Below are 141,497 nucleotides of genomic sequence, written 5' to 3'. Positions count from 1 at the left end.
AAGATTACGTCAAATTAGGCACCATTAAAACAATGAAAAGAGGAATGGGTAGAGCATAGAAACTACAGAATAAGCTAGTTTAAGAGCCAGATCCAGAAAAGAACTTTGGTACCATTCCTGGCACATAGACTAGAGATGAATAGTACAAAAGCCTGTTAAGTTTTTGAGGAAATTGCATCAGTAAAGAAACCATAAATCTGACCTGCAAAAGCCATTCATTGTTTGTGTCCTCAGGCAGTCTCCAGGAGAGCATAGTCTCCAACATCCTCTTCAATCTTGAACCTGGTGAATGATGGACAAGGTTCACCAGAGGGTGAACCCAGGGGTCTTCAGGCATAACGAAAGGCATCCAGAAGGGTTCCTCAGGGAACTTCTTCCATGTCAGGGCAAAAATTTCTGTCTGGAAAGAAAACTATTAAGGATTACTCCTTGCTATATGTTTCCCATTCTTTCGTTTTTCAAATGGAAGTTTTTATTCTATTCCTGATCCACCATTGCATATTGGGTCGAGAGTGGGGATCAAGTAACTATTTTTTGGTTTATATGTCATTGGGCTATATGTTGCCACATCTGGACAAGACAGAGAAGGCTGTACTTTCCCCAGAGATAGTAGACCTTGAGCTGGCTATGGAAATGAATAGGCCCACAGATGGTCTCTGTTAGAGAGGGAGGTTGAGATGTATGGGAAGAAGAGTACACTTAGATATCTGGGTGGTCTGAGGGATTGACTGAATCTCTTTGTTTACCTTTACGTGAACTAATGCAGTCTTCCTGGGTGTTGTGATCTGTTTACTCAGGAACCTATCACCTGCATAATGACAACTTTCAAATTTGTATGTCCCACCAGGATTCTCTTTTATATTCTAGACCTATATTATCCAAATACTGAACACCTCTGCATAGATTTATCACAGGAGAAACCTTAATCGCCACATGTCCAAGACTGAAACGATTTCATATCTCCTTAAACATGTACCTCCTCTGTGATAGATTGCAATAAATGGTCACAACCTCATCCCATCCCTCTACGCACGCTCCTTTGCATTGTGACTTTTTGTTCTTCTCATCAAGAAGTGGACTCTAGATCTCCACTTCCTTGTGTCTGGGCTTGCCTTGTGACTTGCTTTGATCAATAAAATACAGCAGAAGTAATGACGTGGGAATTATGAGCCTAGACCTCAAGATGCCTTTCAGGCTTTGCTCTCACTCTCTTGGAAAGCTTCTGTCATTATGTGAAGAAACCTGGGCTAGTCTCTTTGGGGATGAGAAGCTACGTGGAGAAAGGTGCCCAGCTGACATCCAGCACCAACCACGAACATGACTGGCAACATAATGTGCAAGGCCCAGTAGGGCCCCTTGTTTCATAATTATTAAGAATTTTAAGACAGCAATAGCAGAACAGTGAACCAAGCACAAGTTGTATGCCCATGAAGCTAGCCTTGACCGCTAGAGAAGCAATTGTGGAGCATCAAGCCCTTGCCAAGCTGCCACAGCTGACTGTCACCACGTGAGTGAGCCCAGGCAAAACCAGCAGAAGAACTTCTCAACCAAGTTCATCCCAAATTGTCGACCCACGTAACTGTCAGCTAATAACAATTGTTGTTTTAAGCCATGAACTTTGATGATAGTTTGTTTGGGCAGCAATAAATAATTAAGTCATCCTTATAATGTCTTATCCTGGATAATTACAGCCTGAATCAATTAAACTCGCCAACACTTTCAACCTCATCCTATGAGGCTTGAAGAGTTCCCTATGTGTTCTCTCCTTACCCAGAAGTAAGTGTTGTGGAGTCAGACTACTGTGGTTTAAATTCTAAGTCCTCCCATTCTAATTGTGTGCCCTTGGACACATTATTTTACCCTTTTTTGCCTCTATTTCCTTATCTGCAAAACAGAGCTAACCTTGTGTTTTTTAATGAGGGTCTTTGAAAGTTGAATGAGTAACATGAACAGCACTTAACACAGTGACTGTGCTCAATAAATGTTAGTTATTATGATCACCTTGGATTTAACACACTACCCGTGAGATTCAGGATGAAACTTGCAGGAGGACTGCAGAAGACTTCTGGGGTTGTACAGGAATTCAGAGAGGTAAAAAGAACAACAACAACAAGAAATAACAGACATGGTCTGAGAGAAACTATAAAGTAGTATGAGGTTAGAAATGTGATTTCTGGCATCGGACTTTCTTCCCTCACATCTCAGCTCTGCCATTTGTTCTGTTTCTTTGGCAAGTTACTTAACCTCTTTAAGTCTTAATTTCATCAACTATAAAGTGGGACCAAGGAAAGGAAATCTCTTATAACATTGTGAGGCTTGAGTAAGGACTAAATGATTACATCCTATAGGCCTGGCTTATAGAAGTCCTGTGAGCCTGGCATATAGAATACGCCCACCACATGATATTTGAAATGTGAGTGTTGGTCAGAAAGGCAAGCCAAGATCACTTTGAGAGGAGAATTACCAAATATAAAGTGACACTGGGGCTTCCCTGGTGGCGCAGTGGTTGAGAATCTGCCTGCCAATGCAGGGGACACGGGTTCGAGCCCTGGTCTGGGAAGATCCCACATACGGCAGAGCAACTGGGCCCGTGAGCCACAATTACTGAGCCTGCGCGTCTGGAGCCTGTGCTCCGCAACAAGAGAGGCCGCAATAGTGAGAGGCCCGCATACCACGATGAAGAGTGGCCCCCGCTTGCCACAACTAGAGAAAGCCCTCACACAGAAACGAAGACCCAACACAGCCATAAATAAATAAATTAATTACAAAAAAAAGTGACACTGTATACAAGACTGTAAGCAGGATATGAGGTAAGAGATTAGGAGCCAAAGAGAGGGTGAACAGATTAAGTCTGGAGATCAAGGCAGAAGTGAAACCATTCAAGACTTTGGTTGCCACATCAGAAAGTCTGGAAGACATATTGCATGTTTCCTAAACCTTTCTGCAAACTATAATGGCAAAGCAGAAAATGCTCTAGGAGTAGATTTTGGATTAGAGGGAACAGTTCAAACAAATCTTAGCTTATTCTCCACCAATTAGCCTTTGAAGGTTCTCTCCATTTTTAGGTTGGTTCTTGTCTTTTCCTTAACAGTCAAGAACCCATTTATTCAGCAATTATTTATAGAGTACCTTGGAATACAATGGATGAGTGGCAGACCAATTTCCTGTCCTCACAGAGCCTTGGACTAACAGGAGATTCAGACAATTAAACTAGTAATCTCAGCACTGTGTGAGAATTTAGGGATCAGGGAAAGCTTCCTGGAGGAAGTTACATTTAATGTGGAACTTGAAAAACAGATAAGTAGACATCAACTAACCTGGTGTGTGTGGGAGACATGGTGAGTGTGGCTGCAGGGAGAGAAGAATATTCCAAGTAAAAGAACAGCATATGCAAATTTGTGGAAGGAAGAGAACCAGGAATTTGGGGGGAATTCAAAGTAGTTCAGTTGTGCTGAAAAATTGAGTTAGGAGCTAGAAATTGCTGGAGAGGAAGCTCTTCTAAGGAATCTGGACTAAGGGCAATGGGAAGCCATTCAAGTGTTTAAGCAGAGGAGTGATATTTAGAAAGAATACCCTGATTATAATATGGAAAACAGAAGGAGCAGGACAGAAAGCCTGCTACCTGAGCTTGTAAAAACGTTTTATTGGAACACAGCCATATCCATTCATTTACATATTGTCTACTGCTGCTTCCAGGCCTTAAGTGCAGAGCTGAGTAACTGACCATCTGGCCCAGAAAGCCTGAAATATTTATGATTTGGTTCTTTAAGAAAATGTTTGCTAATCCCAGGGAGACTACTGTAGTAACCTGGGTAAAACAATATTGCTGTCTTCCCAGCTTTGGGGAAGACTGGAATCCTAGGAAGGCAGTCATTGTCAATAACTGAAGAAATCATAACCTAGATATCAGTTGTGATAATCTGCTGTTTTTCAACTAAATAAGTGTTCTTCCTATGTTTTCTTCTAAGAGTTTTAGAGTAGCCAGTCTTACATTTAGGTCTTTAATCCATTTTGAGTTTATTTTTGTGTATGGTGTTAGAAAATGTTCTAATTTCATTCTTTTACATGTAGTTGTCTGGTTTTCCCAGCACCACTTATTAAAGAGACTGTCTTTTCTCCGTTGTATATTCTCTCCTCCTTTGTCATAGGTTAATTGATCATAGGTGCATGGGTTTATTTCTGGGCTTTCTATCCTGTTCCATTGATCTATATTTCTCTTTTTGTGCCAGTACCATACTGTTTTGATTACTGTTGCTTTGAAGTATAGTCTGAAATCAGGGAGCCTGATTCTTCCAGCTCCATTTTTCTTTCTCAGGATTGCTTTGGCTATTCGGGGTCTTTTGTGTTTCCATACAAATTTTAAATTTTTTTGTTCTAGTTCTATGAAAAATGCCATTCATAATTTGACAAGGATTGCACTGAATCTGTAGATTGCCTTGGGTAGTATACTCATTTTGACAATATTCATTCTTCCAATCCAAGAACATGGTATATCTTTCCATCTGTTTGTGTCATCTTTGATTTCTCTCATCAGCATTTTATAGTTTTCAGAGCACAGGTCTTTTGTCTCTTCAGGTAGGTTTTTTCCTAGGTATTTTATTCTTTTGCTGCAGTGATAAATGAGATTGTTTCCTTAATTTCTCTTTCAGATCTTTCGCTGTTAGTGTATAGAAATGCAAGAGATTTCTGTGTATTAATTTTGTGTCCTGTACTTTACCAAATTCATTGATTAGCTCTAGTAGTTTTCTATGTTTTTTGTTTTTTTTTTTTTTTTTTTGCGGTATGCGGGCCTTTCACTGTTGTGGCCTCTCCAGTTGCAGAGCACAGTCATCCAGACGCGCAGGCTCAGCGGCCATGGCTCACGGGCCCAGCCGCTCCGCGGCATATGGGATCTTCCCAGACCGGGGCACGAACCCGCGTCCCCTGCGTCGGCAGGCGGAATCCCAACCACTGCGCCACCAGGGAAGCCCGTTTTCTATGTTTTTTAAATTTTCTTTAGAATGCTGATTGTCATCTTTTTTCCCCAACATCTTATTTTTTTTTAATTTTGGTATTTTATTTTTATTTTATTAATTAATTTATTTTTTTATACAGCATGTTCTTATTATTTTATTTTATTTTATTTCATTAATTTATTTATTTTTTTATACAGCATGTTCTTATTAGTCATCTATTTTATACACATAAGTATATACATGTCAATCCCAATCTCCCAATTCATCACACCACCACCACCACCCCCAGCCACTTTCCCACCTTGGTGTCCATATGCTTGTTCTCTACATCTGTGTCTCAACTTCTGCCCTGCAAACCGGTTCATCTGTACCATTTTTCTAGGTTCCACATATATGCCTTAATATACGATATTTGTTTTCCACTTTCTGACTTACTTCACTCTGTATGACAGTCTAGCCACGTCTCAACAAATGACCCAATTTCGTCCCTATTTATGGCTGAGTAATATTCTGTTGTATATATGTACCACAACTTCTTTATCCATTTGTCTGTCGATGGGCATTTAGGTTGCTTCCATGACCTGGCTATTGTAAATAGTGCTGCAATGAACATTGCAGTGCATGTGTCTTTTTGAATTATGGTTTTCTCTGGGTATATGCCCAGTAGTGGGGTTGCTGGGTCATATGGTAATTCTATTTTTAGCTTTTTAAGGAATCTCCATACTGTTCTCCATAATGGCTGTATCAATTTACATTCCCACCAACAGTGTAAGAGGGTTCCCTTTTCTCCACAGCCTCTCCAGCATTTGTTGTTTGTAGATTTTCTGATGAGGCCCATTCTAACTGGTGTGAGGTGATACCTCATAGTAGTTTTAGTTTGCACTTCTCTAATAATTAGTGATGTTGAGCAACTTTTCATGTGCCTCTTGGCCTTCTGTATGTCTTCTTTGGAGAAATGTCTATTTAGGTCTTCTGCCCATTTTTGGATTGGGTTGTTCATTTTTTTCATATTGAGCTGCATGAGCTGTTTATATATTTTGGAGATTAATCCTTTTCCTGTTGATTCGTTTGCAAATATTTTCTCCCATTGTGAAGGCTGTCTTTTTGTCTTGTTTATGGTTTCCTTTGCTGTGCAAAAGCTTTGAAGTTTCATATGGTCCCATTTATTTTTGTTTTTATTTCCATTACTCTAGGAGGTGGATCAAAAAAGATCTTGCTGTGATTTATGTCAAAGAGTGTTCTTCCTATGTTTTCCTCTAAGAGTTTTATTGTGTCTGGTCTTACATTTAGGTCTCTAATCCATTTTGAGTTTATTTTTGTGTAAGGTGTTAGGGAGTGTTCTAATTTCATTCTTTTACATGGAGCTGTCCAGATTTCCCAGCACCACTTATTGAAGAGACTGTATATTCTCAATTGTATATCCTTGCCTCCTTTGTCATAGATTAGTTGACCATAGATGCGTGGGCTTATCTCTGGGCTTTCTATCTTGTTCTATTGATCTATGTTTCTGTTTTTGTGCCAGTACGATATTGTCTTGATTCCTGTAGCTTTGTAGTATAGTCTGAAGTCAAGGAGTCTGATTCCTCCAGCTCTGTTTTTTCCCATAAGACTGCTTTGGATATTTGGAGGCTTTTGTGTCTCCACACAAATTGTAAGATTTTTTGTTCTAGCTCCGTAAAAAATGCCATTGGTAATTTGATAGAGATTGCATTGAATCTGTAGATTGCTTTGGGTAGTAGAGTCATTTTCACAATATTGATTCTTCCAATCCAAGAACATGGTATATCTCTCCATATGTTGGTATCATCTTTAATTTCTTTCATCAGTGTCTTGTAGTTTTCTGCATACAGGTCTTTCATCTCCCTAGATAGGTTTATTCCTAGGTATTTTATTCTTTTTGTTGCAGTAGTAAATGGGAGTGTTTCTTTAATTTCTCTTTCAGATTTTTCATCATTTGTGTATAGGAATGCAAGAGATTTCTGTGCATTAATTTTGTATCCTGCAACTTTACTAAATTCATTGATCCACTCTAGTAGTTTTCTGGTGGCATTTTAGGATTCTCTATGTATAGTATCATGTCATCTATAAACAGTGACAGTTTTACTTCTTCTTTTCCAATTTGGATTCCTTTTTATTTCTTTTTCTTCTCTGATTGCCATGGCTAGGACTTCCAAAACCATGTTGAATAATAGTGGTGAGAGTGGACATCCTTGTCTTGTTCCTGATCTTAGAGGAAATGCTTTCAGTTTTTCACCATTGAGAATGATGTTTGCTGTGGATTTGTTGTATATGGTCTTTATTATGTTAAGGTAGGTTCCCTCTGTGCCCACTTTCTGGAGAGTTTTTATCATAAATGGGTATTGAATTTTGTCAAAAGCTTTTTCTGCATCTATTGAGATATTTTCTGCATACGGTTTTTCTTCCTCAACCTCTTAATATGGTGTATCACATCGACTGATTTGCGTGTATTGAAGAATCATTGCATCCCTGGGATAAATCCCACTTGATCATGGTGTATGATCCTTTTAATGTCTTGTTGGATTCTGTTTGCTAGTATTTTGTTGAGGATTTTTGCATCTATATTCATCAGTGATATTGGTCTGTAATTTTCTTTTTTTTGTAGTATCTTTGTCTGGTTTTGGTATCAGGGTGATCGTGGCCTCATAGAATGAGTTTGGGAGTGTTCCTTCCTCTGCAATTTTTTGGAAGAGTTTGAGAAGGATGGGTGTTAGCTCTTCTGTAAATGTTTGATAGAATTCACCTGTGAAGCCATCTGGTCCTAGACTTTTGTTTGTTGGAAGACTTTTAATCTCAGTTTCAATTTCATTACTTGTGATTGGTCTGTTCATATTTTTTATTTCTTCCTGGTTCATTCTTGCAAGGTGATACCTCTCTAAGAATTTGTCCATTTCTTCCAGGTTGTCCATTTTATTGGCATAGAGTTGCTTGTCGTAGTCCCTTAGGATGCTTTGTATTTCTGCGGTGTCTGTTGTAACTTCTCCTTTCTCATTTCTAATTTTATTGATTTGAGTCCTCTCCCGCTTTTTCTTGATGAGTCTGGCTAATGGTTTATCAATTTTGTTTATCTTTTCAAAGAAACAGATTTTAGTGTTATTGATCTTTGCTATTGTTTTCTTTGTTTCTGTTTTATTTATTTCTGCTCTGATCGTTATGATTTCTTTCCTTCTACTAACGTTGGGTTTTGTTTGTTCTTCTTTCTCTAGTTCCTTTAGGTGTAAGGTGAGATTGTTTATTTGAGATTTTTCTTGTTTCTTGAGGTAGGCTTGTATAGCTATAAACTTCCCTCTTAGAACTGCTTTTGCTGCATCCCATAGGTTTTGGACTGTCGTGTTTTCATTGTCATTTGTCTCTGGGTATGTTTTGGTTTCCTCTTTGACTTCCTCAGTGATCTCTTGGTTATTTAGTAACATATTGTTTAGCCTCCATGTGTTTGTGTTTTTTACATTTTTTCCCCTGTAATTCATTTCCAATCTCATAGCCTTGTGGTCAGAAAAGATGCTTGATACGATTTCAATTTTCTTAAATTTGCTGAGGCTTGATTTGTGACCCAAGATGTGATCTATCCTGGAGAATGTTCCATGCGCACTTGAGAAGAAAGTGTAATCTGCTGTTTTGGGGTAAAATGTCCTATAAATATCAATTAAAACTATCTGGTTATTGTGTTATTTAAAGCTTCTGTTTCCTTATTTATTTTCATTTTGTATTATCTGTCCATTGCTGTAAGTGAGGGGTAAAAGTCTCCCACTATTATTGTGTTACTGTCGATTTCCTCTTTTAGAGCTGTTAGCAGTTGCCTTATGTATTGAGGTGCTCCTATGTTGGGTGCATATATATATATAATTGTTATATCTTCTTCTTGAATTGATCCCTTGATCATTATGTAGTGTCCTTCCTCTTCTCTTGTAACATTCTTTATTTTAAAGTCTATTTTATCTGATATGAATATTGCTACTCCAGCTTTCCTTTGATTTCCATTTGCATGGAATATCTTTTTCCATCCCCTCACTTTCAGTCTGTATGTGTCCCTAGGTCTGAAGTGGGTCTCTTGTAGGTAGCATATATATGGGTCTTGTTTTTGTATCCATTCAGCAAGCCTGTGTCTTTTGGTTGGAGCATTTAATCTGTTCATGTTTAAGGTAATTATCGATATGTATGTTCCTATGACCATTTTCTTAAGTGTTTTGGGTTTGTTTTGTAGGTCCTTCTCTTGTGTTTCCCACTTAGAGAAGTTCCTGTAGCATTTGTTGTAGAGTTGGTTTGGTGGTGCTGAAATCTCTTAGCTTTTGCTTGTCTGTAAAGCTTTTGATTTCTCCATCATATCTGAGTGAGATCCTTGCTGGCTAGAGTAATCTTGGTTGTAGGTTCTTCCCTTTCATCACTTTAAGTATATCATGCCATACCCTTCTGGCTTGTAGAGTTTCTGCTGAGAAATCAGCTGTTAACCTTATGGGAGTTCCCTTGTATGTTATTTGTCATTTTTCCCTTGCTGCTTTCAATAATTTTTCTTTGTTTTTAATTTTTGCCAGTTTGATTACTATGTGTCTTGGTGTGTTTCTCCTTGGGTTTATCCTGTATGAGACTCTCTTCGCTTCCTGGACTTGGGTGGCTATTTCCTTTCTCATGTTAGGGAAGTTTTCAACTATAATCTCTTCAAATATTTTCTCGGGTCCTTTCTCTCTCTCTTCTCCTTCTGGGACCTGTATAATTTTGTTACGTTTAATTTTGTCCCAGAGGTCTCTTAGGCTGTCTTCATTTCTTTTCATTCTTTTTTCTTTATTCTGTTCTGCAGCAGTGAATTCCACCATTCTGTCTTCCAGGTCACTTATCCGTTCTTCTGCCTCAGTTATTCTGCTATTGAGTCCTTCTAGTATAGTTTTCATTTCAGTTATTGTATTGTTCATCTCTGTTTGTTTGTTCTTTAATTCTTCTAGGTCTTTGTTAAACATTTCTTGCATCTTCTCGATCTTTGTCTCTGTTCTTTTTCCAAGGTCCTGGATCATCTTCACTATCATTATTCTGAATTCTTTTTCTGGAATGTTGCCTATCTCCACTTCATTTAGTTGTTTTTCTGGGGTTTTATCTTGGTCCTTCACCTGGTACATTAGCTCTAGTAGTTTTCTGTTAGCATCTTTAGGATTTTCTATGTATAGTATCATGTTAAGATCGGTTCAAGCCCCTATTACACAACTCTTAAACAGAGTACAGTATCTCCTGAAGTGTTCTGCCAATTTTCTAGATATATACAGTTTTAGCATTATCTTGGGCCCTGCTTCTACTGATGGGTTCATTTTGTGTACTGTATCATTTTTCTAGGTGTGGTGTCTCCATTCTTCTCCTTTTTGATCCAGCAATGGAACTTGGCCCCATGATTTCTTTACTTACCCCACCAACACACAATGTGTGTACTGTGGCGAGGTGTGATTGTGTAGGGGTAATGGAAGACTAACTGGAGATTTGGAAGACATGAGAGGAGTTGAAGGAATGCAAATAACTTAGAATACTGCACATGAAGAAAAAACATTTTAGGCATATTATGGAGTTACTCTGCCTTCTGTCTCTTTTCTTTCTCTTCTGTCTTCTCTTTTCTCCCCAACTTTTTCCATCCCCCCAAGTGAATTTCTAATGTATAACAGTCTTTGATTATCCTCTCTCTTGCTGACCCAAGTTCTCAAGCACTCCGTGTCTACTCATAGCAACTCATCAAAGCATTTCCCTCTGAGAAGAATTCTGGTGCCAGCTGTTGAGAGAATTCGTTTAACTTCACTACAGTAGCAAGGTTCCTTGGAACCAGGGTAGGGTTCTGAGGATAGGTTTCGATCAGATGAAGTGTAATCTTACTCATCCAGGAAAGGAAGGAGTACAAATTTGGGGGAGGAGAGTAATGAAGTAGGGAAACCAAGATCACTTCCAAAGAGTAGTGTAAATATCAGACCCAAGGGACGAGTGAGAGGTTGTAAGTAAAAGAGGAGGCCAGGGATCTAGAATAAGGGAAATCAGCCCAAAGAACTGTATTGTAGATACAGACTGTACAGCTTGACTCCTTGTGAAGGGAGACTGTGTTTTAACTATTTTTATGTATGCAACACTTAATATAGTGTTGGACACAAGAAATGTTTGATAAACTGAACCCTCAACCTCATGCCATTCCTGAAATCTGGTTCTCTTTGTCCTCCTGGGACTTTGCTGTTCTTATACAGGTCAATTTACTATGTCTGAAAAAATCAAGCAGTATTGATTTTATTTCTAAACGACCCAGATAAAAGCACACCACTAAGTGTATTTAACATGTTCTTCCTTCAAAAAGACCTAAACTAGGTCTCAAGATATCTGTCTCACAACAAAAATGGCAATAAACAACTGTTAATACAAGCACCATCATTTATTGAATGCCTACTAGATCTAAAGTGCAGTCAGGTGTTTACCTATGTTCTTTCATTTACACCTCATAATGACTGTATTATATTCATTTTACAGATGAGGAGACTCTGGCTCAAAGAGGTTCTCTTTCCTTAGGTCGTGATAAGTGGCATGGTGACTGGCTTCAAAACTCTTGATCTCAATAATACTAGCCTTTGCTGCTTCATAACTCGTTGCCCTGCCTCCAATCTAAACCTTTGTTTGCTTTATTTCCTTGCTTAAAGTCATCCATTGTTTCCTCATTTGCTCCTGAGCAGAGTCTGCAATATTTAGTGTGGCATAATTTATTTTTCACAATCCCTGAAGTGATCTTTAGGGGCTTCATCTCCTATTGCTGTTTCTATATATGCATATTGAGTTTCAAACATTTTTGGTTCCTGGGGACATGCCACGCTCCTCCATGCCTCCAAGGTTTTGCTCGTTCTCCTTCTTTCTGGAGTGCTCTTCCTCCCCAATTTGCCTGGGCTTTAAAACCAGGAACCCAGGGGACTTACCTGGTGGTGCAGTGGTTAAGAATCCGCCTGCCAGTGCAGGGGACACAGGTTCGATCGCTGGTCCGGGAAGATCCCACATGCCGCAGAGCAACTAAGCCCGTACGCCACAACTACTGAGCCTGCGCTCTAGAGCCCATGAGCCACAGCTACTGAAGCCCGCGTGCCACAACTACTGAAGCCCATGAGCCTAGAGCCCATGCTCCAAAACAAGAGAAGCCACCACAATGAGAAGCCCTCACAACGCAACAAAGACCCAACACAGCCAAAACTAAATTTAAAAAAATAAAATAAATTTATTTTTAAAAAAAGAATGTGAATTGTAAAAATATATATATTAAAACAAACAAACAAACAAAAAATACCCAGGAGCCCAGTTGCCAATCAGTTTTTCCTGGAAGTTCTCATAGTCTCTCTTATTAGTAAATGGAGATGATATTTCCTACATTTTGGAAATAGGTTATCTGGGATGAATTGTGGCTTTGCCACTCACCGGCTGCATCATCTTGGGAAAGTTGCTTGATTTCTCTAAGCCTCAGGTTTTTTTCTTCATAAAATAGGATAATGAACGTTATTTTAAAAAGGGCCTGACACAAAGTAAGTACTCAATTTGTGTGCGCTCTTATTATACGGCTCTTATGCGAATTAAATAAGATTAACATACATAATGATCTAGCACAATAATTGTTAGCACACTGTGCTTCCTTAGTGACTTCCTGGTCACCCTTCAAAATTCAGCTCAAATTCACCTTTATAATGCTTTTCTGGAAGCATTCTGTACATTCCACACACGGTTAGCCATTTTGTTAATTGTGCTCACATACCTCTATTTTTACTTTTTGTATCCTGTGTAACTATTTGTTTAACTTCTCATCTCCTCTGCTGGCCTGGACTCCTTGCGGGCGGAGACCATTTTATAATCCACCCAAACATAGCATAAATAGGTATCTTATACACATTGGTTGATTGATTGAATGACTACATTTACTAATAAACAAAAATGAGTGTCAAGGAACTTCTAGTTGGTAGTAATAGTACCAGTAGTACTACTACCGCTGTGTGATGTTTATCGAGTATCACGTGCGCATCACTGTCCTAAGATCTTGGAACTCATTAGCTCATTTAATTTTCACAATAGCTCTGTCAGGTAATTATTGTCCCCATTTAAACTTTTCAAAAACTATGAAATCTTATTACCATTTTACAGATAAAGTAACTGAGGATCAGAGAAGTTAACATACTCAAAATTGTACAGCCAGTAAGAGGCATAGAAAAAAATGTCATGTTTTAGTAGAAAACTTGGCATTGCCTCCAAGATACCTTCCAGGTCATCTCACTCTTGCCTTTCATTGTCTTTGAACTACTGCACATCCTTCTGGATTATCTGATTGTAGCCGTTTATCATCTTTGCATCATTTTACAACTCTGTATAAATGTCTTTTCTCAGATTCTCTTTCGAACAGGTTATAACATCTCCCTGTTTCCCTCACTGAACGAGTTAAATAACATCTTTAACTTTTTTTTCTTTTCTATCTGTATCAGAGTCACGATTTTTGCTTTCTCTGAAAATTATCTTTTAACAGAGATACAACTGGAATGCAACTCTCTGTTGGACTGACTTCAAGGCCCGTTTCTGTACCTCACAGGCCTCCAACTTCTCTGTGCCCTTTACTGGGGAGCCCGTTTTCAAACTGCAGAGTTCTGAGTTCTACCTCAAAAGAGTCCGATTCAGTAGCGTTTTTGTTTTGGTTTTGCTGTACACGGGCCTCTCACTGTTGTGGCCTCTCCCGTTGGGGAGCACAGGCTCCGGATGCGCAGGCTCAGCAGCCATGGCTCACAGGCCCAGCCACTCCGCGGCATGTGGGATCTTCCCGGACCGGGGCACGAACCCGTGTCCCCTGCATCGGCAGGCGGACTCTCAACCACTGCGCCACCAGGGAAGCCCTTGTTTTTGTTTTTAACAAGACTCCTGTTATTCTGCTGCTGGTGGTCTGAAAAGCACTGCTTTGAAAAACTGTATGATACTGCTTCTTTAGTAGGAGAAATAAAATACTTGTACAAAGCAAGTAGCAAACTAGTTTCAAAGAAGGAGAGAAGAGGAAGAGAGAAATTTTGTCTGGAAGAAACAGTAAGTTTTATGAAGAAAGTGGCATTTGATCTGGGCCTTAAAACTAGGAAAGCTTTTGACAGAAAGATATGAAGGCAAGACATCCTGCGTTTTGGAAGCAGCATGAGCAAACGCAAGGAGGCAGGAAAATGCACAGCATTTTGGGGGAGAATGACTAGTGGTTGAATTTGGCTAAATTGAGTAAAGAATATGAGAGGGAGGGTATGAACAATAAGACTGGAAAGGTAGGTCTGAGCTAGAATGGAGGATCTTGGTGCCATGCATTTACTTGATAGGCAATAAAGAGTAATAGAAAGCTTTGATTGGAGGTAAAAGGGTAAGAAGAAAATCAACAGCAAGTTAGAAGAATCCTGAAGAAGCATGAGGTTGGATGTAGAGACAGAGGCAATCAATGAATGGCGAGGAAAGGAAAGATGTGAGATCACGAGGATTTGAAGTCTCTTCTGTAATTAATGAATGCTTATTGATGGTCTGTCATGTGTGAAACCTGTGGTGCTAGGCACTGGGAAGGAAATTATTATCCTGGAACTTTCTGTGTAAAGGCTCAAAGAGGGAAGACACCAGAGAGACATCAGAGGTTAAAGAAGGCACGTGGGTCTAAACTGGGTGAGTGAAAGAGGAAGGGTAGAGGACATAAATATATGAAAGATCTTTAGGGAGTAGAATTGACAGAATTTGGTGTCTACTTGGATACAGAGAGCTAAGTAAGAGGGAGGAGTCTAGGAAAATTGAGGTTTCTGGGTTGGGTGATTAGGTGCACAATGACTCCTTAAACTGAGAAAAGTGAGACAGAAGAGTATGGGGAGGAGTGGGGGAATAATGAGTTACATTTTATTGCATTTGAAGAACCTGAGAACACGTAGTAGGATATTGGGAATGTCGGTCTGGAGCTCAAGAAAGAGAGCTTTAGATAGCTATTGTGTAAGTGGAGTTGATATCAGATGTACCTTGGTGGATTGTGAAAATAGGAAGAACAGAGTGGAGACAAAGCTGAAACAGGTCCAAAATTGGATGAGGCTGTTACCTGGAGTGGGTGGAAGTGAACTGAGTAAAGGTTAATTGCAAAAGTTAGAGCTCAGAATTAAAGCAGAAAGGCCCATATGTTATCAGGTTACTCAAGAAGTTGTCAAAACTTGGAGATGAAAATGTCAAGGGGCTAGGAGAGTGTAAGAGTGTACTGAGAAATGAAAGCGAGGGAGGTGAATCAAGTTGAAGAAAGTTTTTCACAGGACTTATTTTAGGATTCGTGCTGTATTTGTTTGGAAGAACTACTTTAGGTAAGCAGTGAAACTCCAAGGAGTTTGAGAGACAGAAGATGCCCATTCAATTGTCATGTAGGGAAAAAGAGAGGAACAGAGTTGATGGCAGACCATTCAACTTCTCAGGAATCTCCTTAATTGTCTGTAAAGTTGGGGTAAATCTTGAAATTCTTGGAGATAATTTTCTATGAAAACTAGAGAGAGGGCTGAACTCTGGGTCCAGGGTGATGAAGCACAACAGGGGTGTCAGTGAGTTGACTCTTTGTATTTTTATGTTGATTTCCAATTTCAAAGAATGATTTTTACTGTTGTAATGGTCGTTACAAACCAAAGAAGGGCAGATCTACCAAAAAACACATCTAAATATTGAGACACATGGTTTTGAACTTTAGCTCTATTTGTTTGTTTGTCCCCTCTCCCTTCCAAATCAGTATAATAAATGCTGAATCTAGACAGTTGGTGTTTTTAGCTGTTAGTGATAGTTACTTTTTTCTAAGAATTTCTTGTCTGGCTTGCAATCAAAATTTATGCAATTTTAGGGCTTCCCTGGTGGCGCAGTGGTTGAGAGTCCACCTGCCGATGCAGGGGACACGGGTTCGTGCCCCGGTCCGGGAAGATCCCACATGCTGCGGAACGGCTGTGCCCGTGAGCCATGGCCGCTGAGCCTGCGCGTCCGGAGCCTGTTGCTCCGCAACGGGAGAGGCCACAACAGTGAGAGGCCCGCGTACCGCAAAAACAACAACAACAACAACAACAAAATTATGCAATTTTAAAACTTTCCCGTGATGCCCTTACAATGTGCATTCTTTGTTGAAAGATTTAATAATTTGGATTAAGACAAAGTGAATTGAAATTGAGCTCCTTTCACTTGTGATATATTAGAGGGCCTACTTTCCCTTTCTGTACTAGTAGAATATTGTGTGCATAAAATTGTGTTAAAAGCCAAATCCTGATAGTTTGTAAAATGTCATCTGGTACAGCGCTTCCTGTACAAACCAAAGGGCAGTTTCTCTGTAGGAGCTCTAAAAGGAAAGGCAAAGTATTTCTTTAAATCACTTGGTTCCCTTTTATTAACTTTAGATAATTGCTCAGGATAAAAAATGGGGGAAAACATGTCGTTCTTTTGCCCTTTTCCACTCTAGAATGTAGACTGTGAGTTTAGACTCTCCCCTAGCCATAGAACTTCCAAGTCTTTTTTAAAAATATTTATTTATTTTATTTGTTATTATTATTTTTTTTTGGCTGCGTCGGGTCTTCTCTGTGGCACACAGGCTCTATCAACGCGGCGTGCAGGCGCTTCGCTGCCGTGCGAGGCCTTCTCTCTAGTTGTGGCGCGCGACCTCCAGGGCGCGTGGGCTCTGTAGTTTGCGGCACGCGGGGTCTCTTGTTGAGGCGTGTGAGCTCAGTAGTTGTGGCTCGTGGGCTTAGTTGCCCCGAGGCATGTGGGATCTTAGTTCCCCAACCAGGGATCGAACCTGTGTCCCTTGCTTTGGAAGGTGGATTCTTTACCACTGGACCACCTGGGAAGTCCCAGAACTTCCAACTCTTAACTGAGTTCCTTTGCTAGCTAAGAAAAGTGGGGAAAATGGGTATGGGGAGAACACATAGAGAGCACCCACCTTGCAAGGTGCAGTGTAAGGTGCAAAGGTGGAGAAGACAGAAACTTTGTCTTCAACCAACTTAAAATCCATGTGTGTTCAGCGATCAAACTCCCAGAACACAATTGTGAGACTCTTAGTTGTGCTTTGGACTCTGATGTACCATAATGTTGCCTCTTCTATTGGTGGTGGGCTTTGATAATTAGGTACTTGTCCAGAAGTCAGCTGGACTTTGGGTGAGTATGTGATTTCATTTATTTCTAAGTTCAGAAAATATTCATTGTTTTCTTACTGACGGCAGCAATTGAGGTAGATTAGAAGATGTAGGAACAAGACTGGAACAAAGGAGACTAGTTTGCAGGCAGTTGCTCTAATGCACATCCTAAAGCTTCTGTGGAGTGAGAAAGGAGTCAAAGGTGACTTCCAATTACTGGTGGATCATGTTAGCCATGCAGAGAGATAGACAACCACTGCAGATAATATTCTCTCTGCCAATTGGTTATCACCAAACATCCAAATTCTGAAGACCTCACCTTCTATCTCTACATGTTTAGAGAAATAGTGAATTTCATATCTACATCAAAAGAAATCATTTCTATGCTAAAAATATTGACATTTCATTTTGACTTGGTATATATATTATTTTTGTGAAATGCTTGATTTGTATTTGACTGGAGGAAGAATTCATAGATTAAATTAAATTTCCTTATCCTGATGGTCTTCTGATTATTGATATTATAGTTCCTAATATGCCACATATAAATAGAATTAATAGTTAAAATTTTCTTTACCCCAAAATTCATTCCTACCTACTTTTTGCCTATTAAATATTATGTTAGCATTTTGGGATACTCCACATTTTATTACAGAATATATTTGACAAAGTTTGAAGACACTTAATTGTAACAGTCTTTCAATAATTATTTTTGACCTTGTATTTTCTGCCAAGGATAATTTAAAAATCTGTGACTAGGGACTTCACTGGTGGCACAGTGGTTAAGAATCCAGCTGCCAATGCAGGGGACACGGGTTCAAGCCCTGGTCCGGGAAGATCCCACATGCCATGGAGCAACTAAGCCCGTGCACCACAACTACTGAGCCTGAGCTCTAGAGCCGCGAGCCACAACTGCTGAGTCTGCGTGCTGCAACTACTGAAGCCTGCATGCCTAGAGTCTGTGCTCTGCAACAAGAGAAGCCACAGTGAGAAGCCTGTGCACCACAACGAAGAGTAGCCCCCACTCGCCGCAACTAGAGAAAGCCCATGCACAGCAACGAAGACCCGATGCAGCCAAGAATAATAAATTATTAATTAATTTAAAAATAAATAAAATGAAATAAAAATCTGTGACTAGAACTACACGTCTCCTGTTGGAAAAAAAATTTACAAAGGATGATTTCTTTTTTACTAAAACTAGATTGACTTCTTAGTATATTGCAAAGTATAACAAGTATTTCGAAAAGAGATGGAAATGGATAATTTTTTTAAATTGTTACTTGCTAGAGGGCAAAAATGTTTTGTTTGTACTAAAATGCAAAGAACGTAGGCCTCATGATTAAGTGGGAGATCTGAATGTAGCATGTGCATTTTCTATATAAACAATAATTATAACTCTCATTCTTTTTTTACTGTTTTTTTTGAATTTTATTTTTTAATACAGCAGATCCTTATTAGTTATCCATTTTATACATATTAGTGTATATATGTCAATCCCAATCTCCCAATTCATCACACAACACCCTCCCTGCCACTTTCCCCCCTTGGTGTCCATACGTTTCTTCTGTACATCTGTGTCTCAATTTCTGCCCTGCAAACCAGTTCATCTGTACAATTTTTCTAGGTTCCACATATATGCGTTAATATACAATATTTGTTTTTCTCTTTCTGACTTACTTCACTCTGTGTCACAGTCTCTATATCCATCCACAACTCTACAAATGACCCAATTTCGTTCCATTTTATGGCTGAGTAATATTCCATTGTATATATGTACCACAACTTCTTTATCCATTTGCCTGTTGATGGTCATTTAGGTTGCTTCCATGACCTGGCTATTGTAAACAGTGCTGCAGTGAACATTGGGGTGCATGTGTCTTTTTGAATTATGGTTTTCTCAGGGTATATGCCCAGTAGTGGGATTGCTGGGTCATATGGTAATTCTATTTTTAGTTGGTTTTTTTTTGTGTGGTACGCGGGCCTCTCACTGTTGTGGCCTCTCCTGTTGCGGAACACAGGCTCCGGACGCGCAGGCTCAGCGGCCAGGGCTCACAGACCCAGCCGCTCTGCGGCATGTGGGATCTTCCCAGACTGGGGCACGAACCCACGTCCCCTGCATCAGCAGACAGACTCCCAACCACTGTGCCACCAGGGAAGCCCCTATATTTAGTTTTTTTAAGGAACCTCCATACTGTTCTCCGTAGTGGCTGTATCAATTTACATTCCCACCAATAGTGCAAGAGGGTTCCCTTTTCTCCACACCCTCTCCAGCATTTGTTGTTTGTAGATTTTCTGATGATGCCCATTCTAACTGGTGTGAGGTGATATCTCATTGCAGTTTTGATTTGCATTTCTCTAATAATTAGTGATGTTGAGCAGTTTTCATGTGTCTCTTGGCCATCTGTATGTCTTCTTTGGACAAATGTCTATTTAGGTCTTCTGCCCATTTTTGGATTGGGTTGTTTGCTTTTTTCATATTGAGCTGCATGAGCTGTTTACATACTTTGGAGATTAATCCTCTTTCTGTTGATTCATTTGCAAATATTTTCTACCATTCTGAGGGTTGTCTTTTCATCGTTTGTACTTTCCTTTGCTTTGCAAAAGCTTTTAAGTTTCATTAGGTCCCATTTGTTCATTTTTGTTTTTATTTCCATTACTCAGGGGGTAGATCAAAAAGATCTTGCTGTGATTTATGTCAAAGAGTGTTCTTCCCATGTTTTCCTATAAGAGTTTTATAGTGTCTGGTCTTACATTTAGGTCTCAAATCCATTTTGAGTTTATTTTTGTGTATGGTGTTAGGAAGTGTTCTAATTTCATTCTTTTACATGGAGCTGTCCAGTTTTTCCAGCACCACTTATTGAAGAGACTGTATTTTCTCCACTGTATATCCTTGCGTTCTTTGTCATAGATTAGTTGACCATAGGTGTGTGGGTTTATCTCTGGGCTTTCTATCCTTTTCCATTGATCTATGTTTCTGTTTTGTGCCAGTACCAAATTGTCTTGTTTCCTGTAGCTTTGTAGTATAGTCTGAAGTCAGGAGTCTGATTCCTCCAGCTCTATTTTTTTCCCTTAAAACTGCTTTGGATATTCGGGTTCTTTTGTGTCTCCATACAAATTTTAAGATTTTTTGTTCTAGTTCTGTAGAAAATGCCATTGGTAATTTGATAGGTATTGCATTGAATCTGTAGATCGCTTTGGGTAGTAGAGTCATTTTCACAATGTTGATTCTTCCAATCCAAGAATATGGTATAACTGTAAATCTGTTTGTATCATCTTCAATTTCTTTCATCAGTGTCTTATAATTTTCTGCATACAGGTCTTTTGTCTCCCTAGGTAGGTTTATTCCTAGGTATTTTATTCTTTTTGTTGCAATGGTAAATGGGAGTGTTTCCTTAATTTCTCTTTCAGATTTTTCATCATTTGTGTATAAGAATGAAAGAGATTTCTGTGCATTAATTTTGTATTCTGCAACTTTACCAAATTCATTGATTCACTCTAGTAGTTTTCTGGTGGCATCTTCAGGATTCTCTATGTATAGTATCATGTCATCTATAAACAGTGACAGTTTTACTTCTTCTTTTCCAATTTGGATTCCTTTTATTTCCTTTTTTTCTGATTGCCATGGCTAGGACTTCCAAAACTATGTTGAATAATAGTGGTGAGAGTGGACATCCTTGTCTTGTTCCTGATCTTAGAGGAAATGCTTTCAGTTTTTCACCATTGAGAATGATGTTTGCTGTGGGTTTGTTGTATATGGCCTTCATTATGTTGAGGTAGGTTTCCTCTATGCCCACTTTCTGGAGAATTTTTATCATAAATGGGTGTTGAATTCTGTCAAAAGCTTTTTCTGCATCTATTGAGATGATCATATGGTTTTTCTTCTTCAATTTGTTAACACGGTGTGTCACATTGATTGATTTGAGTATATTGAAGAATCCTTGCATCCCAGGGGTAAATCCCACTTGTTCATGGTGTATGAACCTTTTAATGTGTTGTTGGATTCAGTTTGCTAGTATTATGTTGAGGATTTTTGCATTTATATTCATCAGTGATATTGGTCTGTAATTTTCTTTTTTTGTAGTATCTTTGTCTGGTTTTGGTATCAGGGTGATGGTGGTCTCATAGCATGAGTTTGGGAGTGTTCCTTCCTCTGCAATTTTTTGGAGGAGTTTGAGAAGGATGGGTGATAGCTCTTCTCTAAATGTTTGATAGAATTCACCTGTGAAGCCATCTGGTCCTGGACTTTTGTTTGTTGGAAGATTTTTAATCAATCACAGTTTCAATTTCATTACTTGTGATTGGTCTGTTCATATTTTCTATTTCTTCCTGGTTCAGTCTTGGAAGGTTATACCTTTCTAAGAATTTGTCCATTTCTTCCAGGTTGTCCATTTTATTGGTATAGAGTTGCTTGTCGTAGTCTCTTAGGATGCTTTGTATTTCTGCAGTGTCGTAACTTCTTTTTCATTTCTAATTTTATTGATTTGAGTCCTCTCCCTCTTTTTCTTGATGAGTCTGGCTAATGGTTTATCAATTTTGTTTATCTTCTCAAAGAACCAGCTTTTAGTTTTATTGATCTTTGCTATTGTCTTCTTGGTTTCTATTTCATTTAGTTATGCTCTGATCTTTATGATTTCTTTCCTTCTACTAACTTTGGGTTTTGTTTGTTCTTCTTTCTCTAGTTCCTTTAGGTGTAAGGTTAGGTTGTTTTTTTGAGATGTTTGTTGTTTCTTGAGGTAGGCTTGTATTGCTATAAACTTCCCTCTTAGAACTGCTTTTGCTGCATCCCATAGGTTTTCGATCATCGAGTTTCCATTGTCATTTGTCTCTAGGTATTTTTTGATTTTCTCTTTGATTTCTTCAGTGATCTCTTGGTTATTTAGTAACGTATTGTTTAGCCTCCATGTGTTTGTGTTTTTTACGTTTTTTTCCCTGTATTTGATTTCTAATCTCATAGCATTGTGGTCAGAAAAGATGCTTGATATGATTTCAATTTTCTTAAATTTACTGAGGCTTGATTTGTGACCCAAGATGTGATCTATCCTGGAGAATGTTTTGTGTGCACTTGAGAAGAAAGTGTAATCTGCTGTTTTTGGATGGAATGTTCTATAAATATCAATAAATCTATCTGGTCTATTTTGTCATTTAAAGCTTCTGTTTCCTTATTAATTTTATGCTTGGATGATCTGTCCATTGCTGTAAGTGAGCTGTTTTAAAGTCCCCCACTATTATTGTGTTACTGTCAATTTCCTATTTTATAGCTGTTAGCAGTTGCCTTATGTATTGAGGTGCTCCTATGTTGAGTGCATATATATTTATAATTGTTATACCTTCTTGTTGGATTGATCCCTTGATATTATGTAGTGTCCTTACTTGTGTCTTGTAACATTCTTTATTTTAAAGCCTATTTTATCTGATATGAGTATTGCTACTCCAGCTTTCTTTTGATTTCCATTTGCATGGAATATCTTTTTCCATCCCCTCACTTTCAGTCTGTATGTGTCCCTAGGTCTAAAGTGGATCTTTTTTAAACAGCATATATATGGGTCTTGTTTTTGTATCCATTCAGTGAGCCTGTGTCTTTTGGTTGGAGCATTTAATCCATTCCCGTTTAAGGTAATTATCGATATGTATGTTCTTATTACCATTTTCTTAATTGTTTTCGGTTTGTTTTTGTAGGTCCTTTTCTTCTCTTGTGTTTCCCACTTAGAGAAGTTCCTTTAGCATTTGTTGTAGAGCTGTTTTGGTGGTGCTGAATTCTCTTAGCTTTTGCCTGTCTGTAAAGCTTTTGATTTCTCCATCGAATCTGAATGAGATCCTTGTCCTCACGGTGAGACACAGCCACCCTCCGCTTCTGCAGTAGACCCTCCAACACTAGCAGGTAGGTCTGGTTCAGTCTTCTATGGGGTCACTGCTCCTTCGCCTGGGTCCGGATGTGCACATCACTTTATGTGTGCCCTCCAAGAGTGGAGTTTCTGTTTCCCCCTGTCCTGTTGAAGTCCTGCAATCAAATCCTGCTAGCTTTCAAAGTCTGATTATCTAAGAATTCCTCCTCCCATTGCCAGACCCCCAGGTTGGGAAGCCTGACGTGGGGCTCAGAACCTTCACTCCAGTGGGTGGACTTCTGTTGTATAAGTGTTCTCCAGTTTGTGAGTCACCCACCCAGCAGTTATGGGATTTGATTTTATTGTGATTGCGCCCCTCCTACCATCTCATTTTGGCTTCTCCTTTGTCTTTGGATGTGGGTATCTTTTTTGGTGAGTTCCAGTGTCCTCCTGTTGATGATTGTTCAGCAGTTAGTTGTGATTCCAGTGCTCTTGCAAGAGGGAGTGAGAGCACGTCCTTCTACTCCACCATCTTGAACCAATCCCCCATAACTCTCATTCTTGATGCTTCTAACTTCTCATACAGAGTGCCTAAAACAGGAACTTCAGTTAGTGATAAACAGGATTTAAATCTTGGGTTGATTACAGTAATACTATCACATGAATGATAGTCATGATGACATTAGGAGATCAATTTGATTGGGACATATAAGGGAGATAATATGTTTGTATATTAAAACAATACTATCATGGAAATTGCTAAGAAATTTTTTCTTTTTAGTTACTTTTAAGATAGTTCATATGATCAGTGCATATGAACACATGACTAGTGAAGTAGTTGAATTATATCACTACAAAAATTTGATTCTTTTGGAACTGAATATATTTGGCAGAGGATGGGGCTAGGGTAGGAGATGTTTATACTAAGGAATATTTCTAAATTTTAAAATTGTATTTAACTCTAGTTATGAATAATTTAACTATCAACTTTATTTTTTTTAATTTGTTAATAGGATGAAGATAGGGAACATACTTGTTCTGATTTTTATCATAATGATATATGGGTTCTTCATATTTCAAAACAGCAAGCGTATATTTTTATATGTTGATAAACAGTAACACTCTAATGTTATCCAGTTAAGATCTATCTGCCCTGTTAACAAAATGTGCTATAGAACTTAAAGAAAGACATAGCTTCATAAATTTCCCATTTTTTCTCAAAATGATAGTGGGTAGATTCCAATCTAAAGAGAATGTAGTGGGAAGTGAATGCTCCAAAGTCAGAGAATAGTGAGAAAGTAAAATAACAATCTGTGTATGAGATGTGGTTGATTAGTTTTAATTTGCTTATCTTTATGAATGAGGGCCATTTATAATGTGTAAGGGTCATTTTTATATTTCTTTTTCTGTCACTTTTCTGTTAAGGTCTTCTTTTCTTTTTTCTTTTTGAGTGGCAGAATTTTTTCTTCTTGATTTCTAGAAGCTTCTTATACATTAAGGAGGTTAGCCCTTTATCTGCGATTTGAGTACCAGATTTTTTTTCCCTAGTTCGTAATTTGTGTTTCAACTTTGCTTATGTTATTGTTATTAGTTTTTGCCTTACAGTAGTTTTTGATTTTTAATTAGTTACATTTATTAATATTTTATGGCTTCTAGATTTTGAGTCACAGTTAGAAAGGCCTTCCCATTCCAAGGTAAGAAAAGAATTCACCTATATTTTCTTAGAGTACATTTGTGTGTGTTCACAGTATATATTTAAATATTTGACCCATTTGGAATTTATCCTAGTATGCAATATGAGATATAGATTTAAATTAATTTTTTCCAGATGTTATCCATTTATTAAAACGTCTATTTTATACCAGTGGTTTGAGATGCCCCTAATTTGGGTCTATTTCTGGACTTTTTATTCAATTCCATTAGTCTCTCTATTCCTATGGCTTATCCAAAAGTATTTCATTATTGAGGTTCTGTAGTATTTTTTAATACATAGGAAGCTATTCTTCCTTTTCGAAAGAGTTTTTCTGTGATTCTTGCTTGTTTATTTTTCCATATGAACTTTAGAATCAGCTTGTCCTATTCCAGAAAATAGTATTTTCATTGACATTGCAATAAATTTAAAAATTAAAATTTAGGGAGAATTGACATACATTGACTTTTCCTATTTAACAACATGGTCTATCTTTTCATTGTTCCAAGTCTACTTTGGGTCCTGTAGGAGTGTTTTAAAGGTTTTCTCATATAAGTTTTTCATATTTATATTGTTATTCGTATTGTTAAATTTATTCCTAGGCACTTTATATTTTTTGCTGCAGTTGTAAGTGGAAGCTTTTCTTTCTTTTATTTTGTAAGGGGGTATTGTGTGTGTGTGTGTGTGTGTGTATACAAATATATATGTGTATTTATATATGTATATATACACACATGTACACAGTTATATGTATACATATATATCTATATATATCAGATTTCCACAAATTAATTTTATATCCTGCTCCCATACTTAATTTTCTATTGTTTATATATTTTTCAGTTGATTTTCTTGGGTTTTCCAAGTATGTAATAATCTACAAATATTAACAACTTTATAATCTTTTTTTCCCAATGGTTATTGTCTTTACTTTTTCTCTTTCACTAGTACCCTTGACTGATACTTCCAGTACCACTGTATTAGCAGTGGGAGAGTGGCCATCCCTCTTGTCTTCGTCTTTTTTTGTTTTTCTTCCTCTTGATCTGAGCAGGAATCCTCCAGTGTTTCCCCGTTAACCTTGAAACTGGCTTTGAATCTTAGAATTAATTTCTAGTCAGACATTACTACTTTACTGTATTGGGAAAACTGAAAATTTGGTCCAACAGTAAGGTCTATAAATGTCCAACAGTAAGAGATTGGTTAAATACATTATGGTGCACCCATTGAATGGAATAGTCTGAGCAATTACACAATAATATGTACTGTTTTAATTCATTTTGTTATTTAAAAAATCCTAAAGTATATGCAAGTATGCATGGAAAAGTATCTGGAAGGATATTCAACAAACTGATCTAAAAGTTATAAACATATACGTAAACTAGCAATTGTTAACATCTATTTAATTTGTAAAAAATTTTTTTAATTTATGAAAATATTTTGGCACAATTAAAAAAATAATTTAGAAATTTAAGAAAAATTATGTTCTTCCCCTTCCTCTGTTTTGGGTCCCTTTCTGTTACTTAATTTTTTAAAATCACTTATTCTTTGCAGAGTAGCACTAAAATGATAGTGTACAAAGGGGTTTACAAGATATAAGCCACAAGAAAGAAGAGGACTGGAGAAAAGTACACAGCAGATGGGAGATCTCAGTAAATTTTGGAAGCCAGAAGTTGGATGGAGTAGAGATGCAGTTATACCTCGGTGTCTTTGGGGATTGCTTCCAGGACCTCCTTTGGATATCACAATCCATGGATATTCAAGTTCCTTACATAAAATGGTGAAGTACAGTCTGCCCTCCTTATGACTGGGTTCCACATCCACAGGAATGGAAGGCCGACTGTAATTGACTTGGCAAATTGGGAGAGGGGCTAACCTAAGTGCTTGGAGGAGACAGCATTTGGAGGTGCACTGTATGGTGGAAGGCAGGTTGAGGAATAAACCTGAAGAAGGGGGATTGACCAAAGTTGTTTACAAAGCTCTTGGACCACTGGTTCTCCTCCCCACCTCATACAGCCAGCCTGCACTCAGGCACTCCACCCTGACTGTACCACTACCAACACAATCTCTCTGTGAAGTATGAAATTTCTTTTCTGGAGAAAGGAGTTTATTTTTTGATGGAGAGTTCCCATAACAAAAGAGCTAATCAGAGAATGGGAAAGAAAAATATGTCTGAAATAGAAACTTTAGAAGGTTGGAAGATAAAGTTAAGTAATTCTCCTGGTCCAGAATTTCTCAGCCTTGGCATGACTGACATTTGGGGCTGGAAATTCTTTGTCGTGGGAGGCTGTCCTGTGCATTGTTACACGCTTAGCAGCCTCCCTGGCCTTTACTCACTAGATGCCAGTGCATGCCCCTTTTTCCTGTGGTGACCACCAAAAATATCACTAGACATTGCCAAATGGCTGGAGTGGGGAGAATCAACTCTCCCTCCCCGCCATTTTTTTTAATTATTATTTATTTATTGGCTGCGTTGGGTCTTTGCTGCTGCGGGCAGGCTTTCTCTAGTTTCAGTGAGTGGGGGCTACTCTTCGTTGCCGTGCGCGGGCTTCTCATTGTGGTGGCTTCTCTTGCTGTGGAGCACAGGCTCTAGGCACACAGGCTTCAGTAGTTGTGGCATGCGGGCTCTAGAGCACAGACTCAGTAGTTGCGGTGCACGGGCTTAGTTGCTCCGCAGCATGTAGGATCTTCCTGGACCAGGGCTCGAACCCGTGTCCCCTGCATTGGCAGGCGGATTCTTAACCACTGCGCCACCAGGGAAGTTCCCCTCCCCCCCCCAATTTAGAATCTCTGTCTTAGACAGTAGAAAAGAAAGATGCAGAGATGATCAATCAGATAAAAGGACAATAAATCTAGAGAATAATATTGAAGTCCCAACATCCTAGTAACAAGAGCTCACAAAGAGAGAACAAGAAAATGGGAGGGAGGAAATTAGCAAAGAAATAATAAAAGAAAATAATTGCAGATAAGATCAAAAGAACCCCTGAGTATCCAGCACAATCAATGAAAAAAGAACCATTCTAAGGTACATCACTGTGAACTTTTAGACTACTAGAGATAATGGGACGATTCTAGAGGGAAAAATAGGTCAGATACAGAGGAATGGGAACTAGAAAGGTATTAGACATTGCAGTGGCAACACTGAAAGTAAAAGACAGTGGAACAATGCTTTTAAAATGCTAAGGGAAAATGATCTTCAGTTTATCCAAATTATCAATCAAGGATGAGAATAGAATAAAGACATTTTCAGACAGTCAAGCCCTCTAAAAATTTATCTTCTATGCACCCCTTCTGAGTAAGCTGCTGGGGTCTGTACTTTAGCAAAGTAAAAGAATAAATGAAAAATCACGTGTCTGGGCATTAGAAGATATATTTTTTTTAATAAATTTATTTATTTTATTATTTATTTAGGCTGTATTGGGTCTTTTGTTGCTGTGCACGGGGTTTCCCTAGTTGCGGTGAGCAGGGGCTACTCTTCGTTGCAGTGCACGGGCTTCTCATTGCGATGGCTTCCCTTGTTGCGGAGCACGGGCTCCAGGCACATGGGCTTCGGTAGCTGTGGCACACAGGCTGTAGAGCACAGGCTCAGCAGTTGTGGCGCACGGGCTTAGCTGCTCTGCAGCACGTGGGATCTTCCCAGACCAGGGCTTGAACCCATGTCCCCTGCATTGGCAGGCGGACTCCCAACCACTGCGCCACCAGGGAAGCCCTAGAAGATATTATTGATGTGCATTTGATAGTTACATTGAAGCATCTGGATAAAATTCAGGTTAGGTACATTTTTTTTAAAGTGAAAAAATAAAGCAATTTTTAACTCCAGAAAGAACAGGAGATTTTCAAGAAAAGCGTTATTATGGTAACTTACTTGATTCAGCAACACCCTATATTTGTATTGTCAAGATGGTACAACCCTAACTGCTGACTTGAACGAGAGTTGGGATGTGGCTATGTCAGAAGGAAGGGTGAGGGCAAAGTGGGTGGTGGTGTGTATAAAAGAGCTAAATACTCAAATACCATGACAAGAAGTCAATAAGTAATGTCTAAACCTGAAAATCAAGAAACATTGGTATAAGTTTATCATTTAGGAAATGAAGAACACCTAGCAGGGTTGTGGGGAACTGGGGTGAAGCTAGGTGGGGGAGAAGTTGGTCAGGGGACTGATGGGACTCCTGGATATTTTTTGTTAAAAGCCTTTAAGAACCACTTGAATTTTCACTTAACTGTATTACTTTCATTAAAAATAAAAATACAGACAAAAGTAAGACATATATATTATGGGAAGAAAATAAGAGAACCAGGGATCGAACCAGTGTCCCCTGCATTGGCAGGTGGATTCCTAACCACCTTGCCACCAGGGAAGCCCTGGGAAGAGGTAGTCTTGATGCAGATTCCTGAGATAATGTGTGTAATCTGTACTTGCAGGGCTGATCCCACTGATGTGCACCTACAACCATCCTGTCCGTGGATAGTTACGAAATACCTGTGTGAGTGCATAGACAGGTATGGGGCAAACCAAAGTTGTCAAGGACTATGCACACTGTGAAGCGACTGTGATGGGACAGGTTGTTGTCAAAGGTTATTTGTACCCTGGTATGTTCTGAGAATCTTGGGGAGAAAAAGGGGAACATGCACTTGGGGGCCTGCAAGATCTTCCTCCCTGCTTGACTACAGGGCAGTTTTCTGTCACTGTAGCTTGGAATAGGTTTTGTCTTTTCTAAGTCAGTCTGAAGTCCATTTGCCAAGACACTTCAGAGATGTGTGTGAATTATTATCCCCATTATAGAAATGAAGAAACTGAACCTCAGTGAGGTTCTTTCTAAAAAAAGTATTTGTGATTTCTTTTTTTTGCAAATTATAACAGCCTAAATATATTTCTTCATTATTTTGTTTTATTCAGAACAATTCTATCTTTTTGATCCAGGACACCCGGAAGTTTTTGAGGCCGTATTTAACAGGTCAGAAGAGCTACTATTTAACGGCAAACTTTATGCACTGGGCAACTTGGAATTCTCAGCCAGCACCCAAAAATTTCCAAATCCTACTTCCCCACCCTGACAGCAGAGGGGCTCCGCGTGTAGGTGGTGTTTTTCAGGGATTCCGGAGGAGGCTGCTCCAAAAGAACTTGCCTCTTCCACACACGCCCCCTACCCAGTTTGGAACGCATCTGCAGCCCCAAACCAAAAACTGCGAGGGACTTTGGCTAAAAGAGACGTAGCAGGAAAAATCAGCAATTGCCCTTTCACCTCCTTTCTGATAATCAAACCATGCGCTTCATTAACCAGAATTTGGGCATCTAAGGAAAAATGTAAATTCATAATCTGAAAAGAATTTTGGTTACGTGGCTAGCCCAGGTACTGACCGCAGCGGAAGCGGACTCAGACCATTGTCCCACTTGCTAGTCTTGTTACTTGCTTTGGAAAGCCGAGGAACCTTACGCTCTGTCCCTGGCGAGGTGTGCTCTTCCAGGATCCCACCGCAGCCCGCCTCGGGTGTTCCCGGTTTTGAGCCCTTTCCGGGACCCAAGTTCCAGCACCCGAAGGTCTGCCCTACTGCCGGCCTCGGGGCCCCGGGCCCCGCCCACTTTGGCCTGGGGTCGGAGCCTCCTGGAGCCGGAGCGGGAGCCTGAGCCCGAGCGCCGCGGCCCCTTTAAGGAGCCGCTCTGCGGTAACCCGAGCCCGCAGTCCAGGCGGGCGCGGCGGCCGCGGCGGTAGCAGTATCCTCCGCGGCTGTTCCTCCTTGCGGCTCGGAGCCCGCGGCTCCCCTGGCTCCCCTGGCTCCCCTGGCTCCCAAAGAGCATCTCGCGGGGCGGCTCTGGCCGGCGCCAGCCCTCGGGCCGGGCCGGATGACCAGGCGACTGTAACCACTCGCCGCCCTCTCCCGGCCCGGCGCACCACTGCCCGCGCGCGAGTCGCCCCGGGACCCGGCACAGGTGACGCCGTTTGGAGAGGGCTCGGGAGGAGGGCGGGCTCGCTTTGCCCCGTGGCTCTTCTGCGCCGCCGAGCGCAGCCCGCTGGCAGGGGCGCCGCGGCTTCCCGCCCCCGGCCTAGCGCGGCCGAGGGCTCCGGCGCCTGGAGGCTGGGTGGGCGTCCCCGGCGCGGGAGGCGGCCCGGGGCTCCGCGGAGGGCTCCAGCAGGTGTGTGCTGCCGGCTCAGCATCCTCCTAGCCCGGCGGGCTCCGGCGCAGCTCTGGGCGCAGATGGTGTCCCCGAGGCCCGCGGCCCCAGCGCTGCCCAGACGCCCAGCGTTCCACTCGCGTTTCCCGGGCTGTGTGATTCGGGCTGATGGGGCTGCCTGGGGGTGCCTCCCGGGTCTCAGCTCAAAGGGATGGGTGCTTTGGGCATCCAGGGAAAGCTTTCTTGTTAGAGGCCGGTACAGGATCAGGTGCATCAAGTGGGTAAGTCTCCCCCTCTTACACCTCCCCACTACTAAATAAAACAAGAAGCTTTTATTTACGCTTGCAGTTCTCAAGTGGGTCCCATTTTTAGCTACCGAGTGCTGAAGAGTCTAGCGGGAGAGGGACTGGGCGCAGAGTCAGAGGGAGAAATTGGTTTCTGCTTCCATCTCTACCACTGTATACCCGAGCAAGTTTATTGAACTAAGTACCTCGGTTTACCCAGCCATGAAATGGGATCCATAATGCTAGCATTTTCCTGTCGCCCTCCGTGAAAGCGCTTTGAGTTGTCTAAGTTCATTAAAGGTTCACTGTTGCTGGCCAGTATTTTCTTAGTTGTACACATCTGAGTGTGAATGTGGTGCACATTTTTATATGAAATTATAAAATTATTCTTAAAGAGTGATATTTGATAATGTTTAAATGAATCTGATTCCAATTTGGGGACAAGTTGGAAGAGTCTGTGTGGATGTTAGGAGTTGATGTGTAGTAGGAAAAAAAACTGTCACTTTAGTAAAATCTTTAGCCATTCATAAACGGAGTTGAGAAAAATGGATCTTAGATTGTGTATTTTAAGTGAGATACTGCTGTGTGAGCACAGGGTATAGTTTGGAATGCAGTTTCATCTTTGTGTAGCCAGTTAAGGTAATATGGTAGAATTAATGCCAGTCCCCTTTTAAGTGTGCTATATGTGAAGTAGAGAATTTTTCCCTTGTTTATCTTGTCCTTAAATTGTATGGGTGAAACTAAGTTAGAAAAGTGGACTCCTGCAACACTAGAAAATTTGAAAGATTGGCTTGAGGAACCATGGATTTTAGTTTATTTGCCATCCTCCTTCCTCTGCCATTAGGTGATCCTGAGGATAATGTATTTTCAGGATGCCTTTTTTTCCCTACCCCTGCAGCTCCCTTTTGTCACATTACCTCCCTCCAGAGTTTGAATCCTTACTGTGTGATCTTGCGTGAGTTTTACCTATCTAGGGTGGATGCCTCACACCCAGCTGCTCAGTCAGTCATGCTTTTTTACACTATTAGCTTTCTGTTCCTGTTCCTTTCACTCTAATCCTTCTTTACCTTGTTGGAAAGAAGAATGGCTTTTTGCGACTCAAGCTGTATACTTCGAGGTGCCTAGGAATGGCAGTGGTCAAGGGGCTGAAACTTTATAGTAAATTCCAAAGAAGGAAGCCTTCTACATAGACCCTAGGGTATGGATGCAAGAGTTGGCCTACCTTTTCCTTCATTTTTCTGAACTCTCCATCGGAGAGAGATTCATTTGATTAGCAAGGTAAAGAGAGGCCTCTGGAGCAGGGAGCCATCAGAAATTTAACTCAGTGCTAGATTGGTTAAGAACTTTCCCAGCTAGGAGTGGGGAAGGAGGAAGAAGCGACTTGGGTGGGGCTGGAGGGCCTGTCCTCCCAATAACCAGGTGACCAGAGAGGTGCTAAAGGAGCCCTGGATTCCTGACTAGGAAATGGGGAAAGGGCGGGGTCGCAGAGAGGGAGTGGTGGGGCTGTGAGGAGAATTCTAGAATGTGCCCTAGATGTGACTTGCCCTTTTTCCCTTTCCCTTTGAGAGTGTTTCTCGCCCTTCAGAGCCTAGCACAGCTGTCCTGCAGTTCTCAGACCTGTTCACTCTCTCCCTTGGTGCTCTAACCGATGCCCCACTTTTATGTTCCTCCCTCAAAGCTGGCCTTCCGTGTAAGAGAGGAAACTGAGCAGTTTGCTTCATAAGAGACCTTCAGACCTCATTGTCTCCCCACTCCCTTCTTGTCGAACTAATGTCCCACATCCTGCAGATTAAGGACTCATTTAGCTTTGTTATCTCTTGGAAGATTAAAAAGTGGGATACTCAGTTTGACTGAGAAAAGTAAACTGAACGGTCTACAGGAAGATACAGAAAACGAGTTTTTCTGTAGAGGAAGATAATGCATGAATTGTCTGGGTGAGAATTGTGGGCGATTGGACGCGGGAGGGCAGGACTGGGGGTGGAGCTGTGCTGGGCAGCTTTCGCCCTTGTCCTTGAGAGAGGAAAGGATGCCCCCATGCTCCTACAATCACCTCGTTGTGCCTTCTCTCCTTCCATTTGCCTTGTAAGAGGAAGAAGAGAGAGCAACATGGCGGTGGAGTAGCCATCTGTTCTCAAGGATGGCAGACATGCTTTACGGATGAGCTCCTTTCCCCTGGCGTTGGTATCAGGCACTGGATGTATTACATCAGGGAACGCATTACATCAGGAAAGTGAAGTTAATTTTGTAAGAAAATCTAAGGTGTTTCAAGAGTGACTTTGGTGATGTTTTTTCTCATTGGAGATGAAAGGTAGCAAAGAAATGGAGTCCTGCTGCTCTGGGTTTGTTATTCATAGTGAGACAGTTGGAGGTGCTTGTGAGCAGATCCTGAAAAGAGGGCTAAGGATAGCAAAGGGTGTGTGTGTGTGTGTGTGTGTGTGTGTGTGTGTGTGTGTGTGTGTGTGTGTGTGTGTGTGTGTGTGTGTGTGTGTGTGTGTGTGTGTGTGTGTGTGTGTGTGTGTGTGTGTGTGTGTGTGTTTGCTCAGAACATTGGTCTGTTCAAGGAGAGGGCAGTCCTGTGGCTACATGAGAAGGGGCTTGTGAGTCACTCTAAAAGGCCAAGGTTTGTGCAAACAGCCGATGAAGAAGACAGCTGGAGCCGGCATGGGGAAAGGAGTCTCTGAGCAGCAGGCCCAGTAGCAAGGGGGAGGTCTGACTAGATGGAGAAAGACTTGTTTCAGGCATTTCTGGATGACAGCACAGTACAATTTTCACATTGACTCAGGGCACAAGTAAGTGTATGTGTATCTGAAACAGGTTTCATGAAACAATATGTACCCTTACTGTGCATTGTTTCTATTTTCATTTCTATTTCTACTCTATTTCTGTTTCTGTTCTGTGTTCTGAGAAACTCATCAACTATTAATGGGTCACAGTCCACTCTTTGGAAACCATTTGTCTGCTGGATGGTAAAACAGGTTGCAGTGGAGCAGCCTGGGTCTTGGGGTTGGAGACGCTGGAGGAAGTGGGGGGCACTTAGAGTGGTTGGGAGATCCCTGGACCCCTGTCGGTGGGGACAGGGGGAAGTGTGGGAGCTCATCTGGTGTCTGGAGGGTGAAGGACTCACGTTAGTGAAAGGCAGCTGGATGGGCAGGTGCAAAAATAGAACTTCCTACCAGTTCTGTCCACTTCAAAGCAAAACAGTTGGTTTTGAGGGAAAAGGAGGCGTGGAAGGAGTAAGCTTGGATTTGAAAGTAGTATCTTTAGAGCAGTAGATTTTTCTCTGTAGGTTAAATAAGAAGACAAATGGATCCAGAACTAATTGGCTGGTAGATTTAGGCCACTTTGATCAGCTGGGTAGGGAGCAAAGGGCGTCACAGTGCAGAGTGGGTGGGTAGGCAGCACACGTCTCCCCTTCCAGCTTTGAGAAGTTCTTGCAGAAGAAGCGGATGGATGTGTTGTTTCAAAACCCCATTTGCTGATCAAACTCCTTAGGAAGTTGGCTGCTTGCCTCACAGTGAATTGGAAAAGTATTCTCATTACATTTTATAAAAGGGTTTATCAAGACTTCTTTAGACATCTATTTCAAGATCTACAGTCAAACTGGAATCATCATTCATAGTCTTTGGGATTGCCAAAAAAGCTTCTTGGAGAAATAGGTGAGACAGCATCCAGGATCCTTGAGCTAATTCCACTAGCTGTGCCCTGGATGTTTATCAAGGTCAGAGTCTATCTGTAGGCCTTTGATTTCCTTTTTATAATAATTAACATCTGACTCCAATACCTAACACCCTCACCAGTGGACAAATACAACAAAGCCGGGAGGAAAACGTACACAGGTATCAGAGATCACCCGGGTTGCTTGGTTACTGCTTGCTTTTATCATCCACATTCTGACCTAGTTGGATCCTTCCTTTGACCCATCCCTGCCTTGTCTGATTTTCTTAGTTGATATATTTCCAGTGTCTGACTTCGCTGCTCCTCCGCTGTCTGCTGTCTATCTGATGCTTTCAATCCTGGTTTCTCTGACATCATCTCTGAGCTCCAGACGTATAGTCTCCACCTGACTGTTCCCATGGAACCCAGGCTTGGAGCCCACGTTGGATCCCGGCCTGGGCTGTGTTGGTGTCCACTGTGATATGGCCGCTTTAGAAATAACTGATACATTGGTAGATTTATACATCGGTTTTGATTTAACTTTAAAATTTTGGGGACATGGAGAAACTATCTTGGTCAAGTTAATTTAATTAGCTTTCTTCAAATAGGCTTTAAAAAAACCTTTAAAAAGTACATTTTGAAGGCACAGAAAACTTCTCTTTGTTTGGCACGTGTTTATTTAGTGGAAGAGGAGGAAGGAGGAATTTTCATTTGATAAAAAAATTTAGAACAAATGAAAAACCGCCCTTTACAAAGTGTTTCATTTTAGGGATATAATTCCCCAAACTAGTCTTTCTCAATTAACATGTTTTGCTCTAATACATGTAAAAATATTGAGCCAATTATGAATTTAAATGCTTTATAATTTGTTATATGCTGTTTTAAGGGCTTATAAATTCTATAGCTATGTTCCGACGGAGAAAGATTCTTTGCCTTTTCATATTTTAACAACGTGTATGAGTGTTACTGAACACATCAATTTCTTACATGCTTTGTGCAGAAATCCAGGACAAGATAAAGTCGATAGGGAGGAAGGCCAAGTTGCGGGAAGGGGAGGCCTGGCTGCTTGGAGCAAAGGCAGCATGTTTGGAGTATCCCAGTTGAGTCTCTCGGAACAAACCCTTAAGACATTAGGCATTTTGAGGATTTGAGAATGCATTATAGCCTCAAGTCTCTAAATGTTTCCTTCAGTGTTTTTTATTTTTAAATTACAAAAGTGACACTTGCATATTATAAGAAACATTACAGACAGTCAGTGTTCAAGAGAATGAAAGTTCACTTCTTCCCCTTCCCCCAGCTCCCACCTCTCGTGGCTTCACCCCCAATCTCAACCAGTTAGCAGTTTGGGGGGTATAGCTCTTCAGACCTTCTTTCTGTACAAATGCCAGAGCATGCCAAGCTATGTATTTATGACAAATTTATCGTTTCGCAGCCTACTTTTTTCCTACGTGGTAGTATGTGATGGACATTTCTTCTGTATCCTCTTATTCATTTCAGTGTCTGTGTAACTTGGGATAGTGTGCCTGTACCAATATATTTAAGCATTTCCCCTAGCACTGCACCTTAAAGTTGCTTCTGATAACTAATGCTATAGTTAATACTCTTGTACGTGCATCCTTTCACACTCATGTGAACTTGTTTTGAGGATAAAAGATAAAATCATTAGTATACTGTGTATTTCATAGTTCAGGTAACATAGTGCTATCAAAAAGTACATATTCTGCCATTTAATTCCCCCCAATATTTTTTTAGCAGTAAAAGCACAGCACTGGACACTGTAGGGATTTTAAAGTGGGGCCATGCACAGCCCTTGCTTACCAGAGCTCTCGCTCTAGAGTAGGGGGATTAGGCATACACACTGACTATAATATCTTTACTTTTATTTATACCCCACCTTGTTCCAAAAAAGATTAGGGAAGGCTTGCAAAGATGCATACATATGACAAGATAAAATAAACTTAGGATGAAAAAGAAAAATAAGTCAAAGGAAAATACGATGGAGGTATAAGGGCGCGTGTACTTTGAAGTACTGTTCTCTTCTTCCTGGAAGTTCTGGCTATCAGCTTCCCAGCAGCCAAGGAAAAGAGGCAAACAATCCAGAACAAGCTTCAAGGTGTCCAGAAGAGAAACCACATTGGAGAAGCCCATCTAGTCCTGATTCTAGGAGGTGAAACAAATGTCTCCTTTGGATTTGCATCCAGAAAATGCTGCCTTTGCAGTGGCCGGCCTTCTCAACCACATTCCTGGTATTGTAGTACAGTCAAACCTAGTGACCTTGCTTTATGATGCATTTCATATCATGTTCCTCAGTTCTGGCCAGGGGTGTCATGCCTTGGCACTGAGCAGTGAAGGGTCATTAGGATGAGGTGTAAGTTCATGGGTTTAATCCAGAAATAGCTTTAAGAGGATGCATGACCAATGAAAACAGCAATCTGATATTGTTCCTGGATAATTTTTTTCTACAAGGTAGTAGAGAATATATAATTTTAGTGGAATTTCTGTGAGTAGAACCCATTTGCCCAAGAATACTAGGCTTGCAACTTAAAAAGCAAGAAGTGAAGTTGTTTTTGATGGCATTAATGTATTCGAACCATAGCAAAGATTGAACGAAAGGTTTTCCTTTGGGCTTCCCTGGTGGCGCAGTGGTTGAGAGTCCGCCTGCCATTGCAGGGGACACGGTTTCGTGCCCCGGTCCGGGAAGATCCCACATGCTGCAGAGCGGCTGGGCCCGTGAGCCATGGCCGCTGAGCCTGAGCGTCCAGAGCCTGTGCTCTGCAACGGGAGAGGCCACAACAGTGAGAGGCCCGCGTACTGCAAAAAAAAAAAAAAAGTTTTCCTTTAAAATGAAAAAGAGCAAAACTCTGCACTTGATCCATGTAGGAAGGATGGTAATCTTCACATTGGTCAGCTCCACAAGTTAGAAAGGTCAGAGCCATCATTCCAAGAAGCCTTGAGAGCCTCACCAGGCTTAAAATTGTTAATAGGTTATAGAATGAGTAGTTCTGGGATTAGGGGGTCTACAAGCTGGGGCCGCTTGACCCTGTTTTGTAAAGCTGGGGAAAGTTCAACTTTCCTGAGCCACCTGGATCTGAGCTTCTATAACCCCATTCACTTAAGTCTGGCCTCAGAAACATTGCCCCAGAACAGTTCTTTATTACCAAGTCTATGGGCCAAGCTTAGGTATTTGACAGGACTTAACCCTGTACTTAAACATGACGTTTGTAATAAATGTTAAACTTGAGGTCACCTGAAGCCACATCAGATGTGTTTTGTGCATCATCACGTCTCTGGCCTGTGAAATGGTTCAAAGAAACACGTCACTGCATTTAGATTTTTTGGCTACCTGATAGTGTCAAACCAGATACAGGGTCAGATAAGTACCATGTTTATTGGAAAATAGTGCAGTTGGAATCAGTGTGAGGCAACAGCAGTCTTATGGGAGGAGGTCAGAAGAGAAACCACTCTCAAAGTACCCTGGGTAGGGTTTTAAGTTGCTCTTAGGTAACAGGATAAAAGTCCACTTAGACAATTTAGTAACTCCTTGGCTGTCTTCTCATTTAAGCCACCAAATTTCCCATTTGGATCATAGGTGTAGACAAGCTTCAGGGCCCCTAGGCCAAAGGTTAATAGGAGGCGGAAATGATCATATTGCTTAAGATACAGAATAGCCTATCCCTGTGTGACTTGGTGCCATTGGAGAGTCAGGTGTAACGTTTCCCCGTTAGGAAATGTGTTAGGAACGGGTGGTAATAATAAACGATATCCTTTATGGAGTGGTGTTTGGATCTATTGCCGAACGACAAACCACCCCAGCAACCTAGTGGCTTAAGACAATTTCTCATGATTCTGTGGGTGGCTGGGCAGTTACTCTGCTGGTGATAGGCTCACTCGCTCATGTGTCTGCATTCAGCTGGGGGGTCAGCGGGGCTGGAAGGTCCAGGATGGCTTGCCACCATGGCTGGCAGTTGGTATTGAGTGTTGCCTGTCAGCTGGGCAGCTTCAGTTCTCCATGCGGCCTCTCATCCTACAGTAGGCTAGACAGGCTTCTTTACACGGCAGTTTCAGGGCAATGCTCTAAGAGGGTGAAAGGCAGATGCTGCAAGGTCTTTTGCTGTGGATGGTAGGATGGCAGTGTCACATCGCAAAGGAATGTACGGTCATTAAATGATCTACCACAAGTGGCTGGATGTGCCAGGCACTGTGCTAGGTGTATTTAACTTGTCTCATTTAAGCCACATAACCGTCTTGCCCCATTGGCGTTCTTATCTCCATTTTGTAGAACTTGCAGGTCAAGAGGTCATATTCCTCTTGAGCAAAAGACCACTTGATGAATACTGGGACTAGGACTGGATTCTAGCTTGCTGTCTCTAGCCAAATGGAATTTGGCTTAAGAACTCAGCAGGTGGGAGAAATTTGCTCAGTTGTTCTTCAGCCCCTCTAACCCATTTAATGCCGTCTCCTGTTTCCTATGGGGAGCGAGCAAAAGAGAGAAATAGGGGGCAGGTGGGCACAGCCCTGCCTCAGTCACTTCCTTGCAACCTGAGGACTTTCTCAGGGGTAATCAGATCGACAATTTGGAGGTGAAGACCTCCCTGTCTCCTTAGGTCCCGACTTCCTAGGTTGCTTGGCAGGTGTCCCAGTGATTCCTTAAAAAAAAAAAAAAAAAAAGAACAAAACATAGTTGCCCTATTATAAATTGTGTTATTTTAAGTTTATAATAAAAAAAAACACATAGTTGCAAAAATCTTGCTCTGTCCAGCTTTTCCTTGATTTCATAGTGTTGGCAGAAAGCCAAGGGATGTCCCCAGCCGAATGGCTCCTTCTGTGATCCCTCCAGGAAAGGAAGAGCAGAAATATGGAAATAAGTACATCAGAAGCTGGTAGAGGTTGAATGCAGAACCTCTTGCCTCTTCCGGAGTCCCCCAGGTGATGTGGTGTCGCCCGGTCCCTACTTCAGCTTCAGAGCCCCTCACTCACACGGACCCCGTCTGAGGCTCAGGGAGTGTGTTGTATTTGAAATGTTGAGTTCCTTAAAGATGGGCTCTGAAATTACATAAACTTGCAGCACCTTACTTTTTATTTGTGTCAGATACTATATTAGTGTGACCTTCTAATTACCATTGTCTTCTGGCTTAAGGCATTCTGGTTTATTCCAAATCTAGTGGCTGTGGTTGGAGCTCATAGGTTTAAAAAACAAAGACTTCTTTATGAAAGTTTTGAGTGGAGTAAGATGCTAAGAAGCAACATTTACCAAGTAAATAAAATGTGCCGTCTGTGCTTTGAGCCTTAAGACCCTAGAAAATGCAGGGTTTTTTCCTCTGTTTTTTGCCTGCCTTGGGTCTTTGTTGCTGCGTGCGGGCTTTCTCTAGTTGCAGAGAGTGGGGGCTACTGTTCGTCGTGGTGCGCGGGCTTCTCATTGTGGTGGCTTCTCTTGTTGCGGAGCACGGGCTCCAGGGCTCAGTAGTTGTGGTGCACGGGCTTCAGTAATTGTGGCACGCGGGCTCTAGAGAGCAGGCTCAGTAGTTGTGGCACACAGGCTTAGTTGCTCGGTGACATGTGGGACCTTTCCGGACCAGGGATTGAACCCGTGTCCCCTGCATTGGCAGGCGGATTCTTAACCACTGCTCCACCAGGGAAGTCTGAAAATGAACTCTTGAATTTCCTAAGGGGAGAATTCTTCAGTGGGTTGGGAGTTGGGAAAGAAGGGAGTTTTTCATTACAGCCACACTTCTTGTTAGGCATTATAAAAACAAATTCCAAGCCAGGAGTCAGTGTAAAATGAAATAAAAAATTTAAAATAAGAACAACAAAAAAGTTGCCATGACAGATTAACTATATTAGATTTCATTTGATTTATTTTTAAGTTAATAGCTAGAACATGTAAAACGTATCAGTAAATGTAAGCTAGGAGAATAAGAATAAAAGTTTTGTTAAGATTCTAATTAAAAATACCTATAATAGGAGGGAGAATTGATAAAGTGTGGTAGGCAATTAAGGCAAAACATTATTTCTTGAAAGAGCAGGAATTCTCAGGGAGGGTTTAAGGAGATGGGATAACCCCTCACCCTTGTTTTGTCAGAACCTCTTGGTGGGGACTCTGGGCTATGTGAAAAATATATGTCAAGAAACCTTATCCCCCCACCCCCTGCCCAGAAAACAAACTATAGAAAGGAGACTTACAGAATCTTCTTGACTGGTAGGAATAAGCAGAACATATACTGAGAAAATATTGTGTGATGCAGGAGGGGTTGGGGGAAGCTTTGGGATATGAACACATGAATTAGAGAGATCAGAGATTCCTAGAAGGCATTTAGCATAGGATGTAAAGGGACAGGATTATGAGAGATAAAAGGGAAATCTTCTATAAGGAGATAGGTAGCAATATGAGCTAACTGTCAAAACAGTTCTCTGAGTTGCGGTACAAGATGGGACCGCCCCAGAGCCCCTGAGTGAGGGCGTTTCTTGCTGGGGGTGGATGACTCTTACAGCCCGTTTGGGGAACAGAGTTCGCTCCTTCCTGTCCTAACCCACTCTGATTGTAATTACTACGTAGAATTGTGGGGAAAATAAAGGCCAGTTAGAAATGACTATTTAACCTTAAATGTTTAATTCTTTGTTTTCATCAAACAATCGATAATCCAAAAAAATTGTTTCAGGGGAGTATCCATCGCCAAGGTCTGTAACAGGCGGAATCAAACAGTTTAACTTGAATTCTGTTATATGCTCTTGGAAGAGAAAGGGTTGAAAGTATGGGAAAAATATAAAGGACACCCTTATTCAGAGTTTAGGATCTTAACTGACAGGGAAGAACCATGGAGAAATCTTTTCTATAGTAATGAGCAATTCTTTGTTGAATCTTAAGTAACATCATATCACCGAGAGAGGGAGTGTAACTTAATCATATTAATGTAGGGTTCCTTAGCCTTTCCAGGTTTAGACTTCATTTCTTTCCATTTGCTTCAGTTTAAAAAGCAGCACCATGAATACTGGAGGATTTATAGAAGTTAGGTTGACATTTATGGGGCTGGCTTCCTTTAGACTTCCACTCTAATGCTAATGGTTCTCGAACTTGATGCTCAGAAAAGAAAAAGAGGTGGAATTCTCCTAGCTTTTTTTCATATAGCTCTCAACGCAGAATTAACAACAACAATGAAAAATAAAAACGGTGAGTGTAGTTAGCTGAAAACTGTGTACACATTTGATTAGATGCTTAAATTTTTACATGAATGAAAAGTCAAAAGTGGGTGGTATGATGAGTTATTCTTTACTAAGGGGTTTTAACGTCTCTGGTTAATTATTGACATTTCATGAGCATTGAGAAAGATGATTGCAATGATTGCAATGATTTCATACCACCCGTATGAAAATGCAAGTAAAACCAGAATGGGTGGGGAGCAGGTATTTTTCTGGTAGGGTTTTTGTTTGTTTGGTCTGGTAAATATCTCATTTTCTGTAGTCACGTGTTCATTTACAAATGATTTACAGTTTGCTAGTAGAGACTTTTAAAAAACTTTTACGTGTTAGGGCTACTGACATGGTAGATAAGTTCAATAAATAAGTACATCTGTAATTGATGAGAGTATGAAAATACAGTGCAAATTACAGTTAAATATACACATGAAGTCTTTGAACATATATCACACGTTGTAAGGAGTTTGGCATAGACAAACCAAATATCATACCGCTGTGGTCTGAATGTTTGTGACCCACCCCCACCAAAATTCATGTGTTGAAATCCTAACCCTCGAAGTGGTGGTACTGGTAGGTGGAGCCTTTGTGGGTGATTAGATCATGAGGGTGGAGTCCCCATGAATGGGATTAGTGCTCTTGTAAAAGAGATGCCACAGAGCTTCCTTGCCCTTTCGGCCATGTGAAGTCTGTGACCTGGAAGAGGGCCCTCACCCAACCATGCTGGTACGCTGATCTCGAACTTCCAGCCTCCAGAACGATGGGCAATAAATTTATGATGTTTATAAGCCAGTCGGTCTGTGGTATTGTGTTACAACAGCACAAACGGAGTAAGGCACACACTCAATGTTATTTCATTTATAACATTGGTGCTCTTAGCTTTGGGATATTTGGAGGTGAGAATCCTTTTGCAGTGAATATGTGTTCATACTATACTACTAGGGTTGTCAATTTAGAAAATTTTTCTTTCTAGTGTTCTGATTATACTGGTAAAATGAGGGACCTGTGACTGATCAGGTACTAGCAGAATGGAAAACACGTGTAAGAATACGAATGTCTGTTGTCATCATTATTATATTTCATAGACATTTATTGAGCACATGCTGTGTGGCGGGCACTGTGTTAGGTATGGGGACACCATGGTGGGGGGGAAATGTTTGTGTTTCCCACCCTCATGGGGCTCACATTCCTCTGGGGGAAGGAGATGTTCATTTAAATTGCAGCTGTAAAGGAGAGGGACATGATGCCATGTGAGCAGACCGGGGTGGGGGGGGATTGCTCCCAGAAGGCTTCCCTGAGGAAGTGATGATTGACCTGAGAGCTGAGGGGCCTGAGCGTTACAGTGGGGGATGGAGGGGCGGGGTGGGAGTCAGGGGATAGCTTATGCAGAGGCCTTGTAGAGGGAGGGAACATGGCATCTTTAAGGGTCAGAAAGGCCACACTAGCTGGGGTGCAGCAAGCGAGGGCAAGTGCCACTTGAGGCTGGGGAGAGCAGGGCCCTCATCAGAGGACTGGGCAACCAGTGAAGGTTTAAGTTGGGGGTAGGTGAGGAGGTGGCATGACCAGAGACAGCTTTTAGAGCCAATTCCCTTGGAGTCCTCCAGTCTGTTCTCTACACTAAGGAGACCAGTTTGGAGACAATTCAGAAAAGTGGTGGTAGCAGCTTGAGGAAAATGGATGTTTCTGAAAGCTGCTTAAGAAGGGGAAGGATATGGTGGCTTAGCAGGAGGGTGCAGAAAGCAGGTTATCGGGGATGGCTCCTAGGTTTCTGGCTCTTACATGGGGGGTGTACAGTGGTGCCATTCACAGAAATGAAGAACCTGCAAGAGGACCAAGTTTAGAGATTAGGCCATGAGCTTGGTTTAAAATGTGTTTGAAATGCTGTGTGGTGCTGACAGCTAGGCAGTTGGCCATACATGTCAGGAGCTCAGAGAGGAGACCTGGGATGGAGATTAAAACTTGAGATTTTTCTGCATGTAAGTGGTAACCGAAGCCACAGGTATAGGTGAAATCATACAGGAAACAAGCAGAAGAGAGTCTGGGACTGAGGCGTAGGGAATTCTGTTCCCCAGTGTCTGGGCAGAAGAAGAAGTGTGATGTCGTGGAAACACAGGGAAGAAAGTGTTTCAAGGAGAAAGTGGTCAGTGGCATCTAATGTTGCTGAGATGTCAGGCGACACGAAGGCCACACATAGAAGTCATTGCTGACCTTAGCAATAGCTATTTCAGGGGAGAGACGAGGGTGGGGACAGGAATGAGGTGGGCTGAAGAGTGAGAGACCTGAGAAATGATGACAATATGGAAAAACCATTCTAGAACTTTGTCCTTAAAGGCGGGGGGGGGGAGGGAGAGAGGGCAAGAGGCTATACTGGAAAAGAGATATAAAATTGAAGAAGAGGTGGTGGGTCTGTTGATTTTTTTTTTTTTTTTTTTTTTTTTTTTGCGGTACGCGGGCCTCTCACTGTTGTGGCCTCTCCCATTGCGGAGCACAGGCTCCTGACGTGCAGGCTCAGCGACCATGGCTCATGGACCCAGCCGCTCCACATCATGTGGGATCTTCCCGGACCGGGGCACGAACCCGTGTCCCCTGCATCGGCAGGCGGACTCTCAACCACTGCGCCACCAGGGAAGCCTGATTCTTGTTTTTACTGGGAACTTGAGCCAGTTTAAAAGCCAATAGAAAGGTCTAGTTGAGGAGAGGATAAAGGATAATGGGGAAGAAAAGTTTCCCAAGAAGGCCAGAGAGGATGGTTCCAAAGTGCACAGGTTAGGTTGTCTTGAGATGGGAGGACAGGTGGGTAGTTTGAATGGTTGATAGTATGATATTGAGACTTTTCACATGTTGGCTTCTATTTTTTGTGAAGTAGGATGGGGGTTATCTGTTGAGAGTGGGGCTGGATGATTGGAGGTTTGAAAAGAGTAGGGGCAGCTTGGAAATTTAATTGTGGAGCATGAAAGGATTGGTTGGCGAGGGCAATGTGTTAGGAGTGCAGGGCAGAGTTGAGAGCTGTTTGATCCCACTGTAATTTCACACTCACCAGTATATGACTGGTATAAACTTTGGTATATGACTTTTTCCAACAGTGCTCCGACTGTGCTTGCCTTGTCACTGAGTAAATTGTTGGGCCTGTCCTCGGTTGGAGTTTCACCGGCTCTTGGCAGTGGAAAGGGGATGTGGGGTGTTAGAAAGACTGTTATTGAAATGATGTGCTCTAGGATCTAAGCTGATTAAAGAGGGAAGTAAAAAGAGAAAAGGGCTACTGAATTGAGGAAAAGCTGAGAGGCCAATGTAACCTGAGAATGTTGTAATACTGAGCACACTTGAAGGAAAGGTCAACAAGGAGAATTCTAGAAATGTTATTTTGGAGGCAGAAAAATGATGGGTAAGGGACAGTAAAGGTTCATGAATGGTTGAGGTGGCATGGAAGGGGTACCATTCCAGATGAAGATTAAGGGACTGAGTTGGTAAGGAAACCTGGGCCTTCTACATATATAGGAAGTCATTCAGGATAATGGCAGGGCTTGAGGACCATAAGTGAACCAGGACCAAAGTCTTTGAAAGGGAGGAGATGTTCAGGAGGTTGGAATATGATATCAGTGAGAAGAGGGAGAAGGTGGTATAACTGAATAGCAGGACCAAAGCACCCTGCATGTTTATAGGAGGTGAGGGAAGGGAGGAGTAAGCCCTGAAGGGAACCATGAGAGCAAAGAGCCTGTAGGGCCACTCCTGACACTGAAGGATGAGGACCTAGGCAGCCACTAGCTGAGAGGTTGCAGAAGAAGAGGGGTGTCTTCAGAGCAGGCCGAGGAGAGGCCAAGCATAGAGCACTGTTTTCTGGGTGGGGAGCCCAGTCCCAGGGGACCAGTGGAAGCATTTGGGAGGTAGAGGGGGTGATGGGCTGGGTCAGGTGGCTGGGAAGGAACGTTGGAGCATGACAGGGATAGTCCAGTGATGGAGGCTAGATCTCTGCAGTGGGGCTGCCTACATTTTGAGTGTTAACTAATGTAAAGGGGATGAGTTAGAGGCATAGGGCCTAGTGGCCAGAGAATGGTCTTGTGTCCCTGGGCTGGAGTGATGACAGGCCCAGAAGTTGCATGTCTTGCATGCTGCTGGAGGTGGTCGATGGTGGAAGGAGAAACAGTACTCCCGAGTGTGCACCCCATGCCAAGTACTGTTCTAAGCGCCCAGCGTTCTGTGGTTTATTCCCCATGTCAGATTAGTACTGTCGTTATCTCCATTTCCCAGATGAAGAAACCAAGGTGCAGGTAAGGCAAGGCAAGTTACTTGCCCCAGGTCACACAGTGAACAAGTGGTGGAACTGAGGTTCAAGCTCAAGACTGTAACAGAGCCTGTGTACTTCCCAACATGTCATACGTACTTAATATTTTCTTACACGCCTAACTTTGATTTTGTAAAACATAAGTGATAGACTGTTGAAAAGCTAGTGTAGTATTTAATACAAAATTATCTTTTTAGATGCCACAATTAAGTTCAGTCCTAGAATCCCAGAATCTTACTTTGCAAGTGCTCTAAAGGTTAGACTAGCGCCCAACCCCTTTGCAGACCAACCCTCCCTGTGGTCATTTTACCACTTCCATGACAGATGCTTGGGCACTTCTAAATTGTTAGAAAGGTCTTCCTTAAATTAAGCTGGGCTCTTCCCTTTCTGTAATTTTTGCCCATGTGAGCCATTTAGAGTGGTGCAGAGTAAGTTCCCTCTTTCACTTTTCCACATGACAGTTCTTCAGATGTCCGAAGAATGCCCTTCAGTCCTCTCTAAGTAATCTTGTTCCCAAGCTGACATTACTCAGCCCTTCAACTCTTCATGATATGATATGGTTTCTAAAAATCACCATCTTAGTTACCCTGCTCTAAAGGTACTTTGACATGTGATTAATTCAGAGTAAAAGGGGACTGATACGTGTCTTGATCTATACTCTCTGTAAGTGGTTCTGAGGTTTGTTTTTTGTTATTAGTATCTTCATTACATTATTATTTCTTGTTGGTTTGTGTAAATTAAAATGCTAATATTACGTGCGTGTGTGTGTGTGTGTGTGTGTGTGTGTGTGCGCGCGCGCATGTGCTATATAGCTATTATGCTAAGTCCTGTACTTGGGTATTGCCTTTTAAAAATTTATTCAGGTTTTTATCTTTCTGATTGGGATTCATTATTTGGGCTTCTGAAGATCATTTTGAAACCTGATTCTGTTAACTGAGTATATTAGCTATCTTTCCCAGCTCTGTGTTATATGCAGATTGAGTAAACATATAAATATTTGTAAAAATATTACTGAAAGAGACCAAAAAGAGAGACCCTTATGGGCTATCGCGGGAGATATTTCTCAAGTCTCTTTCAGATCATTGATCTAAATGCTGGTTCTAGTTTTTCAGCTAACTCTAGATTTACCTAATTTTGTTATCCAGCCACATTTCTTTGTGTTATTAATAAGGATCTCATGAGAAACTTTCAGAACTTTCCTGGAATCAAGTTGTTCTTCATTTGGTATTCTTCAATCTACAAGGATTTGGCAGTCAGTTAATTATGTGAGTAGGAAATAGGAAGGAGACCAGGATGACTGAGCTGTACTAGATTAAAGGTGAGGAGGTGTTTGCGGGTGATAGTGTCATCCTCTGAGATATGGAACCCTGGGGGGAGGACTGGTTTGGGATTAAGTTCAGCTTGGGTCATGTAGAGCGTGTGGGCCTCCAGGATGCCCTTATGGAGCCACCCAGAGGGTAGCTGACCATCCAGGACTGGTACATTGGGAGATGGTAGGGTTTGGTTGCACACAATGTACACCATGTTGAATGTGTGGGGCATACACCCCAGCAGAGCCTATAATGTGCAGAGAAAAATTCTGGATTGGGGCGAGGGGAGGTAGTAACATTGCCATCATCAGGAGTTTATGCTTGATGGCCTCCATTTTTTGGTGAAATGGGAAGAAACCTCATCTATTGTAAGACAGGGAGAACTGGAGATTTGAGAGCAATGAATATTTGGAGTCAATGTGGGAAAAAGGAAAGGGATGGGAAAAGGACTGCTAAGCATGTGTAGGGCATTCTTCCTAGCTCCCCCTTCCTTGCTGCCCTTAAAGACAACCACATAAGACCTTTTCCCCCTGTATTTAAGGATTTTTACTGCTAATCGGTACAGCAGTGGTTCTTCCCTGGAAGTTGTATCAGAACGTGAAGGTTGTGTATGTGTATTGATGATTGGAGGTGACGTTGGTGATTCCAACACACTCCCTAAGGAATCCCTTGTGCTACAAGGAGATAATGAACATGGGGAAATGAGAGTAAAGGTTGTATTCCCAAGTCAGTATTTCTAGAGTCACCTGGTGGAACTGAATCTTTAGGGGTTTCAACCTTAAAGCATCTTCTTGGGATTTTAATAGATGAGAAGATGTTCTCTTGGTTTAGCTTGAGTACCTTCAGATATCTCCTCACTGTTTATATGTCTTCTCTGCTGGGTATTTATTCCCAGGAAAGCAGGGAGTGCCCCCCTTAGCACCATGAATTTACCACTTTATGTGGGAGTGATCAGTTTCTTGCTTCCCTACTAGCCCATGAGCATGTCTCCCATTTTGTATTCTGAGTCCCAGCACAGTGCCTGGTATGTGGCGGACTCATGACAGGTATTGGGTGAACTGTTGGCTGAAGTAAAGACTGAATCAGTCTGGCTGGGCTGTTTCCAGTGGTCCTCCTTCTGGGAGTCCTCCTGGAGAAGGGCCCTCACAAGCTGGTGGTTAAGAGGCATCCTTCAAACCTTTTCATGGTTTTCTCTACCAAGAAACCAACTTGAATTAAAGTTTATGGAAACCATCTTGTGGGGAAAAGTACAAACATCCTTTGTATTCAGGAAGCCTCTGGAAGAGTTTCTTTGGTGTCCATAATTCCTGGGAATCAGGATGGGCTAATTAAATTTCATGTCTAGACACTCCCCTTGTAAATTGGCACAGAAATATTTCCCACTTCTGTTCTGGCTGCTGTGTTCTAGGATAGTATCCAAGCCTTCTGCCAGCTACTAGCCATATGTAGAGGTGTGTGAACCAAGTCTAATACTTTTCTACTTTTACTGTGTATTCCTCTACTTAATAATCACTAAACTCTAAAAGGCCCTTAATTTGTGTCAGTAATGAGCATTATTTGGTTTTATCCATTTTCACCATTTTCTTGCCTGATTCAGTGAATGAACAGGGGCAGTTGCTTCCTACCGGAAGCTTTGGTTTTCTGGGAAAATTTTTTTTTAATTCCTTAGATTAGTCCCTGACTTGGCATGACTGATGAAGCAAGCAGCTGCTTAATATGAAGCAAAGCTGGGAGTAGAACAATTTAATTAGCTTCTGTCTGTTGAGCCTTTAAAGGAAGCCATAACTTGAGTATGTGGAGCTTTTTAGTTTTAAATGGAACATTTTTGCAAAGAGAGATTCTCAACATGTACCCCCCAAACTCTAGTTAACTGAAAGTCCGTTGAAAATATAAGATACCCAGTATAACAAAGACTTAATAAAAACTAAATTTTTTTAGGAATGAGGAATTTAATAGTGAATTGTTTGATTTTTTAATGTATTGCTTAAATTAACAATTCATAAAATAGATAATGTTGCATGATACCTACTGTGTTTTATAACATAACTTTTAGCAAACATTCATGAAATAAATACTCATTGTATACATTGAATTTTAACTGAGGTAAATAAGCAGCTCTTGCCTAGCCACCCTCCATAACCTCCAGGGAACACACAGAACCCTTCAGGACAAATCACCCTCACATTTAAGATTAGATTCTCCACTCACTACTGGTTACTGGTTTCATTGTCTTTGTTTATCTGCCCACCTGGCATGCAGATCCTTATTTGCTTAATCTTAGAAAAACATTTTCCTTTTTACATCTCACTTAGCAAACTACAGTGATGTTTAATTTATGTATAAAACTTACTTTTATGTATTATTTTGTTAATATTAAACCTAGGTTAAAAGACCAAGATAGGTTAAAATTAAATTTTGTAATGCCCAATAAACACATGTTGAATTAAAAACAATTAAATGAGCAATAAAGTTAATGGAATCTCACAGAGAAGAATTGTGATATCAATATTTTTACTGTGCACACACACCAGAAAAAAAGAATGAGGAAAGAATTCATTACAGACACATGAATTCTGTCAGAAGAGGCCCTGTGGGAGACTGATTCTTATTATGATATCCTGGTTGGAAGGGAATGAAGTGGGGTTATTGCTAGTGCAGTCAATGATGTGGTTTTTCTCTAGTGAATTGGCTTCAGTAGGTGACTTTATTTCTTCACATTAGGCAGCTGGAAATATGTATTGATTCATTTCCTTTTCATTTGAGGGTCAGCTCTATCAAAGATGGAGCCGTAAAAAAAAAAAAAAAAAAGATGGAGCCGTAGAAATGCTGTATTTGCTGGATATGAGCAAATGCTTCAGTGTCTTTTTTTTTTTTTTTTTTTGGTCTGAATGTTCCTAAGATTTTCAGGAGCCAGATAAAGTTTAGCTCAATGAGATAGAAAACATACTTTGAATGTGTATATATGCATATTACCATTCTTTGTGCTAACTCTATCCTTAAAACTTGGAGCTCTTTTATAAAAATGTTTTCTTTTAGAGATAAAAATTCATGGAGGATTTTTGGTTCAAGCATATCTGTGATTGCAAAATATTTTTTTAAAAGTTAAATACTAAAAAAAAAAAAAAAGTTAAATACTAATTTAAGCAGTAACAGTGGTATGATTATTTCCAAGATGGTATTATTCTCCTTAAACTTTAAATGTTTGTCACACTGTACAATTATATTTTTCTTATATAATTGGTTTTTGTTTTGCTATAACAGATAATGTTAGTTCTATTCTTATTTTGGCCTAATTGTTTCTTAGAAATTATCTAACCAACTTTCTTTTATAGATGAGAAAATTGAGGCATAGAGAAATCAGGTGATTTGTCCTTAGTTTAATTAAAAATATTACTAAAAGAATACCTTCAGTTATAGTACTTGAAATTCCCTCTTAGTGGTAAACTCTAGACTTAGGTAATTTTGAGTATCATGATGTTAAATTTGTCTCCTGACATTTGTAATATTGAAATCGTTAAGATAATAGATCTTCCCCTCTTTTAAGTATAAATATGAGATACATGACAGATAGCTGGTAAAGGCTTAAAATTCATATAGTTTCCTTGTATTCTTACATTTGTGCGAAATTAAAATAAATCACTAAAAATACAACCACATACTCTTTTAAAATTAAAAATTAATTTAGGTGTATTATGAGCAATTTAAAGGATTTTATAGCCAACATTTCTCTTAACAGGTTGAAGAAGTATGGATACCAACACCATATTGGTCATCAGCGCTGGTTTTACCAGCTTTTTCACCTTTCAGCTTCTTTTCCACTTTGTAAGTTATTGGTTTTCAGCAAAAGTTTCTCCAGGTTTTAATAATCTCAACTTTGAAAAGAAGATTGAATGGAACTCAAGGTAAAGCATACGAAATGTAAATGACTGATTAAAAAATACCTAGTCTTTTGAAATAAAATTATGCATTTAAAATATTTCGAAAAAGTCTTTTTCATTTAGGATCTAACAAAATCTTAGGTCAAATTTTTTTATTTGACATTAGGAATAAAAGGAAAGACAAGTAGATAGATCTCATACAAGAAAAAAATTTCAATTCTTATTCTGAAAAATGTTAGGAAAAATTTATTTAACTGTCTAGGGAAGTGTTAAGTATACTCTAGCAGACTGTGGTGGAAGGCACTGTTTTGCATTCTCCTCTGAAATATTTATGATAACAAACACATGTTCTTTGGAAATGGTAACAGAAGTAACATTAGTTGGGGCTGTGAGTAGCCTATATATAGTATCAGGCTGGCTTAGCCCAACCTAGGACAGTTAAACACTACACACCGAAGAACCTGGTGCACGGTTAGCACATGTCTCTCTTTTAATGAACTTTTCATTTTAATTCATAGCCCTCCAGAATCTGTTCTTTTGTTATGTAATTCTAAAGTAAAAATTGCTTTTTAGGTCTTTTAAACAAAAGAGTAAATGGAAAACGAATAAGACATCTAAGGATATAGAAACCTGCCAGAGTTTTAATTAGTTGGTTTGCGAATTTTTTGTGTATGTGCAACTCATTAATCTCTCACAAGGTTTCAAACACAGACGGACTCTGACAGCTTCACTTGCTTTAGAGCATTTCAGATGCCCAAACACCTCTGTGCATTTGCAAACCTCAGTGAATTAGAGCAGCTATGGGATACTGTTTATTGTTGAAGTTAATGCTAACTATAAAATGAACTCAGCAGATCTCCAAAATTGCTATAATTATTTTTTCATTGAAATTTCCTTTCGGAATTAAAAACTTCTGCCAAAGTCTATTTATTTGAGAATGGTCATATGTGACCTGAAATGCCCTATCTATTTGAGCCAAATTGTTTTACAGGCATTCACTTTTGTAACTCAGACTGTGAAGAAGACTAGTTTTCTTCTGCACCTTACACTGATTTGTCTGGTTCATGCATGTTATAGCTCTTCTTCCCAAGAGTGAGAATTATTTCTCCACATATTTTTGAAAAGTAAGAGGTATGATTCTTTTGTCTAAACAATAGCACAAAAGTATTGTTCAAATGTGGGATACAAAAGATACTAACCACTATTTTGTAAAACCATTTCTAACATGAAGATAGAATAGGTGGGAAAGAGAAGGAAAGGGATATGGAGGGGGACATTCATTTTCTACGACTAAATTTTGAACTGTTTTCATTTCCATTTCAACATGATTAAGGTAGGTAAAGGCATTTGAATCTTGGCGAGCTGCAAGCCAAAGAAACAGGGAGGGTACAGATAGATAGAAGCAAAGGTAAAAATGAAATGAAATGATGCAATTGAGAAATACTTTGCATTATTCAGTCTTATTATCACTGCCATTCTATGAGACATGGAATCACCATTTGGGAAACTGAGTTCCCATTTGAAAAAGGAGTCTGGGATTATATGATTCATTATGCTATTCAAATACTATTATGCTATGCTATTTTCTCTCAAATTTACTCCTGTTTCCCACTCCAGCTTGCTTTACATGGGACTTAAACTGTGAGGTGGAGAGTGCAAAGAAGGAAAAACAGTTGGCTGCTTTTTGAATACACATATATGTCTTGAAATCCAGATTCCAGTCTTAAAACAGACAGATCAACACAACCCACATTAATTCTCTCTAGTAATCAGGAAAGAGTCTCTGAACGATGAGTGGCTCAAATAGTCTAGTAGTAAAAGGACAGAAGGCAGAAAAGCTCTCCAGAAAATTCACACCTGAGAGTAACAGTTGAATTAATAAGTGAGAAAATCTTATACTTAATTGTTACTTTTTCTGCAAACATACATACTTATAGATGTTATTAACATTATATAATTAAATAAATTTCTTATTTCCACTTGCTTTCCTATGGCATGGAAAGTCCTGTTGTGCTGAAATATTCCTAATTTTTAAATCTGCTTCTACAAAATATAACTCTTTTGTCTGATTGAGCTATGTAATTTCTGTTGGTAATACTCATACTACTTGCGAGTGATTACATCAGTAATTTTAAAGTGCTATTCTAAAATTGTCATTACTTCCTTAAAAAAAAGAAACCAACAAACATTCCTTTTTAACCTTCTTTAAACAAAATTGAAATATTTTATCTTGGTGTTTTTTTTAAGACCCTGAGGAATATACATTATGCTTTGCCAGGAATCTGATTTTAAAGAATGAAATATGAAATTTTCACTAACAGAAGTTTCTGAATGTATAGACTTTTAATACGGAATAGCATGTAAGCACAGGGTGTTTGTTTCTCCTCTTCATTATAGTGGGAGCTATTTGATCCAAGTAACATGTAACTTTTCTCTCGTGCATTATATGCCATTTCCATCAGCTGAGGGCTTGTAATTCTTCCCTTTTACCATATAGCATCTCAACAGAGTAGGGAATTTGAGGCCTGAGTATCAGGAACAAAAATTCAGATATTTTCCAAAAGGAAACTTTTTGATAGAAGGTTACTAAGCCAACAGGTTAGTAAAAGGTTATGCTTTTTCCTTTAACAGAATTTTTGAATGGCAACAGAAAGCTGGTTGTCTGATTATTTAGATGGCATGTTTTATTTGAGATCAAGGAACTTACATTTTTATCTTGCTATGTTCAAATGGAACACAGGTGTGCTTGGCGTGAAAATTCCAGACTTGTAAACCAGGTTAATTGGGTTAATTATCACACTTCAAAATGTATTTTGGTATTACAAAGGACTCAGTGCCTTTAAATTAGTGAGACTCTTTGAGCATTTAAAATATGATTTGATTTAATTTGATATGTTTACTTAGGACCACATCATATATTAGATCAAGTATATTGATTTTTCAAGTTACAATGAGACTTTTTAATATCAAACTTTGTATTGGTTGATATATTTCACTTACTTTTAAAGATTTGGGTCATATTGTAGAGAGATTCATTGCATACCAATTAATTTCTAAAGAGAAAACTTTGCTATTCCTCTCATCCTTTGTTCTAATGAAGAGAAGAGAAACTTCATTACTCATAAACTTTTTCATTATGTGAGTAAGCATATAGTATTCTGTCTACAGTTCTTTGAGTAGGATATCATAGAACTTGCACATTGGTTAAGTCATTAAATTTTTAGCAAGATATGTTCATAGAAACTGATGTTTTTCAACTAAAAGTTATTCCTTCTATAAAGAAAATGCCACGTGGATCATGTGAACATTTTGTTTTCACTTGGGCATTTCTTTTAAAAACAGATATTTTCTGAAAAAATTCATGGTCCTCCATTTTTCTATTTAGAAGTGATTTCATAATAATGATGAGACACTAATAATAGCCACCTTAGCTTTCTCACAGGTTTGTTACAAGAATCAAGTAGAATAATGTGTGTATTAAAACTGAAATTTCCAAGGGAATACATTTTCATTTCATGATCCATTCCAATTCTGATCCATGAATATGGAGTTCGTTAAGGCTAGTAGATTTGGAAGTCATTCCTGACTGATTGGAGCAGGAACTAATCCCGCAGTGATGCTGCTGGGGATGGAGCAGGGTGCAGGGTAGTGTGCTTACCAAATGCCATCTGTTTGCACAAAACTCTGTCAACTGGTTCATCAGATATGCTTCTGCTTTAGACCCTTTAATCAATAAGTGATTCATCATTTGTCTAGCAGGAAATTGTAGACCTGGGCATCTTTCTTGTTATTGATTCCAAAGTAAAGTTGTGGCCCTTGGATTTCTAAATAGCAATTTTGTATTATATTCTCAGATGTACTCCAATCCTATATTTAAATGCTTCCACATTTAACTTCTTCAGAGTGTTAAATGACTTGCCAGAATTAGTTAAAATTTATTGCACAGATTCTAACATCTTTGTGTCTATTTCATCTCATTGCAGGGTAGTGTCTACGTGTCATTCTTTGGTGGTTGGGGTTATTGGCTTGTACATATTCTTGTTTGATGAGGCTACTATTGCTGATCCACTTTGGTAAGCTGTTTCTTTCCAATATAGTCAATTTGATTTATGTTTTGATTTTAATTATTAATAAGAACATCTCTTTACTTTAAAACAAAACATATTGATGGTTTATGGTTTGTTAAAATGCTTGTGTTCAGACATATTTCAGCAAGGTGCATTAGAATGATTTATTTTAGATTTAATACAAATAATGAGGGCCATTTTGCATTAGTATTGCAATTATTATCCAAAACAGGGAGAATATGATTATTATGTAAGCGTTTATACCGTGTTAGTGAGTGAAATCAAGTTATTGTGAACACTGTTCTGAGTAAAAATAAGTTATTATTGAGATAGGATAGTCAGATAGATAGGATAGACTTAGTCTTTAAATTTATGTTTGACCCATCATTTGATATCAAAGATAGGAAAATGAGAATTATAGATGTCCATGTGAGAGGAATTTAGTACCACATGAGATGATTTGAAGCACGAATAATAATTATGTTTAGCCATAACACGATAATTTGTAAGATGATTCTTTTTTAAGAATTTAAATGTCATTCCAATGAAAGAAGTTTTACGAACTGTACTTCCTGGCATTATATGAGAAGACTTAGTTCAGTTTAGTTTGAGGGATTGGGAGTGTTTTGAAAAAGCACTGCACAGGGATGTGATAGACGTGGGTTCTGAGGGATGTGGGGCAATTTGACCAGGTCTTTTGACCATCTCTATTTGACTGCAATGATGTTGTTTTTTATTCATAAATATGGAATTATGCTGGTCAGAGTTATACCAGTATTCATACATTTTCACTGAGAAGATATTTTTCAAAGTGAATTAATTTAGTGAATTTCATTCCTTGACCAAGTTTTAATGTGCTCTACCTAAACAATTGCTACTTTTTTTTCATATTTTTATTTTACCCACATGATTGTCCACAGAACCAGTTGTTTTGGGAAGTAAATTTTATAACAAAGATTTGATTCGTTGACCAATTTGTCCTTATCAAATTTTTACCTATTATATTTTTTGATATTTTAACATTTTCTTAGATACCATAATTTATTCCAGGTCCAATTTTCCTGGATCATATTTACAGATCAAAATTTGTAAAGAAGACATGACTTCTACTAAATATTTCCACTTGTAGTTTACCTGTTGTCAGTTTTATTTTATGTTCATTTTACCAGTAGTTCACATTAAAAGTCAGATAAAGGACTGATAATTTGTATCTGTTTCTTGGAGCCAAGAGCATGAGCAGGGCAAAAGTGTAGGATCTTGATATGTGTAAGGGTCGAAAAAGCAGGATTAAATTGTTCTGTTCCGATCAATTTCTAACTTGTGATAACAGGCAAATCTCTCCAGTCCTCAGTAAAGTGAGGGTAACAGTATAGTGCCTCTAAATCAGGGGCAGGCTAGATGATTTCTTGAGGCTATTTGAGTCTCTGATTCAGAATAAGGAATCAAAACAACAACAACCAGCATCTGGAATTCCATTTGAGTCCTTTCACAAACAAATCATATGAGAACACACTTATAAAATGTTGTCTTTTGGTAATATTATTTTCATAAAACTTTGGGCTAATAAGTATAAGCAATTATGATTATTGCAGTTAGAAGCATTGTAGCTAACACAGTACCTTGTGCAAATGACAAGTTACCATTTGAGCACCTATAGAGAACATTTAAATTATATTTAAATCTCAATAGAAAAAAAGTAGCTGTCATCTATAACCATGTGCTAAAAAAAGGAACCTGTTTTTTAATATTTATAGGGGTGATCCATCTCTTGTGAAAGTGAATATTGCTATTGCTTCAGGCTACCTCATTTCTGGTATGTGATATGTTGTTCACTGTCTGTTTCTTTTTAGACTACTTATGGAATTATGCAAAGAATACATACATAGTCTATGCTTTTGGTTTATTTATTTAAGAAGCAACTTTTAGGATCCATACTGAGGGAAAAAAATATCTGCTGTAATGGTAGAACATGAAACATTTTTCATGTTGGCTCTCTGGTTCTCAAAGATCAGAGCTGCAGAGTGGGGCCTCAGTTAGGCCTGGATTTTTTTTTTTTTTTTACTAGTGATGGTTCCTTTTTGGACTAAAGAGTTGCTCAGGTGCAATTACCATGATGCTAAGGAAGTTTAAGCCTCAGGGTCCTCACTTGCAAGGGCCCTTGAAATGTGCTCCCATGGTCATGGTTTTGTATTGTTTTGGTAAGACTTGCAAAAGTAAGGTATTTTAGTCATAATCAGTTAAGATCATGGACTCTTTCTACTTCACATTTCCCTCTGTCATATTTTCTCTCATGTTGGATGAGGTTGGAATAACCTTTTACACAACGAGAGAGAGGGGAAGTTAAGTTGAGAATATGCCATTTAAACTGCTCTTTGAAAAGACATTTTGGACTGTCTCAATAAAACGAGAAATAAGAGATCTCTGATTTGGACATTTATGCAAGGAACCCTATTTTGTAATTTTCAAATTTAATAAACAGCTGAAAGAAAATCCAAGTAAAAATAATGGACTATGAAACAAAAGTGATAAAGATGAGTGATGGACTCGGTAGAAAATTTTCTGCCATCAAGAAGTGAATTGTAAAAAAAAAATTAGATTAAACTAAAACAGTAATTTATTAAGAGGAAAAGATACATTTGGGATAGAAATAATGAATAGGCTATTGGATTATTCAACGGCCCAATTAAAAGAAGAGTGTATCTTGTGGACATGTTGGGAAAAGATTTGCTGTTTGGCACAAAATGCTGTCATTGACAAGGTTAACACAAAATTTATAATATGCCTCATACACTGGTTAATGAGTATTGTCAATTCAGAGAGTAGTTACTACCCAGGAAATCTTGTATGAAAGAAACTTGATAAAGATTTTCTCAAATAAGGTAATAATTCAAAACACTTAAAAATAAGTTATGAACTGAAACAAACTTTCTAAACCAAGCTGAATGAAAGGTGAATTCTTTTATTCTCTCTATAGAAAATATTATAAGATCATTATCATATAAATTGGTGACCAAAGAATATACAGCCAAATATAGGAAAAATGTATCTAGAGAAGCATATCAGGCAGTTAATTTCTAATAGTTTTAAATTTTCTTGATTTCCACATTTGTGGTATTTTTTCCTCTCCTTAAAATTTATAATCTGATGATTTCTTTTACCTTTATATATATTCACATCTAGTTTTGTATTAGTAATTTTTATTTTTTATAAAAGAAGCTCCTCATGCTATAAGCTCCAAACCCACAAAACCTGAATCAGACTCTGGTTTCCATCCATGATTGCCATTTGTTTCCAGGTTTAAATTTCATGTTTAACCATTTGGTAAAGAAAAAACTTGTGTTCACAGTTTGAGATGTTTCTGTTTTATTAAATGAAACAATTTTCTGAATTGTGGTATTGATTTAGAATTTAAAGAAAAATGGATGCCTTGAGCTCTTTTTTAAGATATCTTTTTAATAGTTATAGTTCTTCGTGTTTGGGTTTTTTTTTTTTGCTATTTTGATATTTAACCACATTTTATGTTAACTTTAAAATTCTTTTGCTGAATTTGTGTTATACACGAGTTAGTCGTTTTATACCTTTTCTGAGATCGTCTTATCTGATTGAGTTATTATAGTGACAAAAATCAGTAATTTAGCCTTATTTTAAAATTATTTTTATTCTGTAATATTTTCATTTTATTTAACCCTTGTAACAAGTTAATTTGTTTATACTTTCAACAAATACGTTACATTACATAGCTATACGCCTGGCACTGTGCTGGATGCCCACACTTGGTCCTCTTCCTAGAGAAGTCCCAGTAGTGTAGGGGAGACAGTTATCTGGAAGCACATACTTCATGGTAAAAGGGGTAGTTGAGCTCCTGATGTACGAGACGAGTGCTGTGGGCTCAGAGTGGACTGTGATGTGATGTCAGGAGAAAGTTAAATACACTTGAAAAACAATGAAGCTTTCTTCCTGTGTAATATCTTATTTTTCCTTGTTACAGATTTGTTGATTCTCATTTGGTATTGGAAAGTGATTGGTGACAAGTATTTTATAATTCACCATTGTACAGCGCTGTATGCATACTACTTTGTACTGGTGAGTGCCAGGATTTACAGTGGTCTGACAAGCAGACAAGATTGGGAATAACGACTCAAGGGTGAAGATAAATCTAAACATACAATTCTTAATTTATAAAGATCAACCCCAAATACATTCAGGAATCACTCTTGTGATGTTATCCTGTGTATTAACAAAAATAATAGCTTTACTTACGCATTTGTATTAGTGCGTCTATTTGGATTCACACACTTTGAGAAAGTCAGATGACCCCAATTTCCTGAATGTTCACTCAAAACCTTTAGGATCATGTGGCTACTGATATTTGTCTGTCTTTCTAGATGCATGTATGTTTTATCAGCTGGAGCTAGATGTAGATTCCTGTATAACCAGCTGAAGTATCTCTTTTCTGTTTAATTTCATATACCGTTCCACGTACAAGCACAGTTACACTTGAGTACGCTAGAGCAGGGGGGGAGGGGGAGGGGGAGGGGGGAGTCTTGTTCAGAGGCTTCATCAGAACTTCCAGACTGAGCTAATAGAGGATCCAGCAAATCTGGGGCACTAGTGCATATTAACTTTTATTTCTAACATTATTTTAATACATTATACATTTGTAAATTAGCAATTTTATATCCCTTACATCTTTGTTAGGTTTCTTCTCAATCAATTATTTTTCAGCCTATATAGACCACCAAACCCAAGATAGATACTGGGAAATAATAGACGTATGTAAACTCGAATAGTATAAATTTTATGTAATACATGTGGTATACCATTCCATGTTTTTCCTGTTTTAAAACATAAATGTAACCACTGGCTTTTTTTTTTCTTATTTGGTATTACTAAAATCTATATATTACTGGACATTTGTGACGATTTTGAGGGCTTTTAAAAAACTCATACAAATGTGTATTAATAATATTCTTCTATTTTTCTTTATATTGCCCCACACAAGGATAGCTGGTGAATAAGACATCAGATTACATTATTTCTGCAAGAATAAGATACATCAAAGCATCTCTTTATATCACCCATTTAAAGTTATAAGTCTAAATAATTAATGTAAATGTTTTAAAAACTATGCTGGTTTTAATGTTATAAATAAGTAGGTATTTATAGGATCCCAGTAGGGATCCATAATCACTTTATTCTTCTGAAGCAATAGGCTGTTTTTACTGGCATTTCCTACTGTTTATTTCCTTGTCTTCCTTTTTAGATTTTAATACATTATAGGTAGTTATAACATATAGACTTCTACCTTTTACAGGTCTTAGATAGTTGCAATACATGCACTTTGTTTCCTGAACACTTTTGCTAAAGAGACGTGGAAACTGACTAACAAAATATTGGTTGACTCAGGGAAGAATGTGTGTGGGTACTCGTGTGAGTTTAATATCCTGCTGCAGGTTAGAAGTATGGTCTCTAAACATGAGTCACAAATAATCATTGTGCTATGAAACGAATATAAGCTGGTGAAAGATAACAGGTCATTTACATGCATTTGTAAATGTGACTAGTAAGAACTGCTGTTCTCTCTCGGCCACTGAAGTCACAGGTCTGGCAAATGGCTGCTGTGCATGGAATGGCAAGTTGAATATTTCATTATGTGGGAGGAATACTGTTTTCTCTTTGGACTTTTATGCCTTTATAAAATGTTAGTGAAGTGAATGCTGGATTTTTAAAAAAGAAATTAACTGCTGCCTTATTTAGTAAAGTTGATAAGAAAATCAACTGCAATTTTTTCAAGAGATGGTTGCTTTTTTGATATGTCTTCCTTTGTTCTATTGTCTGAAATAAATGAATGGTATGAAAGAAAATTATCTAATTAAAGTGAATCTATTCATAGGGAAACAAAATAGAAACAAAATTGATGAAATAAATATTTATAGATGTAGAGATCCTATGTCATTTATAGATCTTACATTTACTATTTGAATATAAGAAAAATTTTTCCCATGCAATGAATTCCCAGGTTACTTTGTGCATTTTAAGTAAGGCTAACAAAATACCAACAGCAAGTACTACTACTATTATTATTTTGTATAAACTTTATGAAATTCTTATCCCTTATGCAATGAGAACTGACATTTGGAAAGCACTTCGACTTGATACTTCTGCAACTATTTAAGCTGTTTGTAGTAAGCTTTTTTTCTTAAAAGATTTTCTAACTGGAACTAATTAAAACTTAAAGTGAAGAATAGAGGCTAATTACCTGTAGGTTTTAAATGTACGCCCTACTGAATAGTTGAATGTAAATAACAACGTTACCTTATCTGACGTAACAAAAGTAAGTCTTTTTTTTTTTTTAATTTTTTTGCGGTATGCGGGCCTCTCACTGTTGTGGCCTCTCCCATTGCGGAGCACAGGCTCCGGACGTGCAGGCTCAGCGGCCATGGCTCACGGGCCCAGCCGCTCCGCGGCATGTGGGATCCTCCCGGACTGGGGCACGAACCCGTGTCCCCTGCATTGGCAGGCGGACTCTCAACCACTGCGCCACCAGGGAAGCCCTTTTTTTTTTTTTTTTTTTTTTTTTTTAAGTAAGAGTCTTTTGAACTTAGGGTATTGTAGGTTGTAAATAAGTTATATAATGTCTTGATCCTCTCTCTAATATATTTACTGGAGTTTTAAAATTATCTCATGGAATAATTTAGAGCTTAAGAAATCTTCTCTTCTGCCTACATAGAAAGGTAAAAATCCTACAGCTTTTTTCTTGATATTCAGCTTTCATCCCTTGGGCAGGATACTTATTATCAGGGAAAATATGACAGGTTAATCTCTTATCATAAAGGAAGTGACACATTTAGGCTTTAATGTTCTATGTTTAGGGATAAACCATCCTCTTTTGTTCTCCCTTTCTGACATCTTGGATAACGTTAGTTTTCTCCTGTATTCCTTGTGAATCACCTCCTCTCCCCAATCAAACCACATCTTTAGATACTGAGTTATAGTATATTTGGGAAACTTTTAAACTTGACAAGAAAATTACTGAGTCTCTGCCTACTTTGCCAACTCTTCTGCATCTTTCCATTACCCTAGGATCTAATCATTAAACCATTCTGCTGCAATTTAAGAAGAAAATTTGGTTTCAAATGCCTCTTGTTACATTTATTTAAGGGTATTAGTATTAGTTGTGATACTTTAAAGGTGAAGATTTTTGATTTTTGTTTAATATTTTACCCCAGTTATCTGTGTTTTAAAAACCTTTTGCAAACAATTGTGTATGAAGTGGTACTGAAAAATGGATTCGTTATGTAAGATAAGGTAAAGTTGTAATTTACGTCAGGAGACAAGAAGTAGAAAAATACTGGTCTTATGTTTAGTTTAAACAAAAATTTCCACAGTGCTGTGAAACAAATGCCATGACTCACTAACATTTTATCATTAACAGTGTTAAAAAAGAAAAACTACTGTTTTAAGGTGAGTTAAATAGTGTTGCATGTTCTCAGTTACACTTAAATAATGTATTTCCTTTTTTTCTCCCATTAAGATAGCCTTAAAGAAAAATTTTAGGTAACTATAGTGGCTGTTACAGCAACATTTTAAGATAACAAAATTTCAAAAATTAACTTTGCTGTAGACTAGGTAGGTATTAAAAATAGGTACTTAATATAGCTCACTAAAGCAAGAATCACTAGTAAGGTCTTTGTGATTTCTATTTCCCACTAAATTTATATATAATAAGACATCTTAAGTATTTAAATCAAACAAAAATATTTTTAGAAGTTGTATAATATGTTAGATAACTTTTTTTCCTACTGAAATAAAAGATTGATAGCTTTCTTATACAGTAATGAATGATAGACTAGCAGAAGTAAGTCTTAGAAATTGTTTTATTAGTATATCTATAGCTCGCTTATACAAATCTATATAAAAGCGCTATGATACAGTTAGTTTATTACTTTTACTACTAACTGAGGGATTAGCCATGGTAAAAATATTAAGTGCTCAGTTTTTTATTCATAAAATATGTGTTCTATGTGTGTGTATATGTAAAGATACACACATATTCCATATAGGTATGTGTGTTTTTGGTTTTGGAATTTGTTTCAGTATTTCATTTTCAATATAGAATACCTGATGTGAGCATTTCTTTCCCATATTTCACGAACATAACAAACCTCCTCTAAGGCCTTCCTCAGTTTCGGTAAGGAGGAATTCTTCTCTTTCTTCCTGGTTCTGTGTTTACTGCTTCATGCTCTTGTGGGCACAGAGCATCTCCTCAGATATGCATAGTGGGATTACCTTAGCAGAGCTGTGTCCCTTTCTTTCTCTAAGCTGGCCTGATTTTTTGAAACCTATTTCCCTTTAATAACCAGGAAAGAAAACAGTTCATGTATTGGACTTGATGTGTGATGATAAAATAGGTGTCAACGAAGAGGATTGCCATGTCCACCCTAGTCGATATTTTGTTCTTAATTAGGTTTTTTAAAAAGAAATCTTATATGATTCTTCTTACATGAGGTAACTAAAGTAGTCAAATTCCTAGAGACAGAAAATAAGATAGGGGCTGGATGAAGGGGGTGTTGGGAAGTTACTGTTTATGGGTAAGAGTTTCAGTTGGGAATATAAAGAAGTTCTGGAGGTGGATAGGTGATAGCAGCACAACAACATGAATGTACTTAATGCCACTGAACTGTACACTTAAAAGTGGTTAAAAGGGTAAATTTTGTGTTATGTATGTTTTACCACAATAAAATAAAGTTTAAAATATGCAAGCTTATCAATTAACTGAAGCAAGGTTAGGAAGAGGAACTAATAATATGTTGGATGATGGATTACATTTTTTAAAGTTTCAGGCTGGAATAATAAGCTGAAACAAATAGATGGAACCGGATAGTGATGAATGTCAAGTTTTGCACTTGGACTTGACAATGTATAAAAAGAGAGGAATGACTGGGAAGTGGCGGATGACCACAATTGTAGTTGTACCAATAGCACGTCACATCTGCTAAAAAAGAAAGCTGTTTTTAAATGTTTACTCTATTCGGGGAGGTACAGTATCCAGTTCAAACAAATTACAGTTTCCTAGTTAGACCATACTCACAGCATCTGGAGTCTCTAAAATTGCATATGTTCTGGGGCGAGCTGCCAGATAACTGTAGAGGGGAGATTAGATTAGGTGGCTATTGCCCTGGGATAAACAACTGAAGGACCCAGAGAGGTCAGCTTAGAAAAGATAAGTTGTAGGACAACTACATGGCTTTGAAATGTCCTTGGAAATACGAAAGGACTGTTAAGTGGAAGAGGAAGTAGACTTACTCTGATTTAATTCAGACATTGGAATTAGGACCAATGGGGATGGTAAAGAGAGGTAGGGGAGACTGCTGTTTTACAAAAGAGACATTCCCAGTGAATAGAGTATAACAACAGCCTTTTAAAGTGGTTCTTTTTACCATAAGATATCTTCAATCAGATGGATATAATAAGTAGAAGCTTTAGGTCGGAGCTTATACTAAATCGTCTTTAAAGTTCTATAAGTCTGAGATTCTGTGATTCAACTGTTTTGATGAAATGATTGGATTTAGTTCTAATACTGGAGAGCTAGGCAATGGGCAAGTAAGAATAAGCTACGTTTTGTCACCAAGTTCTTAAGTAACCCAGGGAGGAAGGGGTGAAAGCAGCTGGTCTGCAGATCCATTTACTTCCTTGGGAGAAAGGGAGGGGAAGAAAAGAAGGCAAGTGACCCAGGTCTAATCTCCTTGTCGACAGGACCTTTGGGTAAATAGGGTATGTACTGACATTTGTTAGGAGAAAGAGGTCTTAACTCTGGAATGCTCTTAGCCTGTTCCTGGCTAAGGATTCCTATAGTAAAGAGAACCCAGGCTCTGTGAGGCCTGGCTCTTTGGAGAATGTCATGTAGTCTGTACAGTTGTTTGGAGGTATAAAATGGAGATGTTTTATAAGATAAACTCTCACTGCATGTGAGGAACTTGGTGAACCTCACCTAGTAGAGCCTTCACATCTTCTGGGCCAGTGCTGCTTGTTCAACACAGGAAGGACCTGGCTTGCCAACTGCCCTTCACGTCCCAAGCCTCTCTCTACTTCCTCTGAATTATCTGATAGCCTCTATCCTTGTAGTAGTTAGTAAAGCTTAATTCTAGGTAAGATCACTGTTTCACATGAGCCAGATTGGGCAATCCAATCCGGTCCTGTGTGTTAGCTCAAACCTTCAACTCTGTCTTATAAGTAAATAACCAAAAACCTTGAATGATTAAAGTTAGGCAGAGTAATTAAATATAGGATAGATTTTGTTCCCAAATCTCATTTCTAGATTCATGGTGCTCTGAAAGGGTTTCCCATGGAAATGTCCTAAGATTATGGGTCAGTCTAAATAGCCTAGAAAAAGTACCTCCTAATTGCTACAGTAGAACATAGTCACATTTTTATATAAACCCCAGTGCCCATAACTTACCTCACACCAATTACATAGCCCTAGTGGTGGGAAAGTGTGCCCATCCCACTCCAAGCCATTGATAGTGGCACGGTATTTAGTATCATGCTAGTAGTAGTAGGTGCATAATAATTTTATTTATCTTTCTCCCTCACCTTCTAAATTCCTGACCCTAGCCACTCTTGGCTGTTAGAAAATTAAATGTCCTGTGATAAGAAAATCCAGATTTTCATAATCACTGGCTGAAAGGAAAATTTTCTTTCAAGCTCTGGAAGGGATCAGACAAATCTTATTTTGTTTTCCCTCATAGAGTCATGCAGAGGCCATGGCCAGTATGAATTTTACAATAGGCAAAGCTCCTTAAAAGATAGATGGCAGAAGTGGAAACACCACATTGACCAGAGTCAGTTGTGAGTTTTGCCATAATTTACTAACAGTAAAGCATCAAAATGTATAATTTATTAGAGCTGAATTAAACCTGTCCTCTTACTAGTGTCTGTCTCACTTGTATTTTAGTAGGTTTTGTTGGTGGGGTAAGGATAAGGTAACAAGGAATTATACATAACCTGAATCTTATCTAATGGCCACCTGTGCCTGTGGAAGCCTGTGCCACACGTGATACTGACTCTCATGGGTGAACTGGATTAAACAGGTCGAGAGTCATTGATGTGCAGGATCAGAGACTATGGAAGCCAGGCTACTGACGCATAGTTCACTGGCTCGCAGTGGTTTTGAACTGAGGAGGTGGTGGTGGGGAGAGGTAAGGAATTAAGAATATGATAGCTACCTAATTCAGTCCTGCAGGTTCCGAGATTTAACTATGGGAAACTGTCTTTAAAAATTCAAGTAACACATCACCCAGTGACAACTCTGTAATGCTATAGCAATTTAGAAAATGGAAAGATGAATGTGTTAATTTCCATTATTTTTTTTGTCTGAATATGCATGTTTATAAAAAAATTCTGAGTCTGTAGACATACAGGGCTTAGTAAGTATAACGTTTTCTAGGTCTGAGTCTCCAGAGATAACTACTGACAATACTTATGTATATTCTTGCAGTTTATATAAATTGTTCGGGAATTTTCATATATATATATATATATATATTTGTGTTTCTTTAAAATTTTCCAAGAGAGCTTTTGAGGTAGATGAGACTTAGTCAGTCTTCCAAAACAAAAGATAAAAGCATGTTTAGATCAGCAGATAAAAGTAGGGAAGGCTTTCTAGGTTGGAAAACATGAGGAGAAGAGGTCAGATCTTCATGGGTGGTAGGAAGGACTTGGGTTGTCAGCCTACGGGATTCATGTGGGCTCAGCGGTGGTTGTACATTTGGATGAGTCAGATGGGGCTGCCTGATGGAGTGAACATTCTAACTCATCAGCCTTGCATTTTACTTTTCACAGAATTGTTGTAGGACCTTTGGCCAAAAGATAACTTGATGCAGTTGGCATATTAGAAAAATAAATCTGGTGGTGATAACATAGGAAAAAGAAAGCTGCATGGGAGATCTCTTTGAGGAGGTTATTGGAATAATGTGATGATAGATTATGAAGAACGTAACTTTGGTGGTTTTATTAGTGAGGAAGAAACTAAACTAAAAGCCATTTTGTAGTCAATAGGTCATGGTGACTAATTTTGGATTTCAGAGAAGGAAGGAAAAGAAGAAGGCAAGGTGACCCAGGGCATTAGAGAAATGTGCGACCCTGAAGGAAATGGGAGAAAGAGTTTGGGCAGGAATATGCTTGTAGATGTTGTGAGGTTTGTGGTGATACATGGTTATTCCAGGGGAGAAGGGCCCATGTGCCATTAGAAATAAGGTGTGTCTTGTTGGGGGAGGGCAGTCAGGGTCAGGGACCAGAAAGAAGGTTGGTCCTGTAAAAGAAGCAGAGGAGAATTTCAGAAGGGTAGAAAGAAAACCACAAAAGAATACATTTGGAAAACTGTGGTTAAGGCCCCTTACAGCAACACTGTAAGTTAAAAAGCTATCATAAGTAATGTACAAGCAGAGGGTATTTGAAAAAATTAATTAGGTCATTCATTGTTATTTGAAGATTAGAATATATTGACAAGCAAAAAAGAAAAAACAATGTCCCAATCCCACAACCCAGAGATAACTATTTATATTTACTTAATTACCATTTACATTTAGGAGTGTATCCTACTTGTATATATGCATAAGTAAAAAACTAGCATTCTGGGTATGAATATATATTACAAAAATGGGATCAAAACCAAAAATTTTTAATTTGTTTTACATATTGAAGTATTGCATACAACAAAATAACTCTGGTAATCTTGTGTCAGAAAGCAAGGAACCTATCAAAGACTAAAAGGGTCTTGTCGAAAAGACACAGGAACCAACGTGATGGCTCTCACTTTGGCTAAAAATGTGACATTTTGATCATCAGTTAGAATACTGACTTTGGCCAGTGAAACCCATTGACTCGTGAGATCTTAATTATATTGAAAAAAAAAGAAAAAGAAAAGAAGAAGGAAGAAGGCTTGGTGGTCCTTGCACGAGGTCTCATGTGGGTGCTGTTAGGTAGCTGTTGGGACTGGATCATCTAAAGGGTCAACTGGGTTGAAAGGGGCTCGTTTAAGTAGCTGGTAGTTGATGCTGGCTTCCTGCTCGGACATCAGCAGGCTCGTTGCCTAGAGCTCCTGTATGTGGCCCCTCCATGTGGCTTGAGCTTCTCATAGCCTGGCTATGGTGTTCAGAGAGAGAGCATCTCAAGAGTGAGTGTTCCAATGGACCCAGGAGGAAGTTGCATGGCTTCTTATGACCTAGCTTCAGAAGACCCAGAACTTCACTTCCACTGCATTCTGCTGGTCAAGTGAGTCACTGAGGCAGCCCAGCTTCAAGGGGAGGAAAGTAAGACTCCACCTCTTGATATGAGGAAGGGAAGGAATTGATGGTGGTCACTTAGGTGACTGTCAGCCACCTCTTGATTTGTCAATGTTAGACATGTTAATTATCTTCTTGCCATGATGGGTAAGAATTTAACACTCACTCCTCTGTTTTCCTTGCCTTTTTTCCCATGTAGTTAAAGTAATTTGATTTTCTCTCGCCGTTCCTTTGGAAACTTTAAACACTTTTATTTCTGGTTTGTGGCACCTCTGGATCCTTTAAGGTGAAGATGTCTGTGCTTCTGTCCTTCCATCCACTTCTGTCACTCCCACTGTGCTTCCCAGTTTCTGTCATTTGTACTTGTATTCTTGTATCACCAAGATTTTAAAATATTTGCCTTTTATTCTATAATCATATTGTTTTCCTTTATATACAGTTGATCCTACACAGAGAAAATAAAGTGTTTATTATGACTGTATTAAAATAGTTCACTGCACAACCAGGATTACATTTCCTGTCTAATTTTTGCTTCGAGTTTCTAATCGCCTTCCTTTTTTTCTTGTAACATATGCCTTTGTCTTATATTTGAGTTGTTCCATATCTTGGAGGATAGCATCCCATCTCTGCAGTCGTCTTTCCCCCAGATACCTGCCCCTGGAGCTCTCCATTCTCCTGCTCTCTAGGTCTGCTACTTGATGTCCCAGGCTTCCTGCCATTACTCCCCTGGTTTGGGGTCACTGTTTCCTGCATCCCATATGTCTTGGTTTACTGACTCGTGCTGCAGCATATCCTCAAATAATTGTCTAAGAAAGAGGGTAAAGGAGGTTTACTCTCGAATAAGTCTTCAGTAAGTTCTGAAAATGTTTTTATTTTCAGGCCATTTGGTTCTATCATTATCTCTGTTGATGGCATATGGATATATAATATTTAATCAATTCCCTATTGTGTGTTTGTTCTCAGTTTCACTATTGTGTATAACTTGAGGAAACATTCTTATGTTTCATATTTGTGCCTATACATAATTATTTTCAAAGACTAATTTTGTGGGATTTCTGGGCAAGTGGTGTGTACATTTTTAAGGGTAGTGACATGTTCTACTAAAATTCTCTTTAGGAAGGTTACCCTGTCCCCTCAAAAAGATGTATGTGCGTATGTGATTTAACTGGTTAACGTGTAGAGATTATTATGTGTAAATGGTTCTTTTCATCAAGAGATTCGTTGGTTTTTGTTGTTGGATCTGTTTGTTTTTGTTTTATGAATACTGGCAGTTCATAGGGCTCAGAAACTTTGAAGAGGGTGGACCAGAATTTTCTGAGCAAATTGGAAATGGTATCTGGAAAGAAGATAGACATGTACTTGGACAGTCATTAAATATTTGAAGGGTTGTCATATGAAAAAGAGATTTTGGATAGCCAGGATCAGGAGTAGGACTGGCAGGTGGACGTCAAAGAGGGTACAGTAGGGCTTCCCTGGTGGCGCAGTGGTTGAGAGTCCGCCTGCCGATGCAGGGGACGCGGGTTCGTGCCCTGGTCCGGGAGGATCCCACATGCCGCGGAGCGGCTGGGCTCGTGAGCCATGGCCACTGAGCCTGCGCACCTGGAGCCTGTGCTCCGCAACGAGAGAGGCCACAACAGTGAGAGGCCCGCATACCGCAAAAAAAATAAAAAGAGGGTACAGTGTAGTTCTGGAACTTTTGGAAAGCTGCTTTAGTAGATGCTACTCTACTCACCATGGAGTTGTCCACGCTGGGGGGCAACCTGGAAGAGCTTTTGTAGAAGGAATTTAAAACATCTGTGGGTAATTGAAATAGGCAATCTTCAGAGGCCATTTTAACTCTACCATGCTGTGATAGTCATGAGCATAAACTTGTGGTGAAGAATTAAGTTTGGGTTGGGTGCAGTATAGTTGTGCAAAGTGAGGTAAAAGGTTGATATAACCTATTGGGTAAATAAAACAGGTGAGTCTTCTCTTAGAAGTATTTATTTTCCTTTTCAACCTGGATTTTTTCCTGCAGCAATTAGAAAGTAACATTAACTACTTTTGGAGGAGTGATTATTAATATGATTCATCTTTTATAGTAAAGTAGCAGTAGTGAACCTACATTTAGTCCTTACTAATGGTGATGGTGATCTGTCTTTCTTATCATCCATTCATCATCATCATTTCAAGTGTGGCCCTTAGTCCTGTGTAGTCATCCAAGACTCAGGGATCAGTGACTAGAGGTGGAGGCTTCTGTCTAGGAAAGAAGGAATAGGTCCTTTTAGGACTTGTTCAAACTTATTTAATCTTCTTTATAGCTATAGTAAGAAAAATTACCTGGTTCAATTTCACTTTTAACTTAATTTTTTTTAGAGTGCCTTTTCTGTTTTAGTATTTTTCCTGTTTGCCATTAGTGTGCATTTTGTCTTTTTAAATTTAAAAAAAATCTATTTATTTATTTACTTTTGGCTGCATTGGGTCTTCGTTGCTGCGCATGGGCTTCACATTGTGGTGGCTTCTTTTGTTGCCGAGCACAGGCTCTAGGCACGCGGGCTTCAGTAGTTGTGGCTCACGGGCTCTAGAGCACAGGCTCAGTAGTTGTGGTGCACGGGCTTAGTTGCCCCACGGCATGTGGGATCTTCCTGGACCAGGGCTCGAACTCGTGTCTCCTGCATTGGCAGGCGGATTCTTAACCACTGTGCCACCAGGGAAGCCCCTGCATTTTGTCTTATTCTCACATCAATTCTGTCATAAAGACGATATTCTGCCTGTTTTACAAATGGAGAAACTGAGGTTTTGGTCAGCTTTGCCCAAGGTCACTTAGGAGAGCTAGGGTTCAAATCCTGGCCTGCACACCCCAGGCCCATGATCATTCATTAACTATCCCTGACTCCCCAAACTTAATTGCTTGATTATAATGAATTGTCCAAATAGAATATCTGCAGTGAAACAGATATTTATGGACTGGTTCTCCAAAACTGATGATCATTGAAGAGGCCACGAGGAGCTAGAAAAGGATGAACTCTCGGAACCTGCATTGCTTGATGTTATGTGCAGATTGTGACAAAAACTCATACAGTGAAATAATGGCTCATTGTTTGGAAATAAAACTGCTTCACAACTCAAAACTGGGGGCTTCCCCTGTGGCGCAGTGGTTGAGAATCCACCTGCCAATGCAGGAGACACGGGTTCGAGCCCTGGTCCAGGAAGATCCCACATGCTGTGGAGCAACTAAGCCCATGTGCCACAACTACTGAGCCTGTGCTCTAGAGCCTGCGAGCCACAACTACTGAGCCCCTGTGCCACAACTATTGAAGCCTGCGTGCCTAGAGCCCATGCTCTGCAACAAGAGAAGCCACTGCAACGAGATATGCCCACATGCCACAACGAAGCGTAGCCCCCGCTCGCCGCAACTAGAGAAAGCCCGTGCGCAGCAATGAAGACCCGATGCAGCCAAAAAAATTAAATAAATAAAATAAATAAATTAACAAAACAAACCAAAACACAAAAATGTTACCAGAAAAGGGTAGCTACTTAAATAGTACTTTTTTTTTAAACTAAAATTGTAACTTATTGGAATCCATCTAGGGTACTCTAGAGTGTCTTAAAATGGTAGATATTTTAGAAATAGATGGCATATATGATGAATTTATACGTACAAATGACCTTACAAACAGCTGATCTACCAGAACAAGCCTGTAGATACAAAGTGGATAGATACTCTTAGAGAGCTGGAAACTTAATTCTTATAATTCTAAAAGCCTGCTATTGCTAGTAAGTAAAATTTTATGTATTTTATGCTTAAACACCTTTGTTGAGAAAATACGTAGCTTGAGATCATCATACTGGACTGATAACAGTAATGTGGGCCTCTAAGAGCAGAGTTACAAGTCAAAGTGAATTTTACATTTAACTGTAGTTGTTTTACTTCTGCAAAAAAATAAGGCTATCCTAAAGGCCGCAGGCATTTCAGAAAAGTATTATTGGAAAAGGAAATAAGGAGTAAAAATATCCTACTGTGTCATGGATAGAAAGATATCATTATTATTTTTTTATTAAATACAGGTAATAACTGTTTAGTCCTATTGTATTTACATTCTCCTTTTTAAAAGTCTTACATTTATGCTTCTTAAAGACATAATAAAAAAAAAATAATGTAACCTACTATGTTTAAATATCTAACAAAGAAAAGTAAAAGGCCGGAAAGAAACATTATAAAAATATTATATTTTTCCACAATTTTATTTGTTTAGTCCCACTATTAATTACTAATTGCCACCATTAACTGGTCCTGTTGTTTAAATAAATGCATTTATTGTAACAGAAAAGTAAATAGTACAGAATAATATGTAAATTCAAATTCACACGTATTTCTGTGTTAAAATGATAACGCACGCGCGTAGTCATTTCCCGTGTATTGTCATGTGGCTTTGGACTGCTGTGGCTGTGTCTGGTTGCCTCTAAAATGTTGAGCATCCTCCTCTCCCGCCACCTCTGTGCATCGTGCTCATCTTGGCCACTGTCTTTGTCTCTCTGCTGTCCTCCTCTTCTTCCTCATCACCCATTTCAGTTTCACTAAGGACAGTGAGTTTGAGATTATAAAAAGTTTTAGATTCATTTTGGAAAGCTAACTCTTGCAGTCCAGCTCTCAGTTTTTAATCCCTAAAATAATTTACATATAGAAGAACTGAGAATCTTCAAATAAAAAGTCCATTCATTATTATTTTTTCATTATTGCTTTATATTTTTCCCATTTGGAAGGCAGTGTGGTATAAACAGTAGGAAAAGTATTTCTGAAGTTCTGGTATATCTGATGTTTTGAGGGGCAGGTTCTTTTGGTGTGTAATCACAATTGATTTAATTGGAAGTGCTAGAATGACTCCATTTACCTAGTAACACTTAAAATTACGTAAAATTTTTGGAACGTATACTTTCGGTTTTCTTTCTAATGCTTATTTACTATACTTTTCCGATTATTAAATTAGTGGAAAGTACTAGGCATTATGTTTCTAAATTCAGAAAGGTCCCCAAAGTGTGTGTTTTAGCTATAGTATCTTCTGATTGACAAATATATTTTTCAGGTCAAATATGACAGATATGGTTTAACATGTGTTGTTATGTTTGACAAATGTGTATCTGCTCACAGGCTTATATATTGTTACTTAGGAAGTGAAATACACTCTTGAGATTTTTAAGGTGCTCCTAATGGATATTAAACTACATTCCTATTTGATATTTAATTGCTATAAAATTTCTCAAGTTCCTAAATTCACACTACTTTAATCATTATTTCTACGGTAATTTGAGAATGCTGTTACTAATGGCCATGTGCAGAATTCATTAGTTTAGCGTGAGACAACAGCTTGAAATCTGTTTTTCTAAGTGAATATGGTATACATAAGTGAACATAAGTATACAATATGTTGTCTTTAAAAAATGCTGTAGAATTCTAATGACATTTCTAAGTTTTCACGGAGACGAAAATCCGTTTAGCAGACTTGGTTTGTGTTTATATTGATCATTATTTTATGCTGAGAAGCTATTGAATGTTTCTTCAATGTTTGGAAATTTTGATAAGAATGTTTTCCCTGACATTATGTTTTATGTTTTATCACCCAGAGGGATGGAGTGCTGGGATACATTGGGAATTTTCGCCTGCTTGCAGAACTTTCCAGCCCTTTTGTGAATCAGCGGTGGGTAACTGATATCATTAATTATTTTAAACTTGGGCTGTTTAGTTTGGGGAAATTTTCCCCCAAGATCCTAAATATAAAAATGAAAGTATGGGCTTCCCTGGTGGCGCAGTGGTTGAGAGTCCGCCTGCTGATGCAGGAGACACGGGTTCGTGCCCCGGTCCGGGAAGATCCCACGTGCCGTGGAGCAGCTGGGCTCGTGAGCCATGGCCGCTGAGCCTGCGCATCTGGAGCCTGTGCTCCGCCACGGGAGAGGCCACAACAGTGAGAGGCCCGCGTACCGCAAAAAAAAAAAAAAAAAAAAAAAAAAAAAAAGAGTATGTGATATGAATTATCACCATTGTACAAATGAGGAAACTGAGCCTTGTACAAATGAGGAAACTGAGCCTTTGAAAAATCTTATCCAAGATTCCCAAGCTAGAAGGTGGTGGTCCTGGCTCTTGAACCCAGCTCTCTTTGTGGTATGATGATACTTTGTTTTACTGGATTTATCTTGGGTCCAGTTAATATTCCTGACACCAACTTCCTCCTGTTCCCAAATTCTGACACCAACATTATCTTAGTCCCTCTTTTAAAATAATCTTTTCATTTTAGATTTACAGGAAAGTTACAAAGATAGCACAGAAACTCCCATATACCATTCACCTAGTTTCCCCTAGTAATATCTTACATTATCATGGAACATTTGTCAAAACTAAGAAACCAGCATCGATACTTTACTATTAAGTGAACTTCAGACTTTGTTGGATTTCAGGAGTTTTTCCATTAGTATCTTCTTTTTGTTCTTCGGTTCAGTCTAGGCTGCCATATTGCATTTAGTTGTCACGCCTCCCCAGTCTCCCCTCATCTGTAACAGATTCTTAGTCTTTCCTTGTTTTTCACGACCCTGACAGTGTTAAGGGATACTGTCCAGGTATTCTGTAGAATGTCCTCCAGTCTGGATTTACCTGTTTTTCTCATAACTGGACGGAGGTTATAGGTTTTCGGAAGGAATCCTATAGAGGTGAAGTGCCCTTCTCATCACATATCAGGGGCTACATGATATCCATGTGACATCACTGGGGATGTGAACTTTCATCATGTGGTTGAGGTGGTGTTGGCCAGGTTTCTCCACTGTGAAGTTTTTCCTTTTCTTTACTCTCTTTGAAAGCAAGGCATGAAGTATAGCCCACTCTCAAAGCGGGTGGGGAGAGAGAAATTAAGCTCCACCTCCTGGAGGGAGGTAGTTGCTCATTTTTGACAATGGATTTATTTTTATCCTTCATTACCCTTGTCTTGTCATTTGACAGGGTCTGCTGACATTTTTTCTGTGAAATGTTTAGCTGCTCCTTTCCTTCCACATCCATGGTCCCAGTTTAGGGCCTTCGGGATCTCCATGGTTGATTACTGCGATAGCTTTCCAACTGACTTCCTAATTCGAATTCCACATTCACCCACTCTTCAGTCCTTTCCTCACAGTGCTACAGAAGTCATCTTCCTTGTGTTCCACTTTCAGTACCTTACTTTCTTACTAAACACTGCATCCTCTTTAGATTCTTCTCTGAACTTTCGAAGCTCTCTGTGATGTGCACCGTGTCTCCAGCCTTATTTCTTACCACTCATTAGAGTTAGTTTTGTACCCTTACTGTCTCACGCACCTGTGGATTTTTCTCACTTTTCTTCCTTTATTCCCATCCTCTATTTTCCCTCCATCTTCGAAAAATTTACCTATCTTTCAAGTCTTAGGTCAAAATCCCAAACCCAGGGAAGGCTCCCACAATTACATGTAGCCTTTTGTAATTTAGTACAGAGATAACCCAGAGAATTGGGAGTCAAATCAGACTCATGTGAGTTAGGGAGCTTACCCTGTATCAATCCTTACTAATAATCTCAAGAATACAAGTAATCATGAGATACTGGCAAAGCAAGGAGATGTTCAGGACCATCAGCATGGCTCCCTAGGTGTTTTTTGCACTGGGCATTCTCTGGAATGAGGTTACCTCTGAGGTCTCTAAGTGATATGTATAGTTCATATTGCTGACATGGAAGGAGCTCTCTTGGTTAGGAAGCCATCTCCATTTAATACTCAGATAGTTACATAGCATGTATAACTTTCCTGGGGCAGGGGTCAGACCCCATAAATCCATACATTCTAGGTTCATTTATCATAAGCAATACTAGACTAGGTATATCCTGAAAGCATTCCATGGATGAAGACTCTTCTACTACAAATACCATTAGTACGCTTACCAAGCAATTACCCTCATCACCCTTTTTTCTTGCCAAAGGTGGAAGGGATGGTCCTTCCACCTCCAAACAGGAGAGATTAGATTACAGATCTGCTGCTTTCCCAGGTACTTATGTACTGTTTTATATTGTTTGCCAGTGTTTCATATGTTATAATTTTATTTCTTCAAGAAGATACTAAGTTCCTTAGGCTTGGCCGTTTAAAATTTTTAAAAAAAGAGTTCTTTTGCAATTTTTAAAGACTCCGATGATGTGAAAGTATAGAGAGCAGAGAGCATGTTCTCTGAAGGCAGAAGACCTGGATTTAAATTCAAGCTCCCCCACTTACCATTGTGTGTGAGTGGAAGATTATTTAATCTTCCTGAGCCTCAGTTTTCTTACCTGTAAAACAGGGATAATGATACCTATAGGCCTACAGTTTATTGTGAAGATTCTATGTGGTTATATGTTTTGTTATATGTTTACGTATGTGTGTAAAGCACCTGTCATAGTGCTTGTCATTCAGTACATATGCAGTAAGTGTTAAATGTAGTGTATATTCAATATGCTAAAATTTACTCAGCACTAGAAGTGCATAGTTTATGTTTGCTTTATCCACTTTGTAGTAGCTTTTTTGTTCTTTAACCCATCAAAATTAGGTTTCCTCGTCTGTCATTTTGCTGGAACGATTTCATTAGAGGTACCATTAACTTCCAGATGCAAAATCCAGTGAACTCTCTTCGGTGCCTATCTTATTGTATCTCTCTGAGGACTGCCACCTCCTTCTTGTAATGCCATAACTCCCCTTGCTTTCGTGACCCTGCACTCACCTGGTTCTTGTAGTTCTCTGACCATCGTCTCCCAGTCTTCTTTGTTGGAGACAGTTCCTTAGATGCCGCTGTTCCCCAGGGCTCTCTTCTGGGCCCACCGATATTCTCTGTGCTTCTCCCTGAGTGGGTTGTGCTTTCAGGGTTTCAGCTATTACCCATTTGCTCAATGTGGTGTAATGGACTATGCATGAATTTTAGAATCATATAAGCTCAGGCTGCAATTTAACCTTGCCACTTACTTGCTCTGACCTTGGCTAAGTTATGTAACATTCCTGTACTACAGTTGCTTTCTCTATAAAAAGGGCATATTTAATATTACCTACTTCTTTGTATTATAGTCAAGTGTTTTCTCCTCCCAGGTGGTGCATCAGAATCAACATGTCTAAAATAGAATGCAACATATTTCCCTCTGTATTCTCTTATATGCTCCTGTTCAGCATGTGGCCTGGCCATTCTCTTGGTTAACTCTGCTCAACATGTGGGAATCATCTTTGTTTCTCCCTCACCTGTGTTTGGTCCATCCCAGGTCCTACGTATCACCTCCTAAACATTTCTTACCTTGGCCACTTCCTCTCCATCTCTGCTGTCAGTGCCCTAGTTCATCATCTCTTGCCTGGCTCCTGCACCAGCCTCTAACTCTGTACTGTCCAGTAGAGTAGCCACAAGCCACATGTGACTATTTACATTTAATTTAATTAAAATTAAATAAAGTTAAAAATTTAATTCCTCAGTCTAACTGGTAATATTTCCAGTGCTTCCTAGCCCCATGCGTCTACCGAATTGGGTAGAACATCTATAGACCATTTCATTATTGGAGAAAGTTCTTTTGGACAGAAAAGAACTATTCTAGACTAGGGTCGGCAAACCAAGGCTTGAAGGCCAAACCTGCTGCCTGTTTCTACAAATAAAGCTTTATTGGGGCACAGCCATGCATATTTGTTTACCACAACTGCTTTCACACAATAACAGAGTGGATTAGTTGCCACAGAAACGGTAGAGCTTCCAAAACCCCTTACTTTGTGTTAGTCTCTGGCTCTTTATGGAAGAAGTTTGCTGATCCCTGCTCTAGGCAGTCTGCCTGCCTCCAGTCCTATTCCCCTTTCATCCTCTCCTGTATTATTATCTTCCACGGCGATCTCCCTGAAACTCAAAAATGAACACGTAGCCTCCTGGTTAGATCCTCTCAGTGGTACCTGCTGCTTCCAGTATAAAATATGGGCTCTGTAATGTGATGCAGAAAGCTCTCCAAGTAGAGCTATCTTCTCTCTTTCTGCCATATTCCTCCTCAGAAATCTCCTCTCACCCCAACTTGTCCCTGTGCTAGAAAGGCCTCCTGGCTCCTTGCTCATCCTTCATGACTCAGCCCAAGGGTCATTTCCATCACGAAACCCCACCTCTTCCAGGCTGGGCTGGGTGTCTCTCACCCGTGCTTCCATAATAGTGACACACAGTTATACCATTATGATTAATAAATTAAATTATTGTAAAGTTCTCTTTCTCTTTTTCCTGTTTCTTATTTATCTCTGCGTTTCATTAGGTCAAGAGCCATACTTTGTTGAACTTTGCATGGTTCAGCATCCACACGTTGTCTGGCACATAGTAGCCATTTAATTGCTTTTGAATGAATGAGTCCCAAGCGGTGATCAGTTAAGCTTTAGCAATGTCTGTCTCTTGAAGATGATTCAGATTTGAGATTTTGAAGCAGGAGAAAATTAACCTTGACACTTAAAGGAACTTTAATTTGTTTCTGTTTGAAGCTCTTTTTGAAAAATCATAATATTAGAGAGTTTAACTTATTCTTTAATTTTGTAGTAAAAAGTTATGCTATACCTTTATTTAAAAGCTTCAAGTCTTTTGTAAATTAAGAAATTGAGAAGCGGGGTTGGAATATGAGCAAGAAATGGTATAATGGAACAGCAAGGAGATTATGACAAAATTTAGCACAGCTACTTAAGTACTGTTAGAGTTTTCCATAGTTTAATTGTTTTCTTTAGTTTGTGATATTTTTATGTTCTCTCTATTTTAGAGCTTTGTATAATTTAAGAAGACACATGGGATGCATGTGGTGGGGTACAAAGGTTAGACACCTGGGCTTCAGTTAATTTTCAGCTGCTGAGTTATACCCATGCCTCAGGTTTCTTTTTGTAAAAAGTAATTTAATGGTGGTAACTTCTTTTTTGCCTAAATGCCCTTAACTGTTATGAGGACATATTTTTGAATTGCTGTTAAGGTTAAATACCTTATAAAAACTTGTACCTATGCTCCTTAATATGTTCCTTCAGTATTTATTGAATACCTTCCCAGTACCTAAATGTTCCAGTCCCTGCCTCAGGGAGCTTCACTAGAGTGTCTGGTGTCATGTCTATGTTTGAGAAAATAGGACTTAATAATACAAAATAAAGAGCTAGTAAAATAAGACATTGTGTGAAAAAGGGCAAGAAGAAAAGTGCTGTTATTAATGGTTTAAAACAGCCATTCTCAGACTTGTTGATCTCATAAATTATTGAGGACCTCAATGAACTCTTACTTCCTATAGGCTGATAGCTATGGATATTTACCAGATTGGAAATTAAAACTGAAACATTTAAAAATATTTATTAGGTCATTTACTATTAACAGTAATATTTCATGTTAATGTAATTTTTGTGAAAAATAAACTACATTGCCAAAATGAAAAATTTTTCGTGGGAACAGTGTTGTACATTTTTTGCAAATCTTTTTAATGTCTAGCATGATAGAATTCAGCTGGATTCTCAAGTTTGTTTCTGTTTTCAGTCTGTTGTGAAATGTTATTTTGGTTGAAGCATATAAAAAAATCTAACTCTCAGGGTTAACAGTGTAGTAGGTAAAGGAGTATTTTAGTAGCCTTTTCAAATAATTGTTGATATCCTGCTTTAATACTACACCAAAATATACCAAGAGGTAGTTTCTTAAAGATTAGTTAAATGTGGAATCTGAAACCATATCAGTGGACTTTTGATACACTGTTATATTCAAATCCATTGGTCTGTCTTGTACTTCGAATCTTTTATGCATACATAATTTTGTGTCATTATGCCTTGGTCATTTAGAAAATATTGGTTCACTGAGTTATGTAGGTCTTATGATAAATGCTGATACATTTATTAGATAATATTTTTTTAAAAACCCATTACTGACCTCATCAGAAAAGTTTTTAACTCTTCAGAGGCTATCCAAGAGTTTTTCTTCCAGACAACTGTGCTTTGTGTGTACTTCCCATTTTATCACAGAATATTAAAAAGACATGTACTCAAAAGACATGATTTAATATAATTAATCATTCTTACTGCTTCATCCAGGACATTCTTAAGTGAAACTTCTCCATTCAACCCCTCTTTTTTTGTTTTTAACTGCAAATATGTGGCATAGATTACAATGGCGACTAGTACCATTTTGCACCACTGCTATGATTTGTGCTAAGAGGCCAATGGTCTTATCCATCAGTACTTTACGCCATCAGAATAGAAGTCAGCACAATGAGAAAGGCAGATAATATTTTAGTATCATTATGAAAATAGTTTTCCCTTGTAGACTCCCCCAAAAGTCTCAGGGGCCCATGAATCACGTTTTGAGACCTATTATTGATTGATGTTTGTCATGCAAGGCGTCAAAGAGAAATTGGGACACATTCTTAAATGTTTTAGGATTTTTTTAAGAAGTGGATGGGAAAGGGAGAAGGGAGAAAGGCGTGAACATAAGGTTTTGAAAAGTGGAATAAACATGCCATGTGAAAGAGAAACTTCATAGACTTGTAGGATCAAAGAGTATGTCTTAGGAGGATAGTGGATAGAGAGGGTGTTGAATGCCAGGGAAAGCTGACTGAACTTGACCAGTGGACAGTGAGAATGTATTCTAGTGGAGAAAGACATTCTGAAAATAACACTGAGTAATTCTAGTTTTGGGTATTTGTGGGATAGATGGTAAGATGAAAGGCAAAAGCTTGGGTTAGAAGGTTAGCATACAGCTCTTAGTTGTGTGAATGACTGGTGTAATTTCATTAGTCCAGGAAATAAATAGGAGCCCAAATTAGGCTGTCATGATAGAGTAGTTATGATGGAATAAAGGTTTTTGAGGGTGGAAAAAGTGAAATTGGTAATAAGAAATTAGAAATAGAGAAAAAAGACAAATTTAAGATATTTTCTACATTGGACTTAGAAGAATGAAAAAGATGAGGATTAGGAAGAATAGGCGGGAAGATGATGAGTTTGCTTTGGAGATGCTGCGTTAGAGGACAAACAGAGCATCTGAGTGGAAATGTAGTAAGAGGTAGAGAGGCATTTTGAAATGATCAGATAGAGGTTACATTTGAAGACATGAGAAAAGATGGTGTTTAAAAGGTGTAAAGTTGAATGTCTAGAATTGAGAAGGAAGAGAAGGAAGAGTAGATACAATAAAGGAAAAGTTTAGAAGTAGAACGGGAGCCAGAATAATATTGGGGTGGAGGACAACTTTTCTAAAATTAAGTTTTCGAACTCCTAAATTTCCAGAGTTAATATTTGTTAAATACAGTGTTCACATGCATGAAAGAATTACATTTGCAACCAAGATAAAACCCAGGGGTCAGCTCACGACCCAGTCTCCATGTAGAGTCCCAGCAACAGTATACCATGTAAATCCTTATTGGAGTTTTTCCAAGGATGTCAACAAAGGTCCAGTTTGTTACAGCAGCACTTCTTAAAAGTCTCTTCATTCCTCTTGAACTCACAGTATCTCCTGGACCCTGTAGCTTTCCCAAAAGCTCACACTTCTGACTCTCAACTCCTAAAAGTCACCAAACTGGTACCATATAGGGGGATGGATCCTTTGCTCCCATCCTCTTTTTTTTCTTTCTTTCTCTACCTGAAAGTAGCCCTCTCTCCTCTTTCCAAATGTGAATTATACCTGCTAATGCCTTGTTTTTACACTGCATGTGCTTAGTACCGCACTCTGCACAATTAACTCCCAGGGAACTTAATCAAAAGCTCCAAGTCCCTTTAGAAGAGCTGGAGGAGGAAGAAGTGCTAAATGACCAAAGACAGAGTTTTCTCTATGGGGTTGGGGAGGATTACACACACATACAATCAAGTATGCCTAAAACCCAACATGCATAAAACCAAACCCTACTCTTTGCCTAACCTCCCTTTCCTCCATGACCACCACCACAGAAAACTCCCATTATGAATCAGTGGGATCACCGTTGACTTAGTCATCCAAGTCAGAAACCTGGAGTCACCCTAAACTGTTCCTAGTCTGGAAGCAAGCCCAATCCATTTTATCTCCTAATATTCTTCCTAATCCTTCCCTGACTTATTCCACTCCACCTGCTGTCATTATAATTTTTGGTCCTCGGTGTCTTTTCTTCTTTACCCATCTAAGTAATAACTGTGGATGGTGGTGAAAGACAGTGTTTTCCCTCTCTCCTTCCATCCCACCTGCATGTCTTCTTGCTTTCTTCTGCTCCTCTCCCTCTCGGCATCAACACATATATTCCCAAACTGTTAGCCTTTATTTGTTGGAATGAAGGGGTGTTCTCATTAGGTAAGAAGAGGTAGATTCCAATAAAATAAGTGGTCCTTCTGACATGAGAGAGAAAGATAAGGACAATTATATAAATATTATTTCAACTTGAATTAATATGTGAGTTATTTCCTTTGAAAGAGACTGGCTTAAAGATCAGGCACCAGTCACATGGGAAAATTGGCCGAAGATAAATGCAGTGATTGTACAGTAAAGCCAAAGCACAAGTTCTTAAAGTCTAGATTTTTAGATAATCACCTTTCCAGACAACGAAAAATTTGGAAAATGCATGAAGTACTGGAGAACAGGAAGTAGTCTAGGCTAAATGTAATGTAGGACTTGTGGCATCGAAGAGAAAAGGCTAGAAATGTAGAGTTAAGGGAGACCAGTTGGGTTATTGCAGTCATCTAGGTAAGAGACACCTAGCAATAAATGAGAAATATGGAACTACAAGTAGAACTTAAGAGAGGACTTGAAACCAGAGATTTCTGTCAGGGTGTTTGAGCCTTCGAGGAGGAAGAATTTTTCCTCTACTCATCAAGGTTCTTTGGTGGGTCTAATAATCAGTTTGACATAAGGCAGGTTAACAGAAGAAAAACATTTAATTACATATATGTGAGAGTCCCACAGGACAATGAGACCCAAGGACAAGCCGGGCAGTAGAGGCTCATAAGCCGTCTTGAGCTAAGGAGTGGGATAGGGGCTGCACGTAGGAGGGTGATTCACAGGACAAGAAGAAGAGCAGATGTTTGGAAATTAGATGTTTGTCCTGCCATACAGATAGATCATTCAGATAAAAAGTTATCTCTTGGTAATAGCTCTTTGTGGGCCAGGACACCTATCTAAATTGTTTCAGGTAATTCAGGGAGATGTAGGAGTTTTTCTTGAGTCTGCTGGGTCTTAGTTGCTTTCAGCTCAAAATATTCTGCATGCCAAAGTGGCACATTTTGGGAAGCTTGTTCTGAACCCCTTTAAGCCCATGAGAATGTATAAAATGGCCATGATAGAGCATATGGAAGGGAGTGTGCCTGGGAAGCACAAATATTTAAGGGACAGGCAGAGGAAACGGAGACTGAAAAAGTATAGGTAGGGAATCAAGAGAAAACAGTATCAGGAGAGGAGAAAGCAAGTATGATGGTTGGCAGTGTCGTATGCTATAGAAAGGTCACCTGGGATGAAGGCTGAGATGAATCCACTGTCTTGGTTATGGGGATGCCACTGGTGATCAATTTCTTTTGTAGGGGAATGCAATCATATTGTACTGGGTTGTGAAGTATAGCCAGAATGTCTGTGAATACACTGTTGACTTCTCTTTTTAAGAGTTTAATAGGGAAGAAAAACAGAAGGAGAGATTTTTTGGATTAGAAAGAATCGGGCATGTTGGTAAGAGAGAAGAAAGAATCAACCTATACATGGGGAACTGGATGGAGCAAGGGTAAGGGGATAATTGATGGCCTAAAGTCACAGAGCATGGGTACAGAAGCAATTGGCCTTGGAGAGAAACCTCTTCATCTGAATATAGAGAAAAAGGTGCTTGAAAAGAAGATTTGAGGCCTTGGGGTCAGAGTTTGAGGAATTCATTTGATGGTCTCAAATACCCTAGTAGTAGAAGAGGCCAGTTCCTCTGATGGAATTGAGAAGTAGAAGTGAATAAGGAAGGGAAGTGACTTGATTTGTGAGACAGAGGTTGGGGAGCAATTCTATGGAGAATGTGGAGTTAAGTAAAAGGAATGCCAAGCAAATTTGAGAATTCAGTTGAAATTCAGAGCTCTTTAAGTTACATTTGTGCTATTTATGTTAATATCAATATTAGTGAGTAATAATAGCTATTAATTGAGCTCCTAGTACAGGGGAGTTCTTATGTGTCAAAACAGCTTCATGGTATAAGGGAGGTGCTATCATTATCCCCATTTTGTAGGGATCAAACTGAGACATAGAGGTCAATAACAGAGAGGTAAGACCACACAGCTGCTAAGTGGCAGAAGCAGGTTTGAACCTGGGCCTTCTGACTGCAGAATACAGTACCCACCTTCCCTCTATACTCTGCCTAAGGAAAGCTGGCCTGATGAGAAGCTGGGGATAGGCAGCGTGAGTGTGATGGATGAAGGGGCAAGAGAACTGAGGGTGCCCATGTGTGTTCTGAAGGTAACTGAGTTCAGGTAGGTAGGAAAGGAAGTGAATCAAAGGCTGGTAGTGAGGGATTTGGGAGTGGAGGTCAAAAAAGAGATTAAGGTGGAATTGGGTAAAGAGAAATATGGGGTACTACGAGTTGTGCTTAGAAGGGGATGGGTTATTTGAGGTATAGCATTTCTGATTAAACCCAAGGCCACCATGTAGTCAAAGAAAGGAATGGCTGAGGGTCAGAGGGGAAATCTTTGGAGTAGAGAAGTCTGGAGTATAGGAGATCTGGATAGAGCAAAAGATGTTGACTTTACTTCTTTAGTGACATTTTTCCTATTTGTGATATTATTTTATTAATTTGAGCATTACTCTCTAAATAGTTTGTTTTTAACTGCGTTGAATAATTTAGCCCTTCTCTTTTCACCCTACACATACTTATAAATTGTAATACCCGTCTTATCCTACAAATTATTTCTGTTTGATACTTTAATATCTCTGAAAAATATTTTAAGTTTTTTTTAACAGTTAATTTTTAGTTTCTGAAGTTGAGCAGTTTCTAGCTTAGTCATGACTAATTCTGTCAAACTGAATATTAAGATACATGGATACATTTTACTACATTTACAACTTAACCTCTAAAATATAATGAGGTAACATTAGGCAAGATAGTTTTTTTTGAGGAGGAAAAAGTAGAATACAGCAAATACTAAATTTTTTTTAAATAAGCTTTTTAAGAATAATTTTAGACTTCTAGAAAAGTTTCAAGGATGATTCAAAGGGTTCCCATATACCCCACACTCAGATTCTCCTATTGTTAATATTTATATTTGTATGGTACATTTGTCATAATTAATGAACAAATATTGATACATTACTATTAACTAAAGGCCATAGTATTTTCAGATTTCCTCAGTTTTTACCTAATGTCCTTTTTCTGCCCCAGGATCCCATCCAGGATACTACATTGGATTTAGTTGTCACGTCTCAGACTCCTGGTTGTGATAGTTTCTCAGACTTCCGTTGTTTTTGATGACCTTGTCAGTTTTGAGGAGTCCTGGTCAGCTGTTTCGTAGAATATTTCTCAATTTGGGTTTGTCTGATGTTTTTCTCATGATTAGACTGAGGTTATGGGGTTTTTGGAGGAAGACCACAGAAGTAAAGTGCCACTCTCATCACATGATATCAGGACTACCTGCATAAACATGGATTGTCAGTGTTGTTTACCTTGTTCACCTGGCTGAGGCAGGGTTTGTAAGAGTTCTCAATTTTAAAGTTAACTGTTTCCACCCCACCTGCCTTCTATACTGAACTCTGTAACGAAGTCCCCCCCTTGAAGAGTGGGGAGTTATACTTCACCTCTTTGAGGGTGCAATATCTACATAACTTATTTGCAATTATTCTGTACAGGATATTTACCTTTTCTCCCCTATTCATTCACTCATTCATTCATTTATATTACCGTGGCTTCACGGATATTTATTTTATACTTTGAGTTTGAATCCAATACTACATTACTTATTTTGTTCAAATTGTTACAACTTTTGCCATTGGGAGCTCTTTCAGTTGTCTTCTGTGTCCCTTTGACATAACTTCATCATCTTTTTTGGAGCACTTCTTTATTTTCTGATACTAAAAAAATACTCTAGATTTATATTGTGTATTCTCTGTCCCAGTGCTAGAATCAGCCATTTCTCAAGGAGTCTTGTTTTCTTTTATTGGACAATGGTATTAGAAACCAAAATATGGGCCCTGGGTGTGCTCATTGCTACTGGGGCATCATTGTTTCTATGCCCTCCCAGCTGACAACTTGGAAATGTACTAACCTGTGTATACACACATATCTATAATTATTTCTATATATGTCCACCTGTATATATGTATTAAACTAAGCATGAGTTTATACTGAAGTTTCCAGCTCTAATCCAGTATCATGTGGATCAATCTAATCTTTTGCACTCAATTATCTGTAACCTTCCACTCCCACAATGAGAAATCTGGTTCCCACTTCACCATCAGACAAATTTACTTATTTGTTAAATACCAGTATACATGTATAATGGTTTCAGAATTGTTAACCTTTTCCCCCACGAGATAACAATTTTACCAGCTAGAGCAAAGTGCCTATGTACAGTTTCTTTTGTCTTTAGTCTTACAGTCTTAATTCATTTTCAAAGTTACTTAGGTCACCTATTTTTACCCCACTCCCTCCAGTGAGGTTATGTCATGTATTTGGAATGCAGTTAGATTCTTTTGTCACAGGCTACATTTTGCCTGGCATGCCCCAACCTCCTATTGATTTTTTAAAAATTTGCATACACTCTTCATCTGTTCCGTGGGTTTTGACAAATGCATGATGTCATATATCCCCCACTACAGTATCATACAAAATTGTTTCACTACCCTAAAATATTGCCTGTGTTTCACCTATTCTACCCTCTCCTGCTCTCCCTGAACCTCTGGCAGCCGCTGATCTGGTTTTTTGTCTTTATGGTTTTGCTTTTTCCAGAATGTCATATAAATGGAAGCATACAGTAGGTAGCATTTTTCAGATTGGCTTCTTTGATTTATCAATATGCATTGAAGATTCACCCATGGTGTTACATGAATTGATAGTTTGTTCTTTTTTATCACTGAATAGTATTTTATTGTATGTACATACCACAATTTGTTTATCCATTCACGTACTACATTGTGAATAACATTATGAAGCAACCTATAACATTTTGGTTGCTTCTAGTTTGGGGCAATTATGAATACGGCTGGTGTAAACACTTGCATGCAGGTTTTTGTGTGGACATATATTTTTAAATCAATTGAAAAAATACCTAGAAGTGTGATTGTTGGATTGTGTGCTATGAATATGTTTAGCATTATAACTGCAATGCTGTCTTTTGAAGTGGCTTCACCATTTTGCATCCCCACCAACAATGAATGAGTGTTCCTATTGTTCCACATCTTTGCCAGCAATTGGTATTGTCAGATTTTCAGATTGTAGTCATTCTAATAGATATGTAGAAGCATGTCATTGTTTTAATTTACATTTTTCTAATGACAAATGATTTTTAATATCTTTTTATATGCTTTTTTTCCTTTTGTTTATCTTCTCTGATGAGGTGTTTAAGATCTTTTCCCCATGTTTTAATTAGATTGTTTCTTTATTGATGAGCTTTAAGAGTTCTTTATATATTTTGGATATAAGTACTTTATCATATATGTATTCAGTAAACAATCTCTCCCAGGGTTTGGATGTCTTTTCATTTTCTTTTGACAGTGCCTCTCACAGAGCAAGTTTTTAATTTTAGCGAAGTCCAACTTATATTTTCTTCTATGGATTGTGCTTTTGGTATTATATCTAAAATACTATCATCAAACCCAAGATCATGCAGATTTTTTCCTGTTTTTTTTCTACAAGTTTTACAGTTTTGCATTTTACTTTTAAGTCTGTGGTCCATTTCAAGGTAATTTTTGTGTAAGATGTGAGGTCTCTGCCTAGGTTTATTTTTCTGCATATGGATGTCTAATTGTTCCAGCACTGTTTGTTAAAAAGAGTGTTTTTTCTCCACTGAATTACCTTTACACCATTATCAAAAGTCAGTTGAGTATATTTGTGTGGGTCTGTCTGTGGGCTCTCTATTCTGTTCCATTGGCCTGTCTGTCTGTTCTTTTACCAATGCCGTGCTGTCTTGATTATTGTAGCTTTATAGTAGGTCTTGAAAGTTAATCTATCAGCTTTATTCTTTTTCAGTATTATGTTGACCATTCTAGGCCTTTTGTCTTGCCACATAAATCTTAGGGGGGTGTTCTGAGTTTTAAAAATGAAAAACTAGGGGCTTCCCTGGTGGCGCAGTGGTTGGGAGTCCGCCTGCCGATGCAGGGGACACGGGTTCGTGCCCCGGTCCGGGAAGATCCCACATGCCGTGGAGCGGCTGGGCCCGTGAGCCATGGCCGCTGAGCCTGCGCATCTGGAGCCTGTGCTCCGCAACGGGAGAGGCCACAACAGTGAGAGGCCCACGTACCGCAAAAAAAATAAATAAAAAAAAAATAAAATGGGATTGGTAAATATTTAAAAAATAAAAAAATAAAAAATAAATAAAAATGAAACACTAGAAATTGTTAATCCTCAGAGATGCAGAATAAATGTGATGTTTCTTTAATTTTTTTCCCAGGTGGTTCTTTGAGGCTCTGAAGTATCCTAAATTTTCCAAGGCTAATGTCATCAATGGAATACTCATGACTGTGGTGTTCTTCATAGTGCGGATTGCCTCAATACCTCCTTTTTATGGCTACATTTACTCTGTGTTAGGAACAGAAGCCTACCTGAGGCTCGGATTTTTAATTCAGTGTTCCTGGATCTCTACTTGTGTTGTTTTGGATGTAATGAATGTCATGTGGATGATCAAAATTTCAAAGGGGTGCATCAAAGTCATCTCTCTCATCAGACAAGAGAAAGCCAAAAAGAGTCTTCAGAATGGAAAACTTGACTAAAAGTGGGCTATTGATAAGCATACTTCGTGATTACCCACATTATATCTTCTGATAGGTTGAATTCTTGGCATGTTCTTGTGCTTCTTTATTAATTATACTTGTTATTCTCGGTTTCAATGTCCTTTTTTTCCTAACCGTTAGAAAAGAGAAACTAAAATTTAGTTTTTATCTGTAGATTTATTTTCTGATATTCTTCGGCATTATAAGCATGGATAAAATCTTAAAGGTTTAAATAAAAATGTATAAATATGGTGGTGAATCTTTTTAGAAACCTGTTAACCAGCATTGGTATTTTTCTCTGTGATAACATGACTATGCTAATTTGGTGCACTTGGTTTTATGTCACCGATTTTGCTGAAAGAATGGGAACTGCTTTTAAATATGTAGATAGCTCTCCACATTTTGTTGTATTGCACTCATTTCTTACTATGGCTGTCAATACCTGTGTAGTGTTTAATTTCCAAATTGTTGAAATGTTCTTTTTCTTAGGCTATTAGAAGTGATGTCTTTTTCATTTAGATATGCTGTCATCTACTAATAATGAAGTATTTTGCTTATTTGGGGAATCTTTAATTAGTTAAATTATGGAAAAATTTCTTGCATTTTCAGATTTTTCTGACATCACTTCATTATTTCTATTTTAAACATTTTTTCAAATTATTGCTTTTTTCTTTTGTAGTAAAGCTTAAGACCAATCTAATAGAGCTCCTTAAGAGATGAATTCTTCCTTCTAAACATGCATGTTCTAGATGACTATTTGGGCTAATAGGAGGAATCATTAAGAAAAAAGCTTTAACACTGCTGTCTCTATCTGCGTCCCTTGCACTTTTTCTATGAAAAATATATTATTTCTATTTGCAAAACCTCCCGGGTTCAGAACCCAACATCATTAGCACCAAAAACTCATGCAATATGTATTTATCATGCTCCTAAGGTAGGTCTCTTCTTGATGAGACCAAGACTACGAAACAAAATCAGTATTCATATTTTACTCACAATTTACACCCATGCTTTTGCTTAACCAGCATTTTGAGTGCTTTGAATTTGTGTCTTTCCTAAAGGATAGGAAAACAACAGATAATTTAATCCAAGCATTCTGATTATCAATATTATTGCTTTATCTGAGGATAAATGACTGGTGACTTATTTTTTCTGTTTGTGGGTATGTTTGTGTTTGCTTTGGTCCTTACAACCCAAATATAGAATTATATAGTTAGCTATTATTGCCTTTATTTATTTTTCTCAAGTAGTTTAATGATCATCCTTACCTAAGGAAAAAAATTAATCAGCGGTAAATACTAGAATTTAGTTGAACCCAAACCAGAAGATCTAATTCATTCCGTTTGAAGGAGAATGTGTGACTTACTCTTATTGTCCATGTTATGATGATGAAGGGAGGCTAGCTGGATATTTCAGGACTTCTGATTTGATGTGATTTGATTGATTTGGCTGTCCCATGCAGATGGGGCCTGATACATTGTAGAACATTTGAAGAAGGTAATTGAGATCTCGGTCAGTAACTAAATGAAAAATTGAAATTGATTGGCTTATACCAGGTACACTTATTTTTGAAAGACTTAATTAAAGTAATATAAAATATAGGTATTTGTTTTTAAATCTGCTAATATTACATTGATAATTTGTTACTAAATTTAGTGCCTTCTACACATAGGCACTTAAACAGGTATTGGTTGTTTAGCAGGGGTAGGAAAGCACGTGGTTTTATCTTGTTCTTTTCTTGCTCTTTTGCAAGAAAAATGACTTTTTAAAAGGAAAACATTTATATTAGAAAACTATTTTGGAAATTCATTCCTTTAGGAAGAAACAAAACTTGAAATAAATATTTTTGACTTTGGATATTTCTGTAGCTTCTGAACACAGATTTTAAACCCACCATCAAAAGGAAGACAATATAGGGCTTCCCTGGTGGCGCAGTGGTTGAGAGTCCGCCTGCCGATGCAGGGGACACGGGTTCGTGCCCCGGTCCGGGAAGATCCCACATGCCACGGAGCGGCTGGGCCCGTGAGCCATGGCCGCTGAGCCCGTGCGTCCGGAGCCTGTGCTCCGCAACGGGAGAGGCCACGACACTGAGAGGCCCACATACCATAAAAAAAAAAAGGAAGACAATATAAAGCTATATATTAGTGAGTTTCAATATAGCAATTTCCATTTTTATAGTTATTTCATGCTTAAAACTTCATTTTTACTTTCACCAACAGCACCTTTCTGCAGTATAACCCCTCACTAAGTAAGTGTAATTAAAATATCAATGTGTTGAACTAAAGTTTGTTATTCCCTTAGTCAGCAATTCTTATTTTATGCTGGCTGCACGATAGTTAATTTAATATCCAGATTTAATATCCAAAAGTAGTTTCTATGCATTTCCTCATAAAACAGACATGAAATGAAAAAGACACTGCAAGCTGCCATGCTACTTGAAGTCAGATCTTTACAGGAGCTATACTTTGCTGTTCTGTGATTGTATCCACCTACGTAAGATACAAGTAGTTAAAGACAGAACATTTCATTTGTTAAATGATGAATTTTTTCATTTATTAAATGACAAACTTTTGCTAGACATTTTATGTATTAAATATTTTGACTACATGGATTAATTTAAATGATTCTATTAGGCATTCTGATATTTAACAACTTAAAATATTTATAGAAAATGAAAGCAAATTGGTATAAATTTTTAAGCAACTCTATTTTTGTAGAAAAAGATTAGTGACAACCTGTAACTATAAAGATGTTCTCTGAACGTGTATTACTCTAGAAAATAAAAATTCTTACAAAATTTTGAAAATGAATGAAAATCAACAAAATAACATGCAAGATCATAACTGCATTAGATATTTTATTTGAGAGAATTTAGAAATTATGAGCTTTAGTTTATAGCGTCTGCATTATTGTGCCTAAAATCTTTTTAATGAATATTATTTGCATTTACTTAAAACAATATGGAGTTATATCTGAATGCAAAGAAATGAACTCCTGCTTAAATTGTCTTGATACATCATAGTAAGTTGAAATGTAATTTTTATTCCAACTGTTCGTTTTGGTATTTCATGGATTAGCCGTATGTTAAGAGAAATAATGTCCTCACCATTCCTAAGAGTGACTGATATACTGTGGATGACCCAGTACTGTTGTAAAGGACTAGTTTTAGAAACTACCTAGTTTATAGGTGTTTGAATCAAATTCTTTTCTAAATTTTAATAACCTATTTGACTCAAATCAAAATTTTGCTAAAAGTATCAGTTTTTAAATTGTATGCTTTCTCTGAGGTGCATCGGGCATTTGGAGAATGGTTCTTCCCTTTACTGTTGGTTACACCAGTTGTTATCATGTATTTAGAAATATTCTTCTCATGGAGATATACAGGGGAAAAATGTGTTGTAATATTCATGTTTGTTCTGCTTCATTTTTAAGGAAAATAAACATGTTCCAAAAGACACTATTAAAATAAGTGTTTGAACAAATTTCAGTTTCTAGGTTACTCTTCACTCCAAATATGTAAATATACATTTGAATTGGCTTTAAGTGGTTTAATCTGTTGGATGAAATTGAAAATTCCATGTCATTGTTGACATCATCAGTTATACTTCATAGAAGACTATGTATTTATGTGTTTTGGATTCCATAAGAAGCAAACTGGTATAATTTTATCAGAAGTGTGGTACAGTATGTCTCAACCAACAGGTACAAACCAGCACAGCAGCGAGACCCCTCCTGTGCTGAGAGGCCTGGGGCACACACACACACCTTCCCAGCCTTAACCACAGCAGGTTGACAATAGACACACTAAACCTACTGAAAGTGAATTCTGACTTGAAAAACACGTGTGATATGTGTGAGAACAAGGAAAAGCCAGCAGGACCTGGGGTTGGAGGAGACAGCATGACTGATTTGCCCTTAAGAGCCATGATGCTCCTCCTTCAATCCAGAAGTTTTCTCTCTGAATCCCTTGAGCCTTCCATCTCTTCCTCCTAATACCCTAAAGACTTCATCAGCACCTCCCTCCTTTATACTAACACCTTTCTATGTCAACTTTTGAGACCTCCCCATACCTGTAAGCTTGCCAGTCTATTGTGGCAAATTTAAAAGTTCCCAAGTGTGTTCTTTCATTGAAAAAAAACCCCCAAAAACATTGCAGTAAGTTTCAGTAGTGAACAAACCATAATTTATTAAGAGGCTATAGGAAGCCACTTAACATTTAATAATACTTATTTACAACACCAAGCAAAGCTTATAATGTTATGGTTTTATTGAGAAACACCTGTAGTCTCTTTCTTAAACTGGCTTAGCAATAAGAGCTTTATAACATGTTTCAGCTGGGGATTCATTGCAAGCATGTGAATTATCTAAATGTTCTTCCTCAGACCCTCTGACAAGCAGAGGAGGAACCGAGGTAGCTGTGTGTTATGAGGAGGGTGTGCTGGCCTGTGGCAGCATTACTGAGTCCTGCTCTTTCATCAAGCAAACTCAGTTATGGTCCTGTTTCTTTTAAAAACAAGCTTATAGCGAGTGGATTACTCAGGGTGTTTCCCAAAGTACAACACCCAAGGATTTGAGCCCTGTCCCTTTTTAGCCCAGACCTCTTAACTATCTCTGTTAGCTTTGATAAGGTCATACCTTTCTTTGGAAGATATTTTGGGTGGCAGTGAAGCTAAAGATTGGTTTGTTTGCATTGAAAATGTTTACACTGATTCCCTGTAAGCAGTAGACAGTTTTGAAATCAGGCCCGATATTTAAGACCAAAAAAAAAAAAATTCTAAATCTCAAATATATAAATACCTCTGGCTGAAAACTCGTTAATTATTATCTGTATGTTTTTTCCTTTATATCTTTATGTAATTCTTTCTGTAATTAAGTGTGCATTAAGGTATTTGCCACTTCTTGGTTAATGAAGCATAAAAATATAACTAAATAAAATATGCCCTATATTTTTCTGTTTCTTGCTTGGTTTGCTTCTAATACGATTATGTCTACTTTTTACTCAAGGAATTTTTGCATAGATAATACTCTTACTAACTTGTAACTGGGATGAGTTATGAGATTTGGGGGTAATTATTTGATTTTGTAATGATAACTTTTAGACATAGATTTAATTTGAAAAAGTTACTTGAAACCTGAAGTAAATGTGACAGCTATAGTGATACACAATTTTTCTCTGAGAATATATCACATTAATATTTAATTGTCAAAGATTTTAGAAGTCTTTCAAAATACATTTATTACCTTTGAGAACACACCTTCTAATGTACTTCCATAAAGCTGAAGAACTTTTATTTACAGAATGTAAGACTTGGTAATTTACAAATCAGTGTTACTCAGATTTATCAGATATTAAAATAGCAACTTAGTATTCTTGTTTTGTTTCTGGTGGTGCTTTGGAGGGGTTAGTGGACATCTTTAGGTATTTCCCTTAAAAATTTGAAATGTTTGTATACTTTGTATGTGTGCCATTTTAAAGTATATGCAAGTTCTAAGCAATAATCTGCATGTTATACAAGGTTGGCATTACTTTGTCATGACAATTTTATTATTTTAAGAATGTATAAAATCAATATCCTATATATAAATCACTCCAAACCCACCCCCCCAATGAAAACACTGGGATTTTCTTGTGTTAGAACACTACTAATAATGTGGTGCAAAGCTTTGTATTTTGTGAAAAAAATAAAATCACAATTATTTAGTGCAAAAGTTTGAGTCTACAAGGTGTACGCTTGAATAATAATTAATGGGTGATAAAAATTACTTTTCTCACATCCAATCATCTCTCCTAGCATCTGAATCCTAACGTTGCTTGTAGAGCTTGTTTACCCCCTTCCCTCCCTCCTTTCCTCCCTTTTCCCCCCGAGGCCCCAGCCTTGTAGCAAATCAGAAGGCGCAGCAAACATTTTAGTCCTGCTTATTAAGGGAAGGAATGGTGCTATCTAATCAATAGGCTGCTTTAGATTGAGTAAGACTTTGGCAATTATGTTTTTAATCTCCTTCCCTTTGTCCCTTAGGCCTCTCCTGTGGTCTTTAGTGTTTTTCCCAAATGTCTTGGCTGGAATTCCTACCTTCCCAAATTGCCTGTGGTCTTAATGTTGCATCTTGGTCTGAGACTATCCAGTAGATCAGGAAGCAGAGCGCTAATTGAATAGAATACTGAAGTGGTTTGGCCTTTGGAGAGTAGCATGAGTCATGCTTCAGAACATGCCTAAAATGTGTCAGGACTGGCAAAGGAACAGCTGAATTTCAAAATTAAAATAGCAGTCACAGCTGTCAGTGGAGGCAGGTCACAGGTAAAATTCCAAGGATTCAGAAGTCCTCTAAGCAAGTGGAAATGGGCGCTCTCTTCCCTACCTCAGGCTGTCTCAAAGATGAGTCACCCTTTATTCTCCTATTTTCCAGTCTTCATCAAAGCCTGCATACTGCTTTCCCTCCCTTTTGATTGTCCTTAAACATATACAAAATAAGCGATGATGGCAGATTTGCAGCATTCGCTCATGTGCGTAACTGATCATCTGACAGATGTTCCTGGATGCTCCCACAAAATTAGGCTCTTCATTTACGGCCTGTGTACCCCCTTCTGCCCAATGGGCCCATTGTTGCTTCTGGCACAGTGCTCCTAGGTCCTCCCTGCCCTGGCTAAACAGCCCCTTCCTCTTTTCATCTACCCCCAGCTAAATTTTACTGCCACATCTAGTTTTATTATTTTCCCCAAATCTTTGGTTATACCACTCCAGAAATTACCTGAGCAGAACTTTCAAAGAAGGTGACTTGTAGGGAGAAAGGAAAAGTCAGTAATGGTGGGCTGCATTTCTGCTGAGGATAAAGTTCAAGGACAGATGAAAATTTGGAAAGAATGGCCCAGGAAAGGAAGGAGAAAGGACTTCAGAGAATAGGAAGAATAAGAAAATGCTATGTACGTGTCCACTGCATTGGGTGACATGAACCTATCAAGAAAAATGAATATAGTGAAATTCCTATACGTGGTATAAGAATTTTAATGTCTTTTCTATATTAAGATAAAATATGTACATTATTCATTTTAGATGCCTTTCTATATGTATGTGTTTATAGGTAGGGATATTTTGTGTGTGTGTGTGTGTGTGTGTGTGTGTGTGTGTGTGTGTGTGTGCGCACACATACAAGAGAGCATATCTTAGCAGTGTTTCACCCACTGCGGACAATCAGATGCCTTGCTGTGGACGCAGGAATGAGGAGGTGACCTTTGTGGAGCAGTGGTCCTAGTGGGCTGCCTGAGCCTGCAGGAAACTCCACGTCCTGAGAGCTTTAGTTACCAAAAGCCAAACTATGCCCAACAATTCAACTTCCTGGAATGATTAGTGTTGTCAGGTAGCCTCATCATGAGAGGTTTTAGAAGATCATGAGCAGTTTCTAAAGTCTACTGTGCTGTGGACAGAAAGGAGGCATGAATGGATGCGGCACAAGAGGGTAGAATTTTGTTTGAATTGTAAATTGGAAAAGAGCAATTTGGAAAGCGAGGTGCCTGAGAGCCTAAGGGAACCAAGAAGATGTATCTTTTTTTTTTTTTAAGAGATATCTTTTTATTTATTTATGGCTGTGTTGGGTCTTCGTTTCTCTGTGAGGGCTTTCTCTAGTTGCAGCAAGCGGGGGCCACTCTTCATCGTGGTGTGTGGGCCTCTCACTGTCGCGGCCTCTCTTGTTGCAGAGCACAAGCTCCAGATGCGCAGGCTCAGTAGTTGTGGCTCACGGGCCTGGTTGCTCCGCGGCATGTGGGATCTTCCCAGACCAGGGCTCGAACCCGTGTCCCCTGCGTTGGCAGGCGGACTCTCAACCACTGCGCCACCAGGGAAGCCCTAGAAGATGTATCTTAATCTCTGTGAATCTTAGTTTACCTGTAAAAACATTTGAAGTATCTCTGATGTTTCTTCCAACTCTTGCGTCATATTTGTAAGAGCTTCAATTTGAACAAAACAACTAGGAAGGAGCAGAAGTAGCTCTAAGCTTGGTCATGTGATTGAAATAACATTTGAGGGAGATTCTCAGTGTCCAGTGAATGGGAGGACAGAGATAGGTTAGTGATGGAGAAACCAGCCAAGCAACTACAAAGTGGTTAGTTAAGCCAAATGTGTGCCCAAGACAAGGAAGAAAAAATAGATGGGCCAGATCTGATAAATATTGCAGAGGGAGAGCCAAAGAGATTAGAAAAACTCAATGTGACTCACGAATGAGTCTGTGGAACTGAAAGGTGACAGATGCTAGTGGTTGTGACATCAGAATGTGGGGTGCCATGGACTGAGCGGGAGGTTGGAGAGTAGGCAGCTCGTAGGGGACGTCGTGGATGAGACGGAAAAGGGGGAAGTAAGGTCTGGGGTCTTTTGCCATGAACGAGGAAAGAGAAGATATGGTAGTGGAAGGGCAGAATGGAGCCTGTGGTGGGTGTCACATAACGGCAACGTGAAGAATTCAATCTGGGAGAAAGAAAATGTCTCTCAAAGTGCCTCACTGTCACTGTGTAGTTTCAACTGCTTTTCTCATTTCGGACCCACAGTCTTGTCTTGACCCCTCGTGTCTGCGTTCCAGGTTCCTGACTGGTCACTGATTCAGGCTCTCCACTCCATCCTCATGAATCATTACTCCCCATGGTGTCTGCCCAGTGCCATCCAGAGTTTGGGAAAGGTCTAGAGATGATGGTAAGAGGCCCAAAGAACAAGGCCCTTCTATGGAGTCTGGCTGCAGGTCCCTGGAGAGGGCGCAGCCTTGCAATGGGATTGACTCCTCAGGTGAGCTGGTCTTTGGATGGTGAGAGGAGAGGCAGAAGTTCCAAGGGTGTAGCAAAAGCTGGCGTGTCCTGGAGCAGGGGCAGGGAGGCTGCAGTGATTGTGCTAGGGCTCCAGTCTTAGTTCATGAATCGCCAAGGGGTTCCCTCCCGGACTGCCGTAGTCTCCTGATCGGTCTCTTCCACTCCACACTCTCCCTGCTCATTCATCACCCCTGCTACTGACCAACACATTTAAAAACACAGCTTCAATTTGTGTCACAGCCCTCCTCTACTCCCAAGTCTAAATTCCTTAAACCAACTTCCAGGATTTCAGGGATTTTACCCGACTCCATCTACTCAAGCCCCACCAGCTGGATACCATGACCAGCACCCGCTCGTCCAGCCACAAGCCTTTGCACTTGCTGTGCCTCTTTCCGCTCACACATCTGTCGCCTACTCATGCTCGAGACACGTATTAAGAGTACTGGTTCCGGGCTTCCCTGGTGGCGCAGTGGTTGAGAGTCCGCCTGCCGATGTAGGGGACACGGGTTCGTGCCCCGCTCCGGGAAGATCCCACATGCCGCGGAGCGGCTGGGCCCGTGAGCCATGGCTGCTGAGCCTGCGCGTCCGGGGCCTGCGCTCCGCAATGGGAGAGGCCACGACAGTGAGAGGCCCGAGTACCGCAAAGAAAAAAAAAAAAAAAAGTACTGGTTCTTTTTTTACCAACACAAAACAAAACAGACAAATGAGTTCAGGTAGAACCGAGAGGAATAAGCTCATCGAATCATTTTAATATTTATTAAGCGCTGGCAAGATTGCGAAGTGGGTTCCTGGAACAACCGGGGTGAAGAAACCCATTCTTGCCTGCGTCTGGATCTCAGAACTTCCATCCTGAGTAAGCCTCTGAGCCACAGCCAAGCCGTTATGTTTTCTCTCAGCCTAAAGGTCAAAATTAGTTCACCCACCTCCACTGATTGGGCAAGTTGTGGGAGCTCAGCCCTCTTCAGCCTCCTGCACAGACTTGGATGTTTTTGAGTAACGTGGAGGAAGGACTTCATCTGGGAGCCTGGAAAACCGAATCCCAGTTCTGGCTCTACCACCGACCACTAGCCATCTTAGCCAAGTGCTTTCACCTCACTGGCATTTGTTTTTTCATCTGTAAAGTGAGGAGTTGAATTGGGAATTGAAGGCCCCTTTTCTTTCGAATTCTATGATAATGGTAATTAGCCCAGGGTATGGCAGACCCGGCAGACTGCAATTCTAGTTTATTGGTTTAAGTTGTGTAAGTTTTGGGGAGCCGGCTTAGATTCTACTTTTGATCGTGACTGTATGCCCTTGAGTGAGGCCCCTTGTTTATGATTCTACCTTCCTCACTTGCAAGAGGAGATGGTATCACTTGCAATCAATGAAGCTAGCCAGAAAGGCTGAGTATCATATTTGCTGAGTGCTTCAGCATTTTTAGGGGAAAGAGATAAAGTTTTAATGATGTTCTTTCCCACTATATTTCAAGCCAATTTTTAAAGTGCTTTTCCTAGTGTTAACCTTTGGAAGATGTAAACATCTTGATTGTGGTATCCAAATATGGAACCCATTTTCTTTGTTTCCTACAATGAAATATCAGAAAGGAAAATAGGTGACTGATGAAAATGTAAATAGTAAGTTATTTATTTCTTTCTCTCTAAAACAAAAAATCTGAAAATCTGAATCCAATTATTTTGAGGAGCCAGTTACCATCAATGGGTCAATTACCTTGATTGACTCCGTATTGTGTAATCAGACTTTCCATAAGATTTCTGTGTTCTTAGTGACCCTGAGTGTGGGCTGCTGGAGTTGTTTGGTGGACTTTGTGCAGAGGCCAGGATGAACTGGGGTGGGGGAATTATGCTGACAGTGTTTATTGTCTGTGACTTGGTTGGGTAGTATACTTGTTTCCTGCAACTTGATTGGTCTTATCTGACTGGTGATGGAATTATCTATAGTAAAGAACCACTCCAGATTTTTCAATCAGTAGATGGATTCTCTAAGGCACTGTATCATGAAGAAAGGAATGTAAGAAGTAGCTCTGCATTGCTCTAGGGGAAAATGTGAATGATTTCTTAGCATTGTAATGAGCTAATTGTAAACACTAATTAGAATTTATATTCTAAAGAATGGAAGAGAAAATGGATGTGACATTATGTTAGTTTTTTTCTTTAAAAATGACTAAAAGGAAAACTTTCATAACCTGGGACCGTTCTTTTTAGAAAGGGACCTCAGGTTTTTATTAAAAATGCGAAGCCAGAAGGAAGATGTTTACACTTCATTGTCTATCCCTTTCATGACTCTCCAATCATTAGTTTCAACTCTTGAATATCCTTATCCCGGATCTAACCAAATATGTACATTTTTGGTGCTTAACCAATGCTTCAGAGACCTGCTGGAAAATCATTCAATCCTGTGTAATTGGAGCCGTCACAAATTCATGATCTCGGTCATGAATAAATAAAAAACATTTATTCTGTAGGTACCAGACACCATGCAAGGCAGAGGATATAGACAGTGAACAACGCTGTTGGGGGCCTTGCCCACAGAGAGCTGGACGGGAGTAGAGAGGTAAGGAACAGGAAAGCATATGGTATGTCAAGCGACTCTGTAGGGCGTGCTTTCCCTCTTCGATCCCAGATCTCGCATAGTGTTTCACACATAGTGATTCACACAATCAAAAAACATTTCACCAGCACTTACTATGTACCAGGATTTATTTCAGGCTTTGGAGATACATCAGGGAACAGGCAGGCAAGGAAGTCTGCTACCTTAGAACTTACATTCTAGCAGCTGGAAAATGGCAGTAAACAAGTCTGAAGAAAAGAAATAAATATACAAGGTAATTTCAGGTAGTCAAAAGTGCTAAGAAAGAAATAAAAGACAGGGGAGATTGGGGGCATTTTAGGAAGTCCACTCTGTGGAGGTGACCCTTGCACTAAGACCAGGCAGAATCTGCAAGTATTGTGAAGAGTATTCTAGGCAGAGGAAAACAGCAGGTGCAAATTCCCTGAGGTGGGGATACTTTGGTGTGTTCAATGAAAAGGCAGCCAGTGTGACTGGGGCACTGTTAGGAGGAGGAGAGAGATAAGACATGGGGAGAGATAAATAGGCAGCAGACCACATTGGGCCTTTAGGCCATTGTGAAATGGTTGGCTTCTCATCATGCTTAGAATAAACATTCCAGGTTTTAAGCAATCCTGGTGAGAAATGAGGGGGGCTCATGAAGGCTTTCAAACATTTTTTTTACTACAGTCCACAAGAAGAAACATATTTTTTATGGTAACTCATTACATAAACACATATTCATAAAAAAAAATTTCATGAGACAATACTCTTACCATGAGTGATGCATCCTGAGATTTTCTATTCGATTTCACTGTAAAAGAAGAAATACTGGTTGTTTGTTACCTATTAAACTGATTTCATAACTCACCAGTGGGTTGCAACTCACAGTTTGCAAAATGCTCGTTCAGACTAAAGTGCTGACAGTAGAGAAGGAGAAAAAAGAACATATTCAGGATGTATTTTTTTTAATTAATTTATTTTTATTTTTGTCTGCGTTGGGTCTTTGTTGCTGCACGTAGGCTTTCTCTAGTTGCGCTGAGCGGGGGCTACTCTTCGTTGTGGTGCGTGGGCTTCTCATAGCAGTGGCTTCTCTTGTTGCAGAGCACGGGCTCTAGGTGCGTGGGCTTCAGTAGTTGTGGCACGTGGGCTCAGTAGTTGTGGCTCGTGGGCTGTAGAGTGCAGGCTCAGTAGTTGTGGCACACGGGCTTTGTTGCTCCTTGGCATGTGGGATCCTCCCAGACCAGGGCTCGAACCCGTGTCTTCTGCGTTGGCAGGCAGATTCTTAACCACTGCGCCACCAGGGAAGACCTCAAGGTTTATTTTAGAAGCAGAGTTGACAGTGGTCATTGATAGACTTGAGGGAAAGTAAAGGGAAAAGCCTGATAAATGATGGTTTTCTATGATTTTGGCTTGAACAAATGGGAGAATGGTAGTCCTGTATCATAAGATGGGGAAGACCAAGGAAGGAACATGTTTGAGGAGTAGAGGGGAAATCGAGAAATCTTCACTTAAACACTTCAAAAAACTCTGATTGTAAATGTTCTTGTGCATAAAGATCTGCAATATTAATTGCTCAAATTACAAGCTGACAATAAAACAACCTTTTTATGTAAACTCTTAAAATTAAAAACACTTTTTAAATGTTAATTTTATTTTTATCATAGAAATAAAATCTGCTTACTAAACTAAACATGAAAGAAATGTGATCCATGGTCTACCCACAAAAAAATGACCATGGTTAATTTTTTAATGTTTCCTTAATGTAATTTTCTCCATGCGTATTTTTTTGGTCATTGTCTAATCTTTCATAAAGATAATTGTTTAGGATTGGAATTATATAAGCAGTTTAGAGATAATCAATGGTTTTGGAGGCAGAGAAATTTATGATCATTGATGTTTAATGAGTAGCCTTACTTTTGTAATAAAATCATTTTAATGAGGAACCCAATATTCACTCCAATGTTTTTTCAAACTTTAAAAATCCATATACATGATCACATCATAATTTATAACCAGTTTTGGATATGTGCCGATATTTGCACATCTATACTCATCCTTCCGTATCCTCAGGGGACTGGTTCCAGGACCCGCTTCAGATACCAAAATCTGAGGATGCTCATGTCCCTTATATAAAATGACATAGTATTTGCATATAACCTACAGACACCCTCCATATACTTTAAATCATCTATTACTCATAGTACCTAATACAATGTAAATGCTATGTAAATAGTTGCTGGCCCACAGGCAAATTCAAGTTTTGCTTTTGGGGACTTTCTGGAATCCTTTGTTCTATATATTTTCAGGCTGCAGTTGGTTGGATCCACAGGTGCGGCACCTGTGGATATGAAGGGCTGACTACTACTTCACACACTCTCCAACATCCATCTTTGTTCCCACTGAGAATCCTGGCTACACAGGCTTCCAAATTTTTCAATTATAAAATAATTAAATATGCTTGTCTGAATTACATGTGCTCTCTCTGGCCTCTTTCACTTCCCATCTGATGCATCCCTTAAAAAACTACATGCTTGGGACTTCTCTGGTGGTGCAGTGGTTAAGACCCCGCCTGCCAATGCAGGGGACACAGGTTTGAGCCCTGGTCTGGGAAGATCCCACATGCCAAGGAGCAACAAGTTCATGTGCCACAACTACTGAGCCTGCGCTGTAGAGCCTGCATGCCACAACTACTGAGCCCACGCGCCACAACTACTGAAGCCCGGGCGCCCTAGAGCCTGTGCTCTGCAAGAAGAGAAACCACTGCAATGAGAAGCCCACGCACAGCAACTAGAGAAAGCCCACGTGCAGCAACGAAGACCAATGCAGCCAAAAATAAATAATAAATAAATTTTAAAAAGCTACATGCTTCTCAAATAATAAATAAATTTTAAGCTTCTCAGCTTCTCAAATAATAAATAAATTTTAAGCTTCTCAGCTTCTCAAATAATAAATAAATTTTAAAAAGCTACATGCTTCTCAGCCTCCTCCAAGGCTCCATTCCTCTATGACACGTGATTATATCAAGCCCAGCTGGGCTTTCATACAACAAAGTGTATTTCACAGTTCTCATAAGACTGTCAGATACTGTGTTTGTGGTCATCTGAAATCCACAAAAATATTTTCTCTCAGACTCAACTGTCTGTGAAGCATTGTCCTAGGCTTTATGTAAACAAATATGAGGGCGAACAAGGCCTCTGCCCTCAAGGGGTTTATAATCATCTCATTGCCAAGCAGCTTTTTGAAAAGAAATTTTTTGTTTTAGAGCAATTTAACATTTACTTTAAAATTATGAAGATAATACAGAGTGCCCGTATACGCCAAACCGTTTCCCCTATTATTAACTTTTATATTAGTATGGTGCATAATTTTACAGCCAATTTAAATCATATCATTGATAAAATTTTGAATTCTGACCTTTTCACATTACAGAATATCCTAAACATTGTTTCCACTTAAAATGAACATAAATGTTGCCCAGATACTCTAGATATTACCTGTGCCAGCCACTCCCTTTATTAGATGAGGAAACAGAGGCATGGAGAGATCTTACGTGTTTTGGCAAAGGCCAGAGTAGTGTATAAAACCACAGCTGCAGGGCCTTCAGTGTCACGTGGCTGCTTCTTACCTCGCAGGGAGAAGACGTGAGGATGTAGGGGATACTTCGTGCATTCATTCAACCAAGTCACTGAGTGCCCACGGAGTATCAGAGATTATTCAGGCGGTGGGGAAAAGGTAACAAAGCTGTTCAATCCCTACCTTCCAGGAGCTGATGTGGTAAACATCTTCGAATTGAGATCACAGGGTACGAGGCTATTGAGTGTCTGCTTTACTTCAGTCAAGCGGCCAGGGGAAAAGTGTACTGGGAAATGGAAGCCGAACATAATTTCAGAGGGTTTGTGTGGTAGGATGACTAATGGTCCCCCAAAGACGTCCATGTCCTAATCCCTGGAATCTGTGAATGTGTTACCTTACATGGCAAAAGGGACTTTGCAGATGTGATTAAGGATCTTGATTATCCAGGTGGGCCCAATGTAATCACAGAAGTCCTTCTAATGGAGGGAAAGAGAGAGGCATGAGAATCAGAGAAGGGACAAGAGATGCAGCTGGCAGTGATGGGCCTCACAGGCTGGAGGCCAGGAGATGAGGAACATGGGCAGCCCCTAGAGGCTGGAAAAGGCAGAAAACAGACCCCCCCCTAGAGCCTCCAGGCCTAGGCAGGAAGGCAGGCCTGCCAAAGCTTTGATTTTAGCTCTTTAAGACCCATTCTAGACTCTGACCTCCAGAACTATAAGAGAACAAATTGTGTTGCTTTAAGCCCTAAATTTGTGGTAATTTGTTACAGCATCAATAGAAACTAATAAAGCTGCTAACTTGGCTGTGTAGAGGCTACTTTTTTTTTTTTTTTTGGTGGTACGCGGGCCTCCCACTGTTGTGGCCTCTTCCGTTGCGGAGCACAGGCTCCGGACGTGCAGTCTCAGCGGCCATGGCTCATGGGCCCAGCCGCTCTGCGGCATGTGGGATCTTCCCTGACCGGGGCACGAACTGGTGTCCCCTGCATCGGCAGGCGGACTCCCAACCACTGCGCCACCAGGGAAGCCCCGAGGCTACTTTTTATACAAGAAAAGGTTATTAAGATTATAGATTATTAGACTCTAAGTTTCATCTCTGCTCTATCTAATCCAATAACCTCATCTTTTTAATGGAAAATAATGATGAGAAAAAAAAAGTATTGCCAAACATTTATTTATTCAAACTGATTATATAACTTTCGATTAGAAACTATAATGTAGGGCTTCCCTGGTGGCGCAGCGGTTGAGAATCCACCGGCCGATGCAGGGGACACGGGTTCTTGCCCCGGTCTGGGAAGATCCCACATGCTGCGGAGCGGCTGGACCCGTGAGCCATGGAGGCTGAGCCTGCGCGTCCGGAGCCTGTGCTCCGCAACGGGAGAGGCCACAACAGTGAGAGGCCTGTGTACCGCAAAAAAAAAAAAAAAAAAAAAAGAAAACAAGAAACTATAATGTAGCAGCACGATTCATAATAGCCTTAAACTGGAAACAACCCAAATTCATCAATAATAGAATGGAAAACCAACTGTTATATATTCCCATAATGGAATATTACACAGCAATGAGAATGTATGAACTACAATTACAAGCAAATATGGATGAATTACATGAACTCATGCTATTTTTGAGCAAAAGAAGTTCAATACAAATAGTGAATACCATATGATTCTGTTTACATAAAGTTCAAAAACAGGCAAAAGCGATCTGTGATGTTAAAAGTTACATTGATCCCAACCTGTTACTGAAACTCTAACACCTCTGTGAAAATTATATAATTCAAACTTACAGCAATAGTTTCAAAACTATATTTCAAAAACATGACAATTGTAATCATTGTATCCAAAACAAATATCAAAAAATATTGACAAGACAAATGGTTAACATGGTAAGGTGCAAAAGTATTAAATGATGAGCGAAATTTAAAAAAAACAGTTACACTGGAGAAGGGTGGGGGTAATGACGAGGCAGGGCAGGATGGAGGCTCCTGGGACGCTGGCCATGTTCTGTTTCTTGATCTCAGTGCTGGTTACATGAATGAGTTTACTTTGTGAAACCTCATATGATTTGTACAAACTTCTGTATGCTGCACATCAATGAAAAGATTGCTTAAAATAAAACTATATGAGTGTGTGGCCCCAATGGTTGTTTTAACATTGGGGTTGTGGCCCCAATGGTTGTTTAGCTTGATATAAAGACTAAGAGCCTTTAGAGGGAAAATAATGAGCAAACTCCGCCTCTGGGCCCTTCTTGGATTCATTGCCCAAAAACAAAGCCAACAGCCCTCCCTGGCTTTAGAATATTAGATTTAAGATTTGTCCTAAAACATTTGAAACACTTGCTTTGTGCTGCACTTATTAAACTCTCTCCCCAACTTCCCCCAGAACACTTTATTTCCAAGCTGGTGTTTAAAAATATTATTTAATTATTGGTAAGTAGGCTGGAAGGAAAGTCTTTAATAAGTTAATGATAAATAACAATTGCCTAATTATGATTCTGTGGAAGAACGAGGCTTTCTGGTGTGCTTGGAATTTTATCTACTCTGGGCACCCCTTATTTTGAGCAGGCTGCTGGTGGAATGCTAAGCCTGGAGTCTGACTAAATGACCCTTCACGCTCAGTATCGTGGGGGAAGAATTTGTACAAGGCTGTTGAGTTCATTTAAAGAATGGTGAACAATTTAAATTTAAATACTAAACCATCTGTAAATTAAATGGTTTAAATAATAGATATCCTTTAGATGCCATGGAAAAAGATAATTTCCTATAACAAATATGATTTCTAAGATGTGCGGTCCTGACATAATTTTTGATTGCCTGTAAGAATCAAAATTTTGTAGTTAATAGTTGAATATCTTGGGGGAACTTCTTGCTCTTCAGCAAACATTAAGGAGAACTGGCAATTAAATTTAAGTAAGTCTTTACCCCTCCAGGTTAGTGTTCCTTGTTTATTCTGTTCTTGAGGTTGCTGCAGTGTGAGTGCTTCCAACATTCTCTTATCTTTGCTAAGGAGGAGGAGAGCCAGTGTTTGGAATTCTCGAAGTACTTATAGCAACAAGACTATTTCTGCACAAGGTTCATTATCAAATGCCATTGTGACCTCCAACATTAATTTTACCTAAAGCTGAAAGAAATTTTGGAGGGTGCTTGTAATTTTATGTCACAATTTTAAGGGAGCCCAAATCCTAAAGTTGAATATGGACTTAATGCAGTTTATTTTTGGTAACTAACTTCCTACCAAGAAAAAAAAAAAGAAATGAGTGAAAGTTGGTGCTCAATTCTGGTGGAGAATACTAACAACAAGGGCAACAACCACATCACCTTAAAAACATAAATCAAAAGAAAATAATATATAAAAACCACAGTGCTATCTGGGTAGCTAAAAAAGAGAAAATATCGATGCCCTTAATTTTAATTCAAAGCTGGCAACACTTTTATGTCAAATTAGTCAAGTAATAAAAAATATGATTTAATGTACTACTTTATCCATACTAGTACTTATGTTAAAAAATTAGTTGGGAGAAATTTGTGACAATGATGTGAGATATTAGAGAACAAAGGAGACAAATGAATACAGGAACATATCATGGACTGCATAAAATTTATACATTTTAATTTAAAAAATATTTTCCTATCTTCTCCTCATTGTTAAAGTCCTAAAATACTCATCGATAATCTAGTGTAAGAGCTTTTGAAATAAGATTGCTTTCCTTCTTTCTATCCTTTCTCTCCTTCAACAGTGAGTGAGGTATAGTACCTGACTCAGGTTCTTCTCAATTTGCATACAAAATATCAAGGATTTTATTCAAATGCAGATTTTCATTCAGTAGGTCTGGGGTTGATCCTGCGTTGGTCCTGGGGTTGATTAGAATCTGTGCTTCTAATAAGCTTCTAGGTGATGCCAATGCTGTTGCACCTTGTACCACAATTTGAGTACCAAGGATTGGAGAGAACAGCCAATCCTCAAAGAGTTCATAGTCTAGTTACAGCCATTTCCATTTTCCACTATAGTTCAAAAAGTTTTAGCTTATTTTTCAGATTATGTATACAGCCCAGATGGCATCAAGGAGCTTCTTCCTCCTCTCAAGATCTAGATAAAATTAGATCAAAACACATCCCTAATTCTCTAGCCTCTGAAAACCCGAAGACTTTCCCACAATTTATGGAATGAGCCCAGAGACAAAACTTGGACCTTTTCCAATTTCCACAAAAAATCCACCTGCACAAGAATGTTGTCATTCGTAGAGAACATTTTGTAGGCATTGTCCGTTTATAGAGATGGGAGAAGACAAAGGGAGAGTTGACCTAACACTAGTACAAACACTCTGAAAGGGACTACTGGCTCCTGCTTCCACAGGATTAGTTCTGCGTCTGGATCGTCTCACTACTTGAAGTGCCGTGTTCATCCTGCACTGTGTGCTGTAAGTGTCACCCATAAGCTCATGCTTCATGAGGGAGGGAGCCGGTATTTGAGCTGTATCTGATCAGACACCTATTTAGAACTCTCCTTTAAACAAACAAGCTAAAAACTTTCTTCTGTTTGGATGGATTCAGGAAGCTCCATTGTTTAGTATAAATGTTTAATATGTAATAAAATTAAATACAGGCACATCTTGTTCTATTGTGCTTCACTTTTTTTGCACTTGCAGATACTGCATTTTTTACAAATTGAAAGTTTCTGGAAACCCTGTGTCAAGCAATTTTCTATCGGTACCATTTTTCCAACAGCATTTGCTCACTTTGTGTCTCTGTGTCCCATTTTGGTAAGTCTCACAATATTTCAAACTTTTTCCTCGTTATAGTTATTATAGTGATCTTTGATGTTTGATGTGATCTTTGATGTTCCTATTGCAAAAAGATTATGACTCACTGAAGGCTCAAATGATGGTTTAGCATTTTTTAGCAATAAAGTATTTTAAAATTAAGATATGTACATTTTTTACACATAATGCTATTGCACACTTAATAGACTACAGCATGGTATAAACATAACTTTTATATGCACTGAGAAATGAAAAAAATTTGTGTGACTCGCTTTATTGCAATATTTATTTCATTATGATGGTCTGGAACTGAACTGACAATATCTCCAAGATATGCTGTTAATATTAAAAAAACAGTGAAATGATAAGACTAATAGACAACATAAAGCAATGCTTAATTAGTTGGTAAATGCTGGATCTATACCAATGGACAGGTCAAACATCAGGTGTTTATAACTTCTTGTCATTCTTAGAGTCACATAAGCACATAAGCAATAATATAAATACGTTTAGTATTTTACTTAGATATAGGAAAAAATATCGCCAATGCCCTCCAGCCAAAGACCACCAGGAACATACTTGTGGTTGAACAAGGAAGGTGGGTTTATTACTCATGGCAGAAAGGAAGAATGTACACCACGGGGAACTGTGCATCTCAGTAAGATGGTGTTAGAAAGGGTTTATTGTAGGATTGGGGTTCGGGTTAAGTGATTTCAGGAGAGTTTGAGGAAGTGGGGCTTTGCTTAGCATTAAATGTCAGAAAACAGGTAATTCTATGATTGAGTATGATTAATAAATCTTAACTCAAAGGAGAGAAGACTAGTTGGAGGCTAGCCTGTAATGGGTAAAGAAGCAGCAGTCACTCATATCAGCCAGGATAGGAGGATGTTTGGCCATTTTTGTGGTTTGGACACTGTTCATGTTATGTCTCTGTGCAGACATGTTTATGGAGTGGCCTTGTTTTTGTCCTGACCCATCACAGTCAAAGAGCAGCCTTGTCTCTTGCTGATGGTCTGTGAAACTGTTTGTGTTCAACAGTAGAGTCTTAAGGCATAGCTGATAGTAGCAGGCCAGCTCCTGGAGGTTGAGAGCTGCTTTTCTTTTTCTCAATAAATTTTAGAAGCAAAATATCATTAGCCTTGCTTTTTTTCTCAGAGCAGTGTAACATGGAACACTGTTTCAGATACACTACTTTGAACAATAGGAAAATAAATGATGAGTTTTAAGCTGTAGAGTAACATGATGTTTTAGAATCACATGTGGAGAATGGACTGTGGTGGATGGACTGGAGGGGGAAGACTAAAAGGCAGGAGCAAAAGTTAATGTTTATTCATTTATTTATTCATCAAATTATTAGATACCTACTGAGTGCTAGGCACTGTGCTGGACTTTGGGGCTGCCATGGTGAATGAGACAACCCCTCCCTCAGGAGCCCACAGTCTCCCAAGGACGATAAACAAGAACCGGGTACAGCGTGATAAGCACTGTGATAGGACATCTCACAAGAGAGGCCGCTAATCCTGACTTGGGACGTGAAGGAAGCCTTCTGGAGAAACCAATTATGAGTTGGAAAAGACAGATGCACACAGTGGGAAAATGGGAAGCATGTTTCAAATTGAAGAATTAGCATGCTTGGGGAAGTGTAAGACATCAAGAGGCAATTGCAAAGTCCAGGCAAGAAGAAGTGAGGGTCTGGATTAGTGCAAAGAAGGTGGCGAACAAGAGAAGGTGGTAAGAAGAGGAGAGATTAGATGTGGGAGGTGATGGAAAGGAGGCAACTAAGAAGAATCCCATATTTCTGTTTGGAGTAATGCCACTAGTAAGGGTAGGGGAATATGTTTTTTATGGGTGTGTGGGTGCACTTTGGGGAAGTACAATCATTTGTGGACAGGCTGCATTTGCAGTCCTATGGAACACCCAGATGAAGTTAAGAAGGCAGTTGGAGGTAATACATAGCTCAGAATCCTTTTTTCTAGATAGAGATATGGGAGACATTGGATAAAGGAGGTAATAAAGATACAGACTGGATGGAATTATCCAGGTGGAGTACAAAATTTTCAAAAATAGCAATATTTAAGGGTTAGGTAGAGTGAGCAGAACTTGTGTGGCTGGTGTGAACTTCAGAAATTTAGGGTACAAATATGATCACATCTTTTGTTTAACAAATTGACTGAGTCCATATTAGCAAGGTTTCATAATTTCCTTCCTCAAAAATGTCCATTAATGGCAGGTACTGATTCAGCCCAAGGATTGGGAGCTTTGTTGGTCAGTCTTCTTCCAAGCGTCAGGTGGAGAGAGCACTGGAGCCTGGTAAGTCCATTGCCTTTGTTTCTTGAGTCCACAGGGTATTACCATTGAAGACTAATCCTGCAGTTTGATGGATGGTGTTGGGATGCCCTTGCTGGCCTGTTAGATGACTGTGCAGACCACAGCGGTGGGTATTAGGGTCACAGCTACCCTTAATTCACACTTATGCGCAGCAATTTTCCCCCAACATGCAACAGCAATGGCAGGATGGTTGGGGAGGTAATTCTGCCACTGTGTGCTGAAAACAATGTACCCACCTTCCACCCCCATGAATTCTGGGGTCTTTGTGCTGCTGTATCTTATTTTCCTGGTATATTCAGCTCTTGGAATCCTTGGTCACTTCTCCCCTAGCAGACTTTCCTCAGGACTCCTTGATGGATCCTTAACAGGCTTCCCTGACGTTGAACCATGGAGTCTGGAGTTTGGGGCTCTGATGTCTTTTCCTCAAGCAGGCCTTCAGTTCCTTGTAGGGACTGAGTCACCTCCTCCCCAGTGTCTAGCTCTGCACACTAATGGGAGAGACAGTTTTTGCTAAGACAAAAAAGTAAGTCATGCATGTCTACTTGCCCTATATCTGCACAACTAAATGACCCTTCTCCAGACCAAGTAGCTCAAGTTCTATCAGATTTAAAAAGAGATCAGCTTGGTGCTTTGTGACCACCTAGAGGGGTGGGATAGGGAGGGTGGGAGGGAGATGCAAGTGGGAGGGGATATGGGGATATATGTATATGTATAGCTGATTCACTTTGTTGTACAGCAGAAATTAACTCACCATTGCAAAGCAATTATAGTCCAATAAAGACGTTAAAAAAAAAATAGTGGAGGGTGGATAGGCAGCTTTTTTAGCCAAGGAGAAGGAAAGTTAAGAGAACAGGAGAGACTGTGGCAAGGAAACTGGGAGTTATAAAGAAGTGAGTGATCAATACTTTCAATCTTTATCAGATTAAATAAGTGAAAACTGAGAAGGATCCACTGAATTTCGACTTGGAGTTATGGCTGGCTAGTCACATGACTGCAGTGGTTTGAAGAGTGAATGAAAGGTGGAGTAGAGGCGGTAAGTCTACACTCTTCTTACAAGAACCTTGGCTGTGAAACCAAAGTAGGATAAAGTAGGGGTGGTGGTGATGTAGGAGGTGGGCTTCCTGAGAACCAGCAAGGGTAGCTCCGAGGAATTCCAGCCTCATCTTATCTGCTTCTTTAGGAATTTTGAATTAACTGAAGGCCTGGTGTAGTGCGATCACCTACTGAAGTGTCAAAATGATAAATGAGTTATTTTCTTAAAATAAACTTCATTCTTTAGAACAATTTCAGATTGATAAAAAAAAGATTGCAAAGATAGTACAGAAGTTTTCCATGTACCTCACAAGATTTCCCCTATTATTAACATCTTTCGTTAGTATTGGTATATTTGTTACAATTAATGAACCAGTGTTCGTACATTATTATTAACTAAAGTTCCTACAATATTCAGATTTCCTTAGCGTCTACCTGATATTTTTTTTGTTGTTACAGGCTCCCATCCAAGATACATAACATTTAGTCATCATGTCTCCTTAGACTTCTCTTGGCTTTGACAATTTCTCAGACTTCCCTAGATTTTGATGACCGCAACCATTTTGAGCAGTACTGGTCAGGGTATTTTTTTGTAGAATGCCCCTCAACTGGGATTTGTCTAATGCTTTTCATGATTAGACTAGGGTTGTGAGTTTTGGAGGGGAAGACCCCAGAATGCCGGTTTTTGTTTTTCTTTTTTTTAAGGCAAGTAAAGCCGGCAGACCGAGAAGATGGCAGACTGGTGCCTCTGAGAAACCATGTTATCGGGGTTTGGATGCCAGTTTCTTTTATAGCACAGCGAGGGGGAGGAGATGAGGAAGTAAAGTAAAAAGGCCAGAAGTTTTGCAAATATCCCCTGGAATGGCCAGCCTCAGGGAGGGGATGTGTTAATTTCTTCTTTCTTGAAGCCATCCACAGGTGGGTGGGCTCGGATCCTCTCCCTGTGAGCTGAACAAAGGCACTTTAACATTCAGGCAGAGGGGCAGGGTTCCCTGAGGCAGGCCATTATGTATGATTAAAATAACAAGAGCAATGAAAAGGAAAGGTTAAAGTCAAAGAAACAGATTGAACATGGAGTCTGATTTAGCTCTTTCCTGTTACAATTCCCCACTGTCAATGTCCATTCCACAATCTTGTGGAAAAAGGGGTGACAACGTTTTAACTCTTCTATCTGATGGATCTTTCTGGGAGTGTCCACCGTCGGGTGTCAGTGATCCAAATGTTGAGATTCATGTTACACTTTGGAAGTGTCTACTTTATGCCTGTAGAGTTGAAAATATTTATAACCTAAAAGTTGAGAGTTATCAGGAATTTTGAGGTCTTCAAGCCCAGGAGGCCACATCTCAAGTTAAGGAATTTAGCATTTTTCTATGTATGGGATGCAAGAGTCTGGGCTCACTGAAATCATTTCTTTGATATGCACCACAGCTATCTGGGGCCTGTATCCTGGATTTTCATATCTTGAGTTTCCTCAGAGCTCACCATAGGGAGTGGCTGCAGTCTGATGGCTGCTAGATGGCAGGTATTCTTCTCCTTCCTGCGTTTCCTCAGGGCTCACCGGCTCAGGTTGGAGGGCTGCGATCGCTGATGACTGATCCTCTCCTCTTGGTCACGAATTTGACCAATAGTTGGGAGACATTTCATGATCAAATTTTGTCCCACTGTGCTGGGAGGCTCATCGCAGGTCAGGCGAAAATTCTTGATATGCCACTCCAAGTGCTAATTTTCGGATTAGGCCCTATTGATAATTAAAGATTCTCTGGATCCTCTGTTTAATTATGATCCAGGAGACATTTTCCCTTGTTGCTTCTTCCCATACCTAGAATCGCATTATTACAATTATGTTATAAAAGTGATCTATTTCCTTAAGATGTTTAGCCATAGAAGTTTTGTTGGAGGCCTGGTTACACACTTGGTACTGCAAGAGACAACACTCATAAAATAGACAGGATATAAGTAATGCAGCTAGTAACATTGACAAAGACACAGTGCAGCAGGGAGATACAAAGCACAAACAATTTGGAAATAAAGAGCTAATTAAAACAATGATTAGCATAGTATGAAGTCCACAGGAGAGCCAGCTGGAGAAAACAAATTCTGGCAGGGTCAGGTAGAGAGAAAAAGATAAACATTTCCTCTTTGTTTACAAAGGCATACTTTATCAACTGTTGTAGGTCACAGCATAAGAGAAAAGATTTTTCCGAAAAACAAAGATTAAAGCCAGAATATTTCCCAAAGTCATAAAATTATAAATCATGTTTACCAGTTCATTCATTCCCACGTAATTAATTCCCATTGATCTGGATGAAATAATCAGGTTTCCCTTTAGTTTTGTCATTTGTTACCCAGTCCAGTGATATTATCTAAAGGCTATCAGAAACTTATATTTGTTAAAAAGTTCCTTCTTATCAGTCTTCTTGAAAAATCTTCATTTTGTAAAAGCATCAGGACAAAAAACTTAAAATAGCATGGTTAAAGATTTGAGTACAATGTAATTTTGGATATAACATTTTAGAATAACTAGTATTATGATTGATAACATATCAGGACATATCAGATGTTAGGGATTCCATATAAAATTTGGAATATCTATATAAATGACATTTATCCATACTCTGTAATCTAAGGTTCATCTCCAGTCACTTGACAATGTTTTTGAAGTAATTTAACATACGAAATAAACTTAGTTTGACATCTCTCTCTGAGATGTTTCAGAGATGTTCTTTCGAAGTATACCAGAGTCAGATGGAGGCTAAAAAGCTTTAGTCAGATTTTGATATTTGGGAATTTTGTTAAAAATATCAGAAAGGTTTTAAAATACAACAGGATCGTAGGTCACTGTGAAAGAGTACTTATTCATTTAACCAAAGTCACAAAACGATTAAAAGAAAACAAATATGGATCACTTAAGGGCACAGAAACTTATATAATCTGTTATCGAAAGAAGCACTTCTAACACAGAGAGATCAAACTCCAGTCTTGTATTAGCTTATCTAAAAAAAGAAAAAAAATCCATTTACTTAGTTAACATCAATCTTAGTTAATCCTGATCATGTACAAAACTTTCTCAGCAAAATGTAATTCCATTCCTCATACATTCTTAACTGAAAACACACATTCTACCATACTGAAATGTTTTATTATTTTCAGTAGCTTTAATTATATATTTAAATTAGAATCCCCAACTCTTGAAAACCTTAATTTCTCGTGACAACCAAGAGGCAAGTAATAGTTACCAAAATCTGGAGAACCTATTTTAGATGATTTTTAGAACACAATTATTCTTATAGTTTACCTAAAATCTCTTATCTTTATTTACTTTAAAGTTTCATCATATCAAGTTATTTTTCTTGCTGACAAATTTGCAACAAATCTAACAAGATTTCATTTAACTTCTATTAAACCTAGGTGCAGTGAAAGTACTATACTTAATGTTGATGGCTCTAAAGACATGTCTCTACTAATTAGATCAACAAACTTAAACATGAATACCAGGCATTAATTTAATACTAAATATTTCCCAGTTCACATGAACCTGAAACTCATTTAGCTTAATTTCTCTTGTATTTAGAATTGTTTGGTTTGTAAGCACTTTTCTTTAAGCCAATTAAATAGAGCTCATTTACAGACTAACCTCAGCAATGTTACCCAAAGACAAAAACACATACAAACACACAAACAGACATCATAGTTCTCATTTCAAAATTCCAGCCCAAGTCAGGTACAGCAATGTAAACCCCATCGGTTTACAAAAGAGGTTGGATTAAAGTTGGGTTTCTGGCAGATGGAAAAAATTAAGCTCACTTGTTCAGATGGTTAAACCCTTTCTACTAATACTTATGGAAAACAAGTCAAGTTCTAAATTACTTTTTATTTAGTACCCTCTTTTTCAAAATTTGCATTTTAAAAAGATGGCAGAAATAAGTGTTTTTGAGAAGACCAGTTAGGACATTGTATCTCAAAGATATAGGCAAGTTTCTCCTAGGATGACTTTGTTTCCCCTTTGTTTAATATTTATAAGTCTCTTAAGATCACCCGTATTTATTAGAAAATCAGTCACCTTGTTCCCCACTGTCAATGTTACCTGGGGCTCCTGTGGGGAAATCAGAATCGGACGCCTTAAGTCCAAGGGAGTCCCCTGGCCTTTTACAGGATATCGGGGCACGGGAAATTGCCCTGCTGCAGAAGTGGCTCCGGTCCAAATTGGGTGCCCTGTTGGGTCTTAGATGGTGATACTAAACCAGGTCCCTGTGTCCTGGGGGTTACCATAGAAACTTGTATTTGATCCCCACAGGTAGGGGAAACAGGAGGTGGTGAATCTGTTGGCGGCACGGGGTGGGAGGGGGCGGGGTCAGTTGGAACAGCTGCCCGTGCAGCCTGCTCGGCCACTGGGGAGATGAACAGGCTGGGTTGGGGGGTTAAGTTTTGAAATAACATGTCCCCACTCGCATTTTCTTTTTCTTTTCCCTTGTAGAACAGGTTTCCCTTTGTGTTTCCTTTCAGACCACTGCACCATAAGGTGGCAGCCCTCTGACTCCTTTTCCTCCTGATGCAATAGCATAAATGCTCCTACATATGGAATCTTATCTCTTTTCCCTGCTCTTTTGCAGAACATTTCTAACTGCGAGATTGTATAATAATTGAGTGAGCCATTCAGGGGCCATCGTTCTTCTGATCCTAACATATATTGGGTCCACATCTTATTACAATAGTATATCATGTCTTTCTTAGTTATAGGCTCACGGCTATGTTTTGCCCATTTATCTAATATATTCCCCAAAGACCTCTCCTTAGGGATAGATGGAGTATTTTCCACCTTTAAAAGTTTGATAACACCAAGACACAAAAGACGCAGACAAATTCCAACACAAAAGGCACAAATTCTAGCCTCGATGCACACAAAACCAAGACAAAACCAATGAACTAGTTCCCAGATCGGGTAGACTTACCCTACAAAACCAACGAACTAGTTCCCAGCGAACCAGTTCCCGGGATCAGGTAGAGTCCAACAATTACCCCCTCCAACAGGGTACCCCAACCAGATTGGTTTGGTCCGTAAAGGAAAAGCCCAGATTATGGGGGGAATATGTTCCCGGCATGCACGCCTGTTCGACTTACCCTCCAGAATCAAATCGAGTCCATCGACTCATAGCCACAAACTGAAGTTTGTCGGTTCCTTCAACTGCCAAGCTCTGGGGTAGCCAGTGCCGCTTCAGGGAACTTTGGAGGGAAGATCCTCAGGACAAATGGTCCTGGCAGCTGCTAGGGCCTTGCCCCAGTATTCCCCTGACCGGGGCCAGTTAGCCAGGAGCAGCAAGGCTCCTGGCTGGCTAAGCCGAATTTGTTACTGAGTCCAAGCTCCCTCTGCTGGCCGCACGATAGACCAGTGAATCGGAGACAAGGTGTTGAGGCAAGGAGTAGGACTTTATTTGGAAAGCTGGCCGACCGGGAAGATCTGCGAGTCTCTGAAAAACCATCTTGCAGAATGCCATGTTAATCACATCATGTCAAAGGTACATACCATTAATGTGACTTATCACTTTTTTTTAATACATTTATTTATTTTATTTATTTATTTTTGGCTGTGTTGGGTCTTTGTTGCTGCGCGCGGGCTTCCTCTAGTTGCAGCGAGCAGGGCCTACTCTTCTTTGCAGCCTTCTCACTGCGGTGGCTTCTCTCATTGTGGAACATGGGCTCCAGGCGTGTGGGCTTCAGTAGTTGTGGCACGCAGGCTCAGTAGTTGTGTCTCATGGGCTCTCGAGCACAGGCTCAGTAGCTGTGGTGCATGGGCTTAGTTGCTCCGCGACCTGTGGGATCTTCCCAGATCAGGGATCGAACCCGTGTCCCCTGCATTGGCAGGCAGATTCTCAACCACCGGGCCACCAGAGAAGCCCGACTTATCACTTTTGATTTTGACCTTGATCACCTGGATGAAATATAATTTGTCAGGTTTCTCCACTGTAAAGTTACTCCCTGCACACCGGCCTCCCCCATTCTGCCCTCTTTGGATGGAAATCACTATGCACTGCCTACACTCAAGGAATCAGGACACAGGCTTCGCCTCTGTGAGGGTGGAGTATCTACATAGTTTATGTTGAAGTCTTCTGAACCACAGCCTTTTCTTTCTAGGGTAAGTGAATTTTTAATCCTCCTATAAAAGACTCAATGACTTCATGCCTTGCTTTCTAAGATTAAACCTGTAGCATAAATTTCATCCAGGAAGTTAGCTATTTGGTTCATATTTTTCAATACAGATTAACATGCTGACAGTAGCAGAAGATGAGAGAAGTGAAGAAGAGCCTCACAAAAATATCACTGAAAGTGTCTTATGCACGTATTTCTTGTACTAGTCGTTAACATTTCCATAGGCCAAGAAAAAAGTCATTTAATAAGAACTGCTGATAACTGAGTGACTTGAATAACATGAAGCTGAAGTACCGAATCAACATTTTTTGTCACTTTTTATTTTCTAATTTCTCAATAGATAGAACAGCTTAAAAAAAGTCAGTGTTAGTGAGTTTCATGTCCTTATAATTAGCCCTAAGAATGAAAGAGAAACCACAGAATAAAACAAACTGGTTGTGTTAAGCAGCCATAAGTAGTTTATCTAGGCTCTTTCCCTTACTAGTTGTGTGAGCTATGGCAAATTACTTAACTTCTGTAAGCCTCAATTTTCTAACCTATAAGTTAGAATGATAGTAATGCCTACATAACATAATTTTTGAGGATTAAGTGACATAATGTATTTCAAACTATATTTGTAACCTATAAAGCTGCACTAGTCACTCAAGCTACCATTCCTGGGGTGACACTCAGCCAGGGTGCACTGCTGCAGCCAGTATAGATCTTTATGCCTAATGTTCGTTAGATTGGTCAGAGCCCAAGCTGCATTAGTGTTTAACATTTTGATGATCACTGCTGCTAGCTGCTTGTGAGCTGCACGGAGAGCCTGCTTCCTCCTGGCCCTCACAGTCATTTACTTATGTACTGTTGGGACTAGCACAGTACCTGGGCCTCTCTACATGTGAATAATTAAGATGCTGTGATGCTTGGAGATCTGGGGTTGGGGAATTTGAAAGGCAATCTTTCCTCTTGCAGAACGTGTGCTTGCAATGGCTGAGTCAGCAAGCCAGGTTGGTACAGCCCTTCCCAGTGTGTGGTCCTGTGGACCCCCATCTGTCGCTGTGAACATTTAAGGCTGTGTAGATTTAGTATTTAGTAAAGGTAGGTTTGTTCTTTCCTTGATTTCTTTTATTAAAATGCTACCCAAAGTACTGATCAAATGAGAGAAATTATGCCCCTGAATAATTTCTTGAGTATAAGAAAGTTAGGTATCATAGAAAGCAATAAAAAATTCCAAACCATAGTTGAACTGAGTTAGGAAATAGCTGCTCCAGGGAATTACATGACACCAGTAAATAAGAATAATATTGAGGAGTATCTCCTCAAATACATTATATATAACTTGAAGTTACTTTATTGAATCACTTCCACTTTTGCTGCAAAAAAAATGCTTAGTGCTTTTGGAAGAAATATTTAATAATATAATTTTCCAATCACATTTCATGTTTTGTTTTTCCAAGTCACCATTTTGACTAAAGAGTTTAATTTTTGATTTGTAAAATTGTACTGATTGTCTGAAATTGAATACACAAATATTTTTTAACAATTGCAAATCACTTATTAATATGTTTTTGTCCTGGCAGTGAAAGCTCCGAGTCCTAACCATTGGACCACCAGGAAATTCCCTTAATGTGCTTTTTTAAGGGCATCACTTTGGGAAAAAAGTCATCATATATTGTATTTTGTGCACATAATTGAAGGAAGAACTGTATCACCAGATCAAGGATGAAGCTGTCTTCAAGAACAACCTGAACAGAAACTGAATGATGCCCGGATTCTCATCTCTCTCTCTCTCCACCTTCTGTAAGCTTTCACTTTGAACTTACGGTGATGGTGGGGTGGGGGGAGAGGCAGGGGAAGAATCTACTATACAAAGATCAAGAACTTTGGGGGTCATTCAAAACTAGGTTCAGATTCGGTTTTGCAAACTTAACTTGGACATGTTATTTAATGGCTCAGAAGGGATAAAGGTCTGCTCAGTAACAACTCTCTCTCAGGCTTTTTGGGGAGAATTACGTGTAATGATATACATAGGCACTTCGCATAGCAGCTGCCCTTAGTAGCCACTCAGTACAAAGTATTGTTATTATTATAAATTTAAGATATTATTTGATGACAAGGCTTTCTTGCCTGCTCTTCTATCATCCCCCTGGCTGAAAAGCAAGCATGCAAAAAGTGCAAAGATCAGCTTTAATAGATTCTAAGACGCCATCAGTTGTAAGATGGGTCATTATTTTATGTACCACTGCAAAACAAAACAAAATATGCTGCCAATTGTACTGTGGCTCACTTTCTTATCACTTGAAGTTTCTATTTTACACTTCTTGAAAAAGCTTTTTTAGACTTATGTAGATGTACATTATCAAATATCACTCTTGTGCACACATAAACAGGAAGATATAACCAAAATAACTAAAGTAGTCCTAAAACAACTTCACATTCTGGGTCTGTCGACTGTGAATCATACATCAACTCGGAGGCACTGGTGTCTGTTTTTTCACTGGTGTCTGTTTTTGTCATCCTTTGTTCCAACGAAAGCATCAGTGAGACAGTATTTCTTAAAAAAAAAAGATGCTCCACTAATGCTAGAATTCTAGAACTTTTTCCAAGTTGCTGATACCCATTCTGCCATTCTGCAAATTTTGATGCTGCTATTTTCATGATCTCACCAGAAATCAAGTCATCAAGGAAAACAACCAAATTAATGCACGTGCAAGCCACATCAGTCTTCTCTGCTGCCTGGCCAATGGCCAATAGAAGGTACCATCCATGGTATAAAGCTTTTCAATTCCAGAGATGTTAAAATGTAAAAAACTATGTGCATCTAAGAATTGATGTACAAATGGTAGATGGTCTATGTCATTACACATTCCTCACCTAGCAGAAAAGTCATCATAAAATTATTTGTAATAGTGAGCTCATCTAGTGCATTAATAATATTTGAATAATTGCTCTTTAGTTTGTATAAAATGAGGTGTACTTGTATCGGTCTTTTTTTTTTTTTTTTTTACATCAACAGACAATGGTAGGCTGAGCTTTTAGGCGAAAAACAACTTGCCCTGAGTGAAGGGATGGTCTTCTTCATTTGTATTAACATCTTACTCACAGAGAGACAAGTTGGTGCCATTTGAAGATACTTGAAACCTGCAGCTTTTTCTTGCCAAGATTTGTTGTTATACATAAAAATCAAGCAGCAGCAAGGTTTCAATATTTCAGTTATTTCAAGAATAATTCCCTTCAGCTTTCAAGTCGAGGGCATACTCAGGTCAAATTCAGAAAAATGAAGAAATCTTATAAAAATATTATACACTTTCTGTTCCCACCAATACTCTTTTTAAAAAATTGAGATATATTATACATAAAATAAAATGCACAGTTCTTAAAAGTATGGTTAAATGGCATAAACTCATGCAACTACCACCCCAATCAAGAAATAGAATGTTTCTATCGTGACAAAAAGTTCCCTGGGCCTCTCTCCCATCAATCCCCCGTCCCTTCAACATAATCTATCTTTTAACTTAAATCATGGGTCAACAACATGTTGAAGTATCAGAAAAAGAAAAGAGAAAAGAAAAGAATCTTTTTAAATGATCATGAGTTACACAGTGGAAAATCTGAGTCCCATAACTTCGAATTAATTACTACAGCTGCATTGTTATATATAATACCCTGTTGTCAAGTGACATTTTTATTTTTAAAATAATGAGTATTGGGCTTTCCTGGTGGCGCAGTGGTTGAGGGTCCGCCTGCTGATGCAGGGGACACGGCTTCGTGCCCCGGTCCAGGAAGATCCCACATGCCACGGAGCAGCTGGGCCCGTGAGCCATGGCCGCTGAGCCTGCGCGTCCAGAGCCTGTGCTCCGCAACGGGAGAGGCCACAACAGTGAGAGGCCCGTGTACCGCAAAAAACAAAAAAACAAAAAACAAAAAAACTAAGGCTTAAAATGATGAGTATTAACCTGAATAATAAATAAAATATATACCCCAGTCACATATTCGGGTGGAAATATGATATATTTCTAGCCAGACTGGATCATGTACCATGTGGGCTCCCATTTCAGTTTGGGACATAGACACTATATAGATTTACCTACCACGTGACTTCCCGACTTAGTATTGTGTATTAGCTGTAATAATTACTTTAAAATTCATTTTTTCTTTGTTCATAATATAGTCAAGCAAAATGGTAACTGTGGACTACTGTTACTCACAGGTTAAAAGTTACTGTAAATGTGACAATATACTTCATCTCCCTTTTCACTCCCCTGTATGAAACTGTGGGGCTTCGTTAGGAGTAATCCACTCTTTCCTTTGCCCATTCATGCTTTCTTCATTCCTCTGAATGTGATTCAAGTAAAGACATGGGTAGTAATCTGCTTGCTTGATGTTGATGTGTATCAACATATTCAAGGGTGAAAAAAACTGGTGGGAATCAGAGTAGAGGTAACAAGAAAAACAAAGCACAGTCTATTTACTTTGACACTATGACCATGCATTCACTCATTTTCGATTTATTCTACAAATATCGAGTTCCTTTTGTATGCCAGTCACTGTGCTAAGAGTCGGAGATACTTTCAAAGATGGAAGAGAGACATCCCCTCCTCTCATGAAAGTCATACCCTACCAGGATTGTAGACGCATGAGCAACTATAATGCAGCCTGACAGGTGTGTAAATATGATAGGTGGAGGGGAAGTAGAGGAGGGGTCTTCAACTCAGACTCAGAAGGATGGGTGGGATTCAGACATGAAGAATGAATAAGAATTCACCAGGCAAAGATGTGGGAAAATATCTTACGAAAAAGGAGAATTGGAGCTAAGGACAAAGTATTTGGTAATATGATCCCAATAGTAGGAACCCTGGTTCTGCCTATTCCAGAAGTATAATGTTCCTTTTAAAAGTAATGAAGCTATCAATGAAGAAATTTCTGGCCAATTAATGTTTCAAAGGGCACTAAGAATCACATAAATATAGCAGGATTTTATCTGAAACAACAATAGACAAAGTATTCTAGCCCAGTGTTTTATTCTCAGATAGCTTTTATATTCCAAAGGAGAGAGAGACAGAGACAAGAGACAGAGACCCTTCCAAGTGCTAATAGTGCCACAAAGGAAACTTTTTTCTGTTTTCTTGGCTTGATTTTTCTCCTCACTAAACACAGAGTAAAACAAATAAATGAAAACAACGGGGAAATACATAGACACTACCACAAAGCAACTATCGTTCTGACGCAGATTGTGTTAGAAACTGGCAAACCAGTGTTTCTCTGTTCCAACTGCTGAGAAATAACATCACCTTCATTGTGAAATTCTTGAGATGTGGGCAGGCAATCTCATCTACTCCATGATTTCAACAGGCTGCCCATTGCCAAATGTGTGGTCTTTTAAGACCTGTCTCCCTCACTTCACTGCAACCACAGTTTCACCAGGACCCAGTGTAATACTCAGCACATAGTAAGGCGCTCAATAAAGGCTTGTTAAGAATGAAAGCGGAGATCTCTCTCCAGCCATCTTTCCCTGTAGTTTTCCTCCTCCTCCCCTGGCCCTGTGATGGGGAACCTCTAACACAATAGCCAAACCAGGCTTTTCCTGGGCCTCCTCTGATGGCCTTCCGTTCACCTGGCAGGACACTCATCACCCCACCCCAGGAAAGTTTGATGTCTCCTAGACGATTTGGAGCTCCTGGAGGGCAGTGATGTCTTATTTAATAGTCTTGAATGCCTGAGTCCTCACGAAGTCACTAGCATATGGTAGGCACTGCGTGATCCAGTTGAATACGCAATTGTTATGAAGAGTTTATAAACTTTGCAGTGAGTTTATTTGTATTAAAATATATGTTTAGTGCATTCCTGATTTGCCAGGTGCTGTTTTAGACGTGGAGGATACCGAGGTGATAGGGCTCCTGGCTTCGTGGGAGTTAGAATGCTAGTGGAGATAGACAGTAGACATGCCTGACTCTGTTTTTGATGTTAGACTGCCCAAAGCTTTCAAGCCCCCCCCCCCACCTTTCCCCTCTGTCTCGCCTCTGGGAAAGTGGGTAAGAAAGTCTGGGCACTCCCTCTCTCCTTCAGACCACAGAAACCCCTGTGGTGCCGAGGAGAGCTCCAGCCCAGCCCCGCCCTTAACCAGATGAACCCCAGAGCCAATGGCCCCTGCCTTCATTCAGGCCCTGCTCTTCCCAGAAAATCTCAGCTTGTGAGTAACAGACCCTCTCAGACCCTTTTGGGGCCTGTGTGTCCTCGTCACTCTGGACATCTGAACCAATTTGGTGGTACTGGTGGGAGGCCATCCTGCTCTCTCTGGGGCAACCATGAGATGCTTGTCAGCAAATAAACGAGATTTCAGGTAATGGTAAATGTTGTGGGAAAAATAGAATGGGACAGTGAGACAAGGAGTAAAGGTGGGGGTCGAGGGACACGGAAAGGGTGAGCTCTACAGAATTATGGTATGTGACTACTTAACCTCTTGGTCAAAACTTGACTTCATGCGGGGACTGCCAGCTGTCTCCTGGTGCTGTTTTCCCTCTCTCCATAATAAGAAAGAAATAATGACGAGAATACTTCATTTCTTCCTCCACCTTTAGCTGGGTACATGGCCTCCAAGAATAAAAATGACATTTCCTGGCCCCCCTTTTAGCTGGGAGCACTCATGCGACTAAATTTCAGCCAGTGGGGTGTGCCTGAGCCCCATTCTCCTGACCACATGTAGACTTGGTGGTTGGGGCCCCAGTGGCCACCCCAGACCATGGCATGACCGAGGGGGTCCCAGCTGTGGGGAGCAGAGCCACAGAAGAAGAGTTTGGACAAATGAACTTATTTACAAAACAGGAGTCACAGATGTAGAAAACAAACTTATGGTTACCAGGGGATAGGCGGGGGGAGGGATAAGTTGGGAGATTGGGACTGACATATACACACTACTATATATAAAATAGATCACTAACCAGGACCTACTGTATAGCACAGGGAACTCTACTCAATACTCTGTAATGGCCAAATGGGAAAAGAATCTAAAGAAAGAGTGGATATATGTATATGTGTGACTGATTCACTTTGCTGTACACCTCAAACTAACACAACATTGTAAATCAAATATACTCCAATAAAAATTAAAAAACATTAAAATTAAGTCAATCCAAAAACAAGAGGAGTTTGGAGCCTCACACAGAGGGGCCCAGCAGCTCTGCCTGCCTCCCTCTATTTGAAGGTCTAAGAGAAAACCACTTGTATCTTGTGAAAGACACCGAAGTTTTAGGTTCTGTGCTTCTCTCACCTGAACAAATCCTGAAGTCATGCATTTGTTGAACATATCACTTTAGAACCTGTTATCTTCTCTCTTCATGTCCTTCACCAACTCTGTTCTCTCTACTTAGCTCCAGTTCTTTTCTTCTTTTCCCTTCGCTCCTATTTATCCCTTTTACTTCTGTCCTTTTTTCCTTAATTGAGTACTGTGCAAATTTCAAGTATCTTGATATATTATCTACCAATCACATTTTAAAAATTAACTTTTATTATAGAGTATAAAATATACAAAAATAGAATAAAATGCCAAATCCTGTACCCACAACTCTGCCTCACCAATTATTTACCTACGGTCAAGTCAGCTCCATCCATTCCCCAGCTTCTTCCCCCTTCCTATGTTATTATTTTATTTTATTTTATTTATTTATTCTTGGCTGCATTGGGTCTTTGTTGCTGCGCGCAGGCTTTCTCTAGTTGCAGTGAGCGGGGGCTACTCTTCGTTGTGGTGTGTGGGCTTCTCATTGTGGTGGCTTCTCTTGTTGCGGAGCACAGGGTCTAGGCACGTGGGCTTCCATAGTTGTGGCGTGCGGGCTCAGTAGTTGTGGCTCGCAGGCTCTAGAGCACAGGCTCAGTATTTGTGGTGCATGGGCTTAGTTGCTCCGCGGCATGTGGGATCTTCCTGGACCAGGGCTCGAACCCGTGTCCCCTGCATTAGCAGGGAGATTCTTAACCACTGTGCCACCAGGGAGCCCCTTCCTACGTTATTTTGAAGCAAACCTCAGGCCTTGTATTATTACTGAATAAAGTTTCAGGTCTCTCTATGTGTAAAAAGCTGATAAATCAATCTTCTTCTAGAAATAAAGTCGAATTCCTAAATCCTGGTTTCCTTCACTTCATAAAAATCATCCTTTTCACATCACCTTCTAAAGCGTTCATCTTCCTAGTTCTCCTCTTTGCCCCTCCCCCTTCCTTCTTTTTTCCCTTTCTCTCTCCCTTTTCCCCTCCCTCTCTCTGCAGCTAATACATCTTCTGCTTATGGGGCCCCCACTCTTTTTTTTTTTAAGGAGATCCAGGTCTAATTTTCCCAGTCACAGTTTTGATTTTTTGATATACTCCCTTTTAATTGTCAACCACTGAGAATCTATTTTGTCAAAATGGCAGCATTTACTCATTTATAGTCCCTTTACGAGTTTGGAGAAAAAGATTTTTTATAAAATTCACATAGTCCCCAGCCCTGCGGACCCCTCCCCCCATCCCGCCAGATAATAAAAACTCGCTAAACTAGTAATATGCACTGGCAAAATACAATGAATAAAAAGGATACACTTACAGTAGTAATCAAAATTAACTATTGGGCATTAGACAAAGTCTAAATCCCTAATGATACTGAAGACTTGTTTTTATAACATTGATAAGGCATTGAACTTTTATGTCAGTGAACCTGGGCCATGTGGATGTTTTCCCACAAAGCAAGCTGAAACTGTTTTGGTATCACTCATGTGTGAGAATCAAGCATGTTTCTCCCAGGCAGAATGTGACCAATTTTTTGGAGGGAGTACAGATTACTTGGACAAGGTGGAGGCAGATCTTTCCACAAAAGGGTATGATTACAGTGTCAGTATCAAATTCTTACACATTTGACTTGCTTTTATTTTGTTATCTGGGTGAAAAATAAATTTGTGACTCGCACACGGTAACGGAACACAAATAACTAGGACCAATCAACACCTCTGACTTTTTTGTCCTTTTGGAAACCTACTATGCTCCTGAGCATTACAGACATATTTCTCCTCTGGGAAGTTGTCAGAGTTACATGTCACGCAGCACCCCTTCGCTTTCACCTCTACCATGATAGTGAGCGTCACACCAGTCAGGGAATGTGGAAATTCTTGTAGCCTCGGCAGGATGAAAGAACTTGCAATTGCTGCACATTGGGTTTACTTGTCTAGACCAAAGACTGAAGAGAGCAAAGGCTTGCTGCTTTCCTCTCTGTATCTTTTTTTTTTTTTTTTTTTTTTTTTTTGCGTTACGCGGGCCTCTCTCTGTTGCAGCCTCTACCGTTGCGGAGCACAGGCTCCACACGCGCAAGCTCAGCGGCCATGGCCCACGGGCCCAGCCGCTCCGCGGCATGTGGGATCTTCCCGGACCGGGGCACGAACCCGTGTCCCCTGCATCAGCAGGCGGACTCTCAACCACTGCGCCACCAGGGAAGCCCCTCCTCTCTGTATCTTAAAACAGCTTGTCGAGCCGACCAACAGTCAACGAGCGCCCAAGAGCACTTATGAAGTGAGTAAATACAGAAAGCCTTTAGACAAAACCAGTAGCACACAGTTTATTGCAGTTCAGGTTCATTTGGCAAATGGGCATTTAATGCCTTTCTTGTTCTTTACTCTTAGTGGTTCTTATTTATTTATTTATTTTTGGCTGTGTCGGGTCTTAGCTGTGGCATGCGGGATCTTTTCGTGGCGGAGCTTTTTGTTGTGGCGCAGGGGCTTCTCTCTAGCTGTGGTGCATGGGCTCCAGAGCACGCAGGCTCAGTACTTGCGGCACGTGGGCTTAGTTGCCCCACAGCATGTGGGATCTCAGCTCTTCAACCAGGGATCGAACCCACGTCCCCTGCACTGGAAGGCAGATTCTCAACCACTGGACCACCAGGGAAGTCCCCTACTCGTAGTGGTTCCCCCCCCCAATTTATTTATTTATTTATTTTTGGCTGCGTTGGGTCTTCGTTGCTGCGTGTGGGCTTTCTCTAGATGCGGCGAGCAGGGGGGCTACTCTTCGTTGTGGTGCGTGGGCTTTCATGGCGGTGGCTTCTTTTGTTGCAGACCACGGGCTATAGGCACTCGGGCTTCAGTAGTTGTGGTGCACGGGCTTAGTTGCTCTGCAGCATGTGGGATCTTCCTGGACCAGGGCTCGAACCCGTGTCCCCTGCACTGGGATTCTTAACCACTGGGATTCTTAACCACTGTGCCACCAGGGAAGCCCTCTTAGTAGTTCTTGAAGGCATTTTTACTTGCCTCATGGTCTTAATATGATCACTTTTCTTATCACACCCCCACTCACTTCAGAATTAGGATTCTCAGCTTTTTTGACATGATACTAACACTTAACCTCTCTTAATACTCTTAAAATTGTGTGTTCTCATGTCTATGCCCAATTCTACAAGGTTTGACTTAAAATTGCAGACAGAGTTGAATATTTAAGTCTACATACTACACATGATAAAGTGAGTAGAAACGTTTTCCTAGAAAAGTTAAAATAACTCTCTTGGGCAAGTGGTTTTAACTGGAGGTGAGAGATTTAAAGCTACTCCTTTGTATGGTCTTGGGAAAGCAACTATTTAGAAAAGTTGCATGTATAAATAATATTGTTCTAGGAAACCATACACTACTGGGGGCAGGTGAGTGGAGAGAGAAAGAGAAATGTTCTAACCAGACATTCATCCACATGTCTAGACATCATAGCACATTTAGATATTTAGAATTTTCAGTAGCTTATGAATACAAGAAAACTTATTGCTTTAAGGTAGGCTTTAGATATTTGACATGTAGCTGATATTTTCATAGTGTGAGAAATATCAAGCTGACATTATGCTTTCTCTGTGTTGATTACTTCCAAATGTCAGAGAGTAGTAACTTATTCATGGGACTTCAGGGCCTTAGGATAGTATCAATTTAAAAGACATTCATATCGACTTCTTTTTTATTTAAACATACTAAATGGAGTATGAGAAGCAGGTTAAGAAATCAATGAAGAAAGGAAGAGCAAAGAAGAAACCTACTGACAAGAAAATTTTAAATAGATTGAGGTACTCTTACATCACCTTGGTGACAGCAGGCTTTAGGGACTGCCTCCAAATATTTCTGACGGCTGTAGTCTTACTGTTCACATTATTTCACTCATACCACTTATACTGAATTTGGGAAATTAAAAATAAGAAATGAACTACTTGATTTTTGGTCAATCTTTAAAATTTGGTCAATCAACAACTAAATTAATATTTTCCTACCACTTTTTTTTTTTTTTTTTTTTTTTGCACTACGCGGGCTTCTCACTGTTGCGGCCTCTCCCGTTGCGGAGCACAGGCTCCGGACGCACAGGCTCAGCGGCCATGGCTCACGGGCCCAGCCGCTCCGCGGCATGTGGGATCTTCCCGGACCGGGGCATGAACCCTTGTCCCCTGCATCGGCAGGCGGACTCTCAACCACTGCGCCACCAGGGAAGCCCTTTCCTACCACTTTTAATACTAACATTGGACTTCAAGCTAAAATCAAAAAGAATTTAATGATATTTTAAATTAAAAATTTATTCTTTTGTTCACCAAACTCTTTAGCAGCTAATTATGAACCTACTGAACTGCTATTTTGGAAATAACTCAAAGGAGTTATTATTATTATTAAACAAAAATTGGCCACATCAGAGACAATTATGCGTTTAAATAAACCTTTGTCTTTCCAGTTATGTACACAGCAGTGCTCTTAATTGCTTGGGGTCACTGAAATCCCATGGCATCCTCTGAGAAGCATTTCTCCTGCAGTTTATCTTGTTGGATTTCCTTTCTGTTCTCGGAAGCCAGTATCTTTTCCTTTTTAAAACCTCTTTTTAGTAACAGTGGGAATGATGCTGATGATGGTAACATGAATCCAGTCTTCAAATCAGCCCCATTTTCCTGACTTCTGTAGGTCAATGTCAGGAGTCACTGTGTAGCCATCTACATCCCTTATTTATCTCAGAAAATGTTATCTCTGATACAAACAAAAAATTGTAGGACCTCCATGAGCTAGACCAGCTACTATCTGAGGCTGCAAAATTTTAAATTGTTACCTGACAAACAAAAGGACAAGCCAAAGATGCTGACTGACAGAACTATCACACACAATCACTGTAACCTTGTTCACGAAATCAAAGTTGAAACAGAATGGATTGATAATTCTGTTACCCTATTGGAACTGCAAACAATCTTAAATTTAAGTGCTGAGTTCAAGGATGAGCATTTCATTATTGAACTTCAAGAATCACATTGCTTTGTATGCATCAAATATCACAAAATAAGTAATACTGAAAAGCTAGCGTTTGCTACATTTTCATACTTTTTGTACCCCTAAAGGCCCAGGAGTTCTCCTGGCCGATTTCAGCAGGTCTGTCCCCTGTGAAGGCGGGAGACAAATGGGAAATTACGTCGTTGCTCCCAGCACCCGGGTGCATAGCTCCTCCAAAGGTTCTGGGTCACCCCAGTCACATCCTTAGAATGCCAGAGGTGGTAGGTCCAACCCTCCCCTTCTGCAACCGTTGTTAGGAGGACGTCCCAGAAACCCGGTTCTGGTCCAGAGTCCGAGCTCCAGTTGCCTCTCAGCATCTGGAGGTTGCTCCTACCCCGGACGTTTTCTGGGTGTCCCAGACCGCCTGGGTCGCTAGTGCCTCCAGGAGGGCGGAGAATCTCGTCTGTTCTGTTAACTGCAGTACCCCCAACACCTAGTTTAGTTCTGAGCCAGACAGAGGCTAACCTCTTCTGGTCACTTCGCTGCTTGTTTTCTCCTCTTAACCTCCAAGTTCCTTTCAAGGCCAAGTCTGGGCGGGAAGGGCTAGTGTTCAAAGCCCGAGCTAAAGTTAGAGAATTTCGGGCTTTGCTGGGAGGCCTCCCTCCGTCAGGAAAGCAGCGGGTGAGCTGCACGGTGACCTCTGGCAGACACCACGGGGCCTTCCCCCTCGGACAGAAACCCCCCGAGAGGGCGCGGAGCCTCGCATCTGGAGTAAGTGAGCGGGAGCTTGTGGGCGGGGCTTCTCGGGGCCTCCCGCCCGCCGCGCGCTGCGGAGACGCGGGGCGCCCCCCGGTGGCAGCCCTGCAGCGCTGCTCGGGGCCGGCGGGGGCGGCGGCGGCGGCGGCGGCGGAAGGCGGAAGGGGAGGTGTTGAGCCAGCCGAGCGGCGCGGCCATGGCGGAGCCGGTGCGGGAGGAGCTCTCGGCCCTGGGTGCGATTTTCTGCGGGCCCGGCGAGTGGGAAGTGCTGAGTCGCTCAGGTGACTACCCCCGCGCCAGACGGACTGGGCGCCCTCTGCTCCCCACCACCAAGGCTGGGCTCCCCGCCCCGGGCCCACACTTGGGGGCCGGGGTAGTTGAATGAGGGAACGACACGCCCCGGGACTGGGCGTGTGTGGAAGCTAGCGGGAGAGTGCGGCGACCCCCAAAACGTGAATAGTATCGCGCCCCTGCTCGCTCCTCTGCAGTGAACGGACAGCATAATGCTCAGGCTCTTGCGGCCCGTGGACCGGTTCCTGCTTCCCGCGCCGCTCCACCCACTCGTCCGTCCCACCCTCCACTCTCCCGTCGCACTCGCACTCGCCCTTCCCCCTCCATCCGCCGTTACCCCCCGTCCCCACTCTGCCGTTGCACCCTCTGACTCGCCTGTCTCCTCAACTCGCTGAGCGCTACGAGCCAGCCGCGCCCTCCTGGAAAGCGTCCCCCCCCCCCCCACGCTTTCCCTGGCCGTCCTGTACTTACCCGTCAGATCTGACCGTGAAAAGAGGTTTCTCCTGACACCCCTAGTTTAAATCCAGCTTCCCCAAATTGAACTACGTGCTTTGTAAGCACCACGCATTATGTCCTTCAGGGCACCCACCACAGTTTAACTATATGGGTATTTGGTTGTTTCAAGTTGCAAGAGGGCAGCGACCCTGTCCGTTTTGTAATCACAAAACTCCAGGAACCTACGACAGTGCCAGGCACGTGGTAGGTATGCAGTAAATGTTTGTTAAATGAATTTTTGAATTCGACCAGTGCTCAGTCAGGACTCTCAGTTTGATTGCTTTTCTCCTGCTTTTTCTAGTCGGCTGAAAGGTGGTTGCCAATTACAGGCTCTTGGGGGCGCATTAATCATTCAACTCATTTATTGAGTCCCCGGAAGCGCTGACAGGGTTTCAAAGACACTGACTGCTCAGGGCCTCTAGGAGCTTACAGTCTAGAACGGTTCTTTTGGCTATATTTTCATGATAGTGAAAACTTCTTCTCTGCCTGTCTATGGCGTCTATTAAGTAAAAACCAAAACTTCGGTTTATGAAAAAGTGCAGTGATGCACATAATTTTCAGTTTTTACTTAGCTTTCAAATACATTCTGTGAATTTTTTGGCATAGCTTTCAAATACATTCTGTGAATTTTTTGGCATAAGATTTAAACTTCTGTTATGTTTCAGCTACTATTAAAATTGTCTTTCTGACCATAAATTGGTTGACCTTTAAGAAGGTAGTCTAAAATGTTCTGAATGTTGTGAGAAAGCCATCAAGGGTTAGGATCCATTCCTGGTATCTACGTGGTGTGTTATTCACCTACAGAGCAGGAGTTGGCTCCTTTTCATTTATTCTTTCTTGATCACCCGTGTCTATACGTTCATTGAGCACTGTTATGTTCTGGGCACTGTGAACCAATTCATGTAATGAAGCCGCTTTCTTTTCAGTGCCTAGCCTGTCTTGTAGCTTTCTGAAACAATTGTTTAAAATCCATATGAAAGGATTTACTCACTTTTAGTATTTTCTCGTCACCTCTCTTCTGATTGGATAGCATTTGTTATTCTTCATCATCTTACTTTGCTGTCTCTGGCTCTCTTTATTGATAATTACTTCTGCTTGAGGCAGGCTGTTTGAAGAGATCATCAGTTTTCTTAAATTCCTTTATTATGGCTCAACTAGGAATATCCTGGGAAAATGAACCTATGATTTCCCATTACACCTGAAAGAGGATGGAATGGTGGTGGTCTGGGTCATGAGTATGGTTGAGCATACGACACTGCTGACAGGTCAGAGAAAACCCAAAAAAGTAAGCATAGAAAGAAAGAAAGAGCAATTTCTTAATATGAAGAGCACTGTAGACCCTTTATCTGCTGTTAAATTGAGCATGACTTTCAAGCCATGCCTCCTAATTAATTTAATTCAGTGTTTTGGCATCATTAAGTAATTGAATTATAAAAGAATTCAGTGTAACAACTTAGGACATTTTGTTGCTGAAAGGTTCATTGGAGAATAGAACAATTCAGTGATTGAAATTGGGACGTTTGATGTTCACAACTGGGAATTAAGGGTAAGGTAAGGACTTCTTTAATAGACCTCAGTAAATATACAGTGGGCTGCTGGCTGCCACTGTCATGGTCACTGTCAGCTTGGGTTGGAGGATGTAAGAACATTCTGAACACCATCAGTTCCTTCCTGGCCTTCCCCTCAAATAAGCTGCTCCTTGTTGCCACTGGAATCAGGTTAACATTGGGTAGGATTGCACTTCTGGTACGAGATAGCCCAGGCAGGCTCAGGCTGCTAACCCTAGGGTCATCTATGAAGGTCATAAGATTGAAGAGTTTGAATAGTTGGATTCTTTTAGCTGGACTAATTTGTGCTGAGAATTTCAGGGGACTTACATACACTGTGGCCTCTTTGTGATGGTTGTAGAAAGCTCATAAGAGGCATCAGGTGTAACTGTCTCTGATGGGTGCAAGTTATGTAAGCTCCTATTCCTGTCCACTAGGGAGGGCTGTGGGCAGATCAAACCAGGGGTATTCTGCTTCTCCCTGTGCAGTGCAGTCAGACAGGGTGCCAGGTTTAATGGGGTCACCTACCACAGACCTGATACTTTAAATGCATCTTACTTGATGAGGGGTATTCTTTTTTTTTTTTTTTTTTTTTGCGGTACGCAGGCCTCTCACTGCTGTGGCCTCTCCCGTTGCGGAGCACAGGCTACGGACACGCAGGCTCAGCGGCCATGGCTCACGGGCCCAGCCGCTCCGCGGCATGTGGGATCTTCCCGGACCGGGTCACGGACCCGTGTCCCCTGCATCGGCAGGCAGACTCTCAACCACTGAGCCACCAGGGAAGCCCGATGAGGGGTATTCTTAACTTTATTTTATAAAGAAGGTAACAGATGCTCAGGCTGGTTGAGTAACCACCAGGCTCCAGAGTATATGGACTCTTGCATTGCGTCATGCTGCTTAACAGAGATGCGGCCATTGCGTCAGGAAAACAGTTCTTGGAGAGCAAGGATGACACCTGTCCAGGAAGAAGAGAGCAAGAAGAGCACCCAGAGCAGAGAAACGGGGATGACCCCACTTATGTTCAGAATAGTTCTGAAGGGGAGTGTGTGTGCATGCCTGTGTAGGTACCTATGAGGTAGATGGGATTTGGTATTGTTATAAATCTTCATTTTCCTGATGAGGTAATTGAAGGTCACAGAGATTATATTGCCATAGTTAGTGCTCATTATATGTGGAGTTGTGTTTCTGGAAATCATCTTACAGATAAAGAAGTTATAAAATGGGAGGTGTGTAAGACTCAATATCATATGATATGTTCGCACAGTAGCTTCAGAGTAGCTTTTTGTATTCTGCTAACACTAATGTTCAGATTGGATTGGGCCGTCTTGCAAAATGAATCATGACTGTCACCCACTGACCCCTCTAAATCTGCTCAGCCCTGTGTCCTGCTGATGGTCAGTACTGAGGTCGTCTCTAAAAACAAATCAGCCTTGAACTTCACGTCTAAAGGATGGGATCGCCACTTTTAGCTTCACTTATTTTTAGTTTATTTTTTTTTCTGTAACCACGTTTAACATGTATAAAATTCCAGCTGTAACATAAAAAGAAGCACTGGTGGATGTATACTTGTGGGGAGCCACCTGAGAGCAAGAGGAAAAAAATCCTGTGCAGTGAGGTAAGAGAGGGTGTTGGGGACTTTTTAGTGGTTTTCTGAACAAAGTCTTACCCTGAGGACATATAAAACTGCAAAACAGAAGAAAAAAAAAGCAAGTATAGGGAAATTCAGTTGTATATGGTATATAAATGATTTCTTAATGGGCTCTAAATGAATCTTGAAGAACTCATCCTCTTAAATTTTGTTTACATTTTCCACTATCTTCTGTTATTGGACAGCATTTATTGAATTTTTATTGTGTGTGATTATGAAGTAGAGTGAAGTCTTAAAAATAACAGTATGGAATTTGGGGTTCAGTTCAGTTTCTCTCGTTTGAATTTCTGTTGTTTGGAGTGTGGTTAGGAGCATAATTTCCTTCATGTACTTGTAAGGAAGAATAAGGTTTGAAACTAACCTATTTTAGTTATGAAATTGATATACTTATTTTAAGGTACAATGACTTATTTAAAAAAACCAAAAAAACCCAAACTAGGGAATATGTATGCAAGCTTCAACCAGAGGCAAAACTTACATCTTTTGGTAGGATCTTTAGAATAGATGAAAATAGTCTTGGAACTCATGAAAATTTTAGATTTGTAGGGCAGGCATACATTTTCTAGGGCATAGATTTTATTGAGAATGATGAGTTTGTGAGTTAAACTTAATGACTAGAGTTTTTTGGTGCCAGGGAAGTCCAGAGATTAGCATTAGATGTAGAACACCATTATTTTTCTGTTAATCACTCTGTTTCTAAGCTGTTAATAAAGTAGATAGGGACAACCTTGTTTTCTTTTTTTAATGGAAAAAAAAACCCCAAAATCAGACTGACAGTACATGTGATTACATGAAAAATGCTGAGGAAAAAAGAGCCAGTTTAATTGCATGTACAAACCAAGGCAGATGAGAAATGGAAGGGTAATATACATACTTCTAGAGTTTTAGGGAGAAAATGAGTTTTTAAAAGAATATGTAATTTTATTCCTGCATTAAGTATCAGCAGAATGGGGTATGTTGTTGGGATTTTCATTTTCTTACAGAGATAGCATCATTTTGTGTAATTTCAGCTTGCAGCTCCTGTGTGTGTGTGTGTGTGTGTGTGTGTAGCTACGGAGGGAGTCAAAGAGAAGACCAAGTAGGAAGGTTGTTAATCCTTTCCAATTCTTGATAAAATTAAAGCAGTTTTCCTTCTAAGCTTGTAACTAATAATTTCACGGTTTTCTAAGGCGGAAGTCAGGATTTTCTCCTGTTGCTTTTCTCTTTGCTGACTAGGGCCAGAAAATCACTAAGAGAGAAGAATGAAAGTTGGTAAGGATTTGAAGAGCCAGCTCAGTAGGCTTTCCAGACCTTCTCCCTGGACTGCCTGTTTCTGTCAGTTAGGTCACTGCCCTGGGGAGGAATAGGTGGCTGTTTAGGTGGCAGAGATTGGAGAACACTCTAGGTTTCAGGGTTTTTACCAGAAAGGGAGCCTTGCTTGCGGGGAAAACCTTGCTTTGTGAGCACAGATACTGTGTTAGTTTCTTGTGGCTGCTGTGACAAATAACCACGAATGTGGTGTCTTAGAACAACACATATTTATTCTCTTACAGTTCTGGAGGTCAGAAGTCTGAAATCATTTTCACGGGGCTGTAGTCAAGTTGTCAGCAGGGAGGCACCTTTTGTTCAGAAAACATTAAAAAATGCTATTCCCATGGAGAGTTATCTCCATGGAAATAAAAAGAATATATAAAATACAGGTTTATAGAAATTATATGTATGTATGTTTATAAGTAAAGACATTTTTAGGTGTAGAAGAGAAGTTGAGGAAGATCACTTTGGCTCTGTCCACTATTTCATGTTATGAAACTGGATTGACTTAAGAGGACAGGATCTGTGTCTTACCCGTTGTTTTCTCTCAGACTAGAACAGTGCCTTGGGCCTAGTAGGTACTCAGTGAATGTTTGTTGAATGATGAATGAAGAGCTTTAAAAGTTATACCTCCCCCTTGAGAGGGAAAGTGGACCCTCTAGATGATTTCTGGAGGGTTTTTTTAGCCTAGTGGTCACATGTCTGTAGGTCTATTTATAATGCCCATTTTATCTAGTGAAGTGCAGTGATCTAACTGACATCTAGGGAGCTTACTTTAATAATAAAATATTTTTTACAAAGGATAAGTAACAGGATAGAAGAAAGAAGGGTTTTGAGAAGCTGGTGATGGATTTTAGAGGAATGTACTAAGTTGTTTGGAAAATCTTCCTTTATGCAGCATATATTTTACTTATGTAATACAAATTTAAGTTACATCACTTTAATATGATCTTTTTTTTAAAATAAACTTATTTATTTTATTTATTTATTTTTGGCTGTGTTGGATCTTCGTTGCTGTGCACGGGCTTTCTCTAGTTGCGGCGAGCGGGGGCTACTCTTCGTTGCGGTGCACGGGTTTCTCATTGCGGTGGCTTCTCATTGCAGAGCACAGGCTCTAGGCACGCGGGCTTCAGTAGTTGTGGCACACGGGCTCAGTAGTTGTGGCTTGCGAGTTCTAGAGCGCAGGCTCAGTAGTTGTGGCGCACGGGCTTAGTTGCTCCACGGCACGTGGGACCTTCCCGGACCAGGGCTCGAACCCGTGTCCCCTGCATTGGCAGGTGGATTCTTAACCCCTGCGCCACCAGGGAAGTCCTAATGTGATCTTTTTTTTTTTTTTTTTTTTTGTGGTATGCAGGCCTCTCGCTGTTGTGGCCTCTCCCGTTGCAGAGCACAGGCTCCGGACGCACAGGCTCCGCGGCCATGGCTCACAGGCCCAGCCGCTCCGCGGCATGTGGGATCTTCCCGGACTGGGGCACAAACCCTTGTCCCCTGCATCGGCAGGCGGACTCTCAACCACTGCGCCACCAGGGAAGCCGCCTAATGTGATCTTTATAATGGTTACTGCCTGGGTTTCGGGGTGGTGTCCTAAAACGGCAGTGCTTTGCAGCTGATACTGAAGGTTCTATTAAAGAAAAACCTGGTGTAATGGATGTGTTTGGTCCTATATGAATCCATGTCTGTAACAACAGCTTCTGTATAAATGGAATTGGATGGCTAGAGAGCCATTTTAATGTTCTGTTAGGTTCTTTAAAATGGGAATGCACTCAGGTTTCCATTGTTGAGGGTGTTGAGCAGCGATCCAGGTATGAAAATTAGAACAATCTGACTGCCTGTCTTGTGAAGGAGAATGAAACAAGGGCTGTGGAGAAAGAAGTAGGGTAGACGGAGGCAAGTTAGCTTCAAAGAGGCTCGTCAGCACCCAGTTCGGTTCTACTCTGCTTTTCTGATCTGTGTGCTTCTGCCCCCTGCAGAATGAATCAGCCTGACGTTTTATCAACTTTTGAAAAGTGGGGTGAAGTGGTGTGGAACACATCAGAGGGGTGAAGTGGAGCAAATCTGAAAGAGAGCAGAGTGTTTCATCTCGTATCCTGTGTGCGCTTTCCCCTTTCCCCCTCCTCCTTATGGAGCCAGAAACAGCTGAACTGATGTCTGCCCAATTTTAGTTCCTCCCGCTGCCTTCATGTTACACTGATACGAATATATTTGAAGTGAAAAAGAGCGGGTCCAGGCAGTTACTGTGTATGCACAGTCATGGTTTGCTCTGTACCCCTGCAACCACATGGGATCCAGTATTTGGTTTGATTCAGACTCACTGCAACATGACTTTCACCGGATTTAGTGTATAACTTTTAAACTAATCACTGATTTTATAAATACACAATACTGTTTCTTTGAATGTTCATATGAGTTTATTAGGAATTTCTGAATTATCAACTAAGTCTGGGGAGGAAGAACATCATATGATGAGAAACCTTTCTGGTAACCTTAATAAAAATGGGATAATGGCAATTATAAATGCCAGTGAAATCCTGGGTGCTGGTGAGCATGATTCTATGACTATATATGTATGGCTGAAAGTAAGAATCTGTAAATCATGGCTTTCTTAGTGTGATGTATCTCTTCATAAAATAACTTAGTTTTCACATGAAAAATAAATTGATACTTGAAACAAAAATTCTAACTTGTTAGTGTTCCATTCAGATTGAATTAGGTACAGCTAATCATTATTTTTGGATGCTTTCCAGAGACAGATGGAACTGTGTTCAGAATTCTCACAAGAGCCGAAGGATTTATGGATGCAGATATACCCTTACGATTGGTGTTCCATTTACCGGTTAATTACCCGTCGTGTCTGCCTGGTATTGTGGTTAACTCCGAACACCTGACCAGGGCTGAGTGTGAGATTGTGAAGGAGAAGTTACTGGAGCAAGCAGAGACCCTTTTGTCGGAACCTATGGTTCATGAGCTAGTTCTCTGGATTCAGCAGAATCTCAGGCACATCCTCAGGCGGCCAGAAGCTGGAGGTGGCAGTGAAAAGTGCACTTCTGCAGCAAGCACGACTGTGGATGATGGATTGTGGATGACTCTTTTGCATTTAGACCATATGAGAGCAAAGACCAAATATGTCAAAAGTGTGGAGAAGTGGGCTTCCGATTTAAGGCTGACAGGAAGACTGATGTTCATGGGTAAAGTAATACTGATTTTACTGCAGGGAGACAGAAACAACATCAAGGTGCCAAAAAATTTTAATGTTGAATATGAATTTGGCTATTTTCTGCTAAAATGGTGTGTCTATAAGTGTGTTTGATAACAATGGGACAGATTAATCATTAAGATGTTTCTGCTTTCACTCTTACCATGTTAATGGATCTTTCTTTTTAAAGACTGTCTTTAACTTCTAATTACAACTACAGACTTGAAAAGCTTGAAGAATAAGTAGAAGATTATGTTTTAAAAATCATGCCACTTAATGAAAGTGGTAGGTTATTAAAAAAATCTCTGGTACATGAGTGTTTGTTTCTGTAATCAGCTTTGAGCCTAAATTTTATAAATTTGCACTAAAAGTTTGTGTGTATTTATAGTTCTTTCCTTAGTTAGGCACACAGCAAGGTGTATATTTGTGGGTAGCCTGCAAAAATTTTAACTTTTTGGAAGTTAAAGATATGTTCTGACGCTTGAACTTGGTATCTGTTATACCTGAAAAGAGGAGCTGTTCTCTCCTAACCAGGATTTAGTGTGAGTGGAAGTAGAATCGTTAGGGCTGTCAGCTTGTCACCTCCTCCCTAACTTTTTGCTTTCCACCTGACTGGTCTCAGCAGCTGCTTTCAAAATCATCGTCTTCTTCAGAGTTTTCAAGTTCTCATTCTAAACTCATCTAACCTGCTTTATGTGGGACCAGACAAAGAAAGCTGCTTATTATATTTTAAATCTTAAAAGAGCTGCAAATCACTTAATAGGTTTTATGCTTTCAAGTGGGTTGGGTCAAGAATAATTACAATGGAATTTATTTGAAACAGATTTATATTGCATAACCTATCATCTTAAAGGTTTGTAGGATAACTACCTAGCTTTTTGTCATGGGCTCTTATCCCAAAACTTGTTGGTTAATAACTTCAGTTGACCAGAGTAGTGCTGGGTTATAGTGTATAGGTACAACAGATTTTCAGATTTAATAAAGATATTGGGTTGGGGTCTGACCAAGGAACCACATATATTTTTTAAAATTTAATTAATTAATTAATTTATTTTTGGCTGCATTGGGTCTTTGTTGCTGTGTGTGGGCTTTCTCTAGTTGTGGTGAGCGGGGGCTGCGCTTTGTTATGGTGTGTGGGCTTCTCATTGCTATGGCTTCTCTTGTTGTGGACCACGGGCTCTAGGCGCGTGGGCTCAGTAGTTGTGGCACACGGGCTTAGTTGCTCCTTGGCATGTGGGATCTTCCCGGACCAGGGCTCGAACCTGTGTCCCCTGCATTGGCAGGCAGATTCTTAACCACTGTGCCACCAGGGAAGCCCCGGAACCACAAATTTTAAGGTGATTTACAGTATATCTATAAAGTTTGATCCTTTTGGATAAAATACTGGCTGACAAAATGAATACAAATTAATTTCTTTGCTCATATATCCCCAAAAGG

The 141,497-nt window shown here is 39.8% G+C and overlaps 2 protein-coding genes and 1 long non-coding RNA gene across 7 annotated transcripts in view; 2 read left to right on the top strand and 1 right to left on the bottom strand.

Annotated features, from left to right (window-relative positions):
• Positions 1-29,035: 29,035 nt before the first annotated feature.
• Positions 29,036-91,517, top strand: TLCD4 (TLC domain containing 4). 3 transcript variants are annotated; one of them, XM_060139539.1, is made up of 9 exons: positions 29,036-29,092; positions 29,490-29,547; positions 50,752-50,780; positions 51,156-51,321; positions 55,281-55,370; positions 57,119-57,177; positions 59,353-59,447; positions 74,249-74,322; positions 89,162-91,517. In XM_060139539.1, exons 4-9 carry the CDS (start codon positions 51,167-51,169, stop codon positions 89,478-89,480), a joined length of 792 nt encoding a protein of 263 aa, XP_059995522.1. In that variant the 5' UTR covers positions 29,036-29,092; positions 29,490-29,547; positions 50,752-50,780; positions 51,156-51,166; the 3' UTR covers positions 89,481-91,517. The 3 variants fall into 3 exon arrangements, with proteins under 3 accessions (XP_059995522.1, XP_059995521.1, XP_059995523.1); XM_060139538.1 differs by lacking the exons at positions 29,036-29,092; positions 29,490-29,547; positions 50,752-50,780 and adding an exon at positions 30,289-30,521; XM_060139540.1 differs by lacking the exons at positions 29,036-29,092; positions 29,490-29,547; positions 50,752-50,780 and adding an exon at positions 30,895-30,985.
• Positions 68,068-95,623, bottom strand: LOC132514605 (uncharacterized). Of its 2 annotated transcripts, none has more exons than XR_009538872.1 (4): positions 95,552-95,623; positions 90,847-91,000; positions 70,752-70,886; positions 68,068-69,092 (listed from the first exon to the last, which is right to left on the bottom strand). It is a non-coding gene; the product is annotated as an uncharacterized LOC132514605 (long non-coding RNA). The 2 variants fall into 2 exon arrangements; XR_009538871.1 differs by lacking the exon at positions 95,552-95,623 and adding an exon at positions 91,375-91,526.
• A 36,137-nt stretch (positions 95,624-131,760) lies between these two features.
• RWDD3 (RWD domain containing 3) overlaps positions 131,761-141,497 on the top strand; it is an 11,188-nt gene continuing 1,451 nt past the window's right edge. Inside the window, exons 1-2 of one of the 2 annotated variants that reach the window (XM_060139533.1) lie at positions 131,761-131,877; positions 139,612-140,052. In XM_060139533.1, coding sequence (XP_059995516.1) covers positions 131,793-131,877; positions 139,612-140,052 — 526 coding nt within the window. In that variant the 5' untranslated portion in view covers positions 131,761-131,792. Of the gene's footprint in view, positions 131,878-139,611; positions 140,100-141,497 lie in introns of both variants that reach the window. The other variant, XM_060139532.1, reaches the window with a different exon arrangement.

The sequence above is a fragment of the Lagenorhynchus albirostris genome, chromosome 2, assembly GCF_949774975.1.
Source record: "Lagenorhynchus albirostris chromosome 2, mLagAlb1.1, whole genome shotgun sequence".
NCBI classification, from domain to species: domain Eukaryota; kingdom Metazoa; phylum Chordata; class Mammalia; order Artiodactyla; family Delphinidae; genus Lagenorhynchus; species Lagenorhynchus albirostris.
The sequence above is the reverse complement of the archived record's forward strand: the minus strand, read 5'-3'. Positions and strand labels throughout refer to the sequence as shown.

Bases quoted from the DNA above. Each gene is read 5' to 3' on its own strand.
- TLCD4 (XM_060139539.1), top strand. From the start codon at position 51,167: ATGGATACCAACACCATATTGGTCATCAGCGCTGGTTTTACCAGCTTT. The intron at 51,322-55,280 runs GTAAAGCATACG...ATCTCATTGCAG, and splicing joins AAGATTGAATGGAACTCAAG to GGTAGTGTCTACGTGTCATT. The intron at 57,178-59,352 runs GTATGTGATATG...TCCTTGTTACAG, and splicing joins TTCAGGCTACCTCATTTCTG to ATTTGTTGATTCTCATTTGG.